At 39.8% G+C, this 144,179-nt stretch overlaps 1 protein-coding gene across 5 annotated transcripts; it reads left to right on the forward strand.

The window, feature by feature from the left end:
* Positions 1–7,086: 7,086 nt before the first annotated feature.
* Positions 7,087–67,588, forward strand: LOC311295437 (uncharacterized protein). 5 transcript variants are annotated; one of them, XR_014628332.1, is made up of 7 exons: positions 7,428–7,631; positions 8,059–8,104; positions 8,383–8,418; positions 9,282–9,340; positions 10,804–10,837; positions 11,562–12,042; positions 12,356–12,508. XR_014628332.1 is itself a non-coding variant. In XM_084416812.1 (5 exons), exons 1-5 carry the CDS (start codon positions 7,568–7,570, stop codon positions 66,604–66,606), a joined length of 225 nt encoding a protein of 74 aa, XP_084272938.1. In that variant the 5' UTR covers positions 7,428–7,567; the 3' UTR covers positions 66,607–67,034. The 5 variants fall into 5 exon arrangements, 2 of the variants coding, with proteins under 2 accessions (XP_084272938.1, XP_084272937.1); XR_014628331.1 differs by lacking the exon at positions 8,383–8,418 and having other exon boundaries at positions 7,087–7,631; positions 12,356–13,018; XR_014628333.1 differs by lacking the exons at positions 7,428–7,631; positions 8,059–8,104; positions 8,383–8,418; ... (2 more) ...; positions 11,562–12,042; positions 12,356–12,508 and adding exons at positions 60,580–60,801; positions 61,228–61,273; positions 62,444–62,502; ... (1 more) ...; positions 66,585–67,065; positions 67,377–67,588.
* Positions 67,589–144,179: the final 76,591 nt, after the last annotated feature.

Here is a 144,179-nt window from a genome sequence, read left to right on the forward strand (position 1 = left end):
GTTCACCTACACCAACTATGAAAACATCATATCACTATGAAAGACGACCTAGCCAATGAGTATTAGCAACTGCACATTTCCCGCTCCAACCATACATTACTTAGATGTTGTTCTGAAACAGCTCTAAAAGAGCACTAAACCCTTTCATAAAACTGATCCCTGTCACATTAAAAACAAGAAGCATTACATTTGGCATATATTTTTTACAAGAACAACTAAACTAAGTTTAGTATAGCGGCAATAATTTAAAGATTTCAATTTAGATTTTTTTGTTTCCAAATGTTTTTCTTATTGAATTATGCATTTTGCCATGTCCAGGTTGTTATACAGTGGAGAATATAATTATTTGATCCCCTGCTGATTTTGTAATGTTCACTTACAAAGAAATGAAGGGTCAATAATTTTATGGTAGGTTTATTTTAACAGATAGAGACAGAATATCAACCAAATAATCCAGAAAAACACATTATATAAAGGTTATAAATTGATTAGCATTTGATCGAGTGAAATAAGTATTTGATCCCCTACCAACCAGCAAGAATTCTGCCTCCCACAGATTGGTTATGTGCCCATGTGAAACACAGTCCTGTCACTTTAAGAAAGTACTCCTAATATCAGCTCGTTGTGTGTATAAAAGACACCTGTCCACACAATCTGTAACTTCCATTCCAACCTCTCCACCACCATGGGCAAGACCAAAGAGCTGTCAAAGGACATCAGGGGCCGTATTCACAAAGCATTTTATCTTACCACTAGGAGTACTCCTATATCGCACTAAAAGATTTTAGCTAGGAGTTTTCTCTTAAAAGTTATTCACAACGCCTTTCAGACCTACTCTTAGTAAAGAAAAATGACAACTCCTAAACTAAGAGTGAGTCTTTGTTGCTATGGATGACGTCATTACTCATGCACGAGCTTGACTGAAGTGACCACCTTGATTGGCTGATGATTGTAACGCGGGAATGATTCCAAACCCCTCCCCTACGATGATGATTGACAGGTGACAGGTCTGAGAATGCGTGCGCTACACAAGTAGTGCGAAGGACGGAAGATGATGAATAACTGAATAAATAGCCTAAATGAATAAAGAGTAAGGAAAAACAAATAGCCTAGTAGCCTAATGAGACATATGGATTGATGCGATATCTTTGCAACATTATTGAATTAGTCTGTCACTATATGCCTCTGCCTACGTTTGCAAAGAGAAGAACATTTTAATTTGATTCACAATCAAACGTTACAATTAGTTTACATGAAATGAATGAGTAGCCTAGTTTTGGTTGTTGTTGGTGGCGTTATTGCATCCCTAGTTATGCCACAATGCAAAATTGTTCCCTTGCGATTGGAAGCTCCTGTAGCCGCCGTATACGCATTTCAAAACATCGCAACGTGAAATGCCACAAAAAGCGGTTTGTGAATAGGTCTTAGTGAGTTAGGAGTCCTCTCGACTTCTTTTAAGCTGTCCCAGGCTTAGGTGCTACTTTTAGGGCTAAAATGCTTTGTGAATTACTCTTAGTCAAAAAAATTAGGAGTCCTAAAGTTACGAGAGACACGCCCATTATTTTTAGGAGTTGCTCCTAAATTCGCCAGTTAGGAGCTACTTTTAGCCTTAAAATTCTTTGTGAATACGGCCCCAGGACAATATTGGAGACCCACACAAGGCTGGAATGGGCTACAAGACCATCAGCAAGAAGCTTGGTGAGGAGGAGACAACTGTTTATACATTTAACACATTATATATACACGTTATAAATTGATTTGCATTTCAGTGAGTGAAATAAGTATTTGATCCCAAGCAAAACATCATTTAGTACTTGCTGGAGAAACCCTTGTTGGCAAGCACAGAGGTAAGATGTTTCTTGTAGATGTTTCTCACCAGGTTTGCACACATCTCAGGAGGGATTTTGGTCCATTCCTCTTGGCTGTCGCAAGATCTTGGATTAAGATCTGGAGACTGGCTAGGCCACTCCAAGACCTTAATGTGCTACTTCTTGAGCCACTCCTTTGTTGCCTTGGCGGTATGTTCTGGGTCCTTGTCATGCTGGAAGACCCATCTTCAGTGTTCTGGCTGAGGTAAGGAGGTTCTCGTCCAAGATTTGACAGTACATGGCCCCGTCCATCAGCCCCTCAATATGGTGAAGTCGTCCTGTACCCTTAGAACAGAAACAGCCCCAGAGCATAATGTTTCCACCTCCGTGCTCGACTGTAGGGATGGTGTTCTTGGGGTCATAGTCAGCATTTCTCTTCCTCGAAACACGACGAGTTGAGTTGATGCCAAAGAACTCAATTTTGGTCTCATCTGACCACAGGACTATCTCCCAAGCCTTCTCTGAATCATTAGATGTTCATTGACAAACTTCAGACGGGCTTGTACATGTGCAGGGGGACCTTGCGGGCGTTGCAGGATTTCAATCCATTGTGGCGTAGTGTGTTACCAATGGTTTGCTTGGTGACTGTTGTCCCAACTGCCTTGAGATCATTAACAAGCTCCTCCCGTGTAGTTCTGGGCTGATCCCTAACCTTTCTCATGATCATCCTTACCCCATGAGGCGAGATCTTGCATGAAGCTCCAGACAGAGGGCGATTGATGGATATTTTATATTTCTTGCATTTCCGAATAATGGCACCAACAGTTGTCTCCTTCTCACCAAGCTTCTTGCTGATGGTCTTGTAGCCCATTCCAGCCTTGTGTGGGTCTCCAATATTGTCCTGATGTCCTTTGACAGCTCTTTGGTCTTGCCCATGGTGGTGGAGAGGTTGGAATGGAAGTTACAGATTGTGTGGACAGGTGTTTTATACACATAACGAGCTGACATTAGGAGTACTTTCTTAAAGTGACAGGACTGTGTTTCACATGGGCACATAACCAATCTGTGGGAGGCAGAATTCTTGCTGGTTGGTAGGGGATCAAATACTTATTTCACTCGATCAAATGCTAATCAATTTATAACCTTTATATAATGTTTTTTTCTGGATTATTTGGTTGATATTCTGTCTCTATCCGTTAAAATAAACCTACCATAAAAATTATAGACCCTTACTTTCTTTGTAAGTGGGCAAATCCTTATTTTCTCCACTGTAGACCTAAATCTCCTCTTCCAAGATCAGGGGCCCGTTCTTCGTCCGTCGCTAACTCAGTTAGCTGGATTTGATTGTTGGGGATTTGGCATGATCTTGGATTGTTTGGTTCTTCGACGCTCATCCTGGACTTGCTGTCATAGCAACAGGTGCGCAATTTTAAACCTGCTCGGGAGCAGGCTTATTTCATGTTAACAGGATTAGATCCCGGCTTCATAAGCGGAGCTGATACGGGAAGTCCAGCGCAGCGCGATAGTGCACTTTCTGAGATATATATTTTTTCTCGTGACTCGTGAGATTGTCGTTTACATTATTAATTTGTTGGAAACGCACATTTATTTTCGACTTGTCGGAGTCGGGCTTCAACTACAGCACAAACTGTTTGCATTGCCCTAAGATTATTTGCGAGTGGCTCTTTCCTTTACACTATTGGAGATGCGGAGAACTTGAGTGAAAGTGCTGTCTGTCGTGTCATTCGGAGTTTACCTGGCGCTTTTAGGTTTAAAAAACAGTTTTAGGTTTTTTTTGTGGCATTTCCAAGCCACTTAAGACCCAATGTTGTAAAGCATTTTTTTTAAAGAATTTTTTTTTTTTTTTTTTTTTTGGCTATCATAATTTTTTATGAAGATCATGCAATCATGACCATGCCGATTACAGTATATGTCACTCAGGCTTCACTAACGTGATTGGTATACTATAGGCTACAGACTGCCATCAAGGCCTCAATGAAGGGGATTATGTGAACAGAAAAGGGGGTTCACAATGTAAATGTGCAGCCCAGTTACTATTGTGATTCTTAATATTCCAGATTAGTAATATTATATCAAATAATTAAAAAAAGGCAGTTGACTAAAATCTTCCATATCACAAATGTGAAAGCAAAATGGCCAGGATCTGTGCATGACTTAAGCATTTTCAGAGATTCACATTTTTGCACATTATTTGAAAGTGGTAAGAAAAGTTCCACAATTAAATATCAAGCTCACTGTATTACACACACTTATGCTGATCCTAACAGAACTGCATTTTTTCATAGGTGATTATGACATGCCTGCAGACAGGTGTTTTATGACCCCATTCCCTGACCCAAACCAGTTACAATGCAGCTCCAGGACAAGGGCACACAATGAAATTAACTTTGGCTAACTAAAGGGAAGATTTCAGTGTCTGAAAAGTCTGAGGGTTGCACACCTGACAGGGCCTGTAATATTGTTGCATGTGCCATATTACACAACATTGCCAAAAAAAAAAAAAAAAAACACTTTTCATTAAATGTTTAATAAAAGACAAATATGCTTAGTTCCTTGAGTTTTATTTCAATTGATCTTTTTTCTCAGCCTTTTTCTTGGTTGCTTTTATAATCAGACAACCATTTATTTAACAGTGCCTTTTATAAAAGAGACTATAATATAACAAAAAATTACCATTATGTAGAATATTTTTGTACTTCACTTTTATTTGTTCCCATGTTCTAGTGTGGTGACTCTGACATTACAGTGCACAAAGTAATTATGCAATTATTAAAATACAAAAATATAGGCTAATACCCACTGAGCAAGTCTCCGTCTGTGGACGTACAAAACAGGTTGATATCAAGTCCGCCCGTCCAGGCCATGATCTGAACGTCCATTGACAGCCAGAATTAGTCGATTAATGACACTGAGTAATTATGTCCAATCTGGCCATAATCTAAACGTCTACTGACAGCCAGAACTAGTTCAGAAAAGACGTTCATACTGGCTATAATCTGGACGTCCGTTGACATCCAGAAACAGTCCATAAATGACGTGAATAAAGATGTCCAATCCGGCCATAATCTAAACGTCCACTGACAGCCAGAACTAGTTCAGAACAAAATGACAAACAATATCTGTAAATTAATTAACTGACTGTTAATTTATGGACTATATCATTAACTGTTAAATTGATCTTGCTGATCAGACACCAACAGGGTTCATGATGCACACATGATGCTTTTAAGTCCTCCTGGGAAGTTTGTATTCATGAGGTTTTACTATTTTACTATTTATGTTTTAAATTAATTTATGAAGCCACTGTAAAATGTATCATTACATGTTATATTGTAATACTATAATACTGTCATATTATGTGCAGGCATTAGCATACTTCATCGTAAATAGAAAAGCCTGACAATGTAACTGCTAAATACCCAAGTATTGTATTACATGTTTCTCACTGACACACTCATAACTCTTCAAGATCGGGCTAAAAGAAAATCCCAAGCTTCATATTTTCATCATTGTGGCGGCGTTCATGTATGTTCAATTTGTAAATACGATCTTTATGATACAGGTATGTTTTGAATGCATCAATAGCTCTAGTTTAGGGACAATCCATACAAACAATCTTTACTAAACAGACTGTCACAGTGAGAAGATTTTTGTCCTTTAGCAATGCTAAAGGCCTAACCACTGCAGTTAACACCATGCTGTTAAATAAAAGTCTGTAGGCAAGTCTTAAGGTTAGGGTTAGGGTTAACCTTAACCCTTAATTTCTAACCCAGACCCAGTTTCACAGACATGGTTTAGATAAAGCCAGGATTTGTCCTTAGTTCAATTTGGGTATTTAATTATAGCTTTTAAAAATGTGCCTTAGAAAAAAAAAAAACATTACTGGCGTGCATCTTGAGACAAAACAATGGCACTGCCATAAGATATGTCAGTTGCTTTCAGGTAATACTGCTCAAACATGCATTTTAGTCTGGGACTACAGGCTTAAGTCTTGCCTGTGAAAGTGTGAAACCCGGGGTATTATGTTGTAACTTGTATATAATTATGCCAATGTTACCAAAGTGTTGCGTTGGACAGAGGATTAACTCTAAACCAACAGCTTGTGTACCAGTGCCACACAGGGTGAAAAAGGATGTTGACATTATTAGGCATAAGAGTGTTTCTAAAGGAAAGGTCAAGAATTTGTGAAAGTGTAAAAGGGTCATTATGGGTCATGAATGTAACTGTCACCACCATGATACCAATTCATTAGATTTTCATATAGATCTACATACAGAATTGTATATGAATATATGCAGTGTTTGCTCTGTTTAATACACTGTTTGCTCTATTAAATTGCGCTTTATAAGAACAGTGGTAAATACATATTATATATGGTCAGTTACTGTAAGTTCTTACAGTATTTTTAATCTTTAATTTTAATCATGCACTGCAATGAAAAAACAATTTAACCAATTGATTAAATATACAGCCAGCCTACAAATACAACCAAATAAATAGCACATTATATATATATATATATATATATATATATATATATATATATATATATATATATATATATATATATATATATATATATATATTCATATTTTCCTGTAATTGCAATGTTGCCACATAGCCTGGGTGCCAGCCCGAACCCCGCCCACAACATTTTTTGGACGGGAAGTTCGGTCTGGACTCGATCCATTCAGGAGTAATTATGCTCGGCTTCCAGAAGGCCGAGCCAATCAAATTGCCGGCAGGGCGGGCTTTAATCGATGATGGACAGCAACAGTAACGTAATCATCCACGTCATCAACGAGCGCTTGGGTTGAATTCGTTTACAACAAAGATGCATAGACAGTAAAATAAAAGATGACTGCCTCTGGAGAATTCAGATTTCACACTTACAAATAAATCAGATAGAATAAATGCATATTTGGGGTGCTGTCTGAGGAGAGGGCGGGCTCGGTATTCGGCCCGAACACACTCTCCCCGTATTCCAGGCTGTGGAAGAACAAGCCGAGAGTGAGTGAGTGGAGGGATGCTGAAAACTGTCAAGGAATGTTAGGTGAGTTGACAGAGTGAATATATATGCTTCCTCTCATGCTGATAGTGTAGACATGGTAATCGTTTGACAAGTTGGTTGGATTGATTATTTGAACGTGCTTTTCCCGAACTTTGTTTACGAAACGTGTAGATTCGCGTCATCGCGACTGTTATAGATGATATCGACAGCGCATTCATTTTAAAAGAGGAACAGAGAACCGCGATCAAGGCATTTGTCCATCGAAAACATGAATGAAAAACATACGTCACTTACTCTGTTGCTGTGATTGGCTGTAGGCCTATCCAATTGAGTGCAGAGGAATTTTCTTTCCTGGTTCGGTTGAAACACGCCCCATAATCAAAGCTTAATGGAGCAGTATCAGACTCACATTCTGACTATAATATGAGTATGACGAAGTCAGGCTAGTTGCCACACTATTGGCTGTCTCTCCTAGCTGTTTTGAGCATGATTGGTTATTCTCTGTTTATTCTGACTGTCATCCAGGAATCTAGCCAATGACAACTAAGCGCGCCTTTACGAGTCAAGTTTGAATAAACGTCAGTTGAGCGAGTCGGTGTTTGCTGCTGCGCGGGATCTTCAATATTAGCCTATTCTGTGGGTTTTACATCGTTTAAAACATGGATTATTTTACATCGGACTGCTAAATGTTTATTTTGAGCGAGTTGCTGGGTGTTGCTAGGTGTAAATGAAGAACAAACAAGGAAATGGACAAAGAATTTTAACAACGGACATATTGCAATCTACGGAAGGTAGATAACTTTATTTTATACAAATTCTGCTACATCAAGATATAGTGTATTAAATTGAGAATCTAAACGCGATTAGAGCAATATTATTAGTGCATACGGTATTCCCAATGTATTAATGTTATGTGCTGCTAGGATGTGTAACGTTAACTTGTCTAACTTTATGATAAAAAATAAATGCTTTACAACGAGTGAACTGAGAATATTGTATCTTTAGACAGTCAAAGTCTTACTATAAGAATCTGCAAACTAGGCTTTTGAATCCATTGTTGATCGCGGGATGGCTAACCGATCAGTTAAATTAACGAGTCGTAATTATATGTTTTGGAGCTGGTGAGTCAATTTTGCAAGCTTTTGCAAATGTCTCCGTTAGTAAGTAAAACAAATAACTAATATTGATGTGTATGTGTGTGTTTCCTTCATGATCCAGGCATTTTGGGAATAAATATTATCCAGCCACACGATGTTCAGATGCGGTGAGTATTGTCATAAAATACACGTGAAATAGAGACAGAACATGTAAACTCTGCTCAAATGCACTGGTTCAAACCCTCCAGACAAGCTTTATCTTCTTGAGTTTACAGGCCTTGCTGACCCAAAAATAAATGTCTTTCAAAATGAAAGTATTTTTTTCAAACCTCTATAACTTACTTTTGTGAAACACAAGAATTTTGGGAATAAAACAACTAGGCCTATATTCATTGTATGACAAAAATAAAAGGCATTTTTCAAGATATCTTAATTATGGTTCTAGGCCTACATAAGAATCTCATAAAATTTCAACATGAGGGTGAGTAAGCTAACTCTATTTTTTTTTTTTTTTTTTTTTTTGGATGAGCTGTTCTTTTAAAGGATTAGTTCACCTCAAAGTTAAAAATTGTGTCATCATTTACTCACCCTCAAGTTGTTTCAAATCTGTATGAATTTCTTTCTTTCTTTCTTCTGCTGAACACAAAGAAAGATATTTTGAAGAATGTCTGTAACTTGGGTCCCATTGACTTCCATAGTATTGTTTTTTTCCTACTATGGAAGTCAATGGGACCCAAGTCTGTCTGTTTACCGACATTCTTCAAAATATCTTTCTTTGTGTTCAGCAGAAGAAAGAAATTCATACAGGTTTAAATCAACTTGAGGGTGAGTAAATGATGACACAATTTTCAACTTTGAGGTGAACTAATCATTTAAGGACATTTGCTAAATTAACCATGTTTTATTTATTATAGTGTAGAAACCATGTTTTTATGGTGGATTTAATACAATAATTTATTAAGTGAGTATAGGAGCAGGCTTCACTGCATATATTAATAAAGTTTTAGAGTGCTGGCCTGGATAATTGTAATACGTAAAATAGGAAAGAGGCCGCACTATGCATAAACTTATATTTGCAAAAATGCGTTTCGGCGCGTGCAAACTGATGAAGGCACACGCCGAAACGTGTTTTTGCAAATAAAAGTTTATGCATAGTGTGGCCTCTTTCCTATTTTACGTATTACAATAATTTATTACCATTTGGTTAGTGTCGCAAAACAGTGTTAATTTTTAGTAAGGGTTCTCCAGATTTATATAACACTTATGGAACATTAAAAAAATGGTCCTATGTTACCCGATCAATAATCCTATTAACACACTTTTTTAAAAAATATATATTTTTAGATCAAGCATTGGACTTACGGAGCAGAATAGGCACCAACAGAGAAACAAGTCCATCACTAGTAAGTATCCACTGCAGTATCTGGTTACACTTTATTTCTATAGTCCACTTTAGAAATTTTACTAACTATAACTTTTCAACTACATGTCAACTTAACTCTCATTAGAGTATTAGTAGGCTGTAGTAGACAGTCAATAGACTGGTAGGTTAAGTTTAGATGTTAGGATTCGGGTTAGGAGAATAAGTTGACTTGTAGTTGCCAAGTAACTTATAGTCAGTAGAATGTCTGTTAGGGGACCAACAAAACAGAGTGTTAGCAAATATTAAGCAGACAGTCTACTAATACTCTAATGACAGATAGTTGACATGTAGTTGCAAAGTTACTTATAGTTAGTAGAATGTCTAAAGTGGACTATCTAAATAAAGTGTTACCCAGTATCTAAATCCGCAGTCAATTTTAAAGGCACAATGCACTCCGAAATTAAAAAAATGATCTCTTTTTTTTCTTCACTCGTGCCATTCCAGATGTATATCTGACTTTCTTTCCACAAATATATATTTTTTAATTATCCATTATTCTAAGCGAATATAATGCAAGTGCATATGCCAGAAACTTCATACAGCCTACTCACAGCTTGCTGTGTTGTTCACACAAGATGTTTTCTGCACTTATCATGTGAGCAATGCTCTTGGACTTTTTCGACCTTCAGCATTTTGGTGTCTATTCACTTGCATTATTTGACACAAACACAAGAGATGGATAATATTTCTAAAAGTCTAGTTTATTTTTTCTAAAATATGTGTTTTCATCTGAAGAAAGAAAATCATATACCTTTCGGTCGGCATAAGGTAGATAAAATGAAGGGGGAATCAGTTTGCTCTCCTTTACCTAGTATTATTTATAAACCTTACATGTGATTTAATAAATGTACAATTAAAGGGGTGTTCCGAGCAAACATCTAAATCCCTTCACAAAGAGCCCTTCCACAAAAGGGTTAGCAAAGGGGGACATGCATGCGATGGTAAATTAACTGAAGTAATTTTACCTTATAGTAATTTTATATTATATTTATGGTAATGTGACCTAGGATGGCAAGTTCCTGTGATTCATTTTAAAACTAGATATGGTGGAAGAGTTCCATTTAACATTTGTTTGGGTTTGCTATATTACACACATTTTCATCATACCGAAGTTCCACAGGTAAAACTTTTATTAATAGATGCGTTAATGTAACTACCTGCAGGGTTAAAAGAAAAGACGTCAAGAACACACAAACTTAAGGAACTTTTACACAACAACAATGTACTAAAAACGGAAGAGTTCTTTCTTTGTTCAGATGACAACGTTATTAAAACGATAACCGTTTGGACAGATCCACTGTGTTAATCTACATGTTCCTTCTTTTGGTGATGCACATTTTTCTATCAGACATAAGTTTTAGATACCAGACAAAACGAATGAAATGTGACCCATGCTAATTTATTCCCCCCTTTTACCTCTCTCTTTTATCTTTCTGTGGCCAGGATCCGTCATTCATCGGAACAGCTACCAAGAGAAGTGAGTATTCGTCCTCTACCTCCTTTGTCTCAATGTTATTTCAACACAATTGGTCTCCAAAGGACTATATGTATGTTTATATTAGGGGTGTAAGATTAAGAAAATGTCATAATTCATATTTCTCTGTTATTAACGGATCAAACAGCGCTGACGTAGAAACATTGTGCCATGAATGAACAATCCAGTGTCCACAGATCAGCAACATTCACCATGGATTTACTGTAGTAACACTAACTGGCAGGAATAGTAGGCTATAATGCTTTCAAGTTACATTACGTTGGTTTTATTTTTTTGACATAAATAAAATTACTGCCCTCAAATGTTAATCTGAACTAAAATAAACCTTTGTTTATAACTACAATATTACATTTCACTTTTTTCAAGGAGCTGTTTTACATGCTTCTAAGAGTCAATTATAGCTTCATCATTCCTCAAAGTAAAAAGAAAAAAATCATACTTTATGATGTTAGGTTTAATAAAAAAAAAAAAGTTAAAAATATTAAAACAAGGAAATTTGTGTGTGTTTGTTTAAGTAATTAAATTAATATAAACATGCGATTACTCAACTACTGGCTTGAATGAATGACTACTCTTTAGTCAGGGCAGCCCAAGGGTTTACTTTGAAAAGCTCACGAGATGGAAAATGAAGTATCCCGGGCCTTCAGTTATGAGATTAGAGATTAGTTAGGAGTCAACTAACCTTCTGTCTATCTCTTTTCTTTAGCCTGCGTTTCCCATACCTATGAGTCGAGAGGCAGCTGCAATGTTGATGCTACAAAAGCCTCCAGCTAGCACACATATCCTACAGTTATATGACATGTATATACTGAAAGATCAAGACGTCCTGGTTCTGGAATATTCACATAGCAGCATTACCTTGTTTGAGTTCCACCACCCAAACCGAGGTTCCCTGAAGGAATCCACAGTGAAACACATCGTTTGGCAGCTTGTTGTGGCGCTGCAGCACTGCATAGATCATAATGTTTATCAAAGAACACACATGAAGAACGTTCTCATCAATCCATACACCCTGAAAGTCAAGCTGACGGACTTCGAAGACACACTGTTCTTCGAAGACCCCAGATTATACACAGAGGCCAGAGAGTTTGCTGAGTGCAACGCGACTAAGGACATATACAAACTGCTGGATCAGCTGATCACAAGAATAAGCCTTTGGTTTCCCCAAAGGTCACCTATGTCCAAAGGTGAGACCAACAACAAGAACGAAATGGAAATAACATTGCTTAAAAAACATATAGAGCTCAGTAAAATTATTAGACAATTAAAATTATTATTATTGTCAATGATGAGCAAAGTGTAAAACACAGCGGATTGACAATGAATGTTTAGCAATGAATAAATGTTCATGGGCATCCAGAGAATATCATGGTAACAGCAAGAAATGCTGTGTATTTCATGGTAACATGACCTTACATGAAGTACATTTCTCAAAATCTGTTTATGAGTGTCTATAAATTCAAACGTGACTAATCAACTGTCTTCTGAAAACTTTGACAGAATGCCTGGATCTTCTTAAGAAACTTCATGGCAGAGGGTCACGGATCACCTTAGATGCCATTTTTACATCATGGCTGGTTTAAAAACCCTTCAAGGAGAAGAGGGATGAGATAATTGATAATTATCCTTCCACGTTTTCCAGCGTCCCTGATGGATTGTTGCGATGGATTGTCTGTGCAAGTGTATGTGCTGACTTGAATTCAGTATGTGAAATAAAAACCTGCAGTTTTAGCTGATTTTGCAACTCATTCCATGAAGTTGGAGCACTGTAACTAAAAGCAGTTTTGCCAAACTTTGTGGAACATCACACACACTGTATCTACATGATCTTAGATTGTATTCAGATCTACTGGTGCTAAGAGTGTAGTTAAATATGAAGGAGTGTGTCCAGATTTGTACACAAAGGTCAACCAATGATTGAGCCTTCTTGTGTTAAGGTTAACAGGTTTAGTTTAATAATGGTTATAACGTATTTGTCATCTGCTTTCATTCACTGTTAGTACAAGCCTGTTGTAGTGGACCCCGTCCGAATGATAGTCTAGTAATTTGGCTCATAGTCTTAGAAATAAAAAATGACAAATTGGGCACCAGGTCAGGAAGCAGACAGACTGGCTTAACTGACCGTCTGCTAGTGACCTCGCGTCACCAAGGTCAGATAAATCCCATCACACAGAGCCTCTTTCACCTAGATATCATCATATAGAGACTGTCCAAAAAACGTCCAAACCCATCTAAAGGTAAAAATTGTATTGATGTTCAACAAATAAAAAACAGCTATAATACAGATGAGCAAATGATGAAGCTTGGGTTGCTGAATATTCGATCCCTTACTCCAAAAGCACTCATTGTAAATGATATGATTACTGACTATAATCTAGATGTGCTGTGTTTGACAGAAACCTGGCTAAAACCAGACAATTATATTACTTTAAATGAGTCCACCCCGCAAGATTACTGTTATAAACATGAACCTCGTCTGAAAGGCAAAGGGGGAGGTGTTGCTGTAATTTATAGTAATATTTTCAAAATCACTAAGAAATCTAGTTTTAAATATACTTCTTTTGAAGTGTTGGTGCTTAATGTAAAAATATAAAGTGTAAATGATAAATCACGTTTGAGATTTGTGCTGGCTACTGTATACAGGCCACCAGGGCACCATACAGACTTTATCAAAGAATTTGCTGACTTTCTATCAGAGTTAGTATTGGCTGCAGATAGTATTGCCCTTGCCTTGGCTTCTGTAAAGATTGCCAGAGGGAAGGGCGGAGCCGCACGTTTCTGTGTGAGGATCTTTTGGGGCGTCTAATGGGGTCTGTGTGCATGAGGTTACAAACGGATGACTTCTGAGAGCAAGATTTGGCCGATATCTTACCATTGTTAAGCAGAGCACAAGGATTTGGCCCCCCGGTAACCCTTGTGAAAAAAAAAGCACTTTAGTGTACTTTTATAAAGTGTACTTATTATACAAATAATATACTTTAAATGTATACACTTAAGTGTAACTCAAATGCAATGTTTTCACCGGTCTGAATGCACATTAAGTATAATTGATTTGAAATATATCACATATTAAGTTGAAATAAAATGCAATAAGTTGTCATTAAGAGTGATTTTTTGGTACCACTTAAGTGGGACTTAAATACAACTTTATATTTACTTTCATAATTGCTTCTAGTGTCTTTAAAATTGATTTAAAGTGCACTGCTCAATGCACTGACAAGCAATTAATGTGAACTAACATGTACTTTAATGTCAGTTAACAATACACTTAAGTGTGAATTAAATGTAATGTTTTCACCGCTTAAGTGCATTTTATTTGTATTTAAATTCAAATGTATCACAAATTAAATTCATATTAAATGCAATTAGTTGAACTTTTGAATGATTTTTTTTTAAACATAAATGGGACTTTAATACATATTTAATAAGTACTTTCAGTGTATTTAAAATATAGTTAAAGTGTAGTTTAATGAACTGACAAGCAATTCATGTGAACTAAAATATACTTTAATGTCAGTTAACAATACACTTAAATGTGAATTAAGTGTAATGTTTTCGACAAACGTATTGCATGTAATTGATTTCAAATGTATGACAGATTAAGCTAAAATTAAATGAAATTAGTTGAAATTAAGAGTGCTTTTTTTTGGAACAACTTAAGTGGGACTTTAATACATTTTTATTTGAACTTTGAAATATGATAAAAGTGTACTTCCAAATATACTGACAAGCAATTAATGTGGACTAAAATATACTTTAATGTAATATACATGTACACTATTATATAATTAAATACATTTGTAATTAAAAAAAATAATAAATCAATTTATTTCAAATTTGAAAAATTTTAACCTAGTTACAATCAACACAAATTCAATTTAAAACCCTCTATGTACATTTACTGACAAAATCTCTAAAATAAATACATAAAAACCATTCTGTTGATGCACAAAATACCCCCAAAGAAACACTATACATAAACAGTTACAACACCTTAAAGGGATAGTTCACTTTAAAATGAAAATTCTGTCATCATACTCGCCCTCAAGTTGTTTCAAACCTGTATGAATTTATTTCTTCTGCTGATTTCGAAGAATGTCAGTAACGAACCAGTTAACTGGTCCCATTAACTTCCATAGTAGGAAAAAAAAAATACTATGGAAGTCAATGGGACCAGTTAACTGTTTGGTTACAGCAATTTTTTAAAAATACCTTCCTTTGTGTTCAGCAGAAGAAATAAATTCATACAGGTTTGAAACAACTTTTGAGGGCGAGTATGATGACAGAATTTTTCATTTTAAAGTGAACTATCCCTTTAACTAATTTATAAAGAGTCTGGAGGACAATGATGCTTATTATGCACAATCATTTTCTCCCTCATACAAAGGTACCTAAACCTATCCATCACAGAAAGCATTTAGCATTTACAGAAAACATCATTCTGCATGGATTTATAAGATTGTTTGAATGTAATTTACTGGTATTACTATACTTTTGGGGTAATTTGGTCCCCATAACATAGGGATTACCAGTACACACATCATTTTAGAAGCAAACACACAGTACCTCAAACACACAACCCATGAATTAATACAAACTAAATGTGAAGAAAAGTATCATTCCATGTACAACACTAAGATTCAAAAGGGTAATGCTTTACAAAAGGTATTATTAGTTAATTACTTCAGTTCACATGAACTAAGAATGAATAATACTTTAAGCATTTATTAGTCTTAGTTCATGTTAATTTCAACATTTAATAATGCATTATTATATTCAAAAGTTGTGTATTAAAATTAGTTAATGCACTGTGAACTCACATGAACAATGACTATAAATTGTATTAACTAACTTAAACTACATTTGAATTAACTAATATTAACAAAGATTAATACTGTAAAAAAAAAAAAACTCATTGTTAGATCATGTTGGCTAATACATAAACTAATATTAACATAGTACACTTTACACAGCACCAACATTAAACAGGACAAAATGCTTACTCCAGCATTACAGTGAAAATAAGTTTGTCTAAAAACAAAACAAAAACTGAAGAAATCCAAAATCATGTCACCAATTTTTTTGAAGTTGTTGGAAAGTGCTGTTTATGTCAATGTCCCAGAAGTAAATGTGAATGGAAATGTTCCAAAGAGGCAGAAAAGTCAGAAAAAAATACCTTAAAAAAAAAAAAAAAAAAAAAAAGGAAAACTTTTGTTTATAAAACAGATCCAGTCCATTATTATATTTGGCTCAAATGAATGAAATTGATAGATATACAGTTGTGCTTTAAAGTTTATATACACCTTGCAGTATCTGCAAAATGTTAATAATTTTAGCAATAAGAGGGATCACAATAATTATGTTCTCTTTTTATTTAGCATTACCCTGATGAAGCAGTTTATTCTGCAAACCGTACGTAAACTTTTGACTGCTAACTGTTGATGAATGTGTGATGAATGACCTCAGTCATCAGGGCCACTTCGTAGTGCTGAGCAAGGTTCCTTCTATTTCCCACAAACACCAGGATTGCACTGACCACGCCATCTTCACTGACACTGGGCTTAAAGTGATTAAAAATAGAGAACATTTGTATTGCTACTTTACAGGGAATTAAACATAACTTGTCAATTACACAAATATAGATAAATTACCCATGCAAACCCAAGACCCATGCAAATTGAGAAAGGTAACCTTGAAAGCTTAAGCTTGCCGCACATAGCTATCTTCATGAAGGATGTTCCTGTAGGCTATTTACCACAGTTGACACAGCAATGCTGCAGCCTTCTTCCTTTGGTTTGTTACCTGTAAAATACGGTGATTATAGGGGCATATGTAAATGCACAGGTGGAAAAGATTCAAAGCATTAAAGCTATAGGGATAGTTAGTGACTTGATAGTAGTGTTTTAGCTTGATCAAGGTGTGCTGTCTTGGCAATACATTTTGTACAGACTCAAATGAGTCAAAAGAATATTTTATGCATATAACAATTATGTTAACTGAACATGTTATGCATAAGATCCTTATAAACATATGTAAACCATACATATTTAACATTCATTTTTCTTTCTGCAGCGGCAGGAAATAACACAGTATTACATCAGCTGAATATAAGTTAACGTTATGTCTGAAACATTTGACTGAGAAAGTGCATCCGATCTTTATATGTATACATAATTTAATAAACCAAACACAATTTTAAAGTAAATTCATAATGAACACTATAACCTTGTAAATGGAGTCAATTTGAATCGAATTAAACGCATTTCACAATCACCTCGTGTTACAGCGTTCACGAAATGGCGGACAGTCTACATATCAACATATTCACAACCCCGAACGTCATTACTCGAAATATCTGCGGCATATACATTTGCATTACAGATCTCGTGTGCATATTATTAAGTTGTTGTAATAATAGGCTTGTTTGAGATGCGCCTTGCCTCGCCTGAAATGTAGACGAGAGTAGGCGGCTGCAGTGAGAGGAGGAGTGAAAAAAGAGCAGGCAAGCCGGACAGTTCTCTCTTCACGCAGTGGATCTGACACCTGTGAGATCAAAGATGGATATCGCGGGATTCACGGGATTCACGCTCGTGTTGCCAATAAACTGGATGGAATTTAAGTTCTGTTGCTTCTATATGAAAATAAATAAAATGAACAAGACACCCAAAGTACTTGTTATTTAATTCCATTCCAAATACATGTTTTTCAATATTTTTTTCTTTAATACAGACATATGTGTTTTTATTTTTTTATTTTTTTTATAAAAAATTAAATTGCATAACCCAAAGAGATTGCACTGTCAGATAGTTTGGGAATATTCACACATAACATAGGCTATACACATAAAACATGATATTAGAGTTTTAAAATCAAACATTTTAAAAGACAACAATACATCACAGTTGTTTAAACCAATGAGCATTAAGCTGTGTCGTCAGCAAGTCGTTTCCCATCATGCTTTATTATCAGCGCAGTCGGTGAAGAGCAACTGCGCTCGACTGCAGAATCCGACACGTGCGCCTTGCGCTCGCGAGAGATTTTTGACATACGTCAGCATGACATCAGAGCAAGGCGGACCGCACTCGGACACATTTCTAACCGGCATGCATCTCGCGGTGATCACCGGTGATCGATTCTGCGCAGATTTTGCTCATCTCAAACAAGCCTAGTAATACCTGCAAAATAACAGGCAAAATTAATGAGACAGGAGCCACTGTGTCACGTCGCACCAAACCCTTAGCAGAGAGCAGATGTGAGGGCGCAGGCGCACACAGCTCCTAACAGCGCATTTTTCAAACTCTAGTGAAGTAGTGCGTCATCATGACGTAGTATTTCCGGCGCATGCGCATTAAACAACATGTTCATATATTTCATGCATGGTTAAATGTTATTTCCATAGACAGTATATAAAAGGGTTATTTATTTAAGCTTTTCTGTTTAAGTTGAAGTTGTTCTAACTCATTGTGTTGTTAGAATCTGTAGCCTAAATTCACAAAACTTGACTCTTTCACCAAACTAAAAATCAATATTTTTGTTCAGTGTAGTGTAGTCTGATTACAATTAAATGTGTGTTTAATTGACTAAGAACAACATAATGATATTGAAAGTATTCTGTTCACAGTTGTAAAGTACAACACATTACTATTATGCTAAGACTCCTCTCATAAATTACATTTTATTGTCAAATATTATGTATAAAACAGACAAAAATGTCAACAATATGTTGTACTTGATTATAATGTACAAGCAAATGTATTGGAAAAATACATTTCAAGTGCATTAATGCACAAGTATATATTATAGACTAAACATATTTAAAATACATTAACAAATTATTTTTGGACAACACACCTGAGTTGTAATTAAAATCAATTATTTTCCATGTTTTCCATTAAAGTTCTTATTTTATTTAGTATATTAGTCAATACATCAAAATAAATTTCCTTTAATAACTTAAAACTTTAATAACTTTAAAACACTATAAAATCATAATTATTTAAAATGTTTAAGTAAAACTTAATTAGACATTATTAAAAAGTGCATTTTTTAAAACATGCACTTAAGTGTGTTTAGAAATATTATCATGAAAGTGTACTTTCTTTAAATAAAATTAATTAGACATTATTATAATGTGCATTTTTAAAAAGTACACTTAAGTGTGTTTAGAAATATTGTGATGAAAGTGTACTTTCCTTAAGTAAAACTTAATTAGATATTATTACAAAGTGCATTTTTAAAAAGTACACTTAAGTGTGTTTAGAAATATTGTGAGGAAAGTGTACTTTCTTCAAGTAAAACTTAATTAGACATTATTACAAAGTGCATTTTTAAAAAGTACACTTAAGTGTGTTTAGAAATATTGTGAAGAAAGTGTACTTTCTTCAAGTAAAACTTAATTAGACATTATTACAACGTGCATTTTTAAAAAGTACACTTAAGTGTGTTTATCAATATTGTCATGAAAGTGTACTTACTTTAAGTTAAGCTTAATTAGATATTATTACAAAGTGCATTTATAAAAAGTGCACTTCAGTGTGTTAAGAAACATTGTCATTAAAGTGTATTCCATTTAAGTACGTAAGTGGTCTTTAATTTTAATTATATTATATTATCTGCAAGTGCACTTTTTAAAAAGTATACTTTTATTATTTTAAGCACACAAAAAGTACGCTTTCAATACAATTAAGTACACTTCTTTTTCACAAGGGAATGCTGTCACTGGAGACGTGATTAATAAAGTGCAAATGAAGCAGAAATATGATCGAATTTGGATTGAAAACTATATGGATGTGTTCCATACCAACTTACTGATGAAAGATGGCACTGTGTATATGCTTCTTGAAAAATATAACAAGTTTAAAGATTATGCTGAACCATGCCTAAGCCTGAAAATGATAGGATGAAATCAAGACAGCATAAATTACGAGCAGTGGGTGTTAATGTAGATGATGATTTTGCAATTATACTGCCTTGATTGATACTTGATTTGCTTTAAAGTGATGTAACCTAAATAATAATAATGCGTTTGCTTAAATAGATGTATGTAACCCAATTACTAATACTGCACAGAATATGTATTGTGTGATTTCACTATTATTAAGACTTGCATGAAAAGTATGTATTGACTGATTTAGAGTAGAAAACACTTATGTATTAGAAATAGTTTTTTATGATAAATGGAAAATGTATTAGTTAAGGTATATGTTACAGACGATTAAGAGGAGAAAGAAGAGAAAGAGAAGACGGAGGCGCCGTGAAAGGATACGCCGTGAGCAACTGAGGGCCGTGGTGAAGGAGTTGGCAGAACTCCATTTGATGACATCAGAAGAGAGACTGGAACCTGCAGTATAAATACGCATGTCTATATCTGCATATAAAAGACTGAGAGAGAGACTGAACTGAGGGATACTGAATAACGCAGTGTCCCTCGACGTCTGATACCAGCTGATTGTACCTTTATTGAAACTTATTATTGTAACTTTACTATTGTACTTTTATATAACTTTTGTTAACTTTAATAAAACTTATATTATATTATTGGCAAGACATTGTCTACCAGAGTGGTAATTAAAAGCCTTAAGCAGGAACTGACCACAGGGAAGTCTGCTGAACAGTTTGTAAGTATCTTTTGAATACTTATAGTATTGTGCAGGTTCGACTTTCCTTACCTACCTGAGAATAATAAATAAATAGGTAGAAGGTGTAAAGGTTAAAGGACACACCATAAAACACTACCCATTGTCCGGGAAGCAGACACACTCTGTCAGTTCAAAGCTAGATTAAAGACACATATCTTTGACCTAGCATACACACAATACATTATAGACTTCTATAATTCAATGTTAGGCTGCATAGATCAGGTCAGCCGGAACCGGGAACACTTCCCATAAATCCTGATGTACTCGTTACATCATAAGAAGAATGGCATCTACACTAATTTTAGTGTTTTTGTTTATCCCGAGGTTTTCCCGCAGCCTGCCTGATCCAGGCTGTATCCAGATCTGATGAAGGACCTGCGCCTGGACCCGATGTCATAGCGGGGTGCTAAAGTGCCAACTAGTTTCTCCTTATGGAGGATCCCATTACCACTCTACAGATAAAGTGTAGTTGGGAAAATTTGGTTCGCGTATCTACCCCGAAGTGATAAAATTCTGTATCAAAATGTTAAGGCCAGACAAGTAGTTTTTAAGGCTTGGTTTGTAGGGAATTGCAAACCTGCGCACGTATATTCAAACACGCATACCAATAGACTGAACTCGTAATACGCATGTGCACGCCATCAGCGTTCACACAGGTTACGCGTTTAAAGTCTGTGTAGAGTTTCCTGTTAAAACTGTCGTGTTAGCGGCCCCTAAGTTAATAACTAATGATCGTTGCGACAGAAGTGAATCAATCAAATTAACTTTAGCTGGAAAATAACTTTATTCAAGAACTGCTATAAAGCCAAAACAATCTCTATTACTTTAAACTATCCTTGTATCTGTAAAGACGCTTTGGAACAATCTACATTGTTAAAAGCGCTATATAAATGAAGATGACCTGACTTGACTTGAGTACTTACGTCCTTCACTGGTAATAGAAGATAACAAGGTTTTGCCAGTGACACTTCCTATTTATTGATATATGTACTTTTTTATATATATCGTAATAAAAAGACATAGTCATTAGTGAAGATTATGCAACAGTATGTAGAATATAATTTAGAATAGAACATGCAATGCAAACTAGTTTGGTTACAGCTCAAATGTATCATTCTCATTCTATCATTCACCCTGCCTCCATTACATATCTTTGTCACACAAGTGTTTGATCACCACATTTGAGTGATCATTGAAAAAAATGTGTTATACACATGAATAATATCGGCCGATATATCGTTATCAGGCTTTTTTTACTCCATAATATCGTATCGGCCTCCAAAAATCTATATCGGTCGGGCTCTAGTATTTAGCCACCCCCCATCGGGTAAGGATTTCTTCCCTGAGAATTTTGACGATCTTCTGTGTCGTACTATGTCTAAGGGGGAACATCTCTACCCATTTTGTGTAATAGTCGACTATCACAAGAAGGTAAGTGTTTTGTTTCTTACTGAGAGGAAAATGTCCTATAAAATCCATACCCAAAGTGTGACCCGGTTCTGTCACTTGCATATGCTGTAGAAAGCCGCTGGGTTTTGTGTTGTTGTGTTTATATTTTTGACAGATATCGCTTACTTTGACGTCTTGCCAGATGTCTTTGCGGACAGTGGGCCACCACGCAACCTCCAAGAGCCTCAGCAGGGTTTTTAGTCGGCCCAGATGTACTCCCAGGGAGTTATCATGAAAGTAATGTAAAAATCCAGGTATTAATGCCTGAGGAACAACCAATTGGAATTTGTCTCCGTTATTATTTACAGGTACCGGCGATAGAACACCCCCAGGTGGGCCTCGAAGGTAATCTGTTGATCCTGTACTTATCAGATTTTTTGGGCCAACTGCAGGAGAGAAATGGTATTGTCACTACTTTGTGCTTGAGAGATTTCAGCTAGAGTGTGAGGTATGTCTGATGCACACTTAGATGTTGTTATGGCCATACAGTGCAAGCTTTCTCTTTCCTTAGACTCGCAGGCTCGAGACAAGGCATCTGGACCCAGGTTGAGACATCCTCTCCTGTGATTTACTTGGAAGTTGAATTGCTACAGCTTAAGAGTCCACCGGGTCAGCTGAAAGGAGGTTTTAGGGCTATTGAAGGCCCAAGTTAAAGCAGCATGATCACAGTAAATGTCAAACTGCCTCCCTTCAAGATAATGCCTACATTTTTCCACCACCCAGACCAAAGCCAGACACTCTTTTTCAGACGTTGAATAGTTTACCTCAGGTCCTCGTAATGTTTGTGACGCATAAGCTATTACTCTTTCGCCCTCAGGAGTTTGCTGGGTGATAATAGCTCCTAAGCCCACATCACTGGCATCTGTATGTACCTGGAAAGGTTGATTGAGGTCAGGCTGCATCAATACCGGTGGGTCTTGCAATATTTGTTTGATGTTCTCAAGGCTGGTTTGGCACTCAGGAGTCCAGTCCCATTTTACTCCTTTCTTTTTTTCAGGTGATTTAGAGGAGCAGTGATGTCTGCAAAATGGGGAATGAACGTGTGGTACCATCCTGCTAATCCCAAGAAGCGTTGGAGGGTTTTAAGGTCTTTGGGAGGAGTATAGACGGCAACAGCCTGGGTCTTTTCAGGATCGACCTCCACTCCTTTCTCTGAGACGATGTATCCAAGGAACTTGAACTGTTTTTTAAAGAAGTGACACTTCTTCATGTTTAGGCTAAGCGATGCCTGGTTGAGTCTTTGCAGAATGGTGTTCAGCTGCTGTAGGTGTTTGTTTAATGATCGTGAATAGATTATAATGTCATCAATGTATACAAAGCAAAGTTTCCCTCTCAATTCTGCTAGGACCTTCTCCATCAGCCTCTGGAAAGTGGCTGCGGCATTCCTGAGCCCATATGGCATGGAGCGGAATTGGAATAGCCCCTGGTTGGTGATGAATGCTGTTTTATCTGTACTTCTTTCTTCCATTTCCACAGTCTGGGGCTCAGGTCAGGGTCAGATAAATCCCATCACATAGAGAATCTTTCACCTAGATATTATCATATAGAGACTGTGTCTGTTCCCCGAAATAGGACATACAAAAAACTCCTAAACCCATTCAAGGGTAAAAATGTAATTGATGTTCAACAAATAAAAAAAACAGATATGTGCTGGCTACTGTATACAGGCCACCAGGGCACCATAAAGATTTTATCAAAGAATTTGCTGATTTTCTATCAGAGTTAGTACTGGCTACAGATACAGTCCTAATTGTTGGTGATTTTAATATACATGTAGATAATGAAAAAGATGCATTGGGATTGGCATTTAAAGACATTTTAAACTCTATTGGAGTTAGACAACACGTGTCAGGACCCACTCATTGTCGTAATCATGCTCTAGATCTAATATTATCAAATGGATAGATGTTGCTGCAGAAATTCTGCAGCAGAGCGATGACATCTCAGATCATTATCTAGTCTTGTGTAAACTTCATTTAGCCAAGGCTGCAAAGCCGACTCCGTGTTATAAATATGTTAGACCTATCACTTCTGCCACTAAAGATTGCTTTATCAATAATCTTCCTAATCAGTTTTTTCATCTCAGCATCCCAGATAGCTTAGAAGAACTAGATATTGCAACAGAAACTTTTAAATCTCTGTTTTCTAGCACTTTAGACACAGTTGCTCCTAGGCGCTTAAAGAATATTAAAGAACATAGTCCAATGCCGTGGTACAACGAGCACACTCGGGCCCTTAAGAGAGCAGCCAGAAAAATGGAGCGCAACTGGAAGAAAACAAAACTACGCAAAAGAAAGCTTCAAGCCCAGAAATTTCCAAGTATCGCATCAGAGAGTGCATTGTAGTCTCCCTAAGGAAATTTATTTGATTCATTTATTGCTATAGGAGAGGAAGAATTCGCTAAACTCATTAAATCATCTAAACCGACAACATGTATGTTTGACCTCTGGAAGCTTCTCTTTTAGTAGCTTAGTCGGTATAGGGTCTCAGATCCTCTTCTTAATATCATCAATTCGTCTTTGTCTCTAGGATACGTACCAAAAACCTTTAAGCTGGCTATGATTAAACCGCTTGTTAAAAAAACGCAACTTGATCCTACAGAATTAGTCAATTACAGGCCGATCTCGAATCTACCTTTTCTGTCAAAGATACTAGAAAAAGGCAGTATCTGCACAACTATGTTTCTTTTTAGAAAGAAATGATATCTGCGAGGATTTCAGTCAGGATTTAGACCATACCATAGTACTGAGACTGCTCTCATTAGAGTCACAAATGATTTGCTCTTATCATCCGATCATGGTTGTATCTCTCTATTGGTGTTACTCGATCTTAGTGCTGCGTTTGACACCATTGACCACAACATTCTTTTACATAGACTCGAAAATTATGTTGGCATTAGTGGAATTGCATTAGCATGGTTTAAATCATACTTATCTGACCGTTATCAGTTTGTAGCAGTAAATGAAGAGATGTCTTATCTATCACAAGTTCAGTATGGCGTACCACAAGGCTCAGTACTAGGACCGCTGCTGTTCACTCTGTACATGCTACCATTAGGAGATATCATTAGGAAACATGGCATTAGCTTTCACTGTTATGCTGACGATACTCAGCTGTATATTTCTTCACAACCGAACGAAAACTACCAATTCACAAAATTAACGGAATGCATAGCTGATATAAAAAATTTGATGACTAGTAATTTCCTACTACTAAATTCTGAAAAAACAGAGTTTCTAATTATTGGACAAAAAACTTCCTCACGTAATAACCTAGAATACTGTCTAACACTTGATGGCTGCTCTGTCAAGTCCTCGTCGTCGGTTAGGAACCTGCATGTGCTCTTTGATACCAATCTTTCATTTGAAAGTCACGTGTCTAGTATCTGTAAAAACGCATTTTTCCATCTTAAAAATATGTCTAAATTACGCCATATGCTCTCATTGACAAATGCAGAACAATTAGTCCATGCGTTCATGACCTCAAGGCTAGATTATTGTAATGCTCTACTGCAGGGGTCGTCAAGTAACTTTGGCCGCGGGCCAATATTTTTTTTAGCCAGTAGATGGCGGGCCAGCTACACAGAGTAGGCCTATGGATACTCATAGGTCTTAATGAACTCTGTCTCACCTACCATTTCAATGTTGTGAATAATAAATTCAATATGTCAATGTCAATATTATTTTAACATTGTACTATCAGCAGAGAAACAAATGTCACAGAAAAAAAATAATGAAATATAAATAACATAAATTAAATAGGACAAAGCCTATCACTCAAATTTCTAAGCAACATAAACGAAAACCATATTGCCCTACTGACAAATGAAGTAGGCTATTTTCTGCCAAACTATTTCAAACATCTTTGCAAAAAAAGAATGTTGTTGACTGACAATGGTTTCAGTACCAAACAGCTCCTCAGAGCTAGGTGTACAGGTGGTCAGAATCAAGTGCGGATACGCTGTCAAAAGATGTCGGGAGTGGGCTATTGTCAGTCAGACCGCCCGCTCCGTCCAAAGTATAGGTTCCGTCCGCTACTGTCTTTATACTTTAAAATTTAATCCCGTGCCGCATGATAGTACTTGATCTGTTTAAAATGATTTCATTGGTATATGTCTGCTAAGGTGTTAAATTAAAATTCAAAATTAAAATTTGTCTAAACCCGTTATTAATTTTTTCTATTTTTGATCTGAGCGCACAATCAGAAAATCGGAAACCGAGTCGTTATTCGTTTTTTCATTTTAGTTCAGGAAATAAATAATGGAAAAACAAGTCATTTTTCATTGTTTGTAATTTTTGGTTTTGATTTGAAAAAAACGATTGATACGAATGATACATGTATATAAACACGAATGTTTACTATTTGTAAACCGTTATTGTAAAATAAAAATAGGCTGATAAAAAAAAAAAAAAAAACAGACTTCCAAAATAATCCGGCGGGCCAGAAAATATTGCTGGCGGGCCAGTTCCTGCTCTACTGGGTGGTTGCCCTGCACACTTAAAGGGGCATTCCACCCATTTGAACATTGTTTTTTATTAGGGATGCACCGATGTGAAAATTGTGGCCGATACCGATAACCGATATTAATATTGCTGTTATGGCCGATACCGATATTTACCGATGTCGATATCTCTGTATAGAAAACAAATTTTAATGATTATCAAATAAAGAGCTATTTTCCAAAACACTTTTTTTTTTTTTTTTTTTACTTTAGAAATGACTGATATTGGGCACCTTTACCTGAATGCAAAATATGTCACACATACGACACACATGCATTATATTGCATTGCATATAATGTGTGCTGGTCAACTTGTCTAAAATTAAGAAACCCTTAGAAAACAGGAAAAAAAAAAAACAGGAACATTGTGTACAATTAAGATAGGCTACTTAATTTATTATTCCAATATCCAAATATGATACTAAATACCACAGGGAAAAGGACTTCTATTTGTGACGTGCTGTCTTTGCCTTTGAACAACAGGGCACGCATTAGCTGAATAAATGAATAACTGTTAATAAATGTTAACAGTTGACAATGAATAGACAGGAGTCCAATAATAGCATAACGAATCACTTATTCTAAAAATAATAACAGGCTAGACGAATCCGACATATGGGCTGTGTTAACAGTAAAACGTCCGTCATTTAACGAATTTTAAAAACACGGATGGATAATACAAAATGCTTTCTGACATTTTGATAGAAAAAAAAAACAAAAACAAGCAAGAACAAAATTTAAACTTAGCCCGTCAATTTTTCATTTTAATGGGCTTTATGCACAGCTGCACTACTTCCTGAACTTCAGGCAGGTCCTTTGTTTCCTGTCTGCCATTATTGGACAAACTGATTAATCCAGGTGGTCAGGCACACCTGGATTAATCAGTTTGTCCAATAATGGCAGACAGGAAACAAAGGACCTGCCTGAAGTTCAGGAAGTAGTGCAGCTGTGCATAAAGCCCATTATCTTCTCTCTCTGTGTGCGCGCGTCCGTGTTTGTGAGGGAGAGCTCGCGCAGCACTGATACAACGGTAGCCTACTTTTTAATCCATAAGTAACGAACGCGCTAGTTTTCATACAAAATAAATATGTAACATAATTAGGTAGGCTACTTTAGTTATTATTAACAGAATAACGTAACACATGAAGGCTACGTTTCTCAACACTGAGAATGAATAAATAAACGCATTTCTCCACTCGCGCTTATCAGTAATCCACAAATCACACGTGCTGTCACTTTTGAGAAAAATCTAATTCGAACGGGTATCAAATATCATGCAATATATTCAAATATCTACGAGTCAAAAAACGATCAATCAAAAATGTGTCATGAAGAGGGAAAAAACAACTGCGTTAACAATGTTACTGACGGGACAGTTCTCTGTTATGCAGGTCTGAACGCGGCACTAAAGACCACTTTAAAACTTTCACAGAGACCTCAAACAGAAAGCACAAAGCCTGTCTTTAAATTTAATTTCGTTTTGTATTAATTGTATCTTAATTTTGATCAATGTTTCATCAAAAATAAATAAGAAGTAAATATTAGAAAATATTTAATCAGGACATGGAGGCAACGGCGCCTGAACTGAAGTGCGTCTCAAACGAACCGAAACCTACCTGCCTCACAAACCTAAGACATATATAGAAAGCTTGAAACATCTATTTTTAAACAGAACAATTCAAAACGAAAGAAAACAGACTGTTCTCTGCTTATGTCATCTGTATGAAATGTGTATTTCTCTCAGGCGTGTTCACTACTGCTAAGATCGCGAGTCCTCAACTTCATCTTCACGTCAAATATCGGCCTGTTTACATCGGCCCTATTTTGACATCGGAACAATACCGATGTGTAAAAAAATGACCAAATCGGCCGATATTATATCGGCGGCCGATATATCGTGCACCCCTATTTTTTATTTAAAGTGGGTCATATATGTAGTCGAAATGTACAATAAATTTTGAATTTGGTGCCTTCGTGACCGAGGAAAGACAAAAAATAACTTCAGGACGCATTTGTATGAAAGACAACAACTCCCACAATGCACCACATTGCACAGCTCCGCAAGCCACTCCCACTAATCCAGAAAGCGCATATCTGCCTATAAGAGAAATCACTCTTCCGTCTACAAGGCTAGCTACCACCAGAGCTTGAAATTAATTTCACATTCACACAAAATGTCTAGTTAGTTGGTGAACTCATTAGTGCATTACTCCTCGTTTGTATTTCTTTCGAAAAGGTGAATTATTGCATGCGGTGCGAAACTAGGATAGTTCTCAACACAAACGTCCGTGTCCTCGTCTGATTCAAAGATTTCGTCCAGGAGAAATTGTCATCGTTGAAATTCTTTGCCGCAGACGGACTCTATCTCTGTGTTCGTAGCGGTTCGTAGTTGCATAGTGAGATCACCGGCGCCACCAGTCCGCCCTAACTCGAGCCAGTCCGGGCTCCTCGTCCGCGGCAGGCAGGTCTTCTGCCTCGGTGGCTCTTCGCTATAATGTGGCTTGTAAAGGTAGCCACAAACACCTGATTCAAGCATCAGACTTCCGAAATCCTCTTCTTCTATATCATATTGAGCACTCTCCTCCGCTATTGTCATAACTTTACATCTGTCTCCACAGCGCCTGTTAGCTTAGCTTCAAACAAGATGGAGGATATTGCTTTCAGTTTCAGAGAGTAAAGTCCCACCCACTGATCTGTAATAGGTCTGTAGCGTGAGCGGGTCCCGCCCCCTGGGAAAGATGAGGAACTAGTGCTTGTAGTCTCAACAGAAATCCCCCCCTCTTACACTTCCTCCTACAATGACGCAAAATGACGATTTTTGCGTCATTGTAGGAGGAAGTGTAAAAGGTAAATAACGGATTTCTCCCGTCTCAGGGGAAAATGAGAGAGTGTTGCACGACCATTCAATAGTATGACTGGGTTTCTAACAATGCAAAGCTTAATGCAAATGGGTGGAGTGTCCCTTTAATAAACAAACTACAGCTGGTCCAAAACGCAGCAGCTCGAGTTCTTACCAGAACCAGGAAGTATGACCATATTAGCCCGGTTCTGTCAACACTGCATTGGCTTCCTATTAAACATCGTATACATTTTTAAATATTGCTGATTACTTACAAAGCACTAAATGGTTTAGCTCCGCAGTACTTGAGCGAGCTCTTAACGCATTATAGTCCTTCACGTCTATTGAGATCTCAAAATTCCGGCCAGTTGATTATACCTAGAATATCAAAATCGACTGCTGGCGGTAGATCCTTTTCCTATTTAGCACCAAAACTTTGGAACAGTTTTCCTACCATTGTCCGGGAAGCAGACACACTCTGTCAGTTCAAAGCTAGATTAAAGACACATCTCTTTGACCTAGCATACACACACAGCATTATAGACTTCTATAATTCAATGTTAGGCTGCATAGATCAGGTCAGCCGGAACTGGGAACACTTCCCATAAATCCTGATGTACTCGTTACATCATAAGAAGAATGGCATCTACGCTAATTTGAGTGTTTTTGTTTATCCCGAGGTTTGCCCGCAGCCTGCCGGATCCAGGCCGTATCCAGATCTGAAGAAGGACCTGCGCCTGGACGCGACGACAACACACTCCTTAAGTGTCAACTAGTCTCTCCGTTTCCTGAAGTGGTGGATCTGCACCTGGACCTAACCATGACGCATCCTGAAGTGCCAGCCTCATCAGCCCTGTGAAGGCCTCATCGACAAGGACCGATCTGACTTCTGACCTGTAATGCTGCCTGGATCATAATCATACACTGTTCGCTCGTTGGCCAGAGGAGATCTGGCCCCCGACTGAGCCTGGGTTCTCCCAAGGTTTATTTCTCCATTCTGTCACCTGATGGAGTTTTGGTTCCTTGCCACTGTTGCCTTGGCTTTTGGCTTGCTTAGTTGGGGACATTGAATAATAATGTTAATAAAACAATATTATTGATCTGCCTTATTATGGGTGGACGATGATGCAATTTTCTTCTAGAAACAAACTTTGTTGTATTATTTTCATGTTATCAATGTGAAGCTGCTTTGATACAATCTGTATTGTAAAAAGCGCTATATAAATAAAGGTGACTTGACTTGACTTATATGCAAGTTACACGTTTTTTTGGGTGCGAAGATCTGTAAAAATATCAATGCTCTCAAACAGAAAAACAAAAGATCTACGCTCGCTTGTCTTCCTTTGTATATGTATATAGGTGTTTCTCATTACAAGCGTTTCCAAACTTAATCACCAGATAACAATCAAATGAGTCTAAACAACCATGTCCACATTAGAAAAATGCCATATGCAAAATAAACAACATGCATCAATATACTGTATCAACAAAACCACAAAATATTCAACACATTAATTGCACCACATACAAATCATTACTTTATAACATAACATACAAAAACCTTCAATCCAAAACATAATAATAAATTAATTAATCAAATGGGAGATGATCCAACACAGGCCAAAAGCCATTCATAAATCGTACTCGGTTACTAACGTAACCTCGGTTCTCTCTAGAGAGGGAACGAGTACTGCGTAATATCTTACGCTATGGGGAAATCTCTTTTACGCGAGATATTGAAACCAAAAAATTATCCTTAATTTTGGATTAATGTAAAATGCGTTGCAGCAGCATGCAGACATAGGCAAGACGGCTCATGTGCCTATTGGCTGCTCTGCGGCAACTGCACCAGCCTATCGAGAGAGGCCCTCATGACGTCAGATCCAATAAGCGCCCTCAGCGTCACGTCCCGCTGAAACGGGCGTGGCCAGGGCCTATAAATACGGCTCGACGGGCTGGACAATCTGCTTTTTCATCGCCGAAGCGAACCAGAGCGTGATGAAGGCACGGCAAGATACGCAGTACTCGTTCCCTCTCTAGAGAGAACCGAGGTTACGTTAGTAACCGAGTACGTTCTCTTACGAGAGGTTCTCTCGTACTGCGTAATATATTACGCTATGGGGAACACAGTGTAAAACGCCGTGCGTGCTGAGATCCAACACCAAAGTCTCAAGGGCAGGTGCCCGGGGCCCATGTAGTGCAAAATCATAAAGGGACTCACAGAGAGTCCAGGAAGAGAGGCTACAATAGCGTCATTCCCGTAATAAACAGCATCCTATAAGGAGCAATCATAATGCTAGTATACCATACAGCCAGGGCGAAAACTCTGCCTAGTCTGATAAATAATATGGGTCTTACACACAGCCCAAAGGGTCACATGATTTAACAGCGAGCGTTGCTCAAGCAGTTTCAGTAGCCTGGGCCGAAAACATCGGGGCAGACAATACTGATCTTTTAGACCGAAAGCAGCCTAGCCTGCAAGGCGGGAACCTCTAGGTTATAAAACCTAATAAATGTAGACGGGGAGGCCCAGCCTGCCGCCATACAGATATCTCGCAAGGCAATCCCGCTAAACCAAGCCCACGACGAGGCCATGCCTCTTGTGGAATGCGCTCTGACACCCAATGGGCACTGTAGGCCCTTAGAAGCGTAAGCCAGCGCTATAGCATCAACTATCCATCTGGATAGAAATCACCTGAGCCCTGAACGGTGTGTTGAGGGATTTAGGAACATACCCGTGTCTTGGTTTGAGTATGACTTTCGAGTCATTCGGCCCGAATTCCATACACGACACGCTCACTGAGAGCGCATGTAGGTCCCCTATACGCTTTACTGAAGCGAGAGCCAGAAGAAACACTGTCTTGAAAGACAAGTGTTTAATGTCTATAGACTGTATCTGCTCAAACGGGGCATCTTTCATGGCCTCTAAGACCGTAGAAAGGTCCCACATGGGGACTGATGGAGGTCTGGGAGGATTCAGTCTTTTAGGCGTCCGTGGACACTACCTTCACACTCGAGGAAGTCCCCAGGCTTACACCTGATCGGTACCAATCAATCGCTTTCCATGGTTTCAGAGCTGAAACGCATTCTTTGTCGACCTTGAGGCGAAACAGACTAACGTGATTGAGCTAGAATCAGCCAATCGTCCAGATAGTTCAAAACTCGCATGCCCTGAAGTTTCAGGGGTGCGAGCGCCACGTCCATGCACATCGTGAATGTACGGGGTGCTAGGGACAGGCCAAACGGAAGGACTGTGTATTGATATGCTGGCCCTCGAAGGCGAATCTCAAGAATCGCCTGTGACGTGACGCTATCTGTATTTGAAAATACGCGTCCTTTAGATCTATCGATATAAACCAGTCCCCTTGGCGAATTTGCTTGAGAATTTTCCTGGTTGTGAGCATTCTGAATCGACGCTTTAGAAGCGCTTTGTTCAGCTGCCTTAGATCTAAAATGGGTCTGAGACCCCCGTCTTTCTTCGGGACCAGAAAATATCTACTGTATAGACCCCCTTCGCTCTGAGCTTGAGATAAAGGCTCTATAGCCCCTTTGCTCAACAGTGTCGCTATTTCGGCTCTAAGTAGATGTGCTACTTCCTTCTTCACCGTAGTTTCGACTCGTGTTGTGTAACGGCGAGGGTGTCGAGCGAACTGTAGCGAGTAGCCTCTCGTTATAATGTTCAGCACCCATTCTGACACTCCGGGAAGCTTTGCCCACGCATTTGCATGAATAGCTAGGGGTTGAATGATATCTGGGCTCTGGCCGTGACACAGCGGTGACCGGAGAGCTTTGATATGCTGTAACATCGATGCTGCGTTTGCAGCATTCGAGGCGGGGGGCACGCAGATCACAGCGGGCAGCCTGCCCGCGCTCGACTCTACTATTGCGGCTTGCTGAGAGAGAGAGAGCGGGGAAAGGCTTGTAATGTCTGTTAGTGCATGTGGGCGCGGGACAGCGGGCACAGTCTCTGCACTTAGGACATCGCCGGCATGTGCTGGTTTCGTTTTTACAGAAACCGTGAGACATACAGTGTGTAGTGTTTGTGGGCACTGGGACGTGGGCACATTCACTACATTTAATGCACAATCGACGTGAGCCGATTTTATGTGCGCGAGCCCTGTGTGGCGGGCTGTGTTTGTGTGTAGGGATGAGCACTGAGTCGTGGCCATTTTTTCTACACTCATAACACCATCGGCCGTGGCCGGAACACCAGAAAATACACTCTTTATGAGATTTATCTGGGTCGCCGTAAAAACGGCGTTTGTGTGCAGGCAAACGGGCTGTGGAACCGGCTTGTTTTCTGTAAAATACACTGGAACAGTCACATTCACTGGAACTGAACGAGCGAGAAGTTTTGGTGAAAGTCCGGCCGTAGCGGGACTTGAATACCTTTCGGCGGGCTAGGAAGACTTTGAGGCCTCGGGCTTTATCTCGATCCTAGGCCGGGGCCCACACGGAGGAGGGCGGCAGCCAGTAGAACGAGAGCGCGGTCTCGGGCCTCGGGCCTGTCGACGCTGTGAAGTGGCGGCAGTGGGCGGAGACGGTGGCTTAGAGCTATGAGCAGGCGGCTGCTTCGGGCGGCTTGCTGCAGAGCTGGAGCGTTTCGGCAGGAAATGCTTCATGGCCTGAGACGTTTTCTGTACCTCATCGAATCTAACCGCGAAATCTTTGACGGAAGATCCGAAAAGGCCAGCAGAGGAGATGGGAGCGTCGAGGAACGCGGTGCGCTCTGTCTCCGACATCTCAGAGAGCGTCAGCCATAGATGTCTCTCTGCCACGGTGAGAGAAGCCATAATCCGCCCCACGGCCTGTGCAGCAGACTTAGTGGCACGAAGAGCGAGGTCCATGGCGCTCCTTAAGTCTGGCACGCTGATAGCTTCCGCTAACTTACGTAAGAGGTCGGACTGGAAGATTTGGAGGATGGCCATAGAGTGCATCGCAGAGGCAGCCTGCCCAGCGGCGGTGTAAGCACGACTGTGCAAGGCTGAAGTTGTGCGACAGGCTTTAGACGGCAGCGCTGTCTTAGCCCGCTGTCCAGCAGAGGGCGGGCAAAGATGGGTCGCTACAGCCTCTTCCACAGGAGGAAGGGAAAGGTATCCTTTGTCTTTCGCACCGTCCAACATGGAGAATGCAGCAGAGACAGAGGTACGCACTCTAGCTGAGAAGGGGGCATTCCAAGACTTCGCGACTTCTTCATGAAGCTCAGGAAGAAAGGGCGCGGGTCTTGAAGATGGCGAGGCGTGTTCCCCTTTAAGAAAACATCCATCCAGCCGATTGTGTGCAGGCTCCTCGGGCGCCGACCACTCGAGGCTGAGGCTCGCGACGGCCTGCGCGAGCAGACGCATCAGCTCTGACTCAATGCTGGCTCTCAGCTGACCACCCACCGATCACACTGACCACCCAAATCCTCAGCTGACCACCCACCGATCACACTCTCCTCCACAGATGTCTGCAATGCACTGAGCAGGATCAGCGCGCACAAGGCTGCTGGACCAGACAACATCCCTGGACGCGTACTCAGGGCATGTGCGGAGCAGCTCGCTGGGGTTTTTACAGACATTTTCAACCTGTCTCTTGCCCAAGCAGCTGTACCAACATGCTTTAAATGCACTTCCATTGTGCCAGTGCCAAAACACTCCAGCCCGAAGTGCCTTAATGACTACCGCCCTGTAGCACTCACACCCATCGTAATGAAGTGCTTTGAGCGGCTGGTCCTGGCACACCTAAAAGACTCTCTACCATCCACATTGGACTCACACCAGTTTGCCTACCGTAGCAATAGGAGCACAGAGGATGCAGTCTCCATGGCACTGCACTCTGTGCTCACACATCTGGACAATAAGAACACTTATGCACGCATGCTGTTTGTTGACTTCAGCTCAGCATTCAACACTGTCATCCCAACTAAGTTAATAGCCAAACTTGGAGACCTGGGCTTCAACACCTCCATGTGCAACTGGATTTTGGACTTCTTGACCAACAGACCCCAGAATGTTCGATCAGGCTCCAACTGCTCCACATCCATCACACTCAACACTGGTGTACCACAGGGCTGTGTGCTAAGCCCGTTCCTCTACTCCCTCTTCACCTCCGACTGCAAGCCTGTGTACGGATCTAACTCCATCGTCAAGTTTGCGGACGACACTACGGTGATTGGTCTCATCAGCAACAACGATGAGACTGCCTATAGGGAGGAGATCAAGCACCTGGCCACATGGTGCACCGAAAATAACCAGCTCCTCAACACCACCAAAACGAAGGAGCTCATCGTGGACTTCAGGAAAGTGTCAAGAGGCACACACGACACCATCCACATCAATGGAATGGCTGTTGAGCGTGTCTCCAGTTTCAAGTTCCTGGGGATCCACATCTCGGCGGACATGACCTGGACAACCAACACCTCCAGCCTGGTCAAGAAGGCTCACCAGCGCCTTTTCTTCCTGAGGACACTGAGGAAGAATCAGCTTTCCTCCACTATCCTGGTGAACTTCTATCGCTGTGCAATAGAAAGCATCCTGACCAACTGTGCTACAGTGTGGTATGGGAGCTGTTCTGTTGCAGAGCGCAAGGCACTGCAGCGGGTGGTGAAAACCGCCCAGCGCATCACTGGGACTCCACTACCTGCCATCGAGCACATCCAGAGGAAACGCTGTCTGCATCGAGCTCGCAGCATCCTTAAGGACTCCTCTCACCCAGCCCACAGACTGTTTTCTCTCCTGCCCTCCGGCAGGCGTTTCAGGTGCCTCCGGACCAGGAACAGCAGACTAAAGAACAGTTTTTTCCCCAGAGCTGTCTCTTTATTAAACTCTAACCCTCATTGATCCCACTCCCCTCATATACTGATTGACTCTCCTCTCCCTCCTCACACCTGCCTCCATTTTGTTATTTGCAATACTATAATGTTCATTTGCACTGCTGACTGTTATTACAGTAACAACTGTTTACATATGCATCTTGCACTACTACCTTGACTGGAATATGCTCAATTTGCACTGCCGACTGTTTATTTACAGTACCAACTGTTTATATATACATTGCAATATCGTACCTTAACTGTAATATGCAATTACTTTCCACTGCACTTTCACTCGGATAGCTTCTGTCCAAACTTTATTTGCACTACTTTAAATCCATTGTTATACTGCTCATTAGCCTAACTTATACATATATCTATTTGTTAAATTCTGTTTATAGTAATAGCCATCTGTATATTATGCTCACATTCTGTTTATAGTAACAGCCATCTGTATATATATTCATAGTACATATCTATCTGTAAAATTCTGTTTATAGTAACAGCCATCTGTATATTATATTCAGTACATATCTATCTGTAAACATTCTGTTTATAGTAATAGCCATCTGTATATTATTATATTCAGTACATATCTAGCTGTAAACTCTGTTCACAGTAATAGTTATCTGTATATTATATTCATAGGACAATCTATCTGTAAATTTTTGTTTATAATAGTATTCAACTCTATATTTATTCAGTACATATCCATGTTCTGCACTTATGGAACCACTGTATATCCTGCACTTGCTGCTATTGCACTTCTGGTTAGACCTAAACTGCATTTCGTTGCCTTGTACCTGTACTTGTGTAATGACAATAAAGTTGAATCTAATCTAATCTAATCTAATCTTCCCGGAAAGTTCGCGAGCAGAAGGGGCGGGGTCCACAGAGCCTGTCCAATCCTCACTGCCTGACGCCAGGATAGAGCAGCTGTCATCCTCCACAGATACAGCTTCCTCGTTGTCATCTATGAGGGAAGCTGCGGCAGACGGCGGCCGCTGTCCGTCAGGGAGAGACCCGAGCGAAGCTGGCCGGCGAACCGGTGAGCTTTCGCGGGTTGGAGGAGGTTCTGGAACCCGCTGAGCACGGCGCTTTTTAAAACGCGGCACCACAGCGGGCGGAGGTGCAGTCTCGGTGAAAGCCGCCAGGCGAGTCCTCAGAGTCACCATAGGCAGAAGCTCGCAGTGAGGGCAGCCGCCGTCAGCGAGCGCGAGAGCTGCGTGATCTTCACCCAGGCAGGAAACGCAGATGACATGGCGGTCCCCGTCGCTGAGTGGGGCTCGGCACGAGCCGCAGAAGGAACGAGGCATCTTGAAAAAGACGCTAGCTCTTTTAGATCAAAAAGTGTGAGTCACGGCGGCGAACACACACAGGCAAGGAAAAAGGATATGGTACGCCGGATAGCGTAGCAGGAACGGCGACTGAAGGCGGCGAGTTGTCGACCGGCGGCTTCAGATGCAACGGCTCGTCCTGCAGAAGGCTTTCTCGACGGTGCGGCTTCTTCCTCTCGGGATCCAGCGATGCGTGAGCTTCGCTGAAGAGATAAAAAAGCAGATTGTCCAGCCCGTCGAGCCGTATTTATAGGCCCTGGCCACGCCTGTTTTGGCGGGACGTGACGCTGAGGGCGCGAAGGCTCTTAATAGGCTGGTGCAGTTGCCGCAGAGCAGCCAATAGGCACGTGAGCCGTCTTGCCTATGTCTGCATGCTGCTGCAAAGCGTTTTACATTAATACAAAATTAAGGATAATTTTTTGGCTTCAATATCTCGCGGAAAAGAGATTTCCCCATAAGCGTAAGATATTACGCAGTACGAGAGAACCTCTCCTAAGAGAACCATATCGCCATCCATTTTCACAAAACAAAAAAATTATAATTTCAGTGTTGATGTGGCGTAAGAAAAAGATTAAACACAACACAAAGCAAGACAGAAAACAAGACAGGTAAAATTCTTCATTAAGCCAAGGAGACAAGGAGACAAGCTATCATGCTATTTAATTGATATATCCAGTAAACTTCTCATTGTAAAAGTTTTTTTCTAGAGTTTTTCACTTATTCAGTACCTATACAAGTTAAGTCTTAAACTTCATGATTATGGTCGTGAAAATGTTTAGCAATTGGCGAATTGACATCACATCTCCTAATCGCAGATTTATGTTCACTAATATGTGTTTTTAAAGGACGACTAGATTTTCTATGTAAATTACTGGACAAGGACATTTTAGCATGTAAATCACATTTGATTTAGAACAAGTAATTAATGATTTGATGAAGAATACTTTTCCAGATTGTACATCAGTACAACTGTCTACAGGGAAAACAACCTTTTATAAATGTTTAAGTCTTGTCAGTGTGTATATCAGATTTGACCAAACTATTTGATATATTACTGGAACTTATATGAATAAATAAAGGAAAATCCTTCAAGATATCACCTAAAGAGGGATCGGTTGAAAGAATGTTTCTGAGTTATAACCATGTAGACATAGGATGATATTTATGCTACACAAAATCTATAAGACGACTTCTTAGTTGTATTTATTTGATAAATACACATTGGGTAAATGTTTTTGTTTGTGTTTTTATTTGATCAATGTCAATATTTTATTGAGAAAAAAAAAAAAAAACTGATAATGCCATAAAATGCAAAGTCTGTTCTCACTCCCTAACTTGAGCACTGGATACAAAATAAAATTAAATAAAAACTAAAAAGTTTTAGTTGTTCAGAGTCAGACGTTTTCTTTTCCTTACTTTGCAGTGATGAACACAGAAACTGATGCTCTGCTGCCCTCTTGTGTTTGGATCCAAAACATTCAGCCTGAGTATTTTAATGTTTTTAGTTCACAGTTTTTCCAACACATTTCTCCAAACTCAGGTCACTGTTCTCAAAACAGTTAACACAGTAACCTGAACACTTTATAATTGTCCTAAACAGGTTGTAAATTTTTCTTCATTTAATGCAAACTACAAATCACATGTATACATTTTTCAAAACATTAAATTCTCGAATGTTTTCAAAGTAGTTCATGCTGCCAACCAAAACTTTAATATACATGTATCAGGAAAAAACAATTGGAGCTTTTTTTATTGGTTTAACAAAAATCACAATCATTTGTGCGCCGTTTTTCCAAACACACACACACAAAAAAAAATCCACTTTCTACAGGGTTATCAGGAGCTAATTGAGCAAACTTCTGTTGTTTTTTGGGACAATTTCCAAATAAAGTATGTGATCACAACCCTTACAGTAAAGCAAGTCTTCTTCAGGCGATGGGAGAGGCCAGTGGAGAAGCCGAGACACACGGATGGATCCAGCATTCACAGCTGGTTTCCCCACGATCCATGACTCGTGAAAATACATGCTGTGATGTTGATGAAATGACCAAATGTAAATAAGAGGCAAGATCTATAAAGTTCATTGATTCAATGATTGCAGTACATTTATTTATTTACTTTTTTAACAAAACTCATTGTTATACAACTAAACTCTTAATTAAAGAACTTTGACGAATGCAATTAAAGAACACAAAGAACATGTATCTACAGCTGAATTTATTATCAAATCAACAGAGAACACACTTGTAGTATTGATGTTACTATTTATTTTTGATAAATGCATTACTAGAATAAAATGCAGTGCTTTAAGAGTGTGGTTAGTTTGCTGTGTTAATTGTTTTGAGAGCAACCATATTCATTTGGAGAAATACGTCAAATTGATTGAGAAAAACTAAACAACTGATGTTAAATATTAGACACACTGTCAGTGCTTGTTTTAGCTGGAATGATGCAAGAAAATAAAATCTCTTGTTTTATTGTATTGTGTCTGTTTAAGTAGTCTCAGATTGATCAGATGACACTTACATGCGGTAAAATAGCAGTAAAACCATTTTAAATCGTGATGCCAGTGCTGGATTGCAGGTTTGTGGTTCAATAGTAGACAGAGAAACATTCCACTGGACAAACTGAGCTGCACTTCATTTATTCTCACCTGACACGTCACGTCAAGTTATTTTTCTGTGTACGCCGGTTCAAAAAGGTAGGGAAGGGCGAAAAACTCCATCTCATTTTCTCCTCCAACTTCAAAATCGTCCGACATCTTTGTTTTAATTTAATTTTATAATACTTTTTTTTTGTTTTTTTGTGACCTTTCCAACATGATGAATAGATGGATCAAATTTCCATCTATTTGGATTTCATAGTTTTTACATAAACCAATTAATAATCTGGATGTGATTCATATTTTTCAGTCATATATAAATGAAACAGATAAGATGTATGTAATAGTACACAGAAAAAAGTATTTTTATATATATATATATATATATTAATTCTATTATTGGATAAACAACACTGCTAGATCTCATGCTGTAGAATCAAATGGCTTCTTATGAATAAAACAATATTAAAAAACGTCCTATATATTCAAAGCATTAGATACTGAATAAGATCAGGGAATCAGGCAATTACGATGATGACGTCATCAATAAACAGCCAATATCACCTGATCTCATTTTCTCTTGGCTCTTTTGCTACAACAAATGTGCTTTATAAACACACAATTACAGCAGCCAGAGAAAATTTAATATTAAAGAGTCAAGGGTCAAGAGCGCAACTAAAGCAAACACCGACCACCATCATGGTGACTTAAAATACAACTAATGATTTCATTAAAACGGAAATGAAATAAAGTCAGTCTGGTTAGTAGTAATGCTGTTTGTGGAGTTGTTTAATCCTCCTCTGCTGAGATCTTCACAGATTTAATGTCTTCTTTTCTCTTCAGTTGATTTCATCTTAGGCTGTGACTGAAGTCAGTTGTAGTTCTTGCGTTTCTCTTTCCTTCAGTGATTCTGCTTTTTAACAGCAGGTGTTCAGAGCTGTCATTTGAAGTCGAGGACTTTTCTCCCCCACCATCACCAGAAGTGGAGGAGGGTGAATTGTTTGTGGACACAGCTAGGGCCAGAGCCATATCAATTCGAGCCGCTGGCTCAAAAAGTACATGAATCTGATGAGTTTTCTCGAGTTGATGTCAATAGCACGCGCTCTCTGTTGGCATATTCATAGTTTGCCGCTTTGTGAAAAAATCCAGCAAAATGCGCCGGCGCGTTTGTCGACCCCAGATGATTAACTTCAGCCTAACCATAAATTGTGATCAAAATATATATGCTCACTCACATCAAGACGCCGCTGCGGTGGTGGAGTCCAAGCAGGAGGAGCAGCGTTTGGCACTGTGTCGCTTTTCAGCGCGAGCTGTGTCGTGTGGAGAAGCCCATTTCCACCTCTAATGCGTTACCATCCTGACCACTGTACTAAATACAGATAAATCTACGCTAACTTGAAGCTATCCTAACTGATGCAATACTATGCTACTAACTAACTATGCTTCTAACAATACTACACTAACAACTATACTAATTAACTACTGAAGGGTTACAAATTTAAGAATCTATTTCAGATATGCTTCCTTACATAACATCACATAAGAAAACTAAGAGTTGAACTGTGTGTGAATGTTACAAAGTCTTAGTTCTCGTGACCATGTGTTATGTATACAATTTGGGGGGTACCATTATCTCAGTTGGGGGTAATTGCCTCTATTGTCTTTAGATGATTAGATTCAGTAGTCATCCCTAAAGGCTGTGTGTAAGTTCAGCACCTTTAGGGACAGCCCACTGAAATGCCTATAAAGAAACCATGTAAAGTTACGTTAGTTAGATTTTGTTGGACGAACCGCAGCCGCGCTCAATAAAGAAACTCGTCTGTTTGAACGTGATCCCAGCGTCTCCTGGTCTGCTTTGAAGAAAGAAAAACTTTCCAACACTTACCTAGGCTACACAAAATAATCGAAATAACTATATAAATGCTATGCTAAATAAATGCTAAAATACTCTATCCTGATCGTTTTCAATACTCACAATTCCAACTCCTGACAGTGGTTTTGACGAAACAAGATGTTTTTATACTGTACCACCGCAAACATCCAATAGGACAATTCAACTGCAGTAGCCACCGTTCAACCTGAAGAGGGCAGCACTCAGACGTTTTTACACCATATATTGTAGAACTAAAACACTTTATACCCAAATGTCAAAAAAGTTACTCGAATCAATGAACAGCACTAATAAAGCCCCATTCTTACGGATCATTAACTAAAAAAAGTTGGTTTAGTTAGTTTAGTTAGTTTAGTAGTGTGCACACATATGAACACTGAGCAGTATTAATTTAACATGGGCGTTTTTCTGTGTACTATTACATAAATCCTACCCGTTTCATTTAAATATGACTGAAAAATATGAATCACATTCAGATTATTAATTGGTTTATGTTAAAACTATGTAATCCAAATAGATGGAAATTTTATATGCAATTCAAATACATAAATTCATAGAAAACCATTGTAAAGAAAATGCTTAACCATTTAGCATATTGTGTTCAAATTCTGGGCTCATCTGCTCATCTGTATATAGTATACATCATCATGTATACTGAATTTGATCTTTTGTTTAAGTACATTAAGGCACTTTTTTCGAATGTCCCGCTGTTTCAGTGATTGAAAAACGGCAGCAGATTCTGTCTACGGATCGCAAGTGCCCCAAAACTTGCATTTCGCTCACATATTTTTGCTTTTATTCTTTTGAAATGTAAAGTTGACAAGGCCTGTGCTGCATTTCATAGCACACCTTTAGTACGGTAGGGGAGGTTTGAAAGTCTCACATTTGTTTTTAGTCACATGGTCAAGGACGGGATAAAAGAGTACTGTAACTGAGCTTTTTCCTCTTTTTCTCTGAGACTCTGCTCTTCCTCTCTTTGCTTTCCTGGACAACTGTGTTTAAAGCCAAAGGCCAGACTCAAGTCTTCTATGGCATCTCTCTTTCCCTTTATAAACTTTTTAAGTTCTATCGCTATTTTAACTGCACTTATTTCCATCGCTGGTATAAGAAGTAGTGTATTAGGCAAGAAATGTACAGTTTTACACCATCATGCTGATAAGGTTTCTTTAGTCATTCGGCAAACCCCCTGTAGAGAAACCACCCTTACACACTACATTTATGACTGCTTATTTTAGTGTATTTTAAACAGTGCTGGGATCTTATTTAAGCCCTTTCACATACACATACACTACTAGATTATAAATAGTTTCAACATCCATTTAGTCTGATAATAATAATAATGACATTCAATGGCCCTTTAAAATGAGCGTTTCTTTCCTTTTTATTCTCTGATTTTCTTTCCGTTTGTAACTGTTGGCTGTAATAGCATCATTTCCTCATCTTTTCGTCCTCTTCTTGCTCTGTCTTCGGACAACATTCTCTATCGGAAGGCAATAGATGTGCATCGGTATGTTCTTATAGTAGCTTGTCACCCAGGGCCTAGAAAGAAACAGAGAGAATAAATCAGCAGAATTGTGTTGTTTTCAGGGATCATGGGAAAGAACACTTAAGTGTGCTTCATCAAGGACATGTATAATGTCAATTTAGGTCATGATATTGATGGTTTATGACTCTTTTATGATGGCATATGGTATTAAACCACAGCAAACTATTCATTAGGACATGAAAGCTTTTCGATGTTGTATGTGTTTCGGAGAGAATAAGTTTGTACTTCGCTGTCCGCTGGTTGAGGCTGAGGAACGACAGACTTCTCCAGCGGATCCGGTTCTCTTCTTGTCTAACTTGGTTCAGCTCCTGCTGTCTCTTCTCCTCTCTTCGAATGCTTTCCTTCAGGTCCTGTTCTATACGGGCCAACTACACAACACAACTATTCAACAATATCTTAATGTCTCTTTATGAGATCAAGAGTTCAGTGAAAATATGTATGCAAATTAAATGACAGTTTATAACAAATGTTCCCTTTCGTAGTCACTCCGAGTTACGTCGGATGACGCCGAATGGGGTTTCGCTTAGAAAGCCTATCATCTTCGAGTATATAAAACGAGCCAATGGCAATGAAACATTCCCTGCTTATCTGTGCAGTGATTTGCCAGAGTGTGTGTGTTCATCTCCCTGGTCGCTTCAACATTTGTGGAGAAATCTCCTTTCACAAAAGAGCATTGCACGCGGCACGTCTTTTTAAAGATGCCTCGCCCGTGTATTTCTGGTTGCGGTCTGTACATTTCTGACTCTGATGGGCACAATCGCTGTCTTGTGTGTCTGGGTGTCGAGCACGCAAAGGCAGCGTTTGTGGATGAGTCATGTTCCCATTGCGGGAACATGCCCATCGCACGGTTGCGGTCGAGACTCAATGACCTTCGTGGTAGAGTCCCCTCACCCGCACCCCGATCTACGAGCTCCACGAGAGCTGGTACTTCGGCTGGCGGCCAGGGTGACCTGAGGGTTTCGGTGTGGAACAAAGCGCCGACTATTCCACGCTCCACACCTCCCTCCAGCACTGTGCAACCCGCGAGTGTTCCGAATGAGCCTGCAGTACAGTCCACTGACTTGCCGCGGGTCTAATTCGGCGCTCCAGAGGAGGATTCTATGTCGATCACTGCATCACAAGGTGGGCAGGAGTCCTTGGGAAGTGACGATTCGGCTGGCCACCTTCGGGTGTCCCAGCATTGCCCGAGTCTGATCCCGAGCTGACGGCCATGCTTTCCCGGGCAGCCGCGGCCATTGGTCTAGAGTGGTCCCCGCCACCTGGTCCAGTGCGCTCGCGGCTGGACGATTGGTTTTTGGGAGCGGCCGCTGACCCTCGTCGCCGCCCAACCCCAATACCTTTCTTCCCGGACGTGCATGAGGAGGTCACGAGGTCCTGGAAGGCACCATTGTCTTCCCGTGATCACTCGGCGACCTCCTCCGCCTTGCCTCCTCTCGATCAGGCGGCTGCCAAAGGGTACACTGGGGTTCCCCAGGTTGAACGCTCTGTTGCGATGCAACTGTGTCCTCAGAGTGCTTCTTCCCGTGGCGACCCAAAGCACCCCTCCAAAGCCTGTAGGTTCTCCTCCACCCTCGTGGCGAAGGCCTATAGAGCTGCGGGGCTGGCAGCCTCCTCACTGCATGCCATGGCGACGCTGCAGGTCTACCAGGCCCAGCTGTTGCGTGATGTGCACGAGGGGAGGACTGACCCAGCACTCTTTGATGAGTTGCGTGCTGCCACCGACCTCGCTCTCCGGGCGATGAAGGTGACCGCACGCTCGCTGGGTCAGGTGATGTCCACTTGTGTGGTCCAGGAACGACACCTGTGGCTCAACCTGGCCGATATGCGGGAGGCCGAGCGGACCCGGTTCCTCGACACCCCCATATCCCAGGCTGGCCTCTTCGGCGGCGCAGTCGAGGACTTTGCTCAGCAGTTCTCGACTGCCCAGAAGCAGACTGAGGCTTTAAAACACGTCCTGCCCCGGCGGCCCACTGCTTCGGCAGCGCAGTCGTCGGCACAGGTGCCTCAGCCTGCTCGCCGCCGAGGGCGCCCTCCTGCGGCTCCCGCCCCTCCCGATCGGCCTCAGCAGCCAGCTGCTTCAGGGCCGCGTCGTGGAGGAAGCCGCAGGAAGGCGCCACAGCCCTCTCCTGCCCCGTGCCCCGCTAAACGCCAGGCCAAGCGGCGCTCCTGAGACGGGCTGCTCAGAGATGGCGATGAGTTCTTTTCAGGAGACGGTAGCAGGGCCGCTCCTTCCCCCGGTGGAGGGCCGGGGGAAAATCCTTGGTTTTCCCACTCCCGCTGCTCGTCTCAAAACAGGCAGCAACCTAATGTGGTTAAAGAAAGAACTCACTTCCCCATCTCTGAGCACACAGAGTGAACCAGGTGGCCGACGAGCTGTCTCGGCTTCGGCCTCTTGCTGGAGATTGGCGACTCCATCCCCAGACGGTTCAGCTGATTTGGGATCAGTTCGGGGACGCACAGGTGGACCTGTTTGCCTCCCACGACTCGTCCCACTGCCGCCTGTTTTATTCCCTGACCGAGGGCACGCTCGGCACGGATGCACTGGCACACAGCTGGCCGCGGGGCCTCCGCAAATATGCGTTTCCCCCAGTGAGCCTTCTTGCGCAGACTTTGCGCAAGATCAGGGAGGACGAGGAGCAGGTAATTTTGGTTGCCCCGTATTGGCCCAACCGCACCTGGTTCTCAGAACTAGTACTCCTCGCGACAGCACCTCCCTGGCCAATTCCTCTGAGGAAGGACCTGCTTTCTCAGGGACGGGGCACCTTATGGCACCCTCGTCCCGATCTTTGGAACCTCCACGTGTGGCTCCTGGATGGGACGAGGCAGGTTTGAGTACCCTACCACCAGCGGTGGTGGCTACCATCACTTCCGCTAGAGCATCGTCCACGAGACATGCCTATGCGTTGAAGTGGAACCTCTTCGTCAACTGGTGTTCTTCTAAAAATCTAGAACCCACGAAATGCCCCATCAGTGTCGTGCTTTCCTTCCTGCAAGAAGGGTTGGAGCGAAGGCTGTCTCCCTCCACCCTGAAAGTGTATGTTGCCGCCATTGCCGCACATCACGACGCAGTTGATGGTAAGTCCTTGGGAAAGCACGACCTGATCGTCAGGTTCCTGAGGGGAGCCAGGAGACTGAATCCTCCTCGTCCTCCCCTCGTACCCTCTTGGGACCTCTCAGTGGTTTTAACTGCCCTGCAGAGTGCTCCCTTTGAGCCTCTGCAATCAGTGGAGCTTAAGTTCCTGTCAATGAAGACAGTGCTCCTGGTTGCATTGGCCTCCATCAAGAGGGTAGGGGACCTGCAGGCATTTTCGGTTGACGAAGCGTGCCTGGAATTCGGGCCGGCTAACTCTCACGTGATCCTGAGACCCCGGCCTGGGTATGTGCCCAAGGTTCCCACCACTCCCTTTCGAGACCAGGTGGTGAACCTGCAAGCGCTGCCCTCGGAGGAGGTGGACCCAGCCTTGGCACTGCTCTGTCCAGTACGCGCACTCCGTGCCTACGTCGACAGAACGCAGTGTTTCAGGACCTCAGACCAGCTCTTTGTCTGTCATGGTGGGAAGCTGAGGGGAAAGGCTCTCTCCAAGCAAAGGTTGTCTCACTGGATAGTGGACACCATTGCTTTGGCATACCAGCAGCAAGGTCGACCGTGCCCCCTTGGTGTGACGGCCCACTCCACTCGGAGTGTGGCATCCTCTTGGGCTCTAGCGCATAGCGCCTCGCTAACAGACATCTGCAGAGCTGCAGGCTGGGTGACACCTAACACATTCGCGAGATTCTACAATCTCCGAGTGGAGCCAGTTTCTTCTCATGTACTCGCTTCAACTAGCCGGTAATAGATTCTGCTCAGGTGTCTTCGCAGTGTACCTTGGTATTCCTGTGTTAAGTAGGACTCCTTCGTCCGTGCTAGTCTCACGACAGGGAGCTCAGACTTACGCAGGGCACTGGAAGACAGTCGAGAGGTGGCGTGATTACACTGGGAACCCCATTCGTCGTCATCCGACGTAACTCGGAGTGACAACGAAAGGGAACGTCTCGGTTACGTATGTAACCCTCGTTCCCTGAGTAGGGAACGGAGACGTTACGTCTCCCTGCCACTTCCGCTGTACCGCTGGAAACGCCTGAGTTCAGTCTCGGCTCCTCAGCGAAGAAACATATCTGCATGTTGCCGGCGTACTTCCTTATATACCCCCAGGGTGGGGCGGAGTTACGCTATGCAAATTCCGCAGACCCATGGCATTTCATTGCCATTGGCTCGTTTTATATACTCGAAGATGATAGGCTTTCTAAGCGAAACCCCATTCGTCGTCATCCGACGTAACGTCTCCGTTCCCTACTCAGGGAACGAGGGTTACATACGTAACCGAGACATTCTTAGTGCTACACAACTGGAATTTTTTTTACTTCTGGTAAAATTATACTTTATTATCTTTAATAAAACAGCATTTAATGTTGGCGCGCATTTACCGCTTCTAGCAAACATCTTTGGTCTTCTGCTTTTGTTTGCTGCTCATACGGCGTAACTGCAGATGGTTCTTCTGTCTTCTGAACGTAATGAGAGCTCTCCGGTGGAAATAAACACGATGACCTGTGAGAAAATGAAGATGTGTATCGCACAAACTATAGCTGAATCACCATAGAATTAGTTTTTTGTTACACCACAATTATCACAATATGAAAAGTTTTACTAATATAATGAAGTCTAATTTTCATCATAATTGTCCTGCTAAGCATCAGAATAGGGGTATCAGTGTAAATTGTGTAAGATAATATCACGTCACGGTCGGTGGTTGTAGATGGGCACGCGACGATGAAGATGAAGGTCAAAGTAAAGGCTTTAATTAATAGATAATCCAACAGGCAATCACAAACAAACCGAGCAACCACACGTATAATCCGAACAATAAAACACAAATAGAACAGAACTTAAGTACACGTGATAATGAGGATAATTAGTGCACAGCTGAACATAATGAGTAACCAAGACAACAAACGACTAACTCAGGCAAAGGGTGAAGAAACACAAAAAGTCCAAACCAACATAACCGTGACAGCTTTATTGTTATTTTGCAGGTACGAGCCAAATGTGTTCAGGTTTATTTAATGTGTTTAGGTGTATTTTGCAGGTATATTTAATGTGTTTAGTTGTTTGATTGCACCAGAAATATCAATGACTTTGTGTGTCAAACTGCTCTAAAACCAGAAGCTCTTCAGCTGGACCGTCTGTCTGTCAGGCTTCAGGCTCATTTCCACTCATTTTCAAACCCGCCTTCAAATTACTATTTTTTTTTTTTAAACAAATGTTTTGCTTTTCAAACAAGTCTTTGTCAAATTCAAAGTATGTCTTGACAAGCTCTTATCATTAAAAAAAAATGGTGATTCATATATCTGTCACATATGTATGGTTGCAATGAGAGCACAAAGATAGACATAAAAACAAAAACAAAACAAAAAACTGCTTTTTATATTAAATCAAAAAAGGAATAATATAAAAATCATCCACATAATAGAAAGACGACATGGAACAGTGAACAGAGGAAACTAAGGGTATAAATACACATAGATAACTAAATGAACAACAGGTGAACATAATCCACTGAGAAACAAACTAGCAAACAGCACTCAGGAAAAGCAGCACAGGGAACACAAGGAAAACCAAACCAAAACAGAACGAGACCGTTACAACATCTTGGTCACAATAATCTTAACTTCTTAAACCAAAAATATGTTACAGTCGAATTGAATGTAGCCCATCTGTGAAGATAAATAAACCATGCAAATACTCACTGTTTCAATAATATACAATACACTAGACAAACAATATATATGTTACAAAAAATGTTAGTGTGGAAATAAATTGCACAATTGTATAGAATTGTGCAATGTTGTTGCCATGACAACAAAACAGCTAAACACACACACGAACACAATAACAACTTTACAGTTGTTTTAATTGAAAGTTTTAACTCAAAAATTTATGTGAATGTTTTTTAAAATTTCTGCTCTATAATCCTCCAAAAAATGTCCCCATTCACCCCAGACTGCAATATAGTGTCGGCCCAGATCCTGGCCACATCCGGTACATGGATTCGATGCGTGCCAGATGTGGGCCGGATCTGGGCCGACACTATGTTGCTGTCTGGGACATCTAGACCAAAAACACTAAAGCCAAAACAGACTATCAGCAGTCCTGAAAAAAATAACAGAGGAACGATTTTTTTAACTTAAAAAAATAAATGTTTATGGATCCTTGGTGCCGCATAAAACCCTGCCAGAGAGGACGAGAAGGAAATAACAGCTTTACCTCTGTTCTGTTTGCTCCCTCTGCTCATCTGTCCAGAAATCTGGCTCCATGGTCTTATCTAAAGTGCTCTGGCAAACAAAGAAACTCAAATGAACTTTGATTTAAATGCATGTTGTCTCAAATTTAGGATTATTGCTGTTAAAGGAAGGCATGTGGGGATTTAGTCTCAGTTGATAACTTAGCTTTTAGTTAAGGGTTCATTTAAGTAATAACTTATTTTTATTTCGTTTTCTCTCTCTCTCTCTATACTGATCTCACTATACAGTTGTGAGAGGGTGTATGTCTAAGAGTGTGTAGTCATGCCTTCATTCGCTAGGCATGGTAAATGTTTTTACACATGTATGTTTTAATTATAACTGTGAAGCACTTTGGGCAACAACGGTGTTATTAAATGTGCTATATAAATAAATAAAAGTTGAAGTTGAAGTAGTCTGTAAACACTATGAAGCCTGCCATGAGGGAACCTGACACCAGTGTAACTCCACCTGACTGCAGGTTATTTACCACGTCCTCCCTCTCAGGTGTGCATAAAGAGCGCATTATCTGTGGGCATCGGAGGACTCGTGTACATTAATGATTGTAATGTTTGATCATCTCTGATTGACAGGTGTCATGTGTTCGCTTCATTAAATAACAACAGTGAAATTATGTTTTTTTAGAGACCTGCACATTAATATTTATCCGGACTTGTTTAGAATGCATAGGCAAGCAGATATAAAGCACTCAGAGGAATGAAAGTTTGCAATTTTATAAATATATTTGTGCACATCAATCTAATTAGGAGTATTTGTAAAGGACACTTACCTGATTTTGAGTGTCCATCCAGCTCTCTGACCTGCTTGTCTTTCTTCTTACTCGCTGTGCACCTTTATCTTCCACTCAGCATTGTTCTTCAATAATGCAGCACTTCTATGGTTTCTCCTTCCGTGACTTCACGTTTCCTTTGGTGTGATCATACTCCTCCCATCAGTCTTCACATCTAATTAGATTCTTTAAGTGTTGCTGTCTTCATGCATTAATAAGTCATATAGACCAGCAAATTAATGTGCACATTGTGCAGAGCCTGAGTGTTATTTAACATACTGTATTTTGTTACATGTTCAAAGCTTGTTACTGTATTTATTCATTTAAATGTATATTTTAGAACAACACACAGTGCAGAACATCAACATATTTCCCATATTTTAGAAGAGCAAACATTTTTCAAATAATTTGATTAGATCACAAACTATTTAAATGATGAAAGTTCTCAGGTTTTACTACAGAGGGTTTTCATACATTTTGGTTTCAACAAGTAGCAATTACACGTTTAAAATGTGTTTTATACATACCGTTGTGAAAAAAAAAACAAGTGTGCTTAAGTGTATTTTATGTGTTAAAACTGTACTTGTGGACTGTACTTTTTGTGCTTTATAGCACACCTATTTCAGTGCGGTCACACTTTATTTGACAGTGTCCTTGTTACACGTTAAATGTAGTTACTAACAGTAAATTATGCATAATTACATGCAACCCTAAACCAAACCCTAATCTTAACCATAACCCTATAGTAAGCACATAATTAAGTTGTTAATTAAGTATGTATAATTAAACTGTAATAAGGACACATTAAAATAATGTGTAACATTGATTTCATAACATTCTATATTAAATTTGACTACAGTTCAGTTACAATGTTGAACCTTTTGTGTATGTTTTGTACTTTGAGGGTTGAGGGATAGCAGATTTACAGTGGCAGAGGGGGATCTACAAGTCTTTCTTTAATAAAACTGCTGCACTATAAGATCCATATCTCAACTCTCTCCCTGTCTGGACAGAAACAGAATAACCAACCGAGAATAAAATATGTTGACCCTCGAGGACCAAACTCGTGAGTATTTGGAACTGGCATGCGTGGTGGACTATCCAAAGGACTCCCTCTGTGATGGTCCTCAAGGGTCTGTCTTCTGCAGCTTTATTGAATGGGTACTTTTCAACTGCAATTCCCTCTTCACAATAGGTGAGGAGGAGGATCCAGATCCTGAGCTTGTGTATATGCCCGACATGGACTTATAATAAGTTAGCACTTATTGACATGGATACTCCCACCCATGCAGTCTTTCCTTCCCTAGCGGTCCCACCCGGCTCATTGGAAGCTCCTTCCTCCTCCTCTGGTCCTGTCTTGTTCTGTTCCCAGGCTCTGCCTCCTCCACTGGTTCCATCCAGTTCCCTAGCTCCCCTTCGTCCTCCTGATCCACCAGCTCTCCTCAGCCCTCCGACGCAAACACAGTCTCTTGGTCACACTGATCCACCATAGTTTTCGGAGTAGTGGCCTCAGAATTTCGAACCGTTGGCTCCACCTCAAATTTACAAGCCCAGGGGTGCTTCTCAATTCTTACTTGTGCATCCTCGTTTCCTTTCCTCATGTCTCAGCTCCACCCCCTGTAGGATGTGAGGGCAAGGCTGCAAGGAACAGAAAACGAGGACGGAGGAATCGAAGGAAAGCTTATTTGTATTTTGGAATATTCTTGATCACTCGAGTGTCACTTCACTGCGTCATCAGATGTGCTCAAAGGATCTGCCCTTATGTTGTTAAAGTTTGGTTATTTAAAAAATGTATAAAAAATAAAGATAAAGCAAGATGCCCTGTTGATATATGTGTGTTATATGATTTATTTAAACTACAAAGGTAAAGCGTAAATTTAAATTATTGTGACAGATGTGAAGGGGGAGGAGAATTCATATGTGCGTCAGGTTTCTCGTCAAGAAAGACTTCTGCATAGGATACACTACACCTGTGCATCCTCGCTCACCGCTTCTCCTCGTTCCTCACTCCTCGTTCCTCGCCTCCTCGTTCCTCATCCTCGTTCCTCACTCCTCGTTCCTCGCCTCTTCGTTCCTCATCCTCGTTCCTCGCCTCCTCGTTCCTCATCCTCATTCCTCGCCTCTTCGTTCCTCATCCTCGTTCCTCATCCTCATTCCTCGCCTCTTCGTTCCTCATCCTCGTTCCTCGCCTCCTCGTTCCTCATCCTCGTTCCTCGCGGTGCAATTAGAGAACTGAGATGTCCTTCAAAATGGCTGAGCTCGATTGGTTTCCAGGTCATAAGATTCCAGGTTTCTCAGTCCTCGTATAATCCAACTCCACCTTGGCCCTCTGATCCAGCGGTGTCACCGTTGTTCTCCAGTCCTCCAGTTCCGCCTTGGTCTCCAGTCTCCCAGACTCACCTGTGTCTAGTTTAGTTTAGTTTATCAATATCCTGTGCACTTATACTCCAGAGTTTGTTCAGTTCATGGTCAACTATTGTCTTTGTTGCGTTTGTGTTTGTTGGTGCCATTGAAATGATCTTGTTTATTTAATAAAACTGCTGCATTAAGATTCATGTCTCAGTTCTCTCCTGCCTGGATGTAACAAAACCTATAGCGTTTTGTTGTATAGCGCTAACAAAAGCAAACATGAGATAAAAACGTATGTGCCGAAGCAACCATGTAGTTTGCTTGTACAAGACTTTGAGCTCTTTTATCGTGGCCGGTCCTCAGGGGGCGTCCAGCTGATGCTGACGCTGCCAAAGGAGATTCATTCAGAATTAGTGGTATCTCATTTCATCTGGCTAATTCCTTATCAATAAAACTGCCTGCTACTCCTGAGTCGAGCTGGGCCTTAGTAATGATGGTGTTTATAATAATGTATAATACCATCGCTAATAATTTGAGCAAACGCTTCTTTTTTTCTGCACATCGACAACATCCCTGAACTTGCTGTTGTAATTCTTCTCCTCCTCATCCTCAGTAATTTCACATGTCTTAACATGTTCTGTGAGGATTTAAAGTAGAAGTGTCCATACTTGTGGCAAACTGCTTTTGGCATGCTGCTGAATGAGGATATTTGGACTGCTGTCTAGCTCTTTAACTGCTTTCACAAATATTTGGAGTATTTTATCCATATATCCACAATTTTATTAGCCTGGGTTTCCCCATGCTGCCTGGATGCAGGCATGCTATGCAGCCTGGATACCATGGACTAGATTTTCGCCTCAGCGAGGGGACCAATCACAGAACGGGGAGGGAGCAGCAAGACGATGACGACGTCTATGCAACACACCGAAGCAGTTTGTTTATATCTATACATACATTCTACCCTCATGTTTGTCTTGCACAAACTGCAATAGTCGCTGAACGCCATCGTGTACACATAAATCTCTGTCATCTGGTATAATTGAAACGATTGGCTATGAGCTACGTACAGGCGCATTTGATAGACATTCGTAGCACCCAATAAACGGCTCTTGGCATTGGTAAACCAATCCTCAAATACGAGAAAATGAACATGTGGTTCCCAGACCACGTCTCAAAGAGACTAGGTCTGACGTTAGCCAGGCTACAATTTTATAGTGCCAGGAAGGAGAGCTTCCATCTAGATGGTCCTCCTACATAACAGTACTGTAGTAAAACACCAACAAAATGGAAGGCCTCAAAACATAAACGGCAATTGTGTCAAATATAATGGTGACCATGAGACGGGACTCAGCACACAAGTAATGATTCAATGCACAAGCATGTGTATGTGCATGGGGCTGAAATAATATTGTTTCTAACTAAAGCCAATTACATTTCTAGCTGTGGCCCAATTCATTTATCAACCTAAGGGCCAGATTTACTATACAGGGCAAATTAGTGTACGAACATAATTCCAGCTGTTAGTAAATCTGACCCTATATTTTCAGAACAATTTGACAAATCAAAACTCTTTTAATAACAGTTCACCTACACCAACTATGAAAACATCATATCACTATGAAAGACGACCTAGCCAATGAGTATTAGCAACTGCACATTTCCCGCTCCAACCATACATTACTTAGATGTTGTTCTGAAACAGCTCTAAAAGAGCACTAAACCCTTTCATAAAACTGATCCCTGTCACATTAAAAACAAGAAGCATTACATTTGGCATATATTTTTTACAAGAACAACTAAACTAAGTTTAGTATAGCGGCAATAATTTAAAGATTTCAATTTAGATTTTTTTGTTTCCAAATGTTTTTCTTATTGAATTATGCATTTTGCCATGTCCAGGTTGTTATACAGTGGAGAATATAATTATTTGATCCCCTGCTGATTTTGTAATGTTCACTTACAAAGAAATGAAGGGTCAATAATTTTATGGTAGGTTTATTTTAACAGATAGAGACAGAATATCAACCAAATAATCCAGAAAAACACATTATATAAAGGTTATAAATTGATTAGCATTTGATCGAGTGAAATAAGTATTTGATCCCCTACCAACCAGCAAGAATTCTGCCTCCCACAGATTGGTTATGTGCCCATGTGAAACACAGTCCTGTCACTTTAAGAAAGTACTCCTAATATCAGCTCGTTGTGTGTATAAAAGACACCTGTCCACACAATCTGTAACTTCCATTCCAACCTCTCCACCACCATGGGCAAGACCAAAGAGCTGTCAAAGGACATCAGGGGCCGTATTCACAAAGCATTTTATCTTACCACTAGGAGTACTCCTATATCGCACTAAAAGATTTTAGCTAGGAGTTTTCTCTTAAAAGTTATTCACAACGCCTTTCAGACCTACTCTTAGTAAAGAAAAATGACAACTCCTAAACTAAGAGTGAGTCTTTGTTGCTATGGATGACGTCATTACTCATGCACGAGCTTGACTGAAGTGACCACCTTGATTGGCTGATGATTGTAACGCGGGAATGATTCCAAACCCCTCCCCTACGATGATGATTGACAGGTGACAGGTCTGAGAATGCGTGCGCTACACAAGTAGTGCGAAGGACGGAAGATGATGAATAACTGAATAAATAGCCTAAATGAATAAAGAGTAAGGAAAAACAAATAGCCTAGTAGCCTAATGAAACATATGGATTGATGCGATATCTTTGCAACATTATTGAATTAGTCTGTCACTATATGCCTCTGCCTACGTTTGCAAAGAGAAGAACATTTTAATTTGATTCACAATCAAACGTTACAATTAGTTTACATGCAATGAATGAGTAGCCTAGTTTTGGTTGTTGTTGGTGGCGTTATTGCATCCCTAGTTATGCCTACAATGCAAAATTGTTCCCTCGTGATTGGAAGCTCCTGTAGCCGCCGCATACGCATTTCAAAACATCGCAACGTGAAATGCCACAAAAAGCGGTTTGTGAATAGGTCTTAGTGAGTTAGGAGTCCTCTCGACTTCTTTTAAGCTGTCCCAGGCTTAGGTGCTACTTTTAGGGCTAAAATGCTTTGTGAATTACTCTTAGTCAAAAAAATTAGGAGTCCTAAAGTTACGAGAGACACGCCCATTATTTTTAGGAGTTGCTCCTAAATTCGCCAGTTAGGAGCTACTTTTAGCCTTAAAATTCTTTGTGAATACGGCCCCTGGACAATATTGGAGACCCACACAAGGCTGGAATGGGCTACAAGTCGTCCTGTACCCTTAGAACAGAAACAGCCCCAGAGCATAATGTTTCCACCTCCGTGCTCGACTGTAGGGATGGTGTTCTTGGGGTCATAGTCAGCATTTCTCTTCCTCGAAACACGACGAGTTGAGTTGATGCCAAAGAACTCAATTTTGGTCTCATTTGACCACAGGACTATCTCCCAAGCCTTCTCTGAATCATTAGATGTTCATTGACAAACTTCAGACGGGCTTGTACATGTGCAGGGGGACCTTGCGGGCGCTGCAGGATTTCAATCCATTGTGGTGTAGTGTGTTACCAATGGTTTGCTTGGTGACTGTTGTCCCAACTGCCTTGAGATCATTAACAAGCTCCTCCCGTGTAGTTCTGGGCTGATCCCTAACCTTTCTCATGATCATCCTTACCCCATGAGGCGAGATCTTGCATGAAGCTCCAGACAGAGGGCGATTGATGGATATTTTATATTTCTTGCATTTCCAAATAATGGCACCAACAGTTGTCTCCTTCTCACCAAGCTTCTTGCTGATGGTCTTGTAGCCCATTCCAGCCTTGTGTGGGTCTCCAATATTGTCCTGATGTCCTTTGACAGCTCTTTGGTCTTGCCCATGGTGGTGGAGAGGTTGGAATGGAAGTTACAGATTGTGTGGACAGGTGTTTTATACACATAACGAGCTGACAATAAGGGGTACTTTCTTAAAGTGACAGGACTGTGTTTCACATGGGCACATAACCAATCTGTGGGAGGCAGAATTCTTGCTGGTTGGTAGGGGATCAAATACTTATTTCACTCGATCAAATGCTAATCAATTTATAACCTTTATATAATGTTTTTTTCTGGATTATTTGGTTGATATTCTGTCTCTATCCGTTAAAATAAACCTACCATAAAAATGATAGACCCTTACTTTCTTTGTAAGTGGGCAAATCCTTATTTTCTCCACTGTAGACCTAAATCTCCTCTTCCAAGATCAGGGGGCCGTTCTTCGTACGTCGCTAACTCAGTTAGCTGGATTTGATTGTTGGGGATTAGGCATGATCTTGGATTGTTTGGTTCTTCAACGCTCATCCTGGACTTGCTGTCATAGCAACAGGTGCGCAATTTTAAACCTGCTCGGGAGCAGGCTTATTTCATGTTAACAGGATTAGATCCCGGCTTTATAAGCGGAGCTGATACGGGAAGTCCAGCGCAGCGCGATAGTGCACTTTCTGAGATATATTTTTTTTCTCGTGACTCGTGAGATTGTCGTTTACATTATTAATTTGTTGGAAACGCACATTTATTTTCGACTTGTCGGAGTCGGGCTTTAACTACAGCACAAACTGTTTGCATTGCCCTAAGATTATTTGCGAGTGACTCTTTCCTTTACACTATTGGAGATGCGGAGAACTTGATGGAAAGTGCTGTCTGTCGTGTCATTCGGAGTTTACCTGGCGCTTTTAGGTTTAAAAAACAGTTTTAGGTTTTTTTTGTGGCATTTCCAAGCCACTTAAGACCCAATGTTGTAAAGCATTTTTTTTAAAGCATTTTTTTTTTTTTTTTTTGGCTATCATAATTTTTTATGAAGATCATGCAATCATGACCATGCCGATTACAGTATATGTCACTCAGGCTTCACTAACGTGATTGGTATACTATAGGCTACAGACTGCCATCAAGGCCTCAATGAAGGGGATTATGTGAACAGAAAGGGGGTTCACAATGTAAATGTGCAGCCCAGTTACTATTGTGATTCTTAATATTCCAGATTAGTAATATTATATCAAATAATTAAAAAAAGGCAGTTGACTAAAATCTTCCATATCACAAATGTGAAAGCAAAATGGCCAGGATCTGTGCATGACTTAAGCATTTTCAGAGATTCACATTTTTGCACATTATTTGAAAGTGGTAAGAAAAGTTCCACAATTAAATATCAAGCTCACTGTATTACATACACTTATGCTGATCCTAACAGAACTGCATTTTTTCATAGGTGATTATGACATGTTCCTGCCTGCAGACAGGTGTTTTATGACCCCATTCCCTGACCCAAACCAGTTACAATGCAGCTCCAGGACAAGGGCACACAATGAAATGAACTTTGGCTAACTAAAGGGAAGATTTCAGTGTCTGAAAAGTCTGAGGGTTGCACACCTGACAGGGCCTGTAATATTGTTGCATGTGCCATATTACACAACATTGCCAAAAAAAAAAAAAAAAAAAAAAAAAAAAAAACACTTTTCATTAAATGTTTAATAAAATACAAATATGCTTAGTTCCTTGAGTTTTATTTCAGTTGATCTTTTTTTCCTCAGCCTTTTTCTTGGTTGCTTTTATAATCAGACAACCATTTATTTAACAGTGCCTTTTATAAAAGAGACTATAATATAACAAAAAATTACCATTATGTAGAATATTTTTGTACTTCACTTTTATTTGTTCCCATGTTCTAGTGTGGTGACTCTGACATTACAGTGCACAAAGTAATTATGCAATTATTAAAATACAAAAATATAGGCTAATACCCACTGAGCAAGTCTCCGTCTGTGGACGTACAAAACAGGTTGATATCAAGTCCGCCCGTCCAGGCCATGATCTGAACGTCCATTGACAGCCAGAATTAGTCGATTAATGACACTGAGTAATTATGTCCAATCTGGCCATAATCTAAACGTCTACTGACAGCCAGAACTAGTTCAGAAAAGACGTTCATACTAGCTATAATCTGGACGTCCGTTGACATCCAGAAACAGTCCATAAATGACGTGAATAATGATGTCCAATCCGGCCATAATCTAAACGTCCACTGACAGCCAGAACTAGTTCAGAACAAAATGACAAACAATATCTGTAAATTAATTAACTGACTGTTAATTTACGGACTATATCATTAACTGTTAAATTGATCTTGCTGATCAGACACCAACAGGGTTCATGATGCACACATGATGCTTTTAAGTCCTCCTGGGAAGTTTGTATTCATGAGGTTTTACTATTTTACTATTTATGTTTTAAATTAATTTATGAAGCCACTGTAAAATGTATCATTACATGTTATATTGTAATACTATAATACTGTCATATTTTGTGCAGGCATTAGCTTACTTCATCGTAAATAGAAAAGCCTGACAATGTAACTGCTAAATACCAAAGTATTGTGGTATTACATGTTTCTCACTGACACACTCATAACTCTTCAAGATCGGGCTAAAAGAAAATCCCAAGCTTCCTACTCGTATTTTCATCATTGTGGCGGCGTTCATGTATGTTCAATTTGTAAATACGATCTTTATGATACAGGTATGTTTTGCATCAATAGCTCTAGTTTAGGGACAATCCATACAAACAATCTTTACTAAACAGACTGTCACAGTGAGAAGATTTTTGTCCTTTATCAATGCTAAAGGCCTAACCACTGCAGTTAACACCATGCTGTTAAATAAAAGTCTGTAGGCAAGTCTTAAGGTTAGGGTTAGGGTTAACCTTAACCCTTAATTTCTAACCCAGACCCAGTTTCACAGACATGGTTTAGATAAAGCCAGGATTTGTCCTTAGTTCAATTTGGGTATTTAATTATAGCTTTTAAAAATGTGCCTTAGAAAAAGAAAAAAACATTACTGGCGTGCATCTTGAGACAAAACAATGGCACTGCCATAAGATATGTCAGTTGCTTTCAGGTAATACTGCTCAAACATGCATTTTAGTCTGGGACTACAGGCTTAAGTCTTGCCTGTGAAAGTGTGAAACCCGGGGTATTATGTTGTAACTTGTATATAATTATGCCAATGTTACCAAAGTGTTGCGTTGGACAGAGGATGATTAACTCTAAACCAACAGGTTGTGTACCAGTGCCACACAGGGTGAAAAAGGATGTTGACATTATTAGGCATAAGAGTGTTTCTAAAGGAAAGGTCAAGAATTTGTGAAAGTGTAAAAGGGTCATTATGGGTCACATGAATGTAACTGTCACCACCATGATACCAATTCATTAGATTTTCATATAGATACAGAATTGTATATGAATATATGCAGTGTTTGCTCTGTTTAATACACGGTTTGCTCTATTAAATTGCGCTTTATAAGAACAGTGGTAAATACATATTATATATGGTCAGTTACTGTAAGTTCTTACAGTATTTTTAATCTTTAATTTTAATCATGCACTGCAATGAAAAAACAATTTAACCAATTGATTAAATATACAGCCAGCCTACAAATACAACCAAATGAATAGCACATTATATATATATATATATATATATATATATATATATATATATATATATATTTTTTTTTTTTTTTTTTTTTTTTTTTCTGTAATTGCAATGTTGCCACACTATTGGCTGTCTCTCCTAGCTGTTTTGAGCATGATTGGTTATTCTCTGTTTATTCTGACTGTCATCCAGGAATCTAGCCAATGACAACTAAGCGCGCCTTGAGTCAAGTTTGAATAAACGTCAGTTGAGCGAGTCGGTGTTTGCTGCTGCGCGGGATCTTCAATATTAGCCTATTCTGTGGGTTTTACATCGTTTAAAACATGGATTATTTTACATCGGACTGCTAAATGTTTATTTTGAGCGAGTTGCTGGGTGTAAATGAAGAACAAACAAGGAAATGGACAAAGAATTTTAACAACGGACATATTGCAATCTACGGAAGGTAAATAACTTTATTTTATACAAATTCTGCTACATCAAGATATAGTGTATTAAATTGAGAATCTAAACGCGATTAGAGCAATATTATTAGTGCATACGGTATTCCCAATGTATTAATGTTATGTGCTGCTAGGATGTGTAACGTTATAACTTGTCTAACTTTATGATAAAAAATAAATGCTTTACAACGAGTGAACTGAGAATATTGTATCTTTAGACAGTCATAGTCTTACTATAAGAATCTGCAAACTAGGCTTTTGAATTTGTTGATCGCGGGATGGCTAACCGATCAGTTAAATTAACGAGTCTTAATTATATGTTTTGGAGCTGGTGAGTCAATTTTGCAAGCTTTTGCAAATGTCTCCGTTAGTAAGTAAAACAAATAACTAATATTGATGTGTATGTGTGTGTTTCCTTCATGATCCAGGCATTTTGGGAATAAATATTATCCAGCCACACGATGTTCAGATGCGGTGAGTATTGTCATAAAATACACGTGAAATAGAGGCAGTCAGAACATGTAAACTCTGCTCAAATGCACTAATTCAAACCCTCCAGACAAGCTTTATCTTCTTGAGTTTACAGGCCTAGCTGACCCAAAAATAAATGTCTTTCAAAATGAAAGTATTTTTTTCAAACCTCTATAACTTACTTTTGTGAAACACAAGAATTTTGGGAATAAAACAACTAGGCCTATATTCATTGTATGACAAAAATAAAAGGCATTTTTCAAGATATCTTAATTATGGTTCTAGGCCTACATAAGAATCTCATAAAATTTCAACATGAGGGTAAGCTAACTCTATTTTTTTTTTTTTTTTTGATGAGCTGTTCTTTTAAAGGATTAGTTCACCTCAAAGTTAAAAATTGTGTCATCATTTACTCACCCTCAAGTTGTTTCAAATCTGTATGAATTTCTTTCTTTCTTTCTTCTGCTGAACACAAAGAAAGATATTTTGAAGAATGTCTGTAACTTGGGTCCCATTGACTTCCATAGTATTGTTTTTTTCCTACTATGGAAGTCAATGGGACCCAAGTCTGTCTGTTTACCGACATTCTTCAAAATATCATTCTTTGTGTTCAGCAGAAGAAAGAAATTCATACAGGTTTAAATCAACTTGAGGGTGAGTAAATGATGACACAATTTTCAACTTTGAGGTGAACTAATCATTTAAGGACATTTGCTAAATTAACCATGTTTTATTTATTATAGTGTAGAAACCATGTTTTTATGGTGGATTTAATACAATAATTTATTAAGTGAGTTTAGGAGCAGGCTTCACTGCATATATTAATAAAGTTTTAGAGTGCTGGCCTGGATAATTGTAATACGTAAAATAGGAAAGAGGCCGCACTATGCATAAACTTATATTTGCAAAAATGTGTTTCGGCGCGTGCAAACTGATGAAGGCACACGCCGAAACGTGTTTTTGCAAATAAAAGTTTATGCATAGTGCGGCCTCTTTCCTATTTTACGTATTACAATAATTTATTGCCATTTGGTTAGTGTCGCAAAACAGTGTTAATTTTTAGTAAGGGTTCTCCAGATTTATATAACACTTATGGAACATTAAAAAAATTGTCCTATGTTACCCGATCAATAATCCTATTAACACACTTTTTTAAAAAATATATATTTTTAGATCAAGCATTGGACTTACGGAGCAGAATAGGCACCAACAGAGAAACAAGTCCATCACTAGTAAGTATCCACTGCAGTATCTGGTTACACTTTATTTCGATAGTCCACTTTAGAAATTTTACTAACTATAACTTTTCAACTACATGTCAACTAACTCTCATTAGAGTATTAGTAGGCTGTAGTAGACAGTCAATAGACTGGTAGGTTAAGTTTAGATGTTAGGATTCGGGTTAGGAGAATAAGTTGACTTGTAGTTGCCAAGTAACTAATAGTCAGTAGAATGTCTGTTAGGGGACCAACAAAACAGAGTGTTAGCAAATATTAAGCAGACAGTCTACTAATACTCTAATGACAGATAGTTGACATGTAGTTGCAAAGTTACTTATAGTTAGTAGAATGTCTAAAGTGGACTATCTAAATAAAGTGTTACCCAGTATCTAAATCCGCAGTCAATTTTAAAGGCACAATGCACTCCGAAATTAACAAAATTATCTCTTTTTTTTCTTCACTCGTGCCATTCCAGATGTATATCTGACTTTCTTTCCACAAATATATATTTTTTAATTATCCATTATTCTAAGCGAATATAATGCAAGTGCATATGCCAGAAACTTCATACAGCCTACTCACAGCTTGCTGTGTTGTTCACACAAGATGTTTTCTGCACTTATCATGTGAGCAATGCTCTTGGACTTTTTCGACCTTCAGCATTTTGGTGTCTATTCACTTGCATTATTTGACACACAAACACAAGAGATGGATAATATTTCTAAAAGTCTAGTTTATTTTTTCTAAAATATGTGTTTTCATCTGAAGAAAGAAAATCATATACCTTTCGGTCGGCATAAGGTAGATAAAATGAAGGGGGAATCAGTTTGCTCTCCTTTACCTAGTATTATTTATAAACCTTACATGTGATTTAATAAATGTACAATTAAAGGGGTGTTCCAAGCAAACATCTAAATCCCTTCACAAAGAGCCCTTCCACAAAAGGGTTAGCAAAGGGGGACATGCATGCGATGGTAAATTAACTGAAGTAATTTTATCTTAAATTTTATATTATATTTATGGTAATGTGACCTAGGATGGCAAGTTCCTGTGATTCATTTTAAAACTAGATATGGTGGAAGAGTTCCATTTAACATTTGTTTGGGTTTGCTATATTACACACATTTTCATCATACCGAAGTTCCATAGGTAAAACTTTTATTAATAGATGCGTTAATGTAACTACCTGCAGGGTTAAAAGAAAAGACGTCAAGAACACACAAACTTAAGGAACTTTTACACAACAACAATGTACTAAAAACGGAAGAGTTCTTTCTTTGTTCAGATGACAACGTTATTAAAACGATTACCGTTTGGACAGATCCACTGTGTTAATCTACATGTTCCTTCTTTTGGTGATGCACATTTTTCTATCAGACATAAGTTTTAGATACCAGACAAAACGAATGAATTTATTCCCCCCTTTTACCTCTCTTTTATCTTTCTGTGGCCAGGATCCGTCATTCATCAGAACAGCTACCAAGAGAAGTGAGTATTCGTCCTCTACCTCCTTTGTCTCAATGTTATTTCAACACAATTGGTCTCCAAAGTACTATATGTATGTTTATATTAGGGGTGTAAGATTAAGAAAATGTCATAATTCGATACAATTGCGATTTTCGATTCAAAAACGATTCTCGATAAATTAAAAAACGATTCACAGTATGTAAATGTAGTTACTTTTCCTATGTAGGTATTAGGGATGTGCATCTCCATAACTGAGGCCGATACGATGCGCATCTCGATGCATAGCCAACGATACAATACATTAATGATACAGATAAGTAGCTGCCAGCTACCGATGCAATGCAATACGATTCACTATTATTACGATCCGGTGCGATTCGATTTCGATTCAACGCATTGCAAAAATATGATGCTATGCAATTCAATATGGTATAGATAGTTAACTTTTATTTCTTTTGTTCAGACATAGGGCAAATCATAAAGTAGCTTAAGTGCCATCTGACTTTTAACACATGGCTCTCTCACAATCAAAAGATTTGGTTTCCACAAAAAAAGCAGGTACTGTAGGCTATAGGGGTGTAAGAAAAAATCGATACACATAGTATCGCGATATTTTATTTTGCAATACTGTATCGATTTTCAAAAACGCAATATCGATTTTTTTTTTTTTTTTTTTACAAAAATATTCATGGTAAGACGGTGGTTCACGTTTATGTTGTTTAAAAGGCTCGCCGAACGGTGCGTGTCCACTGGCACGGAGCGAGCGGAGCAAGCGTTTTCAATTCATTCCATGGAAGTCGAGCTTCACGCTCAGCAGTGCATTTTGGGATTGACAGCGGACCGGAGAAAGCGTTGAGAGCGACTGAGAGCGTCAAAAGGTTGGGCAGTTCTCGACTTTATGCAAATATCAAGCGAAAAACGCGGTCGGCAGTTTATGATGGATTTAGTGCGTAAATCATTTTGTTTACAAATTAGACGCTTTGCAGTTGTTTATATATGTTAAAGATTTTATTTTGGATGTGTTTATTGTTATTATATTGGCTGGGTTTATAAAATTGAAAGGATCTTTGCTTGGTGCATTTGGAAACAAAGCTTGTCTATTTCTAAATGTAATCGCGTGCATGATGATTATACTGTCCGTGTGTTGAAAAAAACAAACACACTCGTAACAGACACACCCCAAAGCGGAGACGTTACAGCGTTGCCAGCGGCACCGAGCGTAGTTTTGCCGCTGTAGTGGACGCGCACCGTGAAGCTGCGTTCACACCAAACGCGAATAGAGTGTCTGGCGCGAGTGATTTCAATGTTAAGTTAATGCAAAGACGCGTTTACGCGCGTCTGGAGGTCCTGTGGCGCGAATGAGGCGTTTAGCGCGGCAGACGTTAATTTGCCTCATTCGCGCGTCCAGTTCTTTTAAAATCTTTTATCACATAAAAACTTGATTTCAATAGGCCTACATGACACATTCATTTTGTTCACTTTCATTAATTTTCGTCCAGTTCACGTTGTTGTTTTGTATTGTGACAGGGGCTATGTATTTTCTTTTATTATGGCCTACTTGAGAAATATAAAAATGTGCTCACTAAGATCCTGTGAACCACAATACCAAACTGGCAGCCTGATTTTCTGTGAACTGAATTGTTAACCTAAAGTAAACTTCTTTGACTTTTATGCACATCATGTCTTTTTTTAAATATTATTTTTTCTAAAATTACAGTCCTACTTTAAAAAAATCCCAATATATCGCCTTATGCACAGTATCGAAATATATTGCAATATATTGAATCGTGACCCATGTATCGTGATGCGTATCGTATCGCCAGATTCTTGCCAATACACAGCCCTAGTAGGCTAACTGACCAGAAAGCAGGTGCTGTTATTATGTGCTTCACGGGCCGTTTATCAGTTTGGACCAGTGCAGCGCGAGCCGATCTTGATCAAGCGACACTGTTACTACACAGCGCTAAGAGATCCCCACTGAAGTAATAACATCGCTGCGAGATCTAGTGAGAAGCATTCATATTTCTCTGTTATTAACGGATCAAACAGCGCTGACGTAGAAACATTGTGCCATGAATGAACAATCCAGTGTCCACAGATCAGCAACATTCACCATGGATTTACTGTAGTAACACTAACTGGCAGGAATAGTAGGCTATAATGCTTTCAAGTTACATTACGTTGGCTTTATTTTTTTGACATAAATAAAATTACTGCCCTCAAATGTTAATCTGAACTAAAATAAACCTTTGTTTATAACTACAATATTACATTTCATTTTTTTCAAGGAGCTGTTTTACATGCTTCTAAGAGTCAATTATAGCTTCATCATTCCTCAAAGTAAAAAGAAAAAATCATACTTTATGATGTTAGGTTTAATACAAAAAAAAAAGTTAAAAATATTAAAACAAGGAAATTTGTGTGTGTTTGTTTAAGTAATTAAATTAATATAAACATGCGATTACTCAACTACTGGCTTGAATGAATGACTACTCTTTAGTCAGGGCAGCCCAAGGGTTTACTTTGAAAAGCTCACGAGATGGAAAATGAAGTATCCCGGGCCTTCAGTTATGAGATTAGAGATTAGTTAGGAGTCTACTAACCTTCTGTCTATCTCTTTTCTTTAGCCTGCGTTTCCCATACCTATGAGTCGAGAGGCAGCTGCAATGTTGATGCTACAAAAGCATCCAACTAGCACACATATCCTACAGTTATATGACATGTATATACTGAAAGATCAAGACGTCCTGGTTCTGGAATATTCACATAGCAGCATTACCTTGTTTGAGTTCCACCACCGAAACCGAGGTTCCCTGAAGGAATCCACAGTGAAACACATCGTTTGGCAGCTTGTTGTGGCGCTGCAGCACTGCATAGATCATAATGTTTATCAAACAACACACATGAAGAACGTTCTCATCAATCCATACACCCTGAAAGTCAAGCTGACGGACTTCGAAGACACACTGTTCTTCAAAGACGCCAGATTATACACAGAGGCCAGAGAGTTTGCTGAGTGCAACGCGACTAAGGACATATACAAACTGCTGGATCAGCTGATCACAAGAATAAGCCTTGGGTTTCCCCAAAGGTCACCTATGTCCAAAGGTGAGACCAACAACAAGAACGAAATGGAAATAACATTGCTTAAAAAACATAGAGCTCAGTAAAATTATTAGACAATTAAAATTATTATTATTGTCAATGATGAGCAAAGTGTAAAACACAGCGGATTGACAATGAATGTTTAGCAATGAATAATTGTTCATGGGCATCCAGAAAATATCATAGTAACAGCAAGAAATGCTGTGTATTTCATGGTAACATGACCTTACATGAACTACATTTCTCAAAATCTGTTTATGAGTGTCTATAAGGACAAACGTGACTAATCAACTGTCTTCTGAAAACTTTGACAGAATTCCTGGATCTTCTTAAGAAACTTCATGGCAGAGGGTCACAGATCACCTTAGATGCCATTTTAGATCATGGCTGGTTTAAAAACCCTCAAGGAGAAGAGAGATGATGTCCTTCCAGCGTCCCTGATGGATTGTTGCGATGGATTGTCTGTGCAAGTGTATGTGCTGACTTGAATTCAGTATGTGAAATAAAAACCTGCAGTTTTAGCTGATTTTGCAACTCATTCCATGAAGTTGGAGCACTGTAACTAAAAGCAGTTTTGCCAAACTTTGTGGAACATCATACAGTGTGTATCTACATGATCTTAGATTGTATTCAGATCTACTGGTGCTAAGAGTGTAGTTAAATATGAAGGAGTGTGTCCAGATTTGTACACAAAGGTCAACCAATGATTGAGCCTTCTTGTGTTAAGGTTAACAGGTTTAGTTTAATAATGGTTATAACGTATTTGTCATCTGCTTTCATTCACTGTTAGTACAAGCCTGTTGTAGTGGACCCCGTCCGAATGATAGTCTAGTAATTTGGCTCATAGTCTTAGAAATAAAAAATGACAAATTGGGCACCAGGTCAGGAAGCAGACAGACTGGCTTAACTGACCGTCTGCTAGTGACCTCGCGTCACCAAGGTCAGATAAATCCCATCACACAGAGCCTCTTTCACCTAGATATCATCATATAGAGACTGTGTCTGTTCCCCGAATTTGGAAATCCAAAAAACATCCAAACCCATCTAAAGGTAAAAATTGTATTGATGTTCAACAAATAAAAAACAGCTATAATACAGATGAGCAAATGATAAAGCTCGGGTTGCTGAATATTCGATCCCTTACTCCAAAAGCACTCATTGTTAATGATATGATTACAGACTATAATCTAGATGTGCTGTGTTTGACAGAAACCTGGCTAAAACCAGACAATTATATTACTTTAAATGAGTCCACCCCGCAAGATTACTGTTATAAACATGAACCTTGTCTGAAAGGCAAAGGGGGAGGAGTTGCTGTAATTTATAGTAATATTTTCAAAATCACTAAGAAATCTAGTTTTAAATATACTTCTTTTGAAGTGTTGGTGCTTAATGTAAAAATATATAGTGTAAATGACAAATCACGTTTGAGATTTGTGCTGGCTACTGTATACAGGCCACCAGGGCACCATACAGACTTTATCAAAGAATTTGCTGACTTTCTATCAGAGTTAGTATTGGCTGCAGATAGTATTGCCCTTGCCTTGGCTTCTGTAAAGATTGCCAGAGGGAAGGGCGGAGCCGCACGTTTCTGTGTGAGGATCTTTTGGGGCATCTAATGGGGTCTGTGTGCATGAGGTTACAAACGGACGACTTCTGAGAGCAAGATTTGGCCGATATCTTACCATTGTTAAGCAGAGCACAAGGATTTGGCCCCCCGTAACCCTTGTGAAAAAAAAAAGCACTTTAGTGTACTTTTATAAAGTGTACTTATTATACAAATAATATACTTTAAATGTATACACTTAAGTGTAACTCAAATGCAATGTTTTCACCGGTCTGAATGCACATTAAGTATAATTGATTTGAAATATATCACATATTAAGTTGAAATAAAATGCAATAAGTTGTCATTAAGAGTGATTTTTTGGTACCACTTAAGTGGGACTTAAATACAACTTTATATTTACTTTCATAATTGCTTCTAGTGTCTTTAAAATTGATTTAAAGTGCACTGCTCAATGCACTGACAAGCAATTAATGTGAACTAACATGTACTTTAATGTCAGTTAACAATACACTTAAGTGTGAATTAAATGTAATGTTTTCACCGCTTAAGTGCATTTTATTTGTATTTAATTTCAAATGTATCACAAATTAAGTTCATATTAAATGCAATTAGTTGAACTTTTGAATGATTTTTTTTAAACATAAATGGGACTTTAATACATATTTAATAAGTTCTTTCAGTGTATTTAAAATATAGTTAAAGTGTAGTTTAATGAACTGACAAGCAATTCATGTGAACTAAAATATACTTTAATGTCAGTTAACAATACACTTAAATGTGAATTAAGTGTAATGTTTTCGACAAACGTATTGCATGTAATTGATTTCAAATGCATGACAGATTAAGCTAAAATTAAATGAAATTAGTTGAAATTAAGAGTGCTTTTTTTGGAACAACTTAAGTGGGACTTTAATATATTTTTATTTGAACTTTGAAATATGATAAAAGTGTACTTCCAAATATACTGACAAGCAATTAATGTGGACTAAAATATACTTTAATGTAATATACATATACACTATTATATAATTAAATACATTTGTAATTAAAAAAATTAATAATAAAGTTGCAATTTATTTCAAAAAAAAAAAAAAAAATCTTAACCTAGTTACAATCAACACAAATTCAATTTAAAACCCTCTATGTACATTTACTGACAAAATCTCTAAAATACATACATAAAAACCTTTCTGTTGATGCACAAAATACCCCCAAAGAAACACTATACATAAACAGTTACAACACCTTAAAGGGATAGTTCACTTTAAAATGAAAATTCTGTCATCATACTCGCCCTCAAGTTGTTTCAAACCTGTATGAATTTATTTCTTCTGCTGATTTCGAAGAATGTCAGTAACGAACCAGTTAACTGGTCCCATTAAAGGGATACTCCACTTTTTTCGGAAATAAGCTCATTTTACATCTCCCCCAGAGTTAAACAGTTGAGTTTTACCGTTTTAGAATCCATTCAGCCGAACTCCGGGTCTGACGGTACCACTTTTAGCATAGCTTAGCACAGATCATTGATTCTGATTAGTCCAGTAGCATTTCTTTCAAAATGACCAAAAAGTTTCAATATTTTTCCTATTTAAAACTTGACTCTTCTGTAGTTAAACCGTGTACTAAGATCGACGGAAAATGAAAAGTTGCGATTTTCTAGGCTGATATGGCTAGGAACTACTCTCATTCCGGCGTAATAATCAAGGAACTGTGCGGCTGTACCATGAGTGCAGCAGGCGTAATGATATGACGCAGCGCCTGAAAATAGTCCCCAGCTCGGTAACTTCTTCCAACGTGACCGGGACTAAGTTTGTCTAACCTATTAGACCTATTTTCAGGCGCTGCGTCATATCACTACGCCTGCTGCACTCATGGTACAGCCGCACAGTTCCTTGATTATTACGCCGGAATGAGAGTAGTTCCTAGTCATATAGGCTTAGAAAATCGCAACTTTTCATTTTCCGTCGATCTTAGTACACGGTTTAACTACAGAAGAGTCAAGTTTTAAATAGGAAAAATATTGAAACTCTTTGGTCATTTTGAAAGAAATGCTACTGGACTAATCAGAATCAATGATCTGTGCTAAGCTATGCTAAAAGTGGTACCGTCAGACCCGGAGTTCGGCTGAATGGATTCTAAAACGGTAAAACTCAACTGTTTAACTCTGGGGGAGATGTAAAATGAGCATATTTCCGAAAAAAGTGGAGTATCCCTTTAACTTCCATAGTAGGAAAAAAAAATACTATGGAAGTCAATGGGACCAGTTAACTGTTTGGTTACAGCCATTTTTTAAAATACCTTCCTTTGTGTTCAGCGGAAGAAATAAATTCATACAGGTTTGAAACAACTTTTGAGGGCGAGTATGATGACAGAATTTTCATTTTAAAGTGAACTATCCCTTTAACTCATTTATAAAGAGTCTGGAGGACAATGATGCTTATGCACAATCATTTTCTCCCTCATACAAAGGTACCTAAACCTATCCATCACAGAAAACATTTAGCATTTTCAGAAAACATTATTCTGCATGGATTTATAAGATTGTTTGCATGTAATTTACTGGTATTACTATACTTTTGGGGTAATTTGGTCCCCATAACATAGGGATTACCAGTACACACATCATTTTAGAAGCAAACACACAGTACCTCAAACACACAACCCATGAATTAATACAAACAAAACGTGAAGAAAAGTATCATTCCATGTACAACACTAAGATTCAAAAGGGTAATGCTTTACAAAAGGTATTATTAGTTAATTACTTCAGTTCACATGAACTAAGAATGAATAATACTTTAAGCATTTATTAGTCTTAGTTCATGTTAATTTCAACATTTAATAATGCATTATTATATTCAAAAGTTGTGTATTAAAATTAGTTAATGCACTGTGAACTCACATGAACAATGACTATAAATTGTATTAACTAACTTAAACTACATTTGAATTAACTAATATTAACAAAGATTAATACTGTAAAAAAAAAAAAAAAACTCATTGTTAGATCATGTAGGCTAATACATAAACTAATATTAACATAGTACACTTTACACAGCACCAATATTAAACAGGACAAAATGCTTACTCCAGCATTACAGTGAAAATAAGTTTGTCTAAAAACAAAACAAAAACTGAAGAAATCCAAAGGCACAAAAACAAGAAAACCAAAATCATGTCACCAATTTTTTTGAAGTTGTTGGAAAGTGCTGTTTATGTCAATGTCCCAGAAGTAAATGTGAATGGAAATGTTCCAAAGAGGCAGAAAAGTCAGAAAAAAATACCTTGAGAAAAAAAAAAGAAAAAAAAAAGGAAAACATTTGTTTATAAAACAGATCCAGTCCATTATTATATTTGGCTCAAATGAATGAAATTGATAGATATACAGTTGTGCTTTAAAGTTTATATACACCTTGCAGTATCTGCAAAATGTTAATAATTTTAGCAATAAGAGGGATCACAAAAATGTTTATGTTCTCTTTTTATTTAGCATTACCCTGATGAAGCAGTTTATTCTGCAAAGCGTACGTAAACTTTTGACTGCTAACTGTTGATGAATGTGTGATGAATGACCTCAGTCATCAGGGTCACGTCGTAGTGCTGAGCAAGGTTCCTTCTATTTCCCACAAACACCAGGATTGCACTGACCACGCCATCTTCTCTGACACTGGGCTTAAAGTGATTAAAAATAGAGAACATTTGTATTGCTACTTTACAGGGAATTAAACATAACTTGTCAATTACACAAATATAGATAAATTACCCATGCAAACCCAAGAGCCGTGCAAATTGAGAAAGGTAATCTTGAATTTTAAGCTTGCCGCACATAGCTATCTTCATGAAGGATGTTCCTGTAGGCTATTTACCACAGTTGACACAGCAATGCTGCAGCCTTCTTCCTTTGGTTTGTTACCTGTAAAATACATGGTGATTATAGGGGCATATGTAAATGTACAGGTGGAAAAGATTCAAAGCATTAAAGCTATAGGGATAGTTAGTGACTTGATAGTAGTGTTTTAGCTTGATCAAGGTGTGCTGTCTTGGCAATACATTTTGTACAGACTCAAATGAGTCAAAAGAATATTTTATGCATATAACAATTATGTTGACTGAAAATGTTATGCATAAGATCCTTATAAACATATGTAAACCATACATATTTAACATTCATTTTTCTTTCTGCAGCGGCAGGAAATAACACAGTATTACATCAGCTGAATATAAGTTAACGTTATGTCTGAAACATTTGACTGAGAAAGTGCATCCGATCTTTATATGTATACATAATTTAATAAACCAAACACAATTTTAAAGTAAATTCATAATGAACACTATAACCTTGTAAATGGAGTCAATTTGAATCGAATTAAACGCATTTCACAATCACCTCGTGTTACAGCGTTCACGAAATGGCGGACAGTCTGCATATCGACATATTCACAACCCCGAACGTCATTCCTCGAAATATCTGCGGCATATACATTTGCATTACAGATCTCGTGTGCATATTATTAAGTTGTTGTAATAATAATACCTGCAAAATAACAGGCAAAATTAATGAGACAGAAGCCACTGTGTCACGTCGCACCAAACCCTTAGCAGAGAGCAGATGTGATGGCGCAGGCGCACACAGCTCCTAACAGCGCATTTTTCAAACTCTAGTGAAGTAGTGCGTCATCATGACGTAGTATTTCCGGCGCATGCGCATTAAACAACATGTTCGTATATTTCATGCATGGTTAAATGTTATTTCCATAGACAGTATATAAAAGGGTTATTTATTTAAGCTTTTCTGTTTAAGTTGAAGTTGTTCTAACTCATTGTGTTGTTAGAATCTGAAGCCTAAATTCACAAAACTTGACTCTTTCACCAAACTAAAAATCAATATTTTTGTTCAGTGTAGTGTAGTCTGATTACAATTAAATGTGTGTTTAATTGACTAAGAACAACATAATGATATTGAAAGTATTCTGTTCACAGTTGTAAAGTACAACACATTACTATTATGCTAAGACTCCTCTCATAAATTACATTTTATTGTCAAGTCAAGTCAAGTCATTTTCATTTATATAGCGCTTTTAACAATGTAGATTGTCTCAAAGCAGCTTTACAGAGATAAATGTATAATTTAACGTAAGATTGTTTTGGCTTTATAGCGGTTCTTTAATAAAGTTATTTTCCAGCTAAAGTTAGTTTTGATTGATTCGCTTCCGTCGCAACGATCATTTGTTTTTAAATTAGGGGCCGCCAAGACGACACCATTCTCTCTACACAGACTTTAAACGCGAACCTGTGAGAAACGCTGATGGCGTTCACATGCACATTAAGAACGGGTTCTATAGTTATGTGCGTTTGAATATATGTGTGCAGGTTTGGAATTCCCTACAAACCAAACCTAAACAAATTACTGGTGTTTCCTTATAGTTTTGATTCAGAATTTTATTTTATTTTATCAATTCGGGGTAGATACGCAAATTGAGTTTTCCCGACGACGCGTTATCTGTAGAGTGGGAAAGGGATCCTCCATAGGGAGAGACTAGTTGGCCCTTCAGCACTGCGTTGACACCGGGTCCAGGCGAAGGTCCTTCATCAGATCTGGAAACGGCCTGGATCCGGCAGGCTGCGGGAAAACCTTGGGATAAACAAAGACACTAAAATTAGCGTAGATGCCATTCTTCTCATGATGTAACAAGTACATCAGGATTTATGGGAAGTGTTCCCGGTTCCAGCTGACCTAATCTATGCAGCCTAATATTGAATTATAGAAGTCTATAATGTATTATGTGAACGCTATGTCAAAGAGATGTGTCTTTAATCTAGCTTCGAACTGACAGAGTGTGTCTGCTTCCCGGACAATGGTAGGAAGGCTGTTCCAAAGTTTTGGTGCTAAATAGGAGAAGGATCTACCGCCAGCAGTTGATTTTGATATTCTAGGTATTATCAACTGGCCGGAATTTTGAGATCGCAATAGACGTGAAGGAGTATAATGCGTTAAGAGCTCGCTCAAGTACTGCGGAGCTAAACCATTTAGTGCTTTGTAAGTAATCAGCAATATTTTAAAATTGATGCGGTTTAATAGGGAGCCAGTGCAGTTTTGACAGAACCGGGCTAATATGGTCATACTTCCTGGTTCTGGTAAGAACTCGAGCTGCTGCGTTTTGAACTAGCTGTAGTTTGTTTATTAAGCGTGCAGGGCAACCACCCAGTAGAGCATTACAATAATCTAGCCTTGAGGTCATGAACGCATGGACTAATTGTTCCGCATTTGTCAATGAGAGCATATGACGTAATTTAGATATATTTTTAAGATGGAAAAATGCGGTTTTACAGATACTAGACACATGACTTTCAAATGAAAGATTAGTATCAAAGAGCACACCCAGGTTCCTAACCGACGACGAAGACTTAACAGAGCAGCCATCAAGTGTTAGACAGTATTCTAGGTTATTACGTGAGGAAGTTTTTTGTCCAATAATTAGAATCTCTGTTTTTTCAGAATTTAGAAGTAGGAAATTACGAGTCATCCAATTTTTTATATCAGCTATGCATTCTGTTAATTTAGTGAATTGGTAAGTTTCGTTAGGTTTTGAAGAAATATAGAGCTGAGTATCGTCGGCATAACAGTGGAAGCTAATTCCATGTTTCCTAATGATATCTCCTAATGGCAGCATGTACAGAGTGAACAGCAGCGGTCCTAGTACTGAGCCTTGTGGTACGCCATACTGAACTTGTGATTGATAAGACATCTCTTCATTTACTGCTACAAACTGATAACGGTCAGATAAGTATGATTTAAACCATGCTAGTGCAATTCCACTAATGCCAACATAGTTTTCTAGTCTATTTAAAAGAATGTTGTGGTCAATGGTGTCAAACGCAGCACTAAGATCGAGTAACACTAATAGAGAGACACAACCACGATCGGATGATAAGAGCAAATCATTTGTTACTCTAACGAGAGCAGTCTCAGTACTATGGTATCGTCTAAATCCGGACTGAAAATCCTCGCAGATATCATTTCTTTCTAGAAAGGAACATAGTTGTGAAGATACTGCCTTTTCTAGTATCTTTGACAGAAAAGGTAGATTCGAGATCGGCCTGTAATTGACTAATTCTGAAGGATCAAGTTGCATTTTTTTAACAAGCGGTTTAATCATAGCCAGCTTAAAGTTTTTTTGGTACGTATCCTAGAGACAAAGAGGAATTAATGATATTAAGAAGAGGATCTATGACCTCTGGAAGCATCTCTTTCAGTAGCTTAGTCGGTATAGGGTCTAACATACATGTTGTAGATTTAGATGATTTAACGAGTTTAGTAAATTCTTCCTCTCCTATAGCAATGAATGAATCAAATTTTTCCTCAGGGAGACTACAATGCACTGCCTGATGCGATACTGTAGTAGACGGTTGCATAGTTATAATTTTATCCCTGATATTATCAATCTTATAAGTGAAGAAGTTCATAAAGTCATTACTGCTGTGCTGCTTGGAACCTTCTGTGTTTGAAGCTTTCTTTTTCGTTAGTTTAGCCACTGTTTCAAATAAATACCTAGGATTATGTTTATTTTCTTCTAATAGGTTTGAAAAATAAGCAGATCTAGCAGCTTTTAAAGCCTCTCTGTAAGCAATCGAGCTCTCTTTCCATGAAATGCGAAATACCTCTAATTTTGTTTTCTTCCAGTTGCACTCCATTTTTCTGGCTGCTCTCTTAAGGGCCCGAGTGTGCTCGTTGTACCACGGCGTTGGATTATTTTCTTTAATCTTCTTTAAGCGCAAAGGAGCAACTGTGTCTAAAGTGCTGGAAAAGAGAGAGTTAAAAGTTTCTGTTGCAATATCAAGTTTTTCTAAGCTATCCGGGATGCTAAAATGATGAAACTGATCAGGAAGATTATTAATAAAGCAATCTTTAGTAGCAGAAGTGATAGGTCTAACATATTTGTAACACGGAGTCGGCTTTGCAGCCTTGGCTAAATGTAATTTACACGAGACTAGATAATGATCTGAGATGTCATCGCTCTGCTGCAGAATTTCAACGGCATCAACATCTATTCCATGTGATAATATTAGATCTAGAGTATGATTACGGAGATGAGTAGGTCCTGACACGTGTTGTCTAACTCCAATTGAGTTTACAATGTCTTTAAATGCCAAACCCAATGCATCTTTTTCATTATCGATGTGTATATTAAAATCATCAACAATTAGTACTTTATCTGCAGTCAATACTAACTCTGATAGAAAGTCCGCAAATTCTTTGATAAAGTCTGTATGGTGCCCTGGTGGCCTGTATACAGTAGCCAGCACAAATCTCAAACGTGATTTATCATTTTTACTATATATTTTTACATTAAGCACTAACACTTCAAAAGAATTATATTCGAAACTTGATTTCTTAGTGGTTTTGAAAATATTACTATAAATTACAGCAACACCACCCCCTTTGCGTTTCAGACGGGGTTCATGTTTATAACAGTAATCTTGCGGGGTGGACTCATTTAAAGTAATATAATTGTCTGGTTTTAGCCAGGTTTCTGTCAAACACAGCACATCTAGGTTATTATCTGAAATCATATCATTAACAATGAGTGCTTTTGAAGTAAGCGATCGAATATTCAGCAACCCAAGCTTTATCATTTGCTCATCTGTATTATAGCTGTTTTTTATTTGTTGAACATCAATTAAATTTTTAACCTTAGATAGGTTTAAACATTTTTTGGATTTCCAAAATCGGGGAACAGACACAGTCTCTATATGATGATAGCTAGGTGAAAGAGGCTCTATGTGATGGGATTTATCTGACCTGGGTGACGCGAGGCCGCTAGCAGACGGTTGGTTTAGCCAGTCTGTCTGCTTCCTGACCTGGTGCCCAATTTGTCATGTTTGAGCTCTAAGACTATGAGCCATATTACTAGATAGAAGAGCAGCACCATCCCAGGAGGGATGAATACCATCTCTTTTCAACAGGTCAGGTTTGCCCCAAAAACTTTTCCAATTGTCTATGAATTCTATATTATTACACGGACACCACTCAGACAGCCAGCGATTCAGTGAACACAATCTACTAACTATCTCATCACTCCTGCGAACAGGAAGGGGGCCAGAGCAAATTACAGTGCCTGACATCGTACTTGCAAGTTCACACACCTCTTTAATATTAATTTTGGTGATCTCCGACTGGCGGAGTCGAACATCATTAGTGCCGACATGAATAATGATCTTAGAGAATTTACGATTAGCATTAGCCAGCACTTTTAAATTTGCTTTGATGTCAGGCGCTCTGGCTCCCGGCAAACATGTGACTATGGTGGCTGGTGTCTCTATTTTCACGTTCCGTGTGATCGAATCACCAATTACTAGGGCACAATCAACAGAATTCTCAGTGGGTGTTTCACTGAGCGGGGCAAATCGATTTGTTGTGGTAATCGGAACGGAAGAGTGTTTTTTTGATCCGCGACTAGAGCGATCCCTCACTGTCACCCATTTGCCCGGCTGCACAGGCTCTACTTCAAATATTATTGTCAAATATTATGTATAAAACAGACAAAAATGTCAACAATATGTTGTACTTGATTATAATGTACAAGCAAATGTATTGGAAAAATACATTTCAAGTGCATTAATGCACAAGTATATATTATAGACTAAACATATTTAAAATACATTAACAAATTATTTTTGGACAACACACCTGAGTTGTAATTAAAATCAATTATTTTCCATGTTTTCCATTAAAGTTCTTATTTTATTTAGTATATTAGTCAATACATCAAAATAAATTTCCTTTAATAACTTATAACTTTAATAACTTTAAAACACTATAAAATCATAATTATTTAAAATGTTTAAGTAAAACTTAAGTAGACATTATTAAAAAGTGCATTTTTTAAAACATGCACTTAAGTGTGTTTAGAAATATTATCATGAAAGTGTACTTTCTTTAAATAAAATTAATTAGACATTATTATAATGTGCATTTTTAAAAAGTACACTTAAGTGTGTTTAGAAATATTGTGATGAAAGTGTACTTTCCTTAAGTAAAACTTAATTAGATATTATTACAAAGTGCATTTTTAAAAAGTACACTTAAGTGTGTTTAGAAATATTGTGAGGAAAGTGTACTTTCCTTAAGTAAAACTTAATTAGATATTATTACAAAGTGCATTTTTAAAAAGTACACTTAAGTGTGTTTAGAAATATTGTGAGGAAAGTGTACTTTCTTCAAGTAAAACTTAATTAGACATTATTACAACGTGCATTTTTAAAAAGTACACTTAAGTGTGTTTATAAATATTGTCATGAAAGTGTACTTACTTTAAGTTAAGCTTAATTAGATATTTTTACAAAGTGCATTTATAAAAAGTGCACTTCAGTGTGTTAAGAAACATTGTCATTAAAGTGTATTCCATTTAAGTACGTAAGTGGTCTTTAATTTTAATTATATTATATTATCTGCAAGTGCACTTTTTAAAAAGTATACTTTTATTATTTTAAGCACACAAAAAGTACGCTTTCAATACAATTAAGTACACTTCTTTTTCACAAGGGAATGCTGTCACTGGAGACGTGATTAATAAAGTGCAAATGAAGCGGAAATATGATCGAATTTGGATTGAAAACTATATGGATGTGTTTCATACCAACTTACTGATGAAAGATGGCACTGTGTATATGCTTCTTGAAAAATATAACAAGTTTAAAGATTATGCTGAACCATGCCTTAGCCTGAAAATGATAGGATGAAATCAAGACAGCATAAATTACGAGCAGTGGGTGTTAATGTAGATGATGATTTTGCAATTATACTGCCTTGACTGATACTTGATTTGCTTTAAAGTGATGTAACCTAAATAATAATAATGCGTTTGCTTAAATAGATGTATGTAACCCAATTACTAATACTGCACAGAATATGTATTGTGTGATTTCACTATTATTAAGACTTGCATGAAAAGTATGTATTGACTGATTTAGAGTAGAAAACACTTATGTATTAGAAATAGTTTTTTATGATAAATGGAAAATGTATTAGTTAAGGTATATGTTACAGACGATTAAGAGGAGAAAGAAGAGAAAGAGAAGACGGAGGCGCCGTGAAAGGATACGCCGTGAGCAACTGAGGGCCGTGGTGAAGGAGTTGGCAGATTTGATGACATCAGAAGAGAGACTGGAACCTGCAGTATAAATACGCATGTCTATATCTGCGTATAAAAGACTGAGAGAGAGACTGAACTGAGGGATACTGAATAACGCAGTGTCCCTCGACGTCTGATACCAGCTGATTGTACCTTTATTGAAACTTATTATTGTAACTTTACTATTGTACTTTTATATAACTTTTGTTAACTTTAATAAAACTTATATTATATTATTGGCAAGACATTGTCTACCAGAGTGGTAATTAAAAGCCTTAAGCAGGAACTGACCACAGGGAAGTCTGCTGAACAGTTGGTAAGTATCTTTTGAATACTTATAGTATTGTGCAGGTTCGACTTTCCTTACCTACAGAATAATAAATAAATAGGTAGAAGGTGTAAAGGTTAAAGGACACACCATAAAACACTACCCATTGTCCGGGAAGCAGACACACTCTGTCAGTTCAAAGCTAGATTAAAGACACATATCTTTGACCTAGCATACACACAATACATTATAGACTTCTATAATTCAATGTTAGGCTGCATAGATCAGGTCAGCCGGAAACGGGAACACTTCCCATAAATCCTGATGTACTCGTTACATCATAAGAAGAATGGCATCTACACTAATTTTAGTGTTTTTGTTTATCCCGAGGTTTTCCCGCAGCCTGCCGGATCCAGGCTGTATCCAGATCTGATGAAGGACCTGCGCCTGGACCCGATGTCATAGCGGGGTGCTAAAGTGCCAACTAGTTTCTCCTTATGGAGGATCCCTTTACCACTCTACAGATAAAGTGTAGTTGGGAAAATTTGGTTCGCGTATCTACCCCGAAGTGATAAAATTCTGTATCAAAATGTTAAGGCCAGACAAGTAGTTTTTAAGGCTTGGTTTGTAGGGAATTACAAACCTGCGCACGTATATTCAAACGCGCATACTAATAGACTGAACTCGTAATACACATGTGCACGTCATCAGCGTTCACACAGGTTTCGCGTTTAAAGTCTGTGTAGAGTTTCCTGTTAGAACGGTGTCGTGTTAGCTAACACGCAAAACGGTGTCTAAGTTAATAACTAATGATCGTTGCGACGGAAGTGAATCAATCAAATTAACTTTAGCTGGAAAATAACTTTATTCAAGAACAAACAAGCCAAAACAATCTCTATTACTTTAAACTATCCTTGTATCTGTAAAGACGCTTTGGAACAATCTACATTGTTAAAAGCGCTATATAAATGAAGATGACCTGACTTGACTTGAGTACTTCCGTCCTTCACTGGTAATAGAAGATAACAAGGTTTTGCCAGTGACACTTCCTATTTATTGATATATGTACTTTTTTTATATATATCGTAATAAAAAGACATAGTCATTAGTGAAGATTATGCAACAGTATGTAGAATATAATTTAGAATAGAACATGCAATGCAAACTAGTTTGGTTACAGCTCAAATGTATCATTCTCATTCTATCATTCACCCTGCCTCCATTACATTATCTTTGTCACACAAGTGTTTGATCACCACATTTGAGTGATCATTGAAAAAAATGTGTCATACACATAAATAATATCGGCCGATATATCGTTATCAGGCTTTTTTTACTCCATAATATCGTATCGGCCTCCAAAAATCTATATCGGTCGGGCTCTAGTATTTAGCCACCCCCCATCGGGTAAGGATTTCTTCCCTGAGAATTTTGACGATCTTCTGTGTCGTACTATGTCTAAGGGGGAACATCTCTACCCATTTTGTGTAATAGTCGACTATCACAAGAAGGTAAGTGTTTTGTTTCTTACTGAGAGGAAAATGTCCTATAAAATCCATACCCAAAGTGTGACCCGGTTCTGTCACTTGCATATGCTGTAGAAAGCCGCTGGGTTTTGTGTTGTTGTGTTTATATTTTTGACAGATATCGCTTACTTTGACGTCTTGCCAGATGTCTCACCTCACCAAGGTCAGATAAATCACATAGAGAATCTTTCACCTAGATATTATCATATAGAGACTGTGTCTGTTCCCCGAAATAGGACATACAAAAAACTCCTAAACCCATTCAAGGGTAAAAATGTAATTGATGTTCAACAAATAAAAAAACAGATATGTGCTGGCTACTGTATACAGGCCACCAGGGCACCATAAAGTTTTTATCAAAGAATTTGCTGATTTTCTATCAGAGTTAGTACTGGCTACAGACAGAGGTGGGCACAAATACATCAAAAACTATTTTGTTACAAACTACAAATACTGGCTCATGAAATGTAACAAAATAAAATACAAAATACTGATGTGAAAAATGTATTTAAATAAAATACAAGTAATTAGTATTTTGAAAATACAAAAATACTCCCACAATGATTTTAGAGGGTTAGTTCACCCAAAAATGAAAATTCTGTCAGTAATTACTCTCCCTAATTTGTGTTCCGAAGATGAACGAAGGTCTTACGGGGTTGGAACAACATGAGGGTGAGTAATTACTGACATAATTTTCATTTTTGGGTGAAATAACCCTTTAATGCCGTTTTAAGAGGAGCAGCGCCACTTCTTCTCCTGTGTTCAAAACTCATTCACTTCTTGGAGGGAGCCCGGTCTACAGGGTGTCACGTGATTTTCGTGCATCTAACCTGGACATTGCCATTGCCAACATCAGACCGAAAATATGGCAAAATCATTTACTATGGTGATAAGCATATGGTGATTTTTCTTAAGTATTTAAGTATTTGAAATACTCTAAATACACTCCCTCAAAATATTTTGTTACAAACTACATTTTATTTTTTCCACACCTGCAAAATACAAATTACTAAATACACTAAAGTAATTAAATATGTATTTAAAATACATTTAATTGAAATACTGCCCATGTCTGGCTACAGATACAGTCCTAATTGTTGGTGATTTTAATATACATGTAGATAACGAAAAAGATGCATTGGGATTGGCATTTAAAGACATTTTAAGCTCAATTGGAGTTAGACAACACGTGTCAGGACGGCACTTGGTGTTTTAAGCCCCCAACGGCGCCTTCCAGGCAGCGAGGGGATGGGTAGGTTTAAGGTTGAGGGTAGGGTTAGCTGCCTCTAAGGAGCCATTGGGGGCTTAAAACACCATCGAGCTGTCAGGACCCACTCATTGTTGTAATCATACTCTAGATCTAATATTATCAAATGGATAGACGTTGCTGCAGAAATTCTGCAGCAGAGCGATGACATCTCAGATCATTATCTAGTCTTGTGTAAACTTCATTTAGCCAAGGCTGCAAAGCTGACTCCGTGTTACAAATATGTTAGACCTATCACTTCTGCCACTAAAGATTGCTTTATCAATAATCTTCCTGATCAGTTTCATCATCTCAGCATCCCAGATAGCTTAGAAGAACTTGATATTGCAACAGAAACTTTTAACTCTCTGTTTTCCAGCACTTTAGACACAGTTGCTCCTTGGCGCTTAAAGAATATTAAAGAACATAGTCCAATGCCGTGGTACAACGAGCACACTCGGGCCCTTAAGAGAGCAGCCAGAAAAATGGAGCGCAACTGGAAGAAAACAAAACTACGCAAAAGAAAGCTTCAAGCCCAGAAATTTCCAAGTATCGCATCAGAGAGTGCATTGTAGTCTCCCTAAGGAAATTTATTTGATTCATTTATTGCTATAGGAGAGGAAGAATTCGCTAAACTCATTAAATCATCTAAACCGACAACATGTATGTTTGACCTCTGGAAGCATCTCTTTCAGTAGCTTAGTCGGTATAGGGTCTCAGATCCTCTTCTTAATATCATCAATTCGTCTTTGTCTCTAGGATACGTACTAAAAACCTTTAAGCTGGCTATGATTAAACCGCTTGTTAAAAAAACGCATAAAAAAACGCAACTTGATCCTACAGAATTAGTCAATTACAGGCCGATCTCGAATCTACCTTTTCTGTCAAAGATACTAAAAAAAGGCAGTATCATCACAACTATGTTCCTTTTTAGAAAGAAATGATATCTGCGAGGATTTCCAGTCAGGATTTAGACCGTACCATAGTACCGAGACAGCTCTCATTAGAGTCACAAATGATTTGCTCTTATCATCCGATCATGGTTGTATCTCTCTATTGGTGTTACTCGATCTTAGTGCTGCATTTGACACCATTGACCACAACATTCTTTTAAATAGACTCGAAAATTATGTTGGCATTAGTGGAATTGCATTAGCATGGTTTAAATCATACTTATCTGACCGTTATCAGTTTGTAGCAGTAAATGAAGAGATGTCTTATCGATCACAAGTTCAGTATGGCGTACCACAAGGCTCAGTACTAGGACTGTTGCTGTTCACTCTGTACATGCTACCATTAGGAGATATCATTAGGAAACATGGAATTACCTTTCACTGTTATGCTGATGATACTCAGCTGTATATTTCTTCACAACCGAACGAAAACTACCAATTCACAAAATTAACAGAATGCATAGCTGATATAAAAAATTGGATGACTAGTAATTTCCTACTACTAAATTCTGAAAAAACAGAGATTCTAATTATTGGACAAAAAACTCCCACGCGTAATAACCTAGAATACTGTCTAACACTTGATGGCTGCTCTGTTAAGTCTTCGTCGTCGGTTAGGAACCTGGATGTGCTCTTTGATACCAATCTTTCATTTGAAAGTCACGTGTCTAGTATCTGTAAAACCGCATTTTTCCATCTTAAAAATATGTCTAAATTACGCCATATGCTCTCATTGACAAATGCAGAACAATTAGTCCATGCGTTCATGACCTCAAGGCTAGCTTATTGTAATGCTCTACTGCAGGGGTCGGCAAGTAACTTTGGCCGCGGGCCAATATTTTTTTTAGCCAGTAGATGGCGGGCCAGCTACACAGAGTAGGCCTATGGATACTCATAGGTCTTAATGAACTCTATCTCACCTACCATTTCAATGTTGTGAATAATAAATTCAATATGTCAATGTCAATATTATTTTAACATTGTACTATCAGCAGAGAAACAAATGTCACAGAAAAAAAAAAAAGAAATATAAATAACATAAATTAAATAGGACAAAGCCTATCACTCAAATTTCTAAGCAACATAAACGAAAACCATATTGCCCTACTGACAAATGAAGTAGGCTATTTTCTGCCAAACAATTTCAAACATCTTTGCAAAAAAAGAATGTTGTTGACTGACAATGGTTTCAGTACCAAACAGCTCCTCAGAGCTAGGTGTACAGGTGGTCAGAATCAAGTGCGGATACGCTGTCAAAAGATGTCGGGAGTGGGCTATTGTCAGTCAGACCGCCCGCTCCGTCCAAAGTATAGGTTCCGTCCGCTACTGTCTTTATACTTTAAAATTTAATCCCGTGCCGCATGATAGTACTTGATCTGTTTAAAATGATTTCATTGGTATATGTCTGCTAAGGTGTTAAATTAAAATTCAAAATTAAAATTTGTCTAAACCCGTTATAAATTTTTTCTATTTTTGATCTGAGCGCACAATCAGAAAATCGGAAACCGAGTCGTTATTCGTTTTTTCATTTTAGTTCAGGAAATAAATAATGGAAAAACAAGTCATTTTTCATTGTTTGTAATTTTTGGTTTTGATTTGAAAAAAACGATTGATACGAATGATACACGTATATAAACACGAATGTTTACTATTTGTAAAGCGTTATTGTAAAATAAAAATAGGCTGATTAAAAAAATAAAAAAAACAGACTTCCAAAATAATCCGGCGGGCCAGAAAATATTGCCTGTTGCCGACCCCTGCTCTACTGGGTGGTTGCCCTGCACGCTTAAAGGGGCATTCCACCCATTTGAACATTGTTTTTTATTTAAAGTGGGTCATATATGTAGTCGAAATGTAAAATAAATTTTGAATTTGGTGCCTTCGTGACCGAGGAAAGACAAAAAATAACTTCAGGACGCATTTGTATGAAAGACAACAACTCCCACAATGCACCACATTGCACAGCTCCGCAAGCCACTCCCACTAATCCAGAAAGCGCATATCTGCCTATAAGAGAAATCACTCTTCCGTCTACAAGGCTAGCTACCACCAGAGCTTGAAATTAATTTCACATTCACACAAAATGTCTAGTTAGTTGGCGAACTCATTAGTGCATTACTCCTCGTTTGTATTTCTTTCGAAAAGGTGAATTATTGCATGGTACCTGGATGTTCAGTCAGAACATATGCGGTGCGAAACTAGGATAGTTCACAACACAAACGTCCGTGTCCTCGTCTGATTCAGAGATTTCGTCCAAGAGAAATTGTCATCGTTGAAATTCTTTGCCGCAGACGGACTCTATCTCTGTGTTCGTAGTTGCATCTTACAGTCTATAGCCGCTTTCCGACCGGAGGAACCTTTTCACAGTTCCTAGAACTATTGGCTAAAGTACCCGGATGTCGGCGTGTTCGCACCGCAGGAACTAGGAACGATTTTAGTTCTAGGAACTCCATTTGTAGGAACTAATTTGGGTCCTACTTCAGAGTAGGGTCTAAACCAGCACTATAGGAACTACCCGTGACGTTAGTGTACGCTGATGACCGAACGCACGCGGAACACCAGCACCCGCCATTTTCAAAACAGCTAGAATGTAAACACACAGATTATAGCCTATATATTTACTCCATAAACTAACTATACAAACATGGAAAACAGTGATAGATGGGTCTCTAAACCTTTATGCTGAAGAGAAAATCCAACGCAACTTTGAGGGGACCATGCAAGCCAAACATGATTATGTTTATCTGCCCAGCTAGCAACACTGGACATCAACCACACGGCATAGGCTAATAACCTTTTTTTCATATACTGTCTACTTTCTATTACAGTTCTATCTAATAACATATTAAACTGTACTGTTAGACAGATTGCTAACTAATAAACACAGAGAATGCGAGCATTGTTTGCTCTGGCGTTCTCAGCGCCGCCAAAATAAAGGTCCGTCGCGCCGTCAAAATAAAAGTCACCGTGCTTGCGTCACTCCCTTACCCCTCCTACCAGTTCCTATGGCCACTTGGCCAGTGCGAACGCAAACAGCAAAACCGAGTTTAGGGGAGAGTAGTTCTTAGAACTGTTTAGAAGTGGACAGTTCCTAGAACTAAGTTCCTAGAACTACTTGGTCGGAAAGCGGCTTATGAGTTGCATAGTGAGATCACCGGCGCCACCAGTCCGCCCTAACCCGAGCCAGTCCGGGCTCCTCGTCCGCGGCAGGCAGGTCTTCTGCCTCGGTGGCTCTTCGCTATAATGCGGCTTGTAAAGGTAGCCACAAACACCTGATTCAAGCATCAGACTTCCGAAATCCTCTTCTTCTATATCATATTGAGCACTCTCCTCCGCTATTGTCATAACTTTACATCTGTCTCCACAGCGCCTGTTAGCTTAGCTTCAAACAAGATGGAGGATATTGCTTTCAGTTTCAGAGAGTAAAGTCCCACCCACTGATCTGTAATAGGTCTGTAGCGTGAGCGGGTCCCGCCCCCTGGGAAAGATGAGGAACGAGTGCTTGTAGTCTCAACAGAAATCCCCCCCTCTTACACTTCCTCCTACAATGACGCAAAATGACGATTTTTGCGTCATTGTAGGAGGAAGTGTAAAAGGTAAATAACGGATTTCTCTCGTCTCAGGGGAAAATGAGAGAGTGTTGCACAACCATTCAATAGTATGACTGGGTTTCTAACAATGCAAAGCTTAATGCAAATGGGTGAAGTGTCCCTTTAATAAACAAACTACAGCTGGTCCAAAACGCAGCAGCTCGAGTTCTTACCAGAACCAGGAAGTATGACCATATTAGCCCCGTTCTGTCAACACTGCATTGGCTTCCTTTTAAACATCGTATACATTTTTAAATATTGCTGATTACTTACAAAGCACTAAATGGTTTAGCTCCGCAGTACTTGAGCGAGCTCTTAACGCATTATAGTCCTTCACGTCTATTGAGATCTCAAAATTCCGGCCAGTTGATAATACCTAGAATATCAAAATCGACTGCTGGCGGTAGATCCTTCTCCTATTTAGCACCAAAACTTTGGAACAGTTTTCCTACCATTGTCCGGGAAGCAGATACACTCTGTCAGTTCAAAGCTAGATTAAAGACACATCTCTTTGACCTAGCATACACACACAGCATTATAGACTTCTATAATTCAATGTTAGGCTGCATAGATCAGGTCAGCCGGAACTGGGAACACTTCCCATAAATCCTGATGTACTCGTTACATCATAAGAAGAATGGCATCTACGCTAATTTTAGTGTTTTTGTTTATCCCGAGGTTTTCCCGCAGCCTGCCGGATCCAGGCCGTATCCAGATCTGAAGAAGGACCTGCGCCTGGACGCGACGACAACACACTCCTTAAGTGTCAACTAGTCTCTCCGTTTCCTGAAGTGGTGGATCTGCACCTGGACCTAACCATGACGCATCCTGAAGTGCCAGCCTCATCAGCCCTGTGAAGGCCTCATCGACAAGGACCGATCTGACTTCTGACCTGTAATGCTGCCTGGATCATAATCATACACTGTTCGCTCGTTGGCCAGAGGAGATCTGGCCCCCGACTGAGCCTGGGTTCTCCCAAGGTTTATTTCTCCATTCTGTCACCTGATGGAGTTTTGGTTCCTTGCCACTGTTGCCTTGGCTTTTGGCTTGCTTAGTTGGGGACATTGAATAATAATGTTAATAAAACAATATTATTGATCTGCCTTATTATGGGTGGACGATGATGCAATTTTCTTCTAGAAACAAACTTTGTTGTATTATTTTCATGTTATCAATGTGAAGCTGCTTTGATACAATCTGTATTGTAAAAAGCGCTATATAAATAAAGGTGACTTGACTTGACTTATATGCAAGTTACACGTTTTTTTGGGTGCGAAGATCTGTAAAAATATCAATGCTCTCAAACAGAAAAACAAAAGATCTACGCTCGCTTGTCTTCCTTTGTATATGTATATAGGTGTTTCTCATTACAAGCGTTTCCATACTTAATCACCAGATAACAATCAAATGAGTCTAAACAACCATGTCCACATTAGAAAAACGCACAAAAACCATATGCAAAATAAACAACATGCATCAATATACTGTATCAACAAAACCACAAAATATTCAACACATTAATTGCACCACATACAAATCATTACTTTATAACATAACATACAAAAACCTTCAATCCAAAACATAATAATAAATTAATTAATCAAATGGGAGATGATCCAACACAGGCCAAAAGCCATTCATAAATCGTACTCGGTTACTAACGTAACCTCGGTTCTCTCTAGAGAGGGAACGAGTACTGCGTAATATCTTACGCTATGGGGAAATCTCTTTTCCGCGAGATATTGAAGCCAAAAAATTATCCTTAATTTTGTATTAATGTAAAATGCGTTGCAGCAGCATGCAGACATAGGCAAGACGGCTCATGTGCCTATTGGCTGCTCTGCGGCAACTGCACCAGCCTATCGAGAGAGGCCCTCATGACGTCAGATCCAATAAGCGCCCTCAGCGTCACGTCCCGCTGAAACGGGCGTGGCCAGGGCCTATAAATACGGCTCGACGGGCTGGACAATCTGCTTTTTCATCGCCGAAGCGAACCAGAGCGTGATGAAGGCACGGCAAGATACGCAGTACTCGTTCCCTCTCTAGAGAGAACCGAGGTTACGTTAGTAACCGAGTACGTTCTCTTACGAGAGGTTCTCTCGTACTGTGTAATATATTACGCTATGGGGAACACAGTGTAAAATGCTGTGCGTGCTGAGATCCAACACCAAAGTCTCAAGGGCAGGTGCCCGGGGCCCATATAGTGCAAAATCATAAAGGGACTCACAGAGAGTCCAGGAAGAGAGGCTACAATAGCGTCATTCCCGTAATAAACAGCATCCTATAAGGAGCAATCATAATGCTAGTATACCATACAGCCAGGGCGAAAACTCGGCCTAGTCTGATAAATAATATGGGTCTTACACACAGCCCAAAGGGTCACATGATTTAACAGCGAGCGTTGCTCAAGCAGTTTCAGTAGCCTGGGCCGAAAACATCGGGGCAGACAATACTGATCTTTTAGACCGAAAGCAGCCTAGCCTGCAAGGCGGAAACCTCTAGGTTATAAAACCTAATAAATGTAGACGGGGAGGCCCAGCCTGCCGCCATACAGATATCTCGCAAGGCAATCCCGCTAGACCAAGCCCACGACGAGGCCATGCCTCTTGTGGAATGCGCTCTGACACCCAATGGGCACTGTAGGCCCTTAGAAGCGTAAGCCAGCGCTATAGCATCAACTATCCATCTGGATAGACTCTGTTTCGACATGGCAAGCCCCTTAGAACGTCCGTGGAACGAGACAAAGAGCTGCTCTGTCTGTCTGAAGACAGCCGAGCGAGACACATAAGCCCTTAGCGCCCTGACCGGGCAAAGGAAGCCGACAGGGAAATCACCTGAGCCCTGAACGGTGTGTTGAGGGATTTAGGAACATACCCGTGTCTTGGTTTGAGTATGACTTTCGAGTCATTCGGCCCGAATTCCATACACGACACGCTCACTGAGAGCGCATGTAGGTCCCCTATATGCTTTACTGAAGCGAGAGCTTGAAAGACAAGTGTTTAATGTCTATAGACTGTATCGGCTCAAACGGGGCATCTTTCATGGCCTCTATGACCGTAGAAAGGTCCCACATGGGGACTGATGGAGGTCTGGGAGGATTCAGTCTTTTAGCTCCTCTAAGGAAGCGGATGACCAAATCATTCCTTCTAAGTGACTGGCCAAACGTCGGTTTGGTAAACGCTGCTATGGCCGCCACGTAGACCTTGAGCGTGGATGGGGTTCTACCCTTATCCAGCAGCTCTTGCAGGAAGGAGAGATCCTCCGCCACAGTCTGGACAGTCTGTCTGGTCCAATATTCAGGTGACCTGGCACGTGCGCTGCCCTGAGCGAGTACAGATTGTGCTGAGCCCAAACCAGGAGGCGCTCCGTCAGCCTGTAGAGGTTTTGGGACCTGAGACCTCCCTGGCGATTTATATAGGCCACCACCGACATGTTGTCCGAACGGACCAAGATGTGGTGTCCTTTTATCCGGGGACAAAAACGCCTCAACGCGTAGTCGACTGCTATCATCTCCAGGCAGTTTATATGCAGAAGCTTTTCCCGTTCTGACCACTGGCCGAAGAACGGTCTGCCCTCGAGCAGTGCTCCCCATCCCGAGGTGGAGGCGTCCGTGGACACTACCTTCACACTCGAGGAAGTCCCCAGGCTTACACCTGATCGGTACCAATCGGTCGCTTTCCATGGTTTCAGAGCTGAAACGCATTCTTTGTCGACCTTGAGGCGAAACAGACCAGAGGTCCACGCTCGACTTGGTGGCAGACCCAACTGGAGTACTGATGATGCTGAGGCCATGAGACCCAGCATTTTCTGAAACTTCCTGAGCGGGACCGTAATGCCGCAGCGGAAGAATCTCGTTGTGCGCTGAATATCCAGTCTGCGCTGTGGCGATAGTTGCACTGTCATAGACAGTGAGTCCAGTTCTGTGCCCAGAAAAGATATCTCTTGACTGGGAATCAGTGAACTTTTTGCCCAATTGACTCTGAGACCTAAATTCTCAAGGTGCTCGAGTAGTATAGTCCTGTGCTCTATGAGCTCCGAATGTGATTGAGCTAGAATCAGCCAATCGTCCAGATAGTTCAAAACTCGCATGCCCCGAAGTTTCAGGGGTGAATGTACGGGGTGCTAGGGACAGGCCAAACGGAAGGACTGTGTATTGATATGCCTGGCCCTCGAAGGCGAATCTCAAGAATCGCCTGTGACGTGACACTATCTGTATTTGAAAATACGCGTCCTTTAGATCTATCGATATAAACCAGTCCCCTTGGTGAATTTGCTTGAGAATTTTCCTGGTTGTGAGCATTCTGAATCGACGCTTTAGAAGCGCTTTGTTCAGCTGCCTTAGATCTAAAATGGGTCTGAGACCCCCGTCTTTCTTCGGGACCAGAAAATATCTACTGTATAGACCCCCTTCGCTCTGAGCTTGAGATAAAGGCTCTATAGCCCCTTTGCTCAACAGTGTCGCTCGCTATTTCGGCTCTAAGTAGATGTGCTACTTCCTTCTTCACCGTAGTTTCGACTCGTGTTGTGTAACGGCGAGGGTGTCGAGCGAACTGTAGCGAGTAGCCTCTCTTTATAATGTTCAGCACCCATTCTGACACTCCGGAAAGCTTTGCCCACGCATTTGCATGAATAGCTAGGGGTTGAATGATATCTGGGCTCTGGCCGTGACACAGCGGTGACCGGAGAGCTTTGATATGCTGTAACATCGATGCTGCGTTTGCGGCATTCGAGGCGGGGGGCACGCTGATCACAGCGGGCAGCCTGCCCGCGCTCGACTCTACTATTGCGGCTTGCTGAGAGAGAGAGAGCGGGGAAAGGCTTGTAATGTCTGTTAGTGCATGTGGGCGCGGGACAGCGGGCACAGTCTCTGCACTTAGGACATCGCCGGCATGTGCTGGTTTCGTTTTTACAGAAACCGTGAGACATGAAGTGTGTAGTGTTTGTGGGCACTGGGACGTGGGCACATTCACTACATTTAATGCACAATCGACGTGAGCCGATTTTATGTGCGCGAGCCCTGTGTGGCGGGCTGTGTTTGTGTGTAGGGATGAGCACTGAGTCGTGGCCATTTTTTCTACACTCATAACACCATCGGCCGTGGCCGGAACACCAGAAAATACACTCTTTATGAGATTTATCTGGGTCGCCGTAAAAACGGCGTTTGTGTGCAGGCAAACGGGCTGTGGAACCGGCTTGTTTTCTGTAAAATACACTGGAACAGTCACATTCACTGGAACTGAACGAGCGAGAAGTTTTGGTGAAAGTCCGGCCGTAGCGGGACTTGAACACCAGTGTTTTCCTAGGCGGGCTAGGAAGACTTTGAGGCCTCGGGCTTTATCTCGATCCTAGGCCGGGGCCCACGCGGAGGAGGGCGGCAGCCAGTAGAACGAGAGCGCGGTCTCGGGTCTCGGGCCTCGGGCCTGTCGACGCTGTGAAGCGGCGGCAGTGGGCGGAGACGGTGGCTTAGAGCTATGAGCAGGCGGCTGCTTCGGGCGGCTTGCTGCAGAGCTGGAGCGTTTCGGCAGGAAATGCTTCATGGCCTGAGACGTTTTCTGTACCTCATCGAATCTAACCGCGAAATCTTTGACGGAAGATCCGAAAAGGCCAGCAGAGGAGATGGGAGCGTCGAGGAAAGCGGTGCGCTCTGTCTCCGACATCTCAGAGAGCGTCAGCCATAGATGTCTCTCTGCCACGGTGAGAGAAGCCATAATCCGCCCCACGGCCTGTGCAGCAGACTTAGTGGCACGAAGAGCGAGGTCCATGGCGCTCCTTAAGTCTGGCACGCTGATAGCTTCCGCTAACTTACGTAAGAGGTCGGACTGGAAGATTTGGAGGATGGCCATAGAGTGCATCGCAGAGGCAGCCTGCCCAGCGGCGGTGTAAGCGCGACTGTGCAAGGCTGAAGTTGTGCGACAGGCTTTAGACGGCAGAAGATGGGCCGCTACAGCCTCTTCCACAGGAGGAAGGGAAAGCTATCCTTTGTCTTTCGCACCGTCCAACATGGAGAATGCAGCAGAGACAGAGGTACGCACTCTAGCTGAGAAGGGGGTGTTCCAAGACTTCGCGACTTCTTCATGAAGCTCAGGAAGAAAGGGCGCGGGTCTTGAAGATGGCGAGGCGTGTTCCCCTTTAAGAAAACATCCATCCAGCCGATTGTGTGCAGGCTCCTCGGGCGCCGACCACTCGAGGCCGAGGCTCGCGACGGCCTGCGCGAGCAGACGCATCAGCTCTGACTCAATGCTGGCTCTCTTCCCGGAAGGTTCGCGAGCAGAAGGGGCGGGGTCCACAGAGCCTGTCCAATCCTCACTGCCTGACGCCAGGATAGAGCAGCTGTCATCCTCCACAGATACAGCTTCCTCGTCATCATCTATGAGGGAAGCGGCGGCAGACGGCGGCCGCTGTCCGTCAGGGAGAGACCCGAGCGAAGCTGGCCGGCGAACCGGTGAGCTTTCGCGGGTTGGAGGAGGTTCCGGAACCCGCTGAGCACGGCGCTTTTTACGGCGCGGCACCGCAGCGGGCGGAGGTGCAGTCTCGGTGAAAGCCGCCAGGCGAGTCCTCAGAGTCACCATAGGCAGAAGCTTGCAGTGAGGGCAGCCGCCGTCAGCGAGCGCGAGAGATGCGTGATCTTCACCCAGGCAGGAAACGCAGATGACATGGCGGTTCCCGTCGCTGAGTGGGGCTCGGCACGAGCCGCAGAAGGAACGAGGCATCTTGAAAAAGACGCTAGCTCTTTTAGATCAAAAAGTGTGAGTCACGGCGGCGAACACACACAGGCATGGAAAAAGGATATGGTTCACCGGATAGCGTAGCAGGAACGGCGACTGAAGGCAGTGAGTTGTCGACCAGCGGCTTCAAATGCAACGGCTCGTCCTGCAGAAGGCTTTCTCGACGGTGCGGCTTCTTCCTCTCGGGATCCAGCGATGCGTGAGCTTCGCTGAAGAGATAAAAAAGCAGATTGTCCAGCCCGTCGAGCCGTATTTATAGGCCCTGGCCACGCCTGTTTCGGCGGGACGTGACGCTGAGGGCGCGAAGGCTCTTGATAGGCTGGTGCAGTTGCCGCAGAGCAGCCAATAGGCACGTGAGCCGTCTTGCCTATGTCTGCATGCTGCTGCAAAGCGTTTTACATTAATACAAAATTAAGGATAATTTTTTGGCTTCAATATCTCGCGGAAAAGAGATTTCCCCATAGCGTAAGATATTACGCAGTACGAGAGAACCTCCCGTAAGAGAACCATATCGCCATCCATTTTCACAAAACAAAAAAATTATAATTTCAATGTTGATGTGGCGTAAGAAAAAGATTAAACACAACACAAAGCAAGACAGAAAACAAGACAGGTAAAATTCTTCATTAAGCCTCAGAGGAGACAAGCTATCATGCTATTTAATTGATATATCCAGTAAACTTCTCATTGTAAACGTTTTTTTCTAGAGTTTTTCACTTATTCAGTACCTATACAAGTTAAGTCTTAAACTTCATGATTATGGTCGTGAAAATGTTTAGCAATTGGCGAATTGACATCACATCTCCTAATCGCAGATTTATGTTCACTAATATGTGTTTTTAAAGGACGACTAGATTTTCTATGTAAATTACTGGACAAGGACATTTTAGCATGTAAATCACATTTGATTTAGAACAAGTAATTAATGATTTGATGAAGAATACTTTTCCAGATTGTACATCAGTACAACTGTCTACAGGGAAAACAACCTTTTATAAATGTTTTAGTCTTGTCAGTGTGTATATCAGATTTGACCAAATATTTGATATATTACTGGAACTTATATGAATAAATAAAGGAAAATCCTTCAAGATATCACCTAAAGAGGGATCGGTTGAAAGAATGTTTCTGAGTTATGACCATGTAGACATAGGATGATATTTATGCTACACAAAACCTATAAGAAGACTTCTTAGTTGTATTTATTTGATAAATACACATTGGGTAAATGTTTTTGTTTGTGTTTTTATTTGATCAATGTCAATATTTTATTGAGTAAAAAAAAAAAAAACTTTGATAATGCCATAAAATGCAAAGTCTGTTCTCACTCCCTAACTTGAGCACTGGATACAAAATAAAATTAAATAAAAACTAAAAAGTTTTAGTTGTTCAGAGTCAGACGTTTTCTTTTCCTTACTTTGCAGCGATGAACACAGAAACTGATGCTCTGCTGCCCTCTTGTGTTTGGATCCAAAACATTCAGCCTGAGTATTTTAATGTTTTTAGTTTACAGTTTTTCCAACACATTTCTCCAAACTCAGGTCACTGTTCTCAAAACAGTAAACACAGTAACCTGAACACTATATAATTGTCCTAAACAGGTTGTAAATTTTCCTTCATTTCATGCAAACTACAAATCACATGCATCATTTTCTCAAAACATTAAATTCTCGAATGTTTTCAAAGTAGTTCATGCTGCCAACCAAAACTTTAATATACATGTATCAGGAAAAAACAATTGGAGCTTTTTTTATTGGTTTAACAAAAATCACAATCATTTGTGCACCGTTTTTCCAAACACACACACACAAAAAAAAACACTTTCTACAGGGTTATCAGGAGCTAATTGAGCAAACTTCTGTTGTTTTTTGGGACAATTTCCAAAGAAAGTATGTGATCACAACCCTTACAGTAAAGCAAGTCTTCTTCAGGCTATGGGAGAGGCCAGTGGAGAAGCTGAGACACACGGATGGATCCAGCATTCACAGCTGGTTTCCCCACGATCCATGACTCGTGAAAATACATGCTGTGATGTTGATGAAATGACCAAATGTAAATAAGAGGCAAGATCTATAAAGTTCATTGATTCAATGATTGCAGTACATTTATTTATTTACTTTTTTAACAAAACTCATTGTTATACAACTAAACTCGTAATTAAAGAACTTTGACGAACACAATTAAAGAACATGTATCTACAGCTGAATTTATTATCAAATCAACAGAGAACACACTTGTATTGATGTTACTATTTATTTTTGATAAATGCATTACTAGAATAAAATGCAGTGCTTTAAGAGTGTGGTTAGTTTGCTGTGTTAATTGTTTTGAGAGCAACCATATTCATTTGGAGAAATACGTCAAATTGATTGAGAAAAACTAAACAACTGATGTTAAATATTAGACACACTGTCAGTGCTTGTTTTAGCTGGAATGATGCAAGAAAATAAAATCTCTTGTTTTATTGCATTGTGTCTGTTTAGTCTCAGATTGATCCGATGACACTTACATATGCGGTAAAATAGCAGTAAAACCATTTTAAATCGTGATGCCAGTGCTGGATTGCAGGTTTGTGGTTCAATGGTAGACAGAGAAACATTCCACTGGACAAACTGAGCTGCACTTCATTTATTCTCACCTGACACGTCACGTCAAGTTATTTGTCTGTGTGTGTGCTCCGGTTCAAAAAGGTAGGGAAGGGCGAAAAACTCCATCTCATTTTCTCCCTCAACTTCAAAATCGTCCGACATCTTTGTTTTAATTTATTATTATAATACTTTTTTTTTTTTTTTTTGACCTTTCCAACATGATGAATAGATGGATAAAATTTCCATCTATTTGGATTACATAGTTTTTACATAAACCAATTAATAATCTGGATGTGATTCATATTTTTCAGTCATATATAAATGAAACAGATAAGATTTATGTAATAGTACACAGAAAAAAAGTTTTTTTTATATATATATATTAATTCTATTATTGGATAAACAACACTGCTAGATCTCATGCTGTAGAATCAAATGGCTTCTTATGAATAAAACAATATTAAAAAAACGTCCTATATATTCAAAGCATTAGACACTGAATAAGATCAGGGAATCAGGCAATTACGATGATGACGTCATCAATAAACAGCCAATATCACCTGATCTAATTTTCTCTTGGCTTTTTTGCTACAACAAATGTGCTTTATAAACACACAATTACAGCAGCCAGAGAAAATTTAATATTAAAGAGTCAAGGGTCAAGAGCCCAACTAAAGCAAACACCGACCACCATCATGGTGACTTAAAATACAACTAATGATTTCATTAAAACGGAAATGAAATAAAGTCAGTCTGGTTAGTAGTAACGCTGTTTGTGGAGTTGTTTAATCCTCCTCTGCTGAGATCTTCACAGATTTAATGTCTTCTTTTCTCTTCAGTTGATTTCATCTTAGGCTGTGACTGAAGTCAGTTCTTGCGTTTCTCTTTCCTTCAGTGATTCTGCTTTTTAACAGCAGGTGTTCAGAGCTGTCATTTGAAGTCGAGGACTTTTCTCCCCCACCTTCACCTGAAGTGGAGGAGGGTGAATTGTTTGTGGACACAGCTAGGGCCAGAGCCATATCAATTCGAGCCGCTGGCTCAAAAAGTACATGAATCTGATGAGTTTTCTCGAGTTGATGTCAATAGCGCGCGCTCTCTGTTGGCATATTCATAGTTTGCCGCTATGTGAAAAAATCCAGCAAAATGCGCCGGCGCATTTGTCGACCCCAGATGATTAACTTCAGCCTAACCATAAATTGTGATCAAAATATATATGCTCACTCACATCAAGACGCCGCTGCGGTGGTGGAGTCCAAGCAGGAGGAGCAGCGTTTGGCACTGCGTCGCTTTTCAGCGCGAGCTGTGTCGTGTGGAGAAGCCCATTTCCACCTCTAATGCGTTACCATCCTGACCACTGTACTAAATACAGATAAATCTACGCTAACTTGAAGCTATCCTAACTGATGCAATACTATGCTACTAACTAACTATGCTTCTAACAATACTACACTAACAACTATGCTAATTAACTACCTAGGCTACACGAAATATTCTAAATAACTATATAAATGCTATGCTAAATAAATGCTAAAATACTCTATCCTGATCGTTTTCAATACTCACAATTCCAACTCCTGACTCGCTACAGTGCAGTGGTTTTGACGAAACAAGATGTTTTTATACTGCCAAGGGCGTGGTGAACTGGAACCCGCTTACGTCACGTACCACCGCAAACATCCAATAGGACAATTCAACTGCAGTAGCCACCGTTCAACCTGAAGAGGGCAGCACTCAGACGTTTTTACACCATATATTGTAGAATTAAAACACTTTATACCCAAATGTCAAAAAAGTTACTGGAATCAATGAACAGCACTAATAAAGCCCCATTCTTACAGATCATTAACTAAAAAAAGTTGGTTTAGGGTTTAGTTAGTTTAGTAGTGTGCACACATATGAACACTGAGCAGTATTAATTTAACATGGGCGTTTTTCTGTGTACTATTACATAAATCGTACCCGTTTCATTTATATATGACTGAAAAATATGAATCACATTCAGATTATTAATTGGTTTATGTTAAAACTATGTATTCCAAATAGATGGAAATTTTATATGCAATTCAAATACATAAATTCATAGAAAACCATTATAAAGAAAATGCTTAACCATTTAGCATATTGTGTTCATATTCTGGGCTCATCTGCTCATCTGTATATAGTATACATCATCATGTATACTGAATTTGATCTTTTAATTACATTAAGGCACTTTTAGCGGTTTCGAATGTCCCGCTGTTTCAGTGATTGAAAAACGGCAGCAGATTCTGTCTACGGATCGCAAGTGCCCCAAAACTTGCATTTCGCTCACGTATTTTTGCTTTTATTCTTTTGAAATGTAAAATTGACAAGGCCTGTGCTGCATTTCATAGCACACCTTTAGTACGGTAGGGGAGGTTTGAAAGTCTCACATTTGTTTTTAGTCACATGGTCAAGGACGGGATAAAAAGTACTGTAACTGAGCTTTTTCTCTGAGACTCTGCTCTTCCTCTCTTTGCTTTCCTGGACAACTGTGTTTAAAGCCAAAGGCCAGACTCAAGTCTTCTATGGCATCTCTCTTTCCCTTTATAAACTTTTTAAGTTCTATCGCTATTTTTACTGCACTTATTTCCATCGCTGGTATAAGAAGTAGTGTATTAGACAAGAAATGTACAGTTTTACACCATCATGCTGATAAGGTTTCTTTAGTCATTCGGCAAAACCACTGTAGAGAAACCACCCTTACACACTACATTTATGACTGCTTATTTTAGTGTATTTTAAACAGTGCTGGGATCTTATTTAAGCCCTTTCACATACACATACACTACTAGATTATAAATAGTTTCAACATCCATTTTGTCTGATAATAATAATAATGACATTCAATGGCCCTTTAAAATGAGCGATTCTTTCCTTTCATTCTCTGATTTTCTTTCCGTTTGTAACTGTTGGCTGTAATAGCATCATTTCCTCATCTTTTCGTCCTCTTCTTGCTCTGTCTTCGGACAACATTCTCTATCGGAAGGCAATAGATGTGCATCGGTATGTTCTTATAGTAGCTTGTCACCCAGGGCCTAGAAAGAAACAGAGAATAAATCAGCAGAAATGTGTTGTTTTCAGGGATCATGGGAAATAACACTTAAGTGTGCTTCATCAAGGACATGTATAATGTCAATTTAGGTCATGATATTGATGGTTTATGACTCTTTTATGATGGTATATGGTATTAAACCCCTTAAACCACAGCAAACTATTCATTAGGACATGAAAGCTTTTCGATGTTGTATGTGTTTCGGAGAGAATAAGTTCGTACTTCGCTGTCCGCTGGTTGAGGCTGAGGAACGACAGACTTCTCCAGCGGATCCGGTTCTCTTCTTGTCTAACTTGGTTCAGCTCCTGCTGTCTCTTCTCCTCTCTTCGAATGCTTTCCTTCAGGTCCTGTTCTATACGGGCCAACTACACAACACAACTATTCAACAATATCTTAATGTCTCTTTATGAGATCAAGAGTTCAGTGAAAATATGTATGCAAAATAAATGACAGTTTATAACAAATGTTTTAGTGCTACACAACTGGAATTTTTTTACTTCTGGTAAAATTATACTTTATTATCTTTAATAAAACAGCATTTAATGTTGGCGCGCATATTACCGCTTCTAGCAAACATCTTTGGTCTTCTGCTTTTGTTTGCTGCTCATACGGCGTAACTGCAGATGGTTCTTCTGTCTTCTGAACGTAATGAGAGCTCTCCGGTGGAAATAAACACGATGACCTGTGAGAAAATGAAGATGTGTATCGCACAAACTATAGCTGAATCACCACAGAATTAGTTTTTTGTTCCACCACAATTATCACAATATTAAAAGTTTTACTAATATAATGAAGTCTAATTTTCATCATAATTGTCCTGCTAAGCATCAGAATAGGGGTATCAGTGTAAATTGTGTAAGATAATATCACGTCACGGTCGGTGGTTGTAGATGGGCACGCGACGATGAAGATGAAGGTCAAAGTAAAGGCTTTAATAGATAATCCAACAGGCAATCACAAACAAACCGAGCAACCACACGTATAATCCAAACAATAAAACAGAAATAGAACAGAACTTAAGTACACGTGATAATAAGGGGGATAATTAGTGCACAGGTGAACATAATGAGTAACTAAGACAACAAACGACTAACTCAGGCAAAGGGTGAAGAAACACAAAAAGTCCAAACCAACAGAACCGTGACAGCTTTATTGTTATTTTGCAGGTACGAGCCAAATGTGTTCAGGTTTATTTAATGTGTTTATGTGTATTTTGCAGGTACAGTGAGGAAAAGAAGTATTTGAACACCCTGCTATTTTGCAAGTTCTCCCACTTAGAAATGATGGAGGGGTCTGAAATTGTCATCGTAGGTGCATGTCCACTGTGAGAGACATAATCTAAAAAAAAAAATCCTGAAATCACAATGTATGCTTTTTTAACTATTTATTTGTATGACACAGCTGCAAATAAGTATTTGAACACCTGAGAAAATCACCCACTCCTCCACACAGATCTTCTCTAGATCAGTCAGGTTTCTGGGCTGTCGCTGAGAAACACGGAGTTTGAGCGCCCTCCAAAGAATCTCTATTGGGTTTAGGTCTGGAGACTGGCTAGGCCACGCCAGAACCTTGATATGCTTCTTACAGAGCCACTCCTTGGTTATCCTGGCTGTGTGCTTCGGGTCATTGTCATGTTGGAAGACCCAGCCTCGACCCATCTTCAATGCTCTAACTGAGGGAAGGAGGTTGTTCCCCAAAATCTCGCAATACATGGCCCCAGTCATCCTCTCCTTAATACAATGCAGTCACCCTGTCCCATGTGCAGAAAAACACCCCCAAAGCATGATGTTACCACCCCCATGCTTCACAGTAGGGATGGTGTTCTTGGGATGGTACTCATCATTCTTCTTCCTCCAAACACGTTTAGTGGAATTATGACCAAAAAGTTCTATTTTGGTCTCATCTGACCACATGACTTTCTCCCATGACTCCTCTGGATCATCCAAATGGTCATTGGCAAACTTAAGACGGGCCTTGACATGTGCTGGTTTAAGCAGGGGAACCTTCCATGCCATGCATGATTTCAAACCATGACGTCTTAGTGTATTACCAACAGTAACCTTGGAAACGGTGGTCCCAGCTCTTTTCAGGTCATTGACCAGCTCCTCCCGTGTAGTTCTGGGCTGATTTCTCACCTTTCTTAGGATCATTGAGACCCCACGAGGTGAGATCTTGCATGGAGCCCCAGTCCGAGGGAGATTGACAGTCATGTTTAGCTTCTTCCATTTTCTAATGATTGCTCCAACAGTGGACCTTTTTTCACCAAGCTGCTTGGCAATTTCCCCTTAGCCCTTTCCAGCCTTGTGGAGGTGTACAATTTTGTCTCTTAGTGTCTTTGGACAGCTCTTTGGTCTTGGCCATGTTAGTAGTTGGATTCTTACTGATTGTATGGGGTGGACAGGTGTCTTTATGCAGCTAACGACCTCAAACAGGTGCATCTAATTTAGGATAATAAATGGAGTGAAGGTGAACATTTTAAAGGCAGACTAATAGGTCTTTGAGGGTCAGAATTCTAGCTGATAGACAGGTGTTCAAATACTTATTTGCAGCTGTATCATAGAAATAAATAGTTAAAAAATCATATATTGTGATTTCTGGATTTTTTAGATTATGTCTCTCACAGTGGACATGCACCTACGATGACAATTTCAGTCCCCTCCATGATTTCCAAGTGGGAGAACTTGCAAAATAGCAGGGTGTTCAAATACTTATTTTCCTCACTGTATATTTAATGTGTTTAGTTGTTTGATTGCATTGAAATATCAATGACTTTGTGTGTCGAACTGCTCTAAAACCAGAAGCTCTTCAGCTGGACCGTCTGTCTGTCAGGCTTCAGGCTCATTTCCACTCATTTTCAAACCCGCCTTCAAATTACTATTGTTTTTTTAAACAAATTTTTAGCCATTCAAACTAGTCTTTGTCAAATTCAAAGTATGTCTTGACAAGCTCTTATCATAAAAAAAAAATGGTGATTCATATATCTGTCACATACGGGTGGTTGCAATGAAAGCACAAAGATAGACATAAAAAAAACAGTTTTTAATATTACATCAAAAAAGGGAATACGTAGAAGAATAAATAAAAGAAATAAAAGAAAAATCATCCACATAATAGAAAGACGACATGGAACAGTGAACAGAGGAAACGTACTCGGTTACTAACGTAACCTCGGTTCTCTCTAGAGAGAGGAACGAGTACTGCGTAGAATACGCTAGGGGAAAATCCTTTTCCACGAGAATACTGAAGCCAAAAAATTATGCGTCTGCGTCACGTCCCGCCGAGACGGGCGTGGCTTAGGTCTATAAATACCGCTCGCAGGCTTCATATCTCTGTTTTTTCATAGTCGAAGCAACCAGAGCGCGTGCATGCACGGCAGGATACGCAGTACTCGTTCCTCTCTCTAGAGAGAACCGAGGTTACGTTAGTAACCGAGTACGTTCTCTTACGAGAGATTCTCTCGTACTGCGTAGAATACGCTAGGGGAACCTACTGTAAAACGCTGTGCGTGCTGGGATCTGATACTATAGACTCAAGGGCGACAGCCCGGAGTTCATACAGTACACAATCACCCAGGGGACTCACAGGGAATCCTGGAAGAGGAGGGGTTTAGCCACTATCTTCCTTTATGGCAGCATAGAGCAGCACTGCAATACTCAAATAGCTGCATAACTGACAGCGTCAGTTTATGAGATTTGGCCATACTAGACCGACAGTAGTCTGGCCTGTAGTGCGGGAACCTCTAGGTTGTAAAACCTTATAAATGTAGACGGAGAGGCCCAGCCTGCCGCCATACAAATATCTTGCAAGGCAATCCCACTTGACCAGGCCCACGATGAAGTCATGCTTCTCGTGGAATGCGCTTTGACACCCAGCGGGCACTGCATGCCCTTGGTTGTGTAAGCTAGCGCTATTGCGTCCACTACCCATCTGGATAGGGTCTGTTTCGAAGCGGCTAGTCCCTTAGAACGCCCGCTGAACGAAACAAAGAGCTGCTCCGTCTGTCTAAAAACAGACGAGCGAGACACATAAGCTCTTAACGCCCTGACTGGGCAAAGGGAGCTTTCATCCATATTTCCTTCAGTGACCGGCAGAGCAGACAGGGAGATGACCTGTGCTCTGAACGGTGTATTGAGGGATTTAGGAACATAACCGTGCTTAGGTTTGAGTATAACTCTAGAGTCATTCGGCCCAAATTCCATGCACGTCGCGCTTACTGAGAGCGCGTGTAAGTCCCCTATGCGCTTCACTGAAGCGAGAGCCAGAAGAAACGCCGTCTTGAAAGACAGGTGTTTAAGATCAATCTTCTGCAAGGGCTCGAATGGATGACCTTTCATGGCTTCCAGTACCGTAGAAAGGTCCCATATAGGGACTGTGGGAGGTCTGGGAGGATTCAGTCTCTTAGCTCCTCTAAGGAAGCGAATGACTAAATCGTTCCTTCCAATAGACTGGCCAAGCGTGGTCGAAGAGAACACTGCTATGGCCGCTACATAGACTTTGAGCGTGGAAGGGGACCTGCCCTTATCCAACAGCTCCTGTAGGAAGGAGAGAACCTCCGTCACACCGCAATGCAGGGGTGACACACCACGAGCTGTGCACCAGCTAGAGAACACTGACCATTTTGAGGCATAGAGACGTCGCGTAGACGGAGCTCTGGCCTGTGTGATAGTGTTTAACACTCCCTGTGGGAGGTCAGCGGGTACCCGTTGATGGCCCACACATGGAGGGACCACAGCTCTGGGTGAGGATGCCAGATCGAGCCGTTGGCTTGAGAGAGGAGATCCCTCCTCAGAGGCACTGGCCACGGGGCGGTGCTCGCTAACTGCATCACAATTGGGAACCAAGGTTGGCTCATCCAAAGTGGGGGTACAAGCAGCACTGAGCATCCTTCTTCCCTGACCCGTTCTACCACCTGAGTCAGGAGGGAGACGGGGGGAAAAGCGTAGAGAGGACGGCGAGGCCACTCGTGGGTCAGCGCGTCCTTGCTCTTCGAGAAAAATTCTGGACAGTGAGCGTTTTCTTGAGACGCGAACAGGTCTACTTCCGCTCTGCCGAATTTCTTCCACAGCAGCTGGACTGTCTGTGGGTGCAAAGACCATTCCCCTGTCGGAACCTGGTTCCTGGACAGTCTGTCTGGTCCTATATTTAGGAGCCCTGGCACGTGTGCTGCTCTCAGCGAGAGCAGGTTGCTGCGGGCCCATATCAGGAGGCGCCTGGTTAGCCTGTACAGAGTCAGGGACCTGAGGCCGCCCTGGCGATTTATGTAGGACACCACTGAGACGTTGTCTGAACGTATTAGCACGTGGTGTCCCTTTATGAGGGGACAAAAGCGCGTGAGCGCTTTGCTCACTGCCAACATTTCGAGGCAGTTGATATGTAAGAGCTTCTCCTGCTTTGACCATTGGCCAAAAAGTGGTCTGCCCTCGAGCAGCGCTCCCCATCCCGAGGTGGATGCGTCCGTGGACACCACCATCACTCTCGAGGAAGTCCCCAGGCTTACACCTGATTGGTACCAGTCTTTTGCCTCCCAAGGTTTCAAGGCTGCAATGCACGCTTGATTGACCTTGAAGCGAAGCCGACCGGAGGCCCACGCTGTGCGTGGTACTCTCTTTCTGAGCCAGAACTGCAGTGGGCGCATGCGCAGAAGGCCCAACTGGAGAACTGAAGATGCTGAGGCCATCAGACCTAGCATCCTTTGAAATGTTTTGAGAGGGACTATCGCGCCGCAGCGGAACGAGCCGGCTGCGCGCCGAATGTCCAGTGTGCGCTGAGATGACAGGCGTGCTGTCATTAGCAGCGAGTTCAGCTCTATTCCCAGAAAAGATATAATCTGTCTGGGAAATAGCGAGCTCTTTTCCCAGTTCACTGCGAGACCGAGATTCTCGAGGTGATCGAGTAAAATGGTCCTGTGCTCCACGAGCTCCGAGTGAGATTGGGCTAGAATCAGCCAGTCGTCCAGATAGTTCAGCACTCGTATACCCCGTAGTCTGAGGGGTGCGAGCGCTGCGTCCATGCACTTCGTAAATGTACGGGGTGCCAGGGACAAGCCGAAAGGCAGGACTGTGTACTGATATGCCTGGCCCTCGAAGGCGAATCTCAAAAATCGCCTGTGACGTGACGCTATCTGTATTTGAAAATACGCGTCCTTTAGATCTATTGACACAAACCAGTCCCCTCGGCGGACATGCGCGAGGATTTTTCTGGTCGTGAGCATCCTGAACTGGCGCTTCAGAAGCGCTCTGTTCAGCTGCCGCAGATCTAGTATGGGTCTGAGACCCCCGTCTTTCTTGGGCACCAGGAAGTAGCTGCTGTAAAGCCCCCCTTCGCTTTGAGCTTGAGATAGGGGTTCTATAGCCCCTTTGCTCAACAGTTTCAGAATCTCGGCTCGAAGTAGATGAGCTACTTTCGATTCTACCGTGGTCTCGACGCGCGCCATGAAGCGCAGAGGGCGCCGGCGAAACTGCAGCGAATAGCCTTCTTTTATGATGTTCAGCACCCATCTCGAAACTCCGGGAAGCTTTTCCCACGCAAGTGCGCGAGTAGCTAGGGGCTGGATGCGAAGCACGCTCTGATCGGCTCGCGATACAGCGGCTTTTGTGTGCTGTGACATAAGCGTCGCGCTCATGACATCTGAGGCAGGGGGCGCGCTGATAACAGCGGGCAGAATGCCCGCGCTCGACTCCTCTGCAGTGTTTAGCTGAGAGGGGGAGGGCTGGGCTAGTTTCATGTCTGTGTGTGGGAGTGGGCGCAGAGCAGCGGGCACATACACCACTTTTACAGCATTGCTCGCGTGAGCAGAGCATATGCATACTGATCCTGTATTTACAGAGACCGTGAGACATGTGGGAAATAGCGTTTGTGGGCACTGGGTAGTGGGCACGTTTGCTACGTTTAAAGCGCAATCGATCTGAGTCGATTTTATGTGCGCGAGCCCTGTGTGAAGGGCTGTGCTTGTGTGTAGGAATGGGCACTGAGTAGTGGGCATTTTTTCTACACATGAAACACCGCCGGCCGTGGCCGGGACACCAGAAAATACACTCTTTAAGGGATTTATCTGGGTAGCCGTAAAAACGGCTTTTTTGTGCAGGCAAGCAGGCAATGGAACCGGCTTGTTGGCTGCTAAATACGCTGGACCAGTCACATTTCCTGGAACTGGACGAGCGGCAAGCTTTGGTGGAAGTCCGGCCACAGCGGGACTTGGACACCGTCGCTTTCCTAGGCGTGCTAGGACGTTTTCGGGGCCTCTGGCTTTAACGCAACCTTTTGCCTTTTGGTGGCGCGAAGAGCGAGGTCTGTAGCGCTCCTCAAGTCCGGCACGCAGATTGCGTCAGGTCCTCTCTCATCCAGCTTACGGAGGAGATCGGCCTGGTATATCTGGAGCGTGGCCATGGTGTGCAATGCTGACGCGGCCTGCCCGGCGGCGGAGAAAGCACGGCGGAGCAGGGCTGACGTCGTGCGGCAGGCTTTTGAGGGCAGCGCCATCTTAGCACGCCGTCCAGCGGAGGGCGGGCATAAGTGAGCTGCAATAGCCTCTTCGACCGGCGGCAGGGAGTGGTAGCCTCTGTTCTTTGCGTCGTCGACAGCGGAGAACGCCAAAGAGACAGAGGATCGTGTCCTGGCCAAAAAAGGGGAGCTCCAAGACTTAGCGACTTCTTCATGAAGCTCAGGAAGAAAAGGCGCTGGCTTGGATGCAGGTGAAACGCGCTCCCCAGGCAGGAAGTAGCCGTCCAGCCGGTTGTGAGCAGGCTCGCCGTGGCCTGAGTGAGTACGCGCATGAGCTCCGCCTCAATGCTCGCTCTCTTCCCCGTAGAAGCACGGGCAGGGGGGGCGGGATCCTCAGAGCTCGCCCAATCCTCACTGCCTGATGCTAAGAGAGAGCAGGAATCCCCCTCTCGCAGCAGCGCGTCGATCTCATCAGCGTCATCGACAGAAGCGGCGGCAGACCGCGGCCGCTGTCCGTCCGGAAGTGAAGCTGATGAAACCGGAGAAGCAGGCGGGCGCACCGGCGAGCTTTGACGGCTGGGAGAGGGCTCCGGGATTCGCTGAGTGCGGCGCTTTTTACGGCGCGGCACAACAGCAGGTGTGGGCGCAGTCTCGCTGAATAGTGCCAAGCGAGTCCTCAGAGTCGCTAATGGCAACAGCTCGCAGTGAGGGCAGCCGCCGTCAGCGAGCGCGAGAACTGCGTGCTCTTGACCCAGGCAGGAAGCGCATATGACATGGCGGTCCCCGTCGCTGAGTGCGGCTTTGCACGAGCCGCAAGAAGGCATCTTGAAAAAGACGCAGCTCTTTTAGATAGTGTGAGTCGCGCCGGCGAACACACACACACACAGTGCAGAGAAAGGATATGGGCGCTGGATAGCGCAGCAGGAAGGCGATGAAGGCGGCGCGGCCAGCAGCTTCGTCGACTCGTCCCGCTGAGGTGCTTCTTCAACAGCGCGGCTTCTTCTCGGATCCAGCGATGTGAGTTGCTTCGCTGAAGGATGAAAAACCAGAGATATGAAGCCTGCGAGCGGTATTTATAGACCTAAGCCACGCCCGTTTCGGCGGGACGTGACGCAGAGGGCGCGAAGCGCCCTCATTGGGTCTGACGTCACTCTAGGTCTCGCTCGATAGGCTTAAGCAGTTGCCAGCAGACCAGCCAATAGGCGCGTGAGCTGCCTCGCCTATGTCTGTATGCTGCCGCAACGCGTTTTACATTAATACAAAATTAAGGATAATTTTTTGGCTTCAGTATTCTCGTGGAAAAGGATTTTCCCCTAGCGTATTCTACGCAGTACGAGAGAATCTCTCGTAAGAGAACTAAGGGTATAAATACACATAGATAACTAAATGAACAACAGGTGAACATAATCCACTGAGAAACAAACTAGCAAACAGCACTCAGGAAAAACAGCACAGGAAGGAAAACCAAACCAGAACAGAACGAGACCGTTACAACATAATCTTAACTTCTTAAAACAAAAATATGTTACAGTGGAATTGAATGTAGCCTATCTGTGAAGATAAATAAACCATTCAAATACTCACTGTTTCAATAATATACAATACACTAGACAAACAATATATATGTTAAAAAAAATGTTAGTGTGGAAAAAAATTGCACAATTGTATAGAATTGTGCAATGTTGTTGCCATGACAACAAAACAGCTAAACACACACACACACACACACACACACAATAACAACTTTACAGTTGTTTTAATTGAAAGTTTTAACTCAAAAATTAATATGAGTGTTTTTTTAAATTCTAAGCTTCACATTTCTACTCTATAATCCTCCAAGATATGTCCCCATTCACCCCTGACTCCAACAGAGTGTCGGCCCAGATCCTGGCCACATCCGGTACATGGATTCGATGCGTGCCAGATGTGGGCCGGATCTGTTGCTGTCTGGGACATCTACACCAAAAACACTAAAGCCAAAACAGACTATCAGCAGTCCTGAAAAATCTAACCAAAGAACGATTTTTTTATTTTATTTTTACTGAAAATAAATGTTTATGGATCCTTGGTGCCGCATAAAACCCTGCCAGAGAGGACGAGAAGGAAATAACAGCTTTACCTCTGTTCTGTTTGCTCCCTCTGCTCATCTGTCCAGAAATCTGGCTCCATGGTCTTATCTAAAGTGCTCTGGCAAACAAAGAAACTCAAATGAACTTTTATTTAAATGCATGTTCTCTCAAATTTAGGATTATTGCTGTTTTTAAATGGGTTAAAAAAGGAAAGCATGTGGGGATTTAGTCTCAGTTGATAACTTAGCTTTTAGTTAAGGGTTCATTGAAGTAATAACTTATTTTTCTTTCGTTTTCTCTCTCTCTCTCTATACTGATCTCACTATACAGTTGTGAGAGGGCGTATGTCTAAGAGTGTGTAGTCATGCCTTCATTTGCTAGGCATGGTAAATGTTTTTACACATGTATGTTTTAATTATAACTGTGAAGCACTTTGGGCAACAACGGTGTTATTAAATGTGCTATATAAATAAATAAAAGTTGAAGTTGAAGTAGTCTGTAAACACTATGAAGCCTGCCATGAGGGAACCTGACACCAGTGTAACTCCACCTGACTGCAGGTTATTTACCACGTCCTCCCTCTCAGGTGTGCATAAAGAGCGCATTATCTGTGGGCATCGGAGGACTCGTGTACATTAATGATTGTAATGTTTGATCATCTCTGATTGACAGGTGTCATGTGTTCGCTTCATTAAATAACAACAGTGAAATTATGTTTTTTTTAGAGACCTGCACATTAATATTTATCCGGACTTGTTTAGAATGCATAGGCAAGCAGATATAAAGCACTCAGAGGAATGAAAGTTTGCAATTTTATACATTTATTTGTGCACATCAATCTAATTAGGAGTATTTGTAAAGGACACTTACCTGATTTTGAGTGTCCATCCAGCTCTCTGACCTGCTTGTCTTTCTTCTTACTCGCTGTGCACCTTTATCTTCCACTCAGCATTGTTCTTCAATAATGCAGCACTTCTATGGTTTCTCCTTCCGTGACTTCACGTTTCCTTTGGTGTGATCATACTCCTCCCATCAGTCTTCACATCTAATTAGATTCTTTAAGTGTTGCTGTCTTCATGCATTAATAAGTCATATAGACCAGCAAATTAATGTGCACATTGTGCAGAGCCTGAGTGTTATTTAACATACTGTATTTTGTTACATGTTCAAAACTTGTTACTGTATTTATTCATTTAAATGTATATTTTAGAACAACATACAGTGCAGAACATCATCATATTTCCCATATTTTAGAAGAGCAAACAATTTTCAAATAATTTGATTAGATCGCAAACTATTTAAATGATGAAAGTTCTCAGGTTTTACTACACAGGGTTTTCATACATTTTGGTTTCAACAAGCAGCAATTACACGTTTAAAATGTGTTTTATACATACCGTTGTGAAAAAAGCAAGTGTGCTTAAGTGTATTTTATGTGTTTATTTCTTAAAAGTATATTTAAAAAAACTGTACTTGTGGACTGTACTTTTTGTGCTTTATAGCACACCTATTTCAGTGCGGTCACACTTTATTTGACAGTGTCCTTGTTATACATTAAATGTAGTTAGGCTACTAACAGTAAATTATGCATAATTACATGCAACCCTAAACCAAACCCTAATCTTAACCATAACCCTATAGTAAGCACATAATTAAGTTGTTAATTAAGTACTTACATGTATAATTAAACTGTAATAAGGACACATTAAAATAATGTGTAACAATGATTTCATAACATTCTATATTAAATTTAACTACAGTTCAGTTACAATGTTGAACCTTTTGTGTATGTTTTGTACTTTGAGGGTCGAGGGATAGCAGATTTACAGTGGCAGAGGGGGATCTACAAGTATTTCTTTAATAAAACTGCTGCACTAAGATCTATATCTCAACTCTCTCCCTGTCTGGACAGAAACAGAATAACCAACCGAGAATAAAATATGTTGACCCTCGAGGACCAAACTCGTGAGTATTTGGAACTGGCATGCGTGGTGGACTATCCAAAGGACTCCCTCTGTGATGGTCCTCAAGGGTCTGTCTTCTGCAGCTTTATTGAATGGGTACTTTTCAACTGCAATTCCCTCTTCACAATAGGTGAGGAGGAGGATCCAGATCCTAAGCTTGTGTATATGCCCGGCATGGACTTATAATGAGTTAGCACTTATTGACATGGATACTCCCACCCATGCGGTCTTTCCTTCCCTAGCGGTCCCACCCGGCTCATTGGAAGCTCTTCCTCCTCCTCTGGTCCTGTCTTGTTCTGTTCCCAGGCTCTGCCTCCTCCACTGGTTCCATCCAGTTCCCTAGCTCGCCTTCGTCCTCCTGATCCACCAGCTCTCCTCAGCCCTCCGACGCAAACACAGTCTCTTGGTCACACTGATCCACCATAGTTTTCGGAGTAGTGGCCTCAGAATTTCGAACCGTTGGCTCCACCTCAAATTTACAAGCCCAGGGGTGCTTCTCAATACTTACTTGTGCATCCTCGTTTCCTTTCCTCATGTCTCAGCTCCACCCCCTGTAGGATGTGAGGGCAAGGCTGCAAGGAACAGAAAACGAGGACGGAGGAATCGAAGGAAAGCTTATTTGTATTTTGGAATATTCTTGATCACTCGAGTGTCACTTCACTGCGACATCAGATGTGCTCAAAGGATCTGCCCTTATGTTGTTAAAGTTTGGTTATTTAAAAAATGTATAAAAAATAAAGATAAAGCAAGATGCCCTGTTGATATATGTGTGTTATATGATTTATTTAAACTACAAAGGTAAAGCGTAAATTTAAATTATTGTGACAGATGTGAAGGGGGAGGAGAATTCATATGTGTTTCTCGTCAAGAAAGACTTCCGCATAGTATACACTACACCTGTGCATCCTCGCCCCTCGCCTATTCGTTCCTCACTCCTCGTTCCTCATCCTCGCCCCTCGCCTATTCGTTCCTCATCCTCGTTCCTCGCCTATTCGTTCCTCATCCTCGTTCCTCGCGGTGCAATTAGAGAACTGAGATGTCCTTCAAAATGGCTGAGCTCGATTGGTTTCCAGGTCATAAGATTCCAGGTTTCTCAGTCCTCGTATAATCCAACTCCACCTTGGCCCTCTGATCCAGCGGTGTCACCGTTGTTCTCCAGTCCTCCAGTTCCGCCTTGGTCTCCAGTCTCCCAGACTCACCTGTGTCTAGTTTAGTTTATCAATATCCTGTGCACTTATACTCCAGAGTTTGTTCAGTTCATGGTCAACTATTGTCTTTGTTGCGTTTGTGTTTGTCGGTGCCATTGAAATGATCTTGTTTATTTAATAAAACTGCTGCATTAAGATTCATGTCTCAGTTCTCTCCTGCCTGGAGGTAACAAAACCTATAGCGTTTTGTTGTATAGCGCTAACAAAAGCAAACATGAGATAAAAACGTATGTGCCGAAGCAACCATGTAGCTTGCTTGTACAAGACTTTGAGCTCTTTTATCGTGGCCGGTCCTCAGGGGGCGTCCAGCTGATGCTGACGCTGCCAAAGGAGATTCATTCAGAATTAGTGGTATCTCATTTCGTCTGGCTAATTCCTTATCAATAAAACTGCCTGCTACTCCTGAGTCGAGCTGGGCCTTAGTAATGATGGTGTTTATAATAATGTATAATACCATCACTAATAATTTGTGCAAACGCTTCTTTTTTTCTGCACATCGACAACATCCCTGAACTTGCTGTTGTAATTCTTCTCCTCCTCATCCTACACAATAGTAATTTCACATGTCTTAACATGTTCTGTGAGGATTTAAAGTAGAAGTGTCCATACTTGTGGCAAACTGCTTTTGGCATGCTGCTGAATGAGGATATTTGGACTGCTGTCTAGCTCTTTAACTGCTTTCACAAATATTTGGAGTATTTTATCCATATATCCACAATTTTATTAGCCTGGGTTTCCCCATGCTGCCTTACGCACAGCGCGATTTTATTCACGCTGCTAGGCAGCCTGGATACCATGGACAAGATTTTCGCCTCAGCGAGGGGACCAATCACAGAACGGGGAGGGAGCAGCAAGACGATGACGACGTCTATGCAACACACCGAAGCAGTTTGTTTATATCTATACATACATTCTACCCTCATGTTTGTCTTGCACAAACTGCAATAGTCGCTGAACGCCATCGTGTACACATAAATCTCTGTCATCTGGTATAATTGAAACGATTGGCTATGAGCTACGTACAGGCGCATTTGATAAACATTCGTAGCACCCAATAAACGGCTCTGGGCATTCGTAAACCAATCCTCAAATACGAGAAAATGAACATGTGGTTCCCAGACCACGTCTCAAAGAGACTAGGTCTGACGTTAGCCAGGCTACAATTTTATAGTGCCAGGAAGGAGAGCTTCCATCTAGATGGTCCTCCTACATAACAGTACTGTAGTAAAACACCAACAAAATGGAAGGCCTCAAAACATAAACGGCAATTGTGTCAAATATAATGGTGACCATGAGACGGGACTCAGCACACAAGTAATGATTCAATGCACAAGCATGTGTATGTGCATGGGGCTGAAATAATATTGTTTCTAACTAGAGCCAATTACATTTCTAGCTGTGGCCCAATTCATTTATCAACCTAAGGGCCAGATTTACTATACAGGGCAAATTAGTGTACGAACATAATTCCAGCTGTTAGTAAATCTGACCCTATATTTTCAGAACAATTTGACAAATCAAAACTCTTTTAATAACAGTTCACCTACACCAACTATGAAAACATCATATCACTATGAAAGACGACCTAGCCAATGAGTATTAGCAACTGCACATTTCCCGCTCCAACCATACATTACTTAGATGTTGTTCTGAAACAGCTCTAAAAGAGCACTAAACCCTTTCATAAAACTGATCCCTGTCACATTAAAAACAAGAAGCATTACATTTGGCATATATTTTTTACAAGAACAACTAAACTAAGTTTAGTATAGCGGCAATAATTTAAAGATTTCAATTTAGATTTTTTTGTTTCCAAATGTTTTTCTTATTGAATTATGCATTTTGCCATGTCCAGGTTGTTATACAGTGGAGAATATAATTATTTGATCCCCTGCTGATTTTGTAATGTTCACTTACAAAGAAATGAAGGGTCAATAATTTTATGGTAGGTTTATTTTAACAGATAGAGACAGAATATCAACCAAATAATCCAGAAAAACACATTATATAAAGGTTATAAATTGATTAGCATTTGATCGAGTGAAATAAGTATTTGATCCCCTACCAACCAGCAAGAATTCTGCCTCCCACAGATTGGTTATGTGCCCATGTGAAACACAGTCCTGTCACTTTAAGAAAGTACTCCTAATATCAGCTCGTTGTGTGTATAAAAGACACCTGTCCACACAATCTGTAACTTCCATTCCAACCTCTCCACCACCATGGGCAAGACCAAAGAGCTGTCAAAGGACATCAGGGGCCGTATTCACAAAGCATTTTATCTTACCACTAGGAGTACTCCTAAATCGCACTAAAAGATTTTAGCTAGGAGTTTTCTCTTAAAAGTTATTCACAACGCCTTTCAGACCTACTCTTAGTAAAGAAAAATGACAACTCCTAAACTAAGAGTGAGTCTTTGTTGCTATGGATGACGTCATTACTCATGCACGAGCTTGACTGAAGTGACCACCTTGATTGGCTGATGATTGTAACGCGGGAATGATTCCAAACCCCTCCCCTACGATGATGATTGACAGGTGACAGGTCTGAGAATGCGTGCGCTACACAAGTAGTGCGAAGGTCGGAAGATGATGAATAACTGAATAAATAGCCTAAATGAATAAAGAGTAAGGAAAAACAAATAGCCTAGTAGCCTAATGAAACATATGGATTGATGCGATATCTTTGCAACATTATTGAATTAGTCTGTCACTATATGCCTCTGCCTACGTTTGCAAAGAGAAGAACATTTTAATTTGATTCACAATCAAACGTTACAATTAGTTTACATGCAATGAATGAGTAGCCTAGTTTTGGTTGTTGTTGGTGCCGTTATTGCATCCCTAGTTATGCCTACAATGCAAAATTGTTCCCTCGCAATTGGAAGCTCCTGTAGCCGCCGTATACGCATTTCAAAACATCGCAACGTGAAATGCCACAAAAAGCGGTTTGTGAATAGGTCTTAGTGAGTTAGGAGTCCTCTCGACTTCTTTTAAGCTGTCCCAGGCTTAGGTGCTACTTTTAGGGCTAAAATGCTTTGTGAATTACTCTTAGTCAAAAAAATTACGAGTCCTAAAGTTACGAGAGACACGCCCATTATTTTTAGGAGTTGCTCCTAAATTCGCCAGTTAGGAGCTACTTTTAGCCTTAAAATTCTTTGTGAATACGGCCCCAGGACAATATTGGAGACCCACACAAGGCTGGAATGGGCTACAAGACCATCAGCAAGAAGCTTGGTGAGGAGGAGACAACTGTTTATACATTTAACACATTATATATACACGTTATAAATTGATTTGCATTTCAGTGAGTGAAATAAGTATTTGATCCCAAGCAAAACATCATTTAGTACTTGCTGGAGAAACCCTTGTTGGCAAGCACAGAGGTAAGATGTTTCTTGTAGATGTTTCTCACCAGGTTTGCACACATCTCAGGAGGGATTTTGGTCCATTCCTCTTGGCTGTCGCAAGATCTTGGATTAAGATCTGGAGACTGGCTAGGCCACTCCAAGACCTTAATGTGCTACTTCTTGAGCCACTCCTTTGTTGCCTTGGCGGTATGTTCTGGGTCCTTGTCATGCTGGAAGACCCATCTTCAGTGTTCTGGCTGAGGTAAGGAGGTTCTCGTCCAAGATTTGACAGTACATGGCCCCGTCCATCAGCCCCTCAATATGGTGAAGTCGTCCTGTACCCTTAGAACAGAAACAGCCCCAGAGCATAATGTTTCCACCTCCGTGCTCGACTGTAGGGATGGTGTTCTTGGGGTCATAGTCAGCATTTCTCTTCCTCGAAACACGACGAGTTGAGTTGATGCCAAAGAACTCAATTTTGGTCTCATCTGACCACAGGACTATCTCCCAAGCCTTCTCTGAATCATTAGATGTTCATTGACAAACTTCAGACGGGCTTGTACATGTGCAGGGGGACCTTGCGGGCGTTGCAGGATTTCAATCCATTGTGGCGTAGTGTGTTACCAATGGTTTGCTTGGTGACTGTTGTCCCAACTGCCTTGAGATCATTAACAAGCTCCTCCCGTGTAGTTCTGGGCTGATCCCTAACCTTTCTCATGATCATCCTTACCCCATGAGGCGAGATCTTGCATGAAGCTCCAGACAGAGGGCGATTGATGGATATTTTATATTTCTTGCATTTCCGAATAATGGCACCAACAGTTGTCTCCTTCTCACCAAGCTTCTTGCTGATGGTCTTGTAGCCCATTCCAGCCTTGTGTGGGTCTCCAATATTGTCCTGATGTCCTTTGACAGCTCTTTGGTCTTGCCCATGGTGGTGGAGAGGTTGGAATGGAAGTTACAGATTGTGTGGACAGGTGTTTTATACACATAACGAGCTGACATTAGGAGTACTTTCTTAAAGTGACAGGACTGTGTTTCACATGGGCACATAACCAATCTGTGGGAGGCAGAATTCTTGCTGGTTGGTAGGGGATCAAATACTTATTTCACTCGATCAAATGCTAATCAATTTATAACCTTTATATAATGTTTTTTTCTGGATTATTTGGTTGATATTCTGTCTCTATCCGTTAAAATAAACCTACCATAAAAATTATAGACCCTTACTTTCTTTGTAAGTAGGCAAATCCTTATTTTCTCCACTGTAGACCTAAATCTCCTCTTCCAAGATCAGGGGCCCGTTCTTCGTACGTCGCTAACTCAGTTAGCTGGATTTGATTGTTGGGGATTTGGCATGATCTTGGATTGTTTGGTTCTTCGACGCTCATCCTGGACTTGCTGTCATAGCAACAGGTGCGCAATTTTAAACCTGCTCGGGAGCAGGCTTATTTCATGTTAACAGGATTAGATCCCGGCTTCATAAGCGGAGCTGATACGGGAAGTCCAGCGCAGCGCGATAGTGCACTTTCTGAGATATATTTTTTTTCTCGTGACTCGTGAGATTGTCGTTTACATTATTAATTTGTTGGAAACGCACATTTATTTTCGACTTGTCGGAGTCGGGCTTTAACTACAGCACAAACTGTTTGCATTGCCCTAAGATTATTTGCGAGTGGCTCTTTCCTTTACACTATTGGATATGCGGAGAACTTGATGGAAAGTGCTTTCTGTCGTGTCATTCGGAGTTTACCTGGCGCTTTTAGGTTTTTTTGTGGCATTTCCAAGCCACTTAAGACCCAATGTTGTAAAGCATTTTTTTAAAGCATTTTTTTTTTTTTTTTTTTTGGCTATCATAATTTTTTATGAAGATCATGCAATCATGACCATGCCGATTACAGTATATGTCACTCAGGCTTCACTAACGTGAAGCCATACTAGACTGCTAGATAGACTGCCATCAAGGCCTCAATGAAGGGGATTATGTGAACAGAAAGGGGGTTCACAATGTAAATGTGCAGCCCAGTTACTATTGTGATTCTTAATATTCCAGATTAGTAATATTATATCAAATAATAAAAAAAAGGCAGTTGACTAAAATCTTCCATATCACAAATGTGAAAGCAAAATGGCCAGGATCTGTGCATGACTTAAGCATTTTCAGAGATTCACATTTATGCACATTATTTGAAAGTGGTAAGAAAAGTTCCACAATTAAATATCAAGCTCACTGTATTACACACACTTATGCTGATCCTACAGAACTGCATTTTTTCATAGGTGATTATGACATGTTCCTGCCTGCAGACAGGTGTTTTATGACCCCATTCCCTGACCCAAACCAGTTACAATGCAGCTCCAGGACAAGGGCACACAATGAAATGAACTTTGGCTAACTAAAGGGAAGATGTCAGTGTCTGAAAACTCCTGAGGGTTGCACACCTGACAGGGCCTGTGACATTGCATGTGCCATATTACACAACATTGCCAAAAAACAAAAAAAAACAAAAAAACACTTTTCATTAAATGTTTAATAAAAGACAAATATGCTTAGTTCCTTGAGTTTTATTTCAGTTGATCTTTTTTTCTCAGCCTTTTTCTTGGTTGCTTTTATAATCAGACAACCATTTATTTAACAGTGCCTTTTATAAAAGAGACTATAATATAACAAAAAATTACCATTATGTAGAATATTTTTGTACTTCACTTTTATTTGTTCCCATGTTCTAGTGTGGTGACTCTGACATTACAGTGCACAAAGTAATTATGCAATTATTAAAATACAAAAATATAGGCTAATACCCACTGAGCAAGTCTCCGTCTGTGGACGTACAAAACAGGTTGATATCAAGTCCGCCCGTCCAGGCCATGATCTGAACGTCCATTGACAGCCAGAATTAGTCGATTAATGACACTGAGTAATTATGTCCAATCTGGCCATAATCTAAACGTCCACTGACAGCCAGAACTAGTTAAGAAAAGACGTTCATACTGGCTATAATCTGGACGTCCGTTGACATCCAGAAACAGTCCATAAATGACGTGAATAAAGATGTCCAATCCGGCCATAATCTAATCGTCCACTGACAGCCAGAACTAGTTCAGAACAAAATGACAAACAATATCTGTAAATTAATTAACTGACTGTTAATTTATGGACTATATCATTAACTGTTAAATTGATCTTGCTGATCAGACACCAACAGGGTTCATGATGCACACATGATGCTTTTAAGTCCTCCTGGGAAGTTTGTATTCATGAGGTTTTACTATTTTACTATTTATGTTTTAAATTAATTTATGAAGCCACTGTAAAATGTATCATTACATGTTATATTGTAATACTATAATACTGTCATATTTTGTGCAGGCATTAGCTTACTTCATCGTAAATAGAAAAGCCTGACAATGTAACTCCTAAATACCAAAGTATTGTGGTATTACATGTTTCTCACTGACACACTCTTCAAGATCGGGCTAAAAGAAAATCCCAAGCTTCATATTTTCATCATTGTGGCGGCGTTCATGTATGTTCAATTTGTAAATACGATCTTTATGATACAGATATGTTTTGAATGCATCAATAGCTCTAGTTTAGGGACAATCCATACAAACAATCTTTACTAAACAGACTGTCACAGTGAGAAGATTTTTGTCCTTTATCAATGCTAAAGGCCTAACCTCTGCAGTTAACACCATGCTGTTAAATAAAAGTCTGTAGGCAAGTCTTAAGGTTAGGGTTAGGGTTAACCTTAACCCTTAATTTCTAACCCAGACCCAGTTTCACAGACATGGTTTAGATAAAGCCAGGATTTGTCCTTAGTTCAATTTGGGTATTTAATTATAGCTTTTAAAAATGTGCCTTAGAAAAAAAAAAACCATTACTGGCATGCATCTTGAGACAAAACAATGGCACTGCCATAAGATATGTCAGTTGCTTTCAGGTAATACTGCTCAAACATGCATTTTAGTCTGGGACTACAGGCTTAAGTCTTGCCTGTGAAAGTGTGAAACCCGGGGTATTATGTTGTAACTTGTATATAATTATGCCAATGTTACCAAAGTGTTGCGTTGGACAGAGGATGATTAACTCTAAACCAACAGCTTGTGTACCAGTGCCACACAGGGTGAAAAAGGATGTTGACATTATTAGGCATAAGAGTGTTTCTAAAGGAAAGGTCAAGAATTTGTGAAAGTGTAAAAGGGTCATTATGGGTCACATGAATGTAACTGTCACCACCATGATACCAATTCATTAGATTTTCATATAGATACAGAATTGTATATGAATATATGCAGTGTTTGCTCTGTTTAATACACTGTTTGCTCTATTAAATTGCGCTTTATAAGAACAGTGGTAAATACATATTATATATGGTCATTTACTGTAAGTTCTTACAGTATTTTTAATCTTTAATTTTTAATGTTTAATTTTTAATCATGCACTGCAATGAAAAAACAATTTAACCAATTGATTAAATATACAGCCAGCCTACAAATACAACCAAATAAATAGCACATTATATATTCATATTTTCCTGTAATTGCAATGTTGCCACACTATTGGCTGTCTCTCCTAGCTGTTTTGAGCATGATTGGTTATTCTCTGTTTATTCTGACTGTCATCCAGGAATCTAGCCAATGACAACTAAGCGCGCCTTGAGTCAAGTTTGAATAAACGTCAGTTGAGCGAGTCGGTGTTTGCTCTGCGCGGGATCTTCAATATTAGCCTATTCTGTGGGTTTTACATCGTTTAAAACATGGATTATTTTACATCGGACTGCTAAATGTTTATTTTGAGCGAGTTGCTGGGTGTTGCTGGGTGTAAATGAAGAACAAACAAGGAAATGGACAAAGAATTTTAACAACGGACATATTGCAATCTACGGAAGGTAAATAACTTTATTTTATACAAATTCTGCTACATCAAGATATAGTGTATTAAATTGAGAATCTAAACGCGATTAGAGCAATATTATTAGTGCATACGGTATTCCCAATGTATTAATGTTATGTGCTGCTAGGATGTGTAACGTTAACTTGTCTAACTTTATGATAAAAAATAAATGCTTTACAACGAGTGAACTGAGAATATTGTATCTTTAGACAGTCAAAGTCTTACTATAAGAATCTGCAAACTAGGCTTTTGAATTTGTTGATCGCGGGATGGCTAACCGATCAGTTAAATTAACGAGTCGTAATAATATGTTTTGGAGCTGGTGAGTCAATTTTGCAAGCTTTTGCAAATGTCTCCGTTAGTAAGTAAAACAAATAACTAATATTGATGTGTATGTGTGTGTTTCCTTCATGATCCAGGCATTTTGGGAATAAATATTATCCAGCCACACGATGTTCAGATGCGGTGAGTATTGTCATAAAATACACGTGAAATAGAGACAGAACATGTAAACTCTGCTCAAATGCACTGGTTCAAACCCTCCAGACAAGCTTTATCTTCTTGAGTTTACAGGCCTTGCTGACCCAAAAATAAATGTCTTTCAAAATGAAAGTATTTTTTTCAAACCTCTATAACTTACTTTTGTGAAACACAAGAATTTTGGGAATAAAACAACTAGGCCTATATTCATTGTATGACAAAAATAAAAGGCATTTTTCAAGATATCTTAATTATGGTTCTAGGCCTACATAAGAATCTCATAAAATTTCAACATGAGGGTGAGTAAGCTAACTCTATTTTTTTTTTTTTTTTTTTTTGGATGAGCTGTTCTTTTAAAGGATTAGTTCACCTCAAAGTTAAAAATTGTGTCATCATTTACTCACCCTCAAGTTGTTTCAAATCTGTATGAATTTCTTTCTTTCTTTCTTCTGCTGAACACAAAGAAAGATATTTTGAAGAATGTCTGTAACTTGGGTCCCATTGACTTCCATAGTATTTTTTTTTTCCTACTATGGAAGTCAATGGGACCCAAGTCTGTCTGTTTACTGACATTCTTCAAAATATCTTTCTTTGTGTTCAGCAGAAGAAAGAAATTCATACAGGTTTAAATCAACTTGAGGGTGAGTAAATGATGACACAATTTTCAACTTTGAGGTGAACTAATCATTTAAGGACATTTGCTAAATTAACCATGTTTTATTTATTATAGTGTAGAAACCATGTTTTTATGGTGGATTTAATACAATAATTTATTAAGTGAGTATAGGAGCAGGCTTCACTGCATATATTAATAAAGTTTTAGAGTGCTGGCCTGGATAATTGTAATACGTAAAATAGGAAAGAGGCCGCACTATGCATAAACTTATATTTGCAAAAATGTGTTTCGGCGCGTGCAAACTGATGAAGGCACATGCCGAAACGTGTTTTTGCAAATAAAAGTTTATGCATAGTGTGGCCTCTTTCCTATTTTACGTATTACAATAATTTATTACCATTTGGTTAGTGTCGCAAAACAGTGTTAATTTTTAGTAAGGGTTCTCCAGATTTATATAACACTTATGGAACATTAAAAAAATGGTCCTATGTTACCCGATCAATAATCCTATTAACACACTTTTTTAAAAAATATATATTTTTAGATCAAGCATTGGACTTACGGAGCAGAATAGGCACCAACAGAGAAACAAGTCCATCACTAGTAAGTATCCACTGCAGTATCTGGTTACACTTTATTTCTATAGTCCACTTTAGAAATTTTACTAACTATAACATTTCAACTACATGTCAACTTAACTCTCATTAGAGTATTAGTAGGCTGTAGTAGACAGTCAATAGACTGGTAGGTTAAGTTTAGATGTTAGGATTCGGGTTAGGAGAATAAGTTGACTTGTAGTTGCCAAGTAACTAATAGTCAGTAGAATGTCTGTTAGGGGACCAACAAAACAGAGTGTTAGCAAATATTAAGCAGACAGTCTACTAATACTCTAATGACAGATAGTTGACATGTAGTTGCAAAGTTACTTATAGTTAGTAGAATGTCTAAAGTGGACTATCGAAATAAAGTGTTACCCAGTATCTAAATCCGCAGTCAATTTTAAAGGCACAATGCACTCCGAAATTAAAAAAATGATCTCTTTTTTTTCTTCACTCGTGCCATTCCAGATGTATATCTGACTTTCTTTCCACAAATATATATTTTTTAATTATCCATTATTCTAAGCCAATATAATGCAAGTGCATATGCCAGAAACTTCATACAGCCTACTCACAGCTTGCTGTGTTGTTCACACAAGATGTTTTCTGCACTTATCATGTGAGCAATGCTCTTGGACTTTTTCGACCTTCAGCATTTTGGTGTCTATTCACTTGCATTATTTGACACACAAACACAAGAGATGGATAATATTTCTAAAAGTCTAGTTTATTTTTTCTAAAATATGTGTTTTCATCTGAAGAAAGAAAATCATATACCTTTCGGTCGGCATAAGGTAGATAAAATGAAGGGGGAATCAGTTTGCTCTCCTTTACCTAGTATTATTTATAAACCTTACATGTGATTTAATAAATGTACAATTAAAGGGGTGTTCCAAGCAAACATCTAAATCCCTTCACAACGAGCCCTTCCACAAAAGGGTTAGCAAAGGGGGACATGCATGCGATGGTAAATTAACTGAAGTAATTTTATCTTATAGTAATTTTATATTATATTCATGGTAATGTGACCTAGGATGGCAAGTTCCTGTGATTCATTTTAAAACTAGATATGGTGGAAGAGTTCCATTTAACATAGAATAATTGAGTTGTTTGTTTGGGTTTGCTATATTACACACATTTTCATCATACCGAAGTTCCACAGGTAAAACTTTTATTAATAGATGCGTTAATGTAACTACCTGCAGGGTTAAAAGAAAAGACGTCAAGAACACACAAACTTAAGGAACTTTTACACAACAACAATGTACTAAAAACGGAAGAGTTCTTTCTTTGTTCAGATGACAACGTTATTAAAACGATTACCGTTTGGACAGATCCACTGTGTTAATCTACATGTTCCTTCTTTTGGTGATGCACATTTTTCTATCAGACATAAGTTTTAGATACCAGACAAAACGAATGAAATGTGACCCATGCTAATTTATTCCCCCCTTTTACCTCTCTCTTTTATCTTTCTGTGGCCAGGATCCGTCATTCATCAGAACAGCTACCAAGAGAAGTGAGTATTCGTCCTCTACCTCCGTTGTCTCAATGTTATTTCAACACAATTGGTCTCCAAAGTACTATATGTATGTTTATATTAGGGGTGTAAGATTAAGAACATGTCATAATTCGATACAATTGCGATTTTCGATTCAAAAACGATTCTCGATAAATTAAAAAAACGATTCACAGTATGTAAATGTAGTTACTTTTCCTATGTAGGTATTAGGGATGTGCATCTCCATAACTGAGACCGATACGATGCGCATCTCGATGCATAGCCAACGATACAATACATTAATGATACAGATAAGCAGCTGCCAGCTACCGATGCAATGCAATACGATTCACTATTATTACGATCCGGTGCGATTCGATTTCGATTCAACGCATTGCAAAAATATGATGCTATGCAATTCAATATGGTATAGATAGTTAACTTTATTTCTTTTGTTCAGACATAGGGCAAATCATAAAGTAGCTTAAGTGCCATCTGACTTTTAACACATGGCTCTCACAATCAAAAGATTTGGTTTCCACAAAAAAAGCAGGTACTGTAGGCTAACTGACCAGAAAGCAGGTGCTGTTATTATGTGCTTCACGGGCCGTTTATCAGTTTGGACCAGTGCAGGGCGAGCCGATCTTGATCAAGCGACACTGTTACTACACGGCGCTAAGAGATCCCAACTGAAGTAATAACATCGCTGCGAGATCTAGTGAGAAGCATTCATATTTCTCTGTTATTAACGGATCAAACAGCGCTGACGTAGAAACATTGTGCCATGAATGAACAATCCAGTGTCCACAGATCAGCAACATTCACCATGGATTTACTGTAGTAACACTAACTGGCAGGAATAGTAGGCTATAATGCTTTCAAGTTACATTACGTTGGTTTTATTTTTTTGACATAAATAAAATTACTGCCCTCAAATGTTAATCTGAACTAAAATAAACCTTTGTTTATAACTACAATATTACATTTCATTTTTTTCAAGGAGCTGTTTTACATGCTTCTAAGAGTCAATTATAGCTTCATCATTCCTCAAAGTAAAAAAAAAAAATCATACTTTATGATGTTAGGTTTAATACAAAAAAAAAAGTTAAAAATATTAAAACAAGGAAATTTGTGTGTGTTTGTTTAAGTAATTAAATTAATATAAACATGCGATTAATCAACTACTGGCTTGAATGAATGACTACTCTTTAGTCAGGGCAGCCCAAGGGTTTACTTTGAAAAGCTCACGAGATGGAAAATGAAGTATCCCGGCCTTCAGTTATGAGATTAGAGATTAGTTAGGAGCAGTGTTGGGGAAGTTACTTTTAAAAAGTAGTGTTTGCTCGTTACTCGTTACTTTAAAAAAAAAGTAATCCGTTACTTTACTTAGTTACCCCGTTTGGAAAGTAACTTTTTACGTTACTCGTTACTTTTACGTTACTTTTATGTTGCTTGACTTTGGGCAGAACCCAATATCTGTTCCTAAATATCAGGGCTTAATTTGAGCCGGAACATGTTCCGTCACCTCCGACATTGGATCCGGAACCTTTTTTATTGGATCCGGCACCTCCTTTGTCACTAAAATTAATTGCCTAAATGTAAAAAAAAAAAAAATTAGGCTACTGTTTGTGTAGTGTTCAATGTTTGTGACACATGACTTGCGCACTTGTTGTACGAGTTGAGATTGCTGTTAGCCTCGATCGTTTCACTCAGGGGAAATTTTTCAAAAAGACAGGAAAGTTTGCTTAACTTTTTCAAATACGCTGACCAGTCAGATCCCAAACAAGCAAAAATCGTTTCCGCTGATCAAAAAGCCAAGGAGACCACGGTGGACACAGTAGCCTACTATTGTAGCCATTAAAAAAGCGCATTTAGTTTCATATTTGTTCAAATATTATAATGTTATTTATGTCAAATATATCCATGGGAAAAGTAACGTTGCGCCGAATTGAAAAAGGAACTACGTTTCGTTACCAAATTTTTAGTAGTAACGCGTTACACTACTTTTTACCCGAAAAAGTAGTTACGTTACACACAACACTGGTTAGGAGTCAACTAACCTTCTGTCAATCTCTTTTCTTTAGCCTGCGTTTCCCATACCTATGAGTCGAGAGGCAGCTGCAATGTTGATGCTACAAAAGCATCCAACTAGCACACATATCCTACAGTTATATGACATGTATATACTGAAAGATCAAGACGTCCTGGTTCTGGAATATCCACATAGCAGCATTACCTTGTTTGAGTTCCACCACCCAAACCGAGGTTCCCTGAAGGAATCCACAGTGAAACACATCGTTTGGCAGCTTGTTGTGGCGCTGCAGCACTGCATAGATCATAATGTTTATCAAACAACACACATGAAGAACGTTCTCATCAATCCATACACCCTGAAAGTCAAGCTGACGGACTTCGAAGACACACTGTTCTTCGAAGACCCCAGATTATACACAGAGGCCAGAGAGTTTGCTGAGTGCAACGCGACTAAGGACATATACAAACTGCTGGATCAGCTGATCACAAGAATAAGCCTTTGGTTTCCCCAAAGGTCACCTATGTCCAAAGGTGAGACCAACAACAAGAACGAAATGGAAATAACATTGCTTAAAAAACATATAGAGCTCAGTAAAATTATTAGACAATTAAAATTATTATTATTGTCAATGATGAGCAAAGTGTAAAACACAGCGGATTGACAATGAATGTTTAGCAATGAATAATTGTTCATGGGCATCCAGAAAATATCATAGTAACAGCAAGAAATGCTGTGTATTTCATGGTAACATGACCTTACATGAACTACATTTCTCAAAATCTGTTTATGAGTGTCTATAAATTCAAACGTGACTAATCAACTGTCTTCTGAAAACTTTGACAGAATTCCTGGATCTTCTTAAGAAACTTGATGGCAGAGGGCCACAGATCACCTTAGATGCCATTTTTACATCATGGCTGGTTTAAAACCCTTCAAGGAGAAGAGGGATGATGTCCTTCCAGCGTCCCTGATGGATTGTTGCGATGGATTGTCTGTGCAAGTGTATGTGCTGACTTGAATTCAGTATGTGAAATAAAAACCTGCAGTTTTAGCTGATTTTGCAACTCATTCCATGAAGTTGGAGCACTGTAACTAAAAGCAGTTTTGCCAAACTTTGTGGAACATCATACAGTGTGTATCTACATGATCTTAGATTGTATTCAGATCTACTGGTGCTAAGAGTGTAGTTAAATATGAAGGAGTGTGTCCAGATTTGTACACAAAGGTCAACCAATGATTGAGCCTTCTTGTGTTAAGGTTAACAGGTTTAGTTTAATAATGGTTATAACGTATTTGTCATCTGCTTTCATTCACTGTTAGTACAAGCCTGTTGTAGTGGACCCCGTCCGAATGATAGTCTAGTAATTTGGCTCATAGTCTTAGAAATAAAAAATGACAAATTGGGTACCAGGTCAGGAAGCAGACAGACTGGCTTAACTGACCGTCTGCTAGTGACCTCGCGTCACCAAGGTCAGATAAATCCCATCACACAGAGCCTCTTTCACCTAGATATCAGCATATAGAGACTGTGTCTGTTCCCCGAATTTGGAAATCCAAAAAACGTCCAAACCCATCTAAGGTTAAAAATTGTATTGATGTTCAACAAATAAAAAACAGCTATAATACAGATGAGCAAATGATAAAGCTTGGGTTGCTGAATATTCGATCCCTTACTCCAAAAGCACTCATTGTTAATGATATGATTACTGACTATAATCTAGATGTGCTGTGTTTGACAGAAACCTGGCTAAAACCAGACGATTACATTACTTTAAATGAGTCCACCCCGCAAGATTACTGTTATAAACATGAACCTCGTCTGAAAGGCAAAGGGGGAGGAGTTGCTGTAATTTATAGTAATATTTTCAAAATCACTAAGAAATCTAGTTTTAAATATACTTCTTTTGAAGTGTTGGTGCTTAATGTAAAAATATATAGTGTAAATGACAAATCACGTTTGAGATTTGTGCTGGCTACTGTATACAGGCCACCAGGGCACCATACAGACTTTATCAAAGAATTTGCTGACTTTCTATCAGAGTTAGTATTGGCTGCAGATAGTATTGCCCTTGCCTTGGCTTCTGTAAAGATTGCCAGAGGGAAGGGCGGAGCCGCACGTTTCTGTGTGAGGATCTTTTGGGGCGTCTAATGGGGTCTGTGTGCATGAGGTTACAAACGGACGACTTCTGAGAGCAAGATTTGGCCGATATCTTTCCATTGTTAAGCAGAGCACAAGGATTTGGCCCCCCGGTAACCCTTGTGAAGAAAAAAAGCACTTTAGTGTACTTTTATAAAGTGTACTTATTATACAAATAATATACTTTAAATGTATACACTTAAGTGTAACTCAAATGCAATGTTTTCACCGGTCTGAATGCACATTAAGTATAATTGATTTGAAATATATCACATATTAAGTTGAAATAAAATGCAATAAGTTGTCATTAAGAGTGATTTTTTGGTACCACTTAGGCCTAAGTGGGACTTAAATACAACTTTATATTTACTTTCATAATTGCTTCTAGTGTCTTTAAAATTGATTTAAAGTGCACTGCTCAGTGCACTGACAAGCAATTAATGTGAACTAACATGTACTTTAATGTCAGTTAACAATACACTTAAGTGTGAATTAAATGTAATGTTTTCACCGCTTAAGTGCATTTTATTTGTATTTAATTTCAAATGTATCACAAATTAAGTTCATATTAAATGCAATTAGTTGAACTTTTGAATGCTTTTTTTTTTAAACATAAATGGGACTTTAATACATATTTAATAAGTTCTTTCAGTGTATTTAAAATATAGTTAAAGTGTAGTTTAATGAACTGACAAGCAATTCATGTGAACTAAAATATACTTTAATGTCAGTTAACAATACACTTAAATGTGAATTAAGTGTAATGTTTTCGACAAACGTATTGCATGTAATTGATTTCAAATGTATGACAGATTAAGCTAAAATTAAATGAAATTAGTTGAAATTAAGAGTGCTTTTTTTGGAACAACTTAAGTGGGACTTTAATATATTTTTATTTGAACTTTGAAATATGATAAAAGTGTACTTCCAAATATACTGACAAGCAATTAATGTGGACTAAAATATACTTTAATGTAATATACATATACACTATTATATAATTAAATACATTTGTAATTAAAAAAATTAATAATAAAGTTGCAATTTATTTAAAAAAAAAAAAAAAATCTTAACCTAGTTACAATCAACACAAATTCAATTTAAAACCCTCTATGTACATTTACTGACAAAATCTCTAAAATACATACATAAAAACCTTTCTGTTGATGCACAAAATACCCCCAAAGAAACACTATACATAAACAGTTACAACACCTTAAAGGGATAGTTCACTTTAAAATGAAAATTCTGTCATCATACTCGCCCTCAAGTTGTTTCAAACCTGTATGAATTTATTTCTTCTGCTGATTTCGAAGAATGTCAGTAACGAACCAGTTAACTGGTCCCATTAACTTCCATAGTAGGAAAAAAAAAATACTATGGAAGTCAATGGGACCAGTTAACTGTTTGGTTACAGCCATTTTTTAAAATACCTTCCTTTGTGTTCAGCAGAAGAAATAAATTCATACAGGTTTGAAACAACTTTTGAGGGCGAGTATGATGACAGAATTTTCATTTTAAAGTGAACTATCCCTTTAACTCATTTATAAAGAGTCTGGAGGACAATGATGCTTATTATGCACAATCATTTTCTCCCTCATACAAAGGTACCTAAACCTATCCATCACAGAAAACATTTAGCATTTTCAGAAAACATCATTCTGCATGGATTTATAAGATTGTTTGCATGTAATTTACTGGTATTACTATACTTTTGGGGTAATTTGGTCCCCATAACATAGGGATTACCAGTACACACATCATTTTAGAAGCAAATACACAGTACCTCAAACACACAACCCATGAATTAATACAAACAAAATGTGCAGAAAAATATCATTCCATGTACAACACTAAGATTCAAAAGGGTAATGCTTTACAAAAGGTATTATTAGTTAATTACTTCAGTTCACATGAACTAAGAATGAATAATACTTTAAGCATTTAATAGTCTTAGTTCATGTTAATTTCAACATTTAATAATGCATTATTATATTCAAAAGTTGTGTATTAAAATTAGTTAATGCACTGTGAACTCACATGAACAATGACTATAAATTGTATTAACTAACTTAAACTACATTTGAATGAACTAATATTAACAAAGATTAATAAATACTGTAAAAAAAAAAGAAGCTCATTGTTAGATCATGTAGGCTAATACATAAACTAATATTAACATAGTACACTTTACACAGCACCAACATTAAACAGGACAAAATGCTTACTCCAGCATTACAGTGAATATAAGTTTGTCTAAAAACAAAATAAAAACTGAAGAAATCCAAAGGCACAAAAACAAGAAAACCAAAATCATGTCACCAATTTTTTTGAAGTTGTTGGAAAGTGCTGTTTATGTCAATGTCCCAGAAGTAAATGTGAATGGAAATGTTCCAAAGAGGCAGAAAAGCCAGAAAAAAATACCTTGAGGAAAAAAAAAAAAGAAAAAAAAAAGGAAAACATTTGTTTATAAAACAGATCCAGTCCATTATTATATTTGGCTCAAATGAATGAAATTGATAGATATACAGTTGTGCTTTAAAGTTTATATACACCTTGCAGTATCTGCAAAATGTTAATAATTTTAGCAATAAGAGGGATCACAAAAATGTATATGTTCTCTTTTTATTTAGCATTACCCTGATGAAGCAGTTTATTCTGCAAAGCGTACGTAAACTTTTGACTGCTAACTGTTGATGAATGTGTGATGAATGACCTCAGTCATCAGGGTCACGTCGTAGTGCTGGGCAAGGTTCCTTCTATTTCCCACAAACACCAGGATTGCACTGACCACGCCATCTTCACTGACACTGGGCTTAAAGTGATTAAAAATAGAGAACATTTGTATTGCTACTTTACAGGGAATTAAACATAACTTGTCAATTACACAAATATAGATAAATTACCCATGCAAACCCAAGAGCCGTGCAAATTGAGAAAGGTAATCTTGAATTTTAAGCTTGCCGCACATAGCTATCTTCATGAAGGATGTTCCTGTAGGCTATTTACCACAGTTGACACAGCAATGCTGCAGCCTTCTTCCTTTGGTTTGTTACCTGTAAAATACATGGTGATTATAGGGGCATATGTAAATGCACAGGTGGAAAAGATTCAAAGCATTAAAGCTATAGGGATAGTTAGTGACTTGATAGTAGTGTTTTAGCTTGATCAAGGTGTGCTGTCTTGGCAATACATTTTGTACAGACTCAAATGAGTCAAAAGAATATTTTATGCATATAACAATTATGTTGACTGAACATGTTATGCATAAGATCCTTATAAACATATGTAAACCATACATATTTAACATTCATTTTTCTTTCTGCAGCGGCAGGAAATAACACAGTATTACATCAGCTGAATATAAGTTAACGTTATGTCTGAAACATTTGACTGAGAAAGTGCATCCGATCTTTATATGTATACATAATTTAATAAACCAAACACAATTTTAAAGTAAATTCATAATGAACACTATAACCTTGTAAATGGAGTCAATTTGAATCGAATTAAACGCATTTCACAATCACCTCGTGTTACAGCGTTCACGAAATGGCGGACAGTCTACATATCGACATATTCACAACCCCGAACGTCATTACTCGAAATATCTGCGGCATATACATTTGCATTACAGATCTCGTGTGCATATTATTAAGTTGTTGTAATAATAATACCTGCAAAATAACAGGCAAAATTAATGAGACAGAAGCCACTGTGTCACATCGCACCAAACCCTTAGCAGAGAGCAGATGTGATGGCGCAGGCGCACACACAGCTCCTAACAGCGCATTTTTCAAACTCTAGTGAAGTAGTGTGTCATCATGACGTAGTATTTCCGGCGCATGCGCATTAAACAACATGTTCGTATATTTCATGCATGGTTAAATGTTATTTCCATAGACAGTATATAAAAGGGTTATTTATTTAAGCTTTTCTGTTTAAGTTGAAGTTGTTCTAACTCATTGTGTTGTTAGAATCTGAAGCCTAAATTCACAAAACTTGACTCTTTCACCAAACTAAAAATCAATATTTTTGTTCAGTGTAGTGTAGTCTGATTACAATTAAATGTGTGTTTAATTGACTAAGAACAACATAATGATATTGAAAGTATTCTGTTCACAGTTGTAAAGTACAACACATTACTATTATGCTAAGACTCCTCTCATAAATTACGTTTTATTGTCAAGTCAAGTCAAGTCATTTTCATTTATATAACGCTTTTAACAATGTAGATTGTCTCAAAGCAGCTTTACAGAGATAAATGTATAATTTAACGTAAGATTGTTTTGGCTTTATAGCGGTTCTTTAATAAAGTTATTTTCCAGCTAAAGTTAGTTTTGATTGATTCGCTTCCGTCGCAACGATCATTTGTTTTTAAATTAGGGCCGCCAAGACGACACCATTCTCTCTACACAGACTTTAAACGCGAACCTGTGAGAAACGCTGATGGCGTTCAGATGCGCATTAAGAACGGGTTCTATAGTTATGTGCGTGAATATATGTGTGCAGGTTTGGAATTCCCTACAAACCAAACCTAAACAAATTACTGGTGTTTCCTTATAGTTTTGATTCAGAATTTTATTTTATTTTATCAATTCGGGGTAGATACGCAAATTGAGTTTTCCCGACGACGCGTTATCTGTAGAGTGGGAAAGGGATCCTCCATAGGGAGAGACTAGTTGGCCCTTCAGCACTGCGTTGACACCGGGTCCAGGCGAAGGTCCTTCATCAGATCTGGAAACGGCCTGGATCCGGCAGGCTGCGGGAAAACCTTGGGATAAACAAAGACACTAAAATTAGCGTAGATGCCATTCTTCTCATGATGTAACAAGTACATCAGGATTTATGGGAAGTGTTCCCGGTTCCAGCTGACCTAATCTATGCAGCCTAATATTGAATTATAGAAGTCTATAATGTATTATGTGAACGCTATGTCAAAGAGATGTGTCTTTAATCTAGATTTGAACTGACAGAGTGTGTCTGCTTCCCGGACAATGGTAGGAAGGCTGTTCCAAAGTTTTGGTGCTAAATAGGAAAAGGATCTACCGCCAGCAGTCGATTTAGATATTCTAGGTATTATCAACTGGCCGGAATTTTGAGATCGCAATAGACGTGAAGGAGTATAATGCGTTAAGAGCTCGCTCAAGTACTGCGGAGCTAAACCATTTAGTGCTTTGTAAGTAATCAGCAATATTTTAAAATTGATGCGATGTTTAATAGGGAGCCAGTGCAGTTTTGACAGAACCGGGCTAATATGGTCATACTTCCTGGTTCTGGTAAGAACTCGAGCTGCTGCGTTTTGAACTAGCTGTAGTTTGTTTATTAAGCGTGCAGGGCAACCACCCAGTAGAGCATTACAATAATCTAGCCTTGAGGTCATGAACGCATGGACTAATTGTTCCGCATTTGTCAATGAGAGCATATGACGTAATTTAGATATATTTTTAAGATGGAAAAATGCGGTTTTACAGATACTAGACACGTGACTTTCAAATGAAAGATTAGTATCAAAGAGCACACCCAGGTTCCTAACCGACGACGAAGACTTAACAGAGCAGCCATCAAGTGTTAGACAGTATTCTAGGTTATTACGTGAGGAAGTTTTTTGTCCAATAATTAGAATCTCTGTTTTTTCAGAATTTAGAAGTAGGAAATTACGAGTCATCCAATTTTTTATATCAGCTATGCATTCTGTTAATTTAGTGAATTGGTAAGTTTCGTTAGGTTTTGAAGAAATATAGAGCTGAGTATCGTCGGCATAACAGTGGAAGCTAATTCCATGTTTCCTAATGATATCTCCTAATGGCAGCATGTACAGAGTGAACAGCAGCGGTCCTAGTACTGAGTCTTGTGGTACGCCATACTGAACTTGTGATTGATAAGACATCTCTTCATTTACTGCTACAAACTGATAACGGTCAGATAAGTATGATTTAAACCATGCTAGTGCAATTCCACTAATGCCAACATAGTTTTCTAGTCTATTTAAAAGAATGTTGTGGTCAATGGTGTCAAACGCAGCACTAAGATCGAGTAACACCAATAGAGAGACACAACCACGATCGGATGATAAGAGCAAATCATTTGTTACTCTAACGAGAGCAGTCTCAGTACTATGGTACAGTCTAAATCCGGACTGAAAATCCTCGCAGATATCATTTCTTTCTAGAAAGGAACATAGTTGTGAAGATACTGCCTTTTCTAGTATCTTTGACAGAAAAGGTAGATTCGAGATCGGCCTGTAATTGACTAATTCTGAAGGATCAAGTTGCATTTTTTTAACAAGCGGTTTAATCATAGCCAGCTTAAAGTTTTTTTGGTACGTATCCTAGAGACAAAGAGGAATTAATGATATTAAGAAGAGGATCTATGACCTCTGGGAGCATCTCTTTCAGTAGCTTAGTCGGTATAGGGTCTAACATACATGTTGTAGATTTAGATGATTTAACGAGTTTAGTAAATTCTTCCTCTCCTATAGCAATGAATGAATCAAATTTTTCCTCAGGAAGACTACAATGCACTGCCTGATGCGATACTGTAGTAGACGGTTGCATAGTTATAATTTTATCCCTGATATTATCAATCTTATAAGTGAAGAAGTTCATAAAGTCATTACTGCTGTGCTGCTTGGAAACTTCTGTGTTTGAAGCTTTCTTTTTCGTTAGTTTAGCCACTGTTTCAAATAAATACCTAGGATTATGTTTATTTTCTTCTAATAGGTTTGAAAAATAAGCAGATCTAGCAGCTTTTAAAGCCTCTCTGTAAGCAATCGAGCTCTCTTTCCATGAAATGCGAAATACCTCTAGTTTTGTTTTCTTCCAGTTGCGCTCCATTTTTCTGGCTGCTCTCTTAAGGGCCCGAGTGTGCTCGTTGTACCACGGCGTTGGATTATTTTCTTTAATCTTCTTTAAGCGCAAAGGAGCAACTGTGTCTAAAGTGCTGGAAAAGAGAGAGTTAAAAGTTTCTGTTGCAATATCAAGTTTTTCTAAGCTATCTGGGATGCTAAAATGATGAAACTGATCAGGAAGATTATTAATAAAGCAATCTTTAGTAGCAGAAGTGATAGGTCTAACATATTTGTAACACGGAGTCGGCTTTGCAGCCTTGGCTAAATGTAATTTACACGAGACTAGATAATGATCTGAGATGTCATCGCTCTGCTGCAGAATTTCAACGGCATCAACATCTATTCCGTGTGATAATATTAGATCTAGAGTATGATTACGACGATGAGTAGGTCCTGACACGTGTTGTCTAACTCCAATTGAATTTACAATGTCTTTAAATGCCAAACCCAATGCATCTTTTTCATTATCGATGTGTATATTAAAATCACCAACAATTAGTACTTTATCTGCAGCCAATACTAACTCTGATAGAAAGTCCGCAAATTCTTTGATAAAGTCTGTATGGTGCCCTGGTGGCCTGTATACAGTAGCCAGCACAAATCTCAAACGTGATTTATCATTTTTACTATATATTTTTACATTAAGCACTAACACTTCAAAAGAATTATATTCGAAACTTGATTTCTTAGTGGTTTTGAAAATATTACTATAAATTACAGCAACACCACCCCCTTTGCGTTTCAGACGGGGTTCATGTTTATAACAGTAATCTTGCGGGGTGGACTCATTTAAAGTAATGTAATCGTTTGGTTTTAGCCAGGTTTCTGTCAAACACAGCACATCTAGGTTATTATCTGAAATCATATCATTAACAATGAGTGCTTTTGAAGTAAGCGATCGAATATTCAGCAACCCAAGCTTTATCATTTGCTCATCTGTATTATAGCTGTTTTTTATTTGTTGAACATCAATTAAATTTTTAACCTTAGATAGGTTTAAACATTTTTTGGATTTCCAAAATCGGGGAACAGACACAGTCTCTATATGATGATAGCTAGGTGAAAGAGGCTCTATGTGATGGGATTTATCTGACCTGGGTGACGCGAGGCCGCTAGCAGACGGTTGGTTTAGCCAGTCTGTCTGCTTCCTGACCTGGTGCCCAATTTGTCATGTTTGAGCTCTAAGACTATGAGCCATATTACTAGATAGAAGAGCAGCACCATCCCAGGAGGGATGAATACCATCTCTTTTCAACAGGTCAGGTTTGCCCCAAAAACTTTTCCAATTGTCTATGAATTCTATATTATTACACGGACACCACTCAGACAGCCAGCGATTCAGTGAACACAATCTACTAACTATCTCTTCACTCCTGCGAACAGGAAGGGGGCCAGAGCATATTACAGTGCCTGACATCGTACTTGCAAGTTCACACACCTCTTTAATATTAATTTTGGTGATCTCCGACTGGCGGAGTCGAACATCATTAGTGCCGACATGAATAATGATCTTAGAGAATTTACGATTAGCATTAGCCAGCACTTTTAAATTTGCTTTGATGTCAGGCGCTCTGGCTCCCGGTAAACATGTGACTATGTTCGCTGGTGTCTCTATTTTCACGTTCCGTGTGATCGAATCACCAATTACTAGGGCACAATCAACATAATTCTCAGTGGGTGTTTCACTGAGCGGGGCAAATCGATTTGTTGTGGTAATCGGAACGGAAGAGTGGTTTTTTGATCCGCGACTAGAGCGATCCCTCACTGTCACCCATTTGCCCGGCTGCACGGGCTCTACTTCAGCTGGAACCGAATCATGTAAAGAGTTCACTATAGGCGCATCCAAAACAGTATCTAAAGCTCTAGCACTCTTACTATCCTCAATTAAGGTTTGGATGCGTGTCTCTAATTCTGAAATCTTCTCTGTCAGCCTAACTGACTCCTTGCATTCATCACATATAAATCCTACATTGCCAACAGAGAAGGCTATACTAAACATGTGACATGAAGTGCAGGTGACAATAACAGGACAAGACATTACTCACCGTGTTTGTTGACTGATTATTACTTACCTGAGCTTTTATTAACTCAAAGGCGCGAGCGCGCGAGAGAAAAATAAATAAATAAAACAGCTGAGCGCACGGGTGGCGCGTTAGCAGGCTAGCGAATTACTAGCGTGTTGTGCTAGTAGTAACGGAAGCTAGCGATGTCAGGTAAATCTGAAATGTTGGGTAAGCTGTATTTAGTAGTAGTATAAACAACTAGAAATTGTAGTAAATGATGGTTCAAAACAAGGAAATACGAGGCTAAGACGGAGCTTACAGCACCGAAGCAAACACACTCACAGCAGGCAGCCGAGTATAGGGGTATCAGTGTAAATTGTGTAAGATAATATCACGTCACGGTCGGTGGTTGTAGATGGGCACACGACGATGAAGATGAAGGTCAAAGTAAAGGCTTTAATAGATAATCCAACAGGCAATCACAAACAAACCGAGCAACCACACGTATAATCCGAACAATAAAACACAAATAGAACAGAACTTAAGTACACGTGATAATGAGGATAATTAGTGCACAGCTGAACATAATGAGTAACCAAGACAACAAACGACTAACTCAGGCAAAGGGTGAAGAAACACAAAAAGTCCAAACCAACAGAACCGTGACAGCTTTATTGTTATTTTGCAGGTACGAGCCAAATGTGTTCAGGTTTATTTAATGTGTTTAGGTGTATTTTGCAGGAATATTTAATGTGTTTAGTTGTTTGATTGCACCAGAAATATCAATGACTTTGTGTGTCAAACTGCTCTAAAACCAGAAGCTCTTCAGCTGGACCGTCTGTCTGTCAGGCTTCAGGCTCATTTCCACTCATTTTCAAACCCGCCTTCAAATTACTATTTTTTTTTTTAAACAAATGTTTTGCTTTTCAAACAAGTCTTTGTCAAATTCAAAGTAGGCCTATGTCTTGACAAGCTCTTATCATAAAAAAAAAAAAAGTGATTCATATATCTGTCACATAAGTATGGTTGCAATGAGAGCACAAAGATAGACATAAAAACAAAAACAAAACAAAAAACTGCTTTTTATATTAAATCAAAAAAGGAATAATATAAAAATCATCCACATAATAGAAAGACGACATGGAACAATGAACAGAGGAAACGTACTCGGTTACTAACGTAACCTCGGTTCTCTCTAGAGAGGGAACGAGTACTGCGTAAGACTTACGCTTGGGGGAAAGTCTCTTTCCGCGAGATATTGAAGCCAAAAATCATCCTTAATTTTTTATAAAATGCAAAACGCGTTGCAGCAGCATGCAGGCATATGCGAGGCAGCTTGCGCGCCTATTGGCTGCCCTGCGGCAACTGCAGCAGCCTATCGAGAAGGCCCTCTTGACACCTTGACCAATGGGGGTGCTTCGCGCCCATTTGCATAGCGTCCCGCCGAAATAGGCATGGCCTAGGGCTATAAATATAGCGTCGAGAGGCTGGTTCACTGGTTTTCATCGCCGGAGCGAACCAGAGCGAACTGCAGGCACGGCAAGGGTACGCAGTACTCGTTCCCTCTCTAGAGAGAACCGAGGTTACGTTAGTAACCGAGTACGTTCTCTTACGAGAGGTTCTCTCGTACTGCGTAAGACTTACGCTTGGGGAACACAATGTAAAACGCTGTGCGTGCTGAGATCCAATACCAAAGTCCCAAGGGCACGTGCCCGGGGTCCATATGGTACATGACCATCAGGGACTCACAGAGAGTCCAGGAAGAGAGGCTAAAAGCATCATTCCTGAATAAGTAGCATCCCACCAGGGTGCTTTAAGATAATAGTGTTCCACACAGTCAGGGCGAAATTTGGCCTGATCTGATGAAGATTATGGGTCTTACAATTGCCCTCAAGGCTGCATGATCGATCGGCGAGCATTGCTCGAGCAGTTCCCAGTATTCTGAGCCGATATTGGGGCAGATAGTACTGGCTTATTAGACCTAAAGCAGCTTAGCTTGTAAAGCGGGAACTTCCAGGTTATAAAACCTGATAAATGTAGCCCAGCCTGCCGCCATACAGATATCATGTAAAGAAATCCCACTAGACCAAGCCCACGAAGAGGCCATGCCTCTTGTGGAGTGCGCTCTGACACCTAATGGACATTGCAGGCCCTTAGAGGTGTATGCCAGCGCTATGGCATCAACTATCCACCTGGATAGGGTCTGTTTTGTCACAGCTAGCCCCTTAGAGCGCCCGTAGAATGAAACAAATAGCTGCTCTGTCTGTCTGAAAACAGACGAGCGAGACACATAAGCTCTTAATGCCCTGACCGGGCAGAGCAAACTGGCGTCCATCTCCTCGTCAGGGACCGGTAAGGCCGACAGGGAAATGACCTGGGACCTGAACGGTGTGTTGAGGGATTTAGGAACATACCCGTGTCTCGGTTTGAGCCTGACAATAGAGTCATTTGGCCCAAACTCCATACATGTCGCGCTTACTGAAAGCGCTTGCAAGTCCCCCACACGCTTTACTGAAGCGAGAGCCAAAAGAAACGCTGTCTTGAAGGACAAGTGTTTGATATCCACAGATTGGATTGGCTCAAATGGGGCACCTTTCATGGCCTCCAGGACCGTGGAAAGGTCCCATATGGGAACTGAAGGAGGTCTGGGAGGATTTAACCTCTTCGCTCCCCTTAGGAAGCGAATGACCAGATCGTTCTTCCCAAGTGACTTGCCTAGCGTTGGTTTAGCAAACGCCGTTATAGCTGCCACATAAACCTTGAGCGTGGAAGGGGTTCTGCCCTTTTCCAGAAGCTCTTGTAGGAAGGAAAGAACGTCCGTCACCCCACAGTCCTGGGGCGACGCGCCACGGGGTGTGCACCACCAGCTAGAAAACACAGACCATTTCGAGGAATAGAGCCGTCTCGTAGAGGGAGCTCTAGCCTGCGTGATCGTGTTTAGCACTCCCGTAGGGAGGTGAGCGGGTACCCATTGATGGCCCAGACGTGTAGGGCCCAAAGCTCCGGGCGAGGATGCCAAATCGAGCCCTTGGCTTGGGTGAGGAGGTCTCTCCTCAGAGGTATTGGCCATGGGGCAGAGCTCGCTAGCTGCATCAGAACTGGGAACCAAACCTGTTTTTTCCAGAACGGAGCTACTAGTAGCACCGAGCATCCGTTTTCCCTGATCCGCTCTACTACCTGAGGTATGAGCGCAATGGGGGGAAAAGCATAGAGCGGGCAGCGGGGCCATACGTGAGCCAGCGCGTTCCTGCTCTTGGAGAAGTATATCGGGCAGTGAGCGTTTTCTTGAGACGCAAACAGGTCTACTTCCGCTTTGCCGAACTTCTTCCACAGCAATTGGACTGTCTGTGGATGTAGGGACCATTCTCCTGCTGGAACATTGTTCCTGGACAGTCTGTCTGGTCCCAAATTCAAGTGGCCGGGCATATGGGCTGCTTTTAGCGAGCGCAAATTGTGCTGGGCCCAGACCAGGAGGTGTTCCGTCAGCCTGTGAAGGGTTCGGGATCTGACACCTCCCTGGTGATTTATAAAGGCCACCACCGCCATGTTGTCCGAACGGACTAAAACGTGGTGTCCTGCTATCTGGGGATAGAAGCGCCTGAGCGCTTTGTAAACTGCCATCATTTCCAGGCAGTTTATGTGTAGAAGCTTTTCCCGTTCTGACCATAGGGCAAAGAACGGTCTGCCCTCGAGCAGCGCTCCCCATCCCGAGGTGGAGGCGTCCGTGGACACCACCTTCACACTCGAGGAAGTCCCCAGGCTTACTCCTGACCGGTACCAGTCGGTCGCCGTCCAAGGTTTCAGGGCTGAAACGCATTTCTGATCGACCTTGAGGCGAATACGACCGGAAGTCCACGCTCGGCGCGGCACACGCGCTTGTAGCCAGAACTGTAGAGGGCGCATCCGAAGGAGGCCAAGCTGAAGCAATATAATTGCTTAAAGGATCATTTTTGGCTTCTCGCGGAAAGAGACTTTCCCCCAAGCGTAAGTCTTTCGCAGTACGAGAGAACCTCTCGTAAGAGAACTAAGGGTATAAATACACATAGATAACTAAATGAACAACAGGTGAACAAAATCCACTGAGAAACAAACTAGCAAACAGCACTCAGGAAAAGCAGCACAGGGAACACAAGGAAAACCAAACCAAAACAGAACGAGACCGTTACAACATCTGGGGATATTCTGGGGATATCTAATTTGATTTTATCAATAAATTCCACTAGAAACAAACCTTGTTGTATTATTTTAATTTAATACTGTGAAGCTGCTTTGATACAATCTGTATTGTGAAAAGCGCTATACAAATATACTTGACTTGACTTGACTTGACATCTTGGTCACAATAATCAACTTCTTAAACCAAAAATATGTTACAGTCGAATTGAATGTAGCCCATCTGTGAAGATAAATAAACCATTCAAATACTCACTGTTTCAATAATATACAATACACTAGACAAACAATATATATGTTAAAAAAAATGTTAGTGTGGAAAAAAATTGCACAATTGTATAGAATTGTGCAATTTTGTTGCCATGACAACAAAACAGCTAAACACACACACAAAAACAATAACAACTTTACAGTTGTTTTAATTGAAAGTTTTAACTCAAAAATTAATATGAATGTTTTTTTAAATTCTAAGCTTCACATTTCTACTCTATAATCCTCCAAGAAATGTCCCCATTCACCCCTGACTGCAGCAGAGTGTCGGCCCAGATCCTGGCCACATCCGGTACATGGATTCGATGCGTGCCAGATGTGGGCCGGATCTGGGCCGACACTATGTTGCTGTCTGGGACATCTACACCAAAAACACTAAAGCCAAAACAGACTATCAGCAGTCCTGAAAAAAATAACCAAAGAACGATTTTTTTTTTCTTTTTTTTTCTGAAAATAAATGTTTATGGATCCTTGGTGCCGCATAAAACCCTGCCAGAGAGGCCGAGAAGGAAATAACAGCTTTACCTCTGTTCTGTTTGCTCCATCTGCTCATCTGTCCAGAAATCTGGCTCCATGGTCTTATCTAAAGTGCTCTGGCAAACAAAGAAACTCAAATGAACTTTGATTTAAATGCATGTTGTCTCAAATTTAGGATTATTGCTGTTTTTAAATGGGTTAAAAAAGGAAAGCATGTGGGGATTTAGTCTCAGTTGATAACTTAGCTTTTAGTTAAGGGTTCATTGAAGTAATAACTTATTTTTATTTCGTTTTCTCTCTCTCCCTCTATACTGATCTCACTATACAGTTGTGAGAGGGTGTATGTCTAAGAGTGTGTAGTCATGCCTTCATTTGCTATAGACATGGTAAATGTTTTTACACATGTATGTTTTAATTATAACTGTGAAGCACTTTGGGCAACAACGGTGTTATTAAATGTGCTATATAAATAAATAAAAGTTGAAGTTGAAGTAGTCTGTAAACACTATGAAGCCTGCCATGAGGGAACCTGACACCAGTGTAACTCCACCTGACTGCAGGTTATTTACCACGTCCTCCCTCTCAGGTGTGCATAAAGAGCGCATTATCTGTGGGCATCGGAGGACTCGTGTACATTAATGATTGTAATGTTTGATCATCTCTGATTGACAGGTGTCATGTGTTCGCTTCATTAAATAACAACAGTGAAATTATGTTTTTTTTAGAGACCTGCACATTAATATTTATCCGGACTTGTTTAGAATGCATAGGCAAGCAGATATAAAGCACTCAGAGGAATGAAAGTTTGCAATTTTATACATTTATTTGTGCACATCAATCTAATTAGGAGTATTTGTAAAGGACACTTACCTGATTTTGAGTGTCCATCCAGCTCTCTGACCTGCTTGTCTTTCTTCTTACTCGCTGTGCACCTTTATCTTCCACTCAGCATTGTTCTTCAATAATGCAGCACTTCTATGGTTTCTCCTTCCGTGACTTCACGTTTCCTTTGGTGTGATCATACTCCTCCCATCAGTCTTCACATCTAATTAGATTCTTTAAGTGTTGCTGTCTTCATGCATTAATAAGTCATATAGACCAGCAAATTAATGTGCACATTGTGCAGAGCCTGAGTGTTATTTAACATACTGTATTTTGTTACATGTTCAAAACTTGTTACTGTATTTATTCATTTAAATGTATATTTTAGAACAACATACAGTGCAGAACATCAACATATTTCCCATATTTTAGAAGAGCAAACAATTTTCAAATAATTTGATTAGATCACAAACTATTTAAATGATGAAAGTTCTCAGGTTTTACTACACAGGGTTTTCATACATTTTGGTTTCAACAAGCAGCAATTACAAGTTTAAAATGTGTTTTATACATACCGTTGTGAAAAAAACAAGTGTGCTTAAGTGTATTTTATGTGTTTATTTCTTAAAAGTATATTTAAAAAAACTGTACTTGTGGACTGAACTTTTTGTGCTTTATAGCACACCTATTTCAGTGCGGTCACACTTTATTTGACAGTGTCCTTGTTATACGTTAAATGTAGTTAGGCTACTAACAGTAAATTATGCATAATTACATGCAACCCTAAACCAAACCCTAATCTTAACCATAACCCTATAGTAAGCACATAATTAAGTTGTTAATTAAGTACTTACATGTATAATTAAACTGTAATAAGGACACATTAAAATAATGTGTAACATTGATTTCATAACATTCTATATTAAATTTGACTACAGTTCAGTTACAATGTTGAACCTTTTGTGTATGTTTTGTACTTTGAGGGTCGAGGGATAGCAGATTTACAGTGGCAGAGGGGGATCTACAAGTCTTTCTTTAATAAAACTGCTGCACTATAAGATCCATATCTCAACTCTCTCCCTGTCTGGACAGAAACAGAATAACCAACCGAGAATAAAATATGTTGACCCTCGAGGACCAAACTCGTGAGTATTTGGAACTGGCATGCGTGGTGGACTATCCAAAGGACTCCCTCTGTGATGGTCCTCAAGGGTCTGTCTTCTGCAGCTTTATTGAATGGGTACTTCTCAACTGCAATTCCCTCTTCACAATAGGTGAGGAGGAGGATCCAGATCCTAAGCTTGTGTATATGCCCGGCATGGACTTATAATAAGTTAGCACTTATTGACATGGATACTCCCACCCATGCGGTCTTTCCTTCCCTAGCGGTCCCACCCGGCTCATTGGAAGCTCTTCCTCCTCCTCTGGTCCTGTCTTGTTCTGTTCCCAGGCTCTGCCTCCTCCACTGGTTCCATCCAGTTCCCTAGCTCGCCTTCGTCCTCCTGATCCACCAGCTCTCCTCAGCCCTTCGACGCAAACACAGTCTCTTGGTCACA

This window comes from Rutilus rutilus, assembly GCF_951802725.1.
Source record: "Rutilus rutilus genome assembly, chromosome: 8".
Lineage (NCBI taxonomy): Eukaryota > Metazoa > Chordata > Actinopteri > Cypriniformes > Leuciscidae > Rutilus > Rutilus rutilus.

Bases quoted from the DNA above. Each gene is read 5' to 3' on its own strand.
- LOC311295437 (XM_084416811.1), top strand. From the start codon at position 7,568: ATGAAGAACAAACAAGGAAATGGACAAAGAATTTTAACAACGGACATA. The intron at 7,632-8,058 runs GTAGATAACTTT...TTCATGATCCAG, and splicing joins CATATTGCAATCTACGGAAG to GCATTTTGGGAATAAATATT. The intron at 10,838-11,561 runs GTGAGTATTCGT...TCTTTTCTTTAG, and splicing joins CGGAACAGCTACCAAGAGAA to CCTGCGTTTCCCATACCTAT.